This window comes from Equus asinus, chromosome 17 (assembly GCF_041296235.1).
Source record: "Equus asinus isolate D_3611 breed Donkey chromosome 17, EquAss-T2T_v2, whole genome shotgun sequence".
Lineage (NCBI taxonomy): Eukaryota > Metazoa > Chordata > Mammalia > Perissodactyla > Equidae > Equus > Equus asinus.
The window spans coordinates 50,502,621-50,644,230 of NC_091806.1; the positions used below are offsets into that span (position 1 = coordinate 50,502,621).

The following is a 141,610-nucleotide window of genomic DNA, read 5'->3' on the forward strand; positions in this document are numbered from 1 at the left end:
CAGAATGAAGGAATTTTCCAGAGCCAAGGATAAATATTGCAGTCAGATCGGAAGTGCTTGCTGTGTCATAGATACGACATGTATGGAAGTAAATTCAACATTTTGCACCAGGACGTGGACAAGTGGAAAGCGAATCACTCCCACCATAACAATGAGAAAAATCCAGATGAGCAAAACCCCACAACTTTCTTCTAATCCATCCAAGGCTGAGGCTGCAGGGCAACCAGGTTGCCTGAAATACAAGGACCCCCACTCCCCAGGAGAGGGACTTGTGTGCCGTGTCACCTGCACAGAACCCAGGGGGCGAGCAGCGAAATGAGCTGAAATGGAATGAACTGCTGAGGGCTGGGTGTGGCCCACAGCAAGAGGAGAGGAAGTTATTCAGGCAGAAGGAATATGACCGCAGACAAAAACTTGGATCTAAACAAAGAAATAAGGGCCTCTGAAAATGGTGAAAATGATGAGAACTGTGAGACACCCATTCTTTAGTCATTTTAGAAGTTAATCACACAAAGAAAATTCCTAACTGTGTCATGGGATTCTAACACATGTGGAGGCAAAATGGCAGGTTGGGAAGGAGGAACTGGGGTAGCCCAGCCATGATGTTCTCACACAATAAGTGAAATACTGTCTTATTTGAAAGTCTGTTATGATAAGTTACAGAAATATATTGTAAGCCATAGAACCACTCCAAAAACCTTTTTTAAAAGAGGCATAATTAATAAGCCAGCGGTGCAGATAGAATAGTAAAAAGTACTCATTTAAACAAAAAAGGCAGAAAAAGAAAAGTAGACTGTAGAATGAATATAAAACAAGATGGTAGATAAAAATCCAATATGTCAATAATTACATTAAACATATGTGGTATAAATACTTCAATTAAAAGACGGAGATAATCAGAGTGAATAAAAAAGCAAGGCAACTTGCATGCTGTGTACAAGAGGCTCACTTTAAATATTAAGACATAGACAGGTTAAAAAGAAAGGGATGGAGAAAGATTTACCATGCCCACAGAAATCAAGAGAAAGCTGGAGTGGCTATGTTAACATGAGACAAATTAGATTTCAGAGCAAGGAATATCGCCAGAGACAAAGAGGGATGTTACAGAATGATAAAGGTGTCAACTCAAGAAGAAAAAAGGACAATCCTAAATGTGTGTGCACCTAACAAAAGAGATACAAAATCCAGGAAGCAAACATTGATGGAAATGAAAGGAGAAATACATAAATCCAAATATTGTTGGAAACTTCAACACCTTTCTCTGAGCAACCAACAGAATAAGAAAGGAGAAAAATCAGTAAGGACCTAGAAGACATAAAACAAATGCTGTAACTTCATCTGATTGGCATAGAGTGTCCCACCTGACAACAGCAGAATGTCACGTTCTTTTCAAGTGCATGTGGAACATTCACAAAGATGGGCCATATTCTGGTCACAAGCCAAAACTCAGCACATTTAAAAAGGTAAAAGTCATACAAAGTGTGTTAGGTAACCACAATGGAATTCAACTAAATAGCAACAACAGAGAGATATCTGGAAAATTCCAAATAGTTGGAATTAAGACACACACTTCATGAATCACAGAGGATGCCATAAGAGAAATTAAGAAGTATTTTTAATAGAATAAAAAGAATAAAAATGGAATAAAAATGAAACCAGAGCATCTCAAAAATCATGAAATGCAGCTAAAGCATTTCTCAGGTGCACATTTATGAATTTGATTTTTATATTGGCAAAAAGGAAGTTCTTATATCAATGATCTAAACTACATTAAGTAAAAGAGGAGAAAACAAAACTCAAAGCAAACAGAAAGAAGCAAATAATAAAGAGCATAAATAAATAAAATTTAAAATAAAAGAAGCAACCACAACAAAATCCCAATAGATCTAATTGATGAAACAAAACGTGGCTCTCTGAAGAGATTAAAAATAAAGTTGAGAGACCTGGGGCCAGCCGGGTGGTGTAGCGGTTAAGTTCACCTGCTCTGCTTCACTGCCTTGGGTTTGTGGGTTCAGATCCTGGGTGTGGCCCTACACACCACTCATCAAGCTGTGCTGTGGAGGCGTCCCACATAGAAAGTAGAGGAAGATTGGCACAGATGTCAGCTCAGGGGCAATCTTCCCTCAAAAGAATGAAAACAAAACAAAAAATTGACCAACCTCCATCAAGGCCGGTGATGAAAAAAGGGCAAAGACGTTAGTGATTAATATCAGGATGGAAAAAGACATAAGTATGAATCCTACAGACTTTATAAAGATAGTAAGGGAATATTCTGAACAACTTTATGCCAAGAAATTCAATAACTTAGATGAAGTAGACAAATTTCTTGAAGGAAACACATTAGCAAAACTTGCTCAAAAGAATCGAAAACTTAAACAGCCTGTATCGACTCTAGAAACCTAATCCATAATTTAAAAACCTTCCCAAAAGAAGACTCCAGGCAAATGGCTTTGCTGGTGAGTTTTATCCAACATTTAAAAAAGAGATAATACCAATGTTACATAAATTCTTTCAGAAGATAAATGAGGAGAGAACCCTGAAGTCCCTTTATGGGGCTTGTATTTGTCCTGATCCCTGAAGCAAAGACATGACAAGATCAACTCCTGTCATGAAAATAGATGCAAAAATCCACAACGAAAATTAGCAAGTGGAATCCAGCAATATCTACACAGGCTAATACATCATGACCAAGTAAGGTTGACCCCAAGAGCACAAGTTTGGTTTAACATGTGAAAATTGATCAATGTAATTCACCTTATCATAAAATAAAGGATAAAAACAAATGATCACACTGTATGCAGAAAAAACATCTGAAAAAAAATTGTAGCTCTTTAATGGTAAAAACTCTCAGTAAGCAAGGAATAAAAGAGAACATCTTTAACCTGATTGGGGACATTTCCAAAAACCCTGAAGCTAGCATCACACTCAGTGGTAGAAAGCTGTTCCAAGATCAGGAAGGGGAGTAGGATGTCTGCCCTCAGCTCTTCTATTTAGTGGGTGCTAGAGGACCTCGCCAGTGCAGTAGGGCAAGCAAAAGAAAGGAAAGACGTTCAGGCTGGAAAGATGCAGCTGTCTGTATTTGCAGATGGTATATTTCTGTGCGCAGATCCCTAAGGAACCTACAAAGTAACTACTAGAAAGAATAAGCAAATTTATCAATATTGCGGGATATAAGGTCAATATGCAAAAACACACTGGCATTTCTATAGTGAAATTAAAGACAAGCACTCCATTTACAACCGCAACATGTGAAATACTTATGAATATGTTGAACAAAAGTTGTACAAGACGGATACACCAAAAGCTACAAAATATTACAAAGCAAAATTTAAAGGCTGGAGTAAATGGAGCCCTATCCATTTCACGGTTGGGGAGATTTAATATTGGTAACGTGGCTCTTCTCCCCAAATGGATTCATTGAAAGAGTCAATGCAACACCCATCAAATTCTTTTCTTTTTTTACTATCTTAGCCATTTTTAAAAAATTTGAGATCGTAATACTTTACATCATTGTGAAATTTCACTTGTCATTAATTCTTGTCTGTCACCTCATAGGTGCTCCCCTCCACCCTCTGTGCCCACCCCTCACCCCCTTCCCCTGGTAACCGCTGAACTGTTTTCTTTGTCCATGTTCTTATTTTTATTCCACATATGAGTGAAACCATCTGGTCTTTGTCTTTCTCAGTCTGGCTTATTTCACTAAGCGTAATTTCCTCCAGGGCTTTCCATGTTTTTGCAAATGGTATCAATTTGTCTTTTTTTCTGGCTGAGTAGTATTCCATCGTATACATATACCACATCTTCTTTATCCAATCATCAGTTGATGGGCACTTGAATAGTTTCCATGTCTGGGCTATTGTGAATAGTGCTGCAGTGAACATAGGGGTGCATATGTTACTTTGGATTGTTGGTTTCAAGTTGTTTGGGTAGATACCCAGTAGGGGGATAGCTGGGTCATATGGTATTTGTATTTTTAGTTTTTTGAAGACTCTCCATACTGTTTTCCATAGTGGCTGCACCAGTTTGCATTCCACCAGCAGTGTGTGAGGGTTCCCTTCTCTCCACACCTTCTCCAACATTTGTTAGTTTTAGTCTTGTGATTATAACTATTTTAACTGGTGTAAGATGGTATCTTAGTGTAGTTTTGATTTGCATTTCCCTGATGATTAGTGATGTTGAAGATGTTTTCTTGTGTTTATTGGCCATCCGCATATCTTTGGAAAAATGTTCATATCCTCTGCCCATTATTTAATTGTGCTGTTTGCTTTTTTGTTGTTCAGTTGTGTGAGTTCCTTATATATTATGGAGCTTAACGCCTTACTGGATATATGATTTGCAAAAGTTTTCTCTCAGTTGGTGGGTTGTCTTTTGTTTTGTTTGTTTTTTTTTTTTTGCTATGCCAATTTTTTTTATTGAGTTATTGATAGGTTAAAATGTTGTGAAATCTCAATTGTACATTAATGTTTGTCAGTCATGTTGTAGGTGCACCACTTCACCCTTTGTGCCCACCCCCCACCCCACCTTTCCCCTGGTATCCACTAAACTGTTCTTGGTCCATAGTTTTAAATTCCTCATATGAGTGGAGTCATGCACAGATTATCTTTCTCTTGCTGGCTTATTTCACTTAACATAATTCCCTCAAGGTCCATCCATGTTATTGCAAATGGAATGATTTTGTTCTGTTTTGCAGCTGAGTAGTATTCCATTGTATATATGTACCACATCTTCTTTATCCATTCGTCTGTTGCTGGGCACTTAGGTTGCTTCCACGTCTTGGCTATTGTAAATAATGCTGCAATAAACATTGGGGTGCACAGGACTTTTGGGATTGCTGACTTCAAGCTCTTTGGATAAATACCCAGTAGTGGGATGGCTGGATCGTATGGTAGTTCTATTTTTAATTTTTTGAGGAATCTCCATACTGTTTTCCATAGTGGCTGCACCAGTTTGCATTCCCACCAGCAGTGGATGGGGGTTCCTTTTTCTCCGCAACCTCTCCAACATTTGTTGCTATTAGTTTTAGATATTTTTGTCATTCTAAAGGGTGTAAGGTGATATCTTAGTGTAGTTTTGATTTGCATTTCCCTGATGATCAGTGATGATGAGCATCTTTTCATGTGCCTATTGGCCATCCGTATATCTTCTTTGGAGAATGTCTGTTCATGTCTCCAGCCCATTTTTTGATTGGGTTGTTTGATGTTTTGTTGTTGAGTTGCGAGAGTTCTTTATATATTATGGATATTAAGCCTTTGTCAGATATATGACTTGCAAATATTTTTTCCCAGTTAGTGGGTTGTTTTTTTGTTTCAATCCTGCTTTCATTTGCCTTGAAGAAGCTCTTTGATGAAGTCCCATTTGTTTATTCTTTGTATTGTTTCCCTTCTCTGAGAAGGCATAGTGTCCGAAAAGATCCTTTTAGTACTGATGTCAAAGAGTGTACTGCCTACGTTTTCTTCCAGAAGCCTTATGGTTTCAGGTCTCACCTTTAGGTCTTTGATCCATTTTGAGTTTATTTTGGTGAATGGTGAAAAAGAATGGTCAATTTTCATTCTTTTACATGTGGCTTTCCAGTTTTCCCAGCACCATTTGTTGAAAAGACTTTCTTTTCTCCATTGTATGCCCTCAGCTCCTTTGTCAAAGATAAGCTGTCCACAGATGTGTGGTTTTATTTCTGGGCTTTCAATTCTGTTCCATTGATCTGTGCACCTGTTTTTGTACCATGCTGTTTTGATTACTGTAGCTTTGTAGTATGTTTTGAAGTCAGGGATTGTGATGCCTCCCGTTTTGTTCTTTTTTCTCAGGATTGCTTTAGAAATTCGGGGTCTTTTGTTGCCCCATATGAATTTTAGGATTCTTTGTTCTAATTCTGTAAAGAATGTCATTGGGACTCTGACTGGGATGGCGTTGAATCTGTAGATTGCTTTAGGTAGAACGGACATTTTAACTATGTTTATTCTTCCAATCCATGTGCATGGAATGTCTTTCCATCTCCTTATGTCGTCATCCAATTCTCTCAGAAAGGCCTTGTAATTTTCATTATATAGGTCCTTCACTTCCTTAGTTAAATTTACCCCAAGGTATTTTATTCTTTTTGTTGCGATTGTGAATGGTATTGTGTTCTTGAGTTCTTTTTCTGTTAGTTCGTTATTGGAGTATAGAAATGCTACTGATTTATGCAAATTGATTTTGTACCCTGCAAGTTTGCTGTAGTTGTTGATTACTTCTAACAGTTTTCCAATGGATTCTTTGGGGTTTTCTATATATAAGATCATGTCGTCTGCAAACAGTGAGAGTTTCACTTCTTCCCTCCCTATTTGGATTCCTTTTATTCCCTTTTCTTGCCTGATTGCTCTGGCCAGGACCTCCAGTACTATGTTAACTAAGAGTGGTGATAGAGGGCATCCTTGTCTCGTTCCTGTTTTCAGGGGGATGGGGTTCTGTTTTTGCCCATTGAATATGATGTTGGCTGTGGGTTTGTCATATATGGCCTTTATTATGTTGAGGTAGTTTCCTTCTATGCGCATTTTATTCAGAGTTTTTATCATAAATGGCTGTTGGATCTTGTCAAATGCTTTCTGTGTATCTGTTGAGATGATCATGTGGTTTTTATTCCTCAGTTTGTTGATGTGGTGTATCACGTTGATTGATTTGCGGATGTTGAACCATCCCTGTGTCCCTGGTATGAATCTCACCTGATCATGATGTATGATCCTTTTGATAAACTGCTGAATTCTGGTTGCCGAAATTTTGTTGAGAATTTTTGCATCTATGTTCATCAGTGATATTGGCCTGTAGTTCTCTTTTTTCGTGGTGCCCTTGTCAGGTTTTGGTATCAGCATGATGTTGGCCTCATAGAATGTGTTAGGAAGTGTTCCATCCTCCCTAAGTTTTTGGAATAGCTTGAAAAGGATAGGTATTAAATCCTCTCTGAAAGTTTGGTAGAATTCCCCAGGAAAGCCATCTGGTCCTGGGGTTTTATTCTTTGGGATGTTTTTGATTGCTGTTTCAATCTCTTTCCTTGTGATTGGTCTGTTCAAATTGTCTGCCTCTTCTTGAGTGAGCTTTGGCAGATTGTAGGAGTCCAAGAATTTATCCATTTCCTCTAGGTTATCCATTCTGTTGGCATATAGTTTTTTGTAGTGTTCTCTTATAATTTGTTGTATTTCTGCAGAGTCTGTTGTTATTTCTCCTGGCTCATTTCTGATTTTGTTTATTTGAGCTTTCTCCCTTTTTTTCTTTGTAAGTCTGGCTAGTAGTTTGTCAATTTTATTTATCTTCTCAAAAAACTAGCTCTTTGTTTCATTGATCCTTTCTCCCGCCTTTTTCGTTTCAATAGTATTTATTTCTGCTCTGATTTTTTTTTTTAAAGATTTTATTTTTTCCTTTTTCTCCCCAAAGCCCCCTGGTACATAGTTGTGTATTCTTCGTTGTGGGTTCCTCTAGTTGTGGCATGTGGGACGCCGCCTCAGCGTGGTCTGACGAGCAGTGCCATGTCCGCGCCCAGGATTCAAACCAACGAAACACTGGGCCACCTTCTGCTCTGATTTTTATTATTTCTCTCCTTCTGCTGACTTTGGGCTTTATTTGTTCTTTTTTCTCCAGTTCAGTTAGGTGTACTTTAAGACTGCTTATTTGGGATTTTTCTTGTTTCTTAAGATGTGCCTGTATCGCGATGAATTTTCCTCTTAATACAGGTTTTGCTGTATCCCATATGACTTGGTATGGCATGCTATCATTTTCATTTGTCTCCAGGTATTTTTTTATTTCTTCTTTAATTTCTTCAATGATCCATTGCTTGTTCAGTAGTGTGTTGTTTAGTCTCCACATCTTTGTGCCTTTCTCAGCTTTTTTCTTGTAATTAATTTCTAGCCTTATAGCATTATGATCGGAGAAGATGCTTCTTATTATTTCAATTTTTTTAAATTTGTAGAGGCTGGACTTGTTTCCCAACATATGGTCTATCCTTGAGAATGTTCCATGTGCACTTGAGAAGAATGTGTATTCAGCTGTTTTAGGGTGAAATGATCTATATATGTCTATTAAGTCCAATTGTTTTAGTTTTTCATTTAGCTCCACTATTTCCTTGTTGATTTTCTGTCTGGATGATCTGTCCATTGATGTGAGTGGGGTGTTGAGGTCCCCTACTATTATTGTGTTGTTCTTAACTTCTTCCTTTAGGTCTGTTAATAGTTGCTTTATGAACCTTGGTGCTCCTGTGTTGGGTGCATAGATATTTATAAGCGTTATTTCTTCTGGATGAAGTGTCCCTTTGATCATTATATATTGTCCTTCTGTGTCTCTCTTTACCTGTCTTATTTTTAAATCCACTTTGTGTGATATAAGAATTGCCACACCTGCCTTCTTTTTCTTGCTATTAGCTTGAAGTATTGTCCTCCACCCCTTCACCCTGAGCCTGTGTTTGTCCTTGAGGCTGAGGTGTGTTTCCTGGAGGCAACAAATTGTTGGATCTTGTTCTTTAATCCATTTTGCCACTCTGTGTCTTTTTATTGGAGAGTTCAATCCATTTACATTGAGAGTGATTATTGATGCATGTGGACTTAATGCTGTCAATCTGTCGCTCATTATCTTGTTTTCCCACGTTTCTTTTCCTGTGTGCTTTAGCCTCCCCATTTAATACTGCAATTTCTTATGATGGGTTTCTTAGATTTTTCCTTATTTATGATTTGTGACTCTGTTCTGTATTTTATTTTAGTGTCTACCCTGAGGTTTGTATTTAGAATCTCGTGTACAATATAGTCTATTCTCTGGTGGTCTCTTACTTACTTGGCCAATACTGATTTAGACCCTTTGCTCTTCCCCTCCTAAATCATTATTTTCATTTCTTATTCCAACTCGTGTTATGAATTTGTAGTTAGAGTGATAAGATCGTCCTTGCTTTGGTAATTTCCTTAGCTTTACCCTAATGCTATAGTTGAATATTTGCTATCCTGTTCAGGTTCTATCCATTGGTCTCCCTAGTCTGTGGATTGTGACTCCTTTCTCCCTTTTTTCTTTGTTCAGGTATGAGAGCCTTCTTGAGGATTTCTTGTATTGGAGGGCTTTTAGTTACAAATTCCCTTAACTTTTGTTTGTCTGGAAAAGATTTAATTTCTCCCTCATATCTGAAGGAAATTCTTGCTGGATAGGGTATTCTTGGTTGAAGATTTTTATCTTTTAAAGCTTTGAATATGTCACTCCTTTCTCTCCCAGCTTGTAGGGTTTCTGTAGAGAAATCCCCTGACAGTCTGATAGGGGCTCCTTTATAGGTTATTCTCTTCTTTTTTCTTACTTCCCTGAGTATTCTTTCTTTATGTTTCCTTCTTGCCAATTGTACTACTATTTGCCTTGCAGTAGGTCTTTTTACATTGACAAATCTAGGAGATCTGAAAGCTTCCTCTATACACATTTCTCTGTCAATCCTTAGATTTGGGAAGTTCTCTTCAATAATTTCGTTAAGCAGCTTGCTGCCTTTTCCATGTTCTTAGGAATTCCTATGATCCTTAAGTTCTTACTCCTCATTGAATCCACTATCTCTCGGAGATTTTCCTCGTTTTTTTTAAATTCTTGGTTCCCTTTCTTCCTCTGTCTGGAGTCATTCAGCCTGTCTATCTTCAATTACGTTAATTTGCTCTTCTATGGTGTCTACACGGGCATTCAGGGAATCCGTATTGTGTTTTATCTGGTCCATTGTGTTTTTCTTCTCTAGTAATTCTGTTTGATTCTTCTTTATGATTTCACTCTCTTTTGTGAAGTAACTCCAGAACTCAGCTTGTTTCCCTATCTTTCTCTTCTCTCTACCTCATTGAGTTTTTTGATTATAGCTACTCTGAACTCATTATCACTTAGTTTACCTAATTCCAAGTCCTCAGGACTTAATTCTATGTTTTTATTGTTTTCCTTCTGGTCTGGGGCTTTTATAAATTGCTGGATGGTAGAGGAGTGTTTTTTTCTCATGGTGGTAGAATTCGGTTGCAGTTACAGCCTGTCGCCACTAGATGGGGGTCGAGAGCCACGTGTTCTGAGCTCTCGGCCTTTGGGCAAGATGGCAGCGCCCAGTGGCTTTGCTGGGGGGGAGGGGCTGCTGTTCTCGCCGCCGGTCTGGGTTCAGATCAGTTCTGTTCTCTGGTCTCCCGAGGCCCTGGGTTTATGGGGTCCCCGTGCACGGAAGCTTTCCCCCATCAGCGGGTCTCCACTGAACCAGCGGCAGGAGTCCTGGATGATCCCCCGGTCGCGCGGCCCCTCCCCTGCTCCTTCCCGACCGCGCAGCAGCGATGGCAGACTCTAGGGGAGGGAGCGATGTTCTCTCCTACCGTTCCGGCGCCTCCGAAGGGGTAAGCAAGGTTATGATCTCCGCCTTCTTGGTATTGTAGGTCTCTAACGTGTTGGCATTAGATTTATTCTCTGAAATTCAGTTTTTCCAACCCTTTGTTGTATTTTGGAGGGGAGAGAATCCCGGGTCAGCTCAACCTGCCATTTTGCTCTGCTCCTTGAAGAAGTCTATTTCTTTTTCTTGTGTAATTACTCTTGCCAAAACCTCCAGTACTATGTTGAATAAGCATGGTGAGAGTGAGCACCCTTGTCTTGTTCCTGTTCTCAGAGGGATGGCTTTCAATTTTTCCCAGTTGAGTATGATGTTGGCTGTGGGTTTGTCATGTATGGCCTTTATTATGTTGAGGTACTTTCCTTCTCTATCCATTTCATTGAGATTTTTTAATCATAAATGGATGTTTGATCTTGTCAAATGCTTTCTGTGCCTGTTGAGATGATGATGTGGTTTTTGTTCCTCATTTTGTTAATGTGGTGTATCACATTGACTGACTTGCAGATGTTGCACCATCCATGTGTCCGTGGTATAAATCCTTCTTGGTCATGGTGTATGATCTTTTTAATGTATTGCGGTATTTGGTTTGCCAATATTTTGTTAAGGATCTTTGCGTCTATGTTCATCAGTGATATTGGCCTATAATTTCCATTCTTTGTGCTGTCCTTGTCTGGCTTTGGTATCAGGGTGATGTTGGCCTTGTAGTATGTGTTAGGAAGTGCATCATCTTCCTCAATTTTCTGGAATAATTTGAGAAGGATAGGTACTAAATCTCTGAATGTTTGGTAGATTTCTCCAGAGAAGCTGTCAGTCCCTGGCTTTTAATTTTGCAGAGGTTTTTGATTACTGTTTCAACCCCTTTACTTGTGACTGGTCTATTCAGAGTCTCTATTTATTTTTCTTCCCTTTTTGGAGGTTGTAAGAGTCTAAGAATTTATCAGCTTATTCTAGGTTGTCCAATTTGTTGGCATATAGTTTTTCATAATATTCTCTTCTAATCTTTTGTATTTCTGTGGTATCCATTGTAATTTCTCCTCTTTCATTTCTAATTTTTTTTGAGTCTTCTCTCTTTTATTTCTTTGTGAGCCTGGCTAAGAGTTTGTCAGTTTTGTTTATTTTCTCAAAGATCCAGCTCTTTGTTTCATTGATCCTTTCTACTGTCTTTTTTGTTTCAATATCATTTATTCATGCTCTAATTTTTATTATTTCCCTCCTTCTACTGACTTTGGTCTTTGTTTGTTCTTCTTTTTCTAATTCTGGTAGACATAGTTTGAGATTGCTTATTTGAGATTTTTCTTCTTTGTTGAGGCGGGCCTGTGTTGCAATGAATTTCCCTCTTAGGACCACTTTTGCTGCATCTCAAATGAGTTGGTATGGGGTGTTTTCATGTTCATTTGTCTCCAGATAATATTTAATTTCTCCTTTAGTCTCTTCAGTGATCCCTTGGTCGTTCAGTATCATGTTGTTTAATCTCCACATCTTTGCCCCTTTCCCAGCTTTTTCCCTGTAATTAATTTCTACTTTCATTGCATTATGGTTGGGAAAGATGCTTGATATTGTTTCAGTCATCTTAAATTTGTTGAGGCTTGCTTTGTTTCCCAACATATGGTCTGTCCTTGAGAATGTTCCATGTGCATTTGAGAAGAATGTGTAACCTGCTGCTTTTGGATGCAGTGTTCCATATGTATCTGTTAAGTGCATCTGGTCTAGCTTTTCATTTAATCCTACGATTTCCTTGTTGACTTTCTGTCTGAATGGTTTATCCATTGGTGTTAGTGGGGTGTTGAAGTCCCCTAGTCGTATTGTATTGTTGTTGACATCTCCTTTTAGTTTTGATAATAGTTGCTTTCTGTACTTTGGTGCTCCTGTGTTGGGTGCATATATATTTATAAGGTTATGTCTTCTTGGTGGAGTGCCCCTTTTATCATTATATACTGCCCTTCTTTGTCTCTCTTTACCTGTTTTGTCTTGAAGGGTACTTTGTATGATGTAAGTATGGCAACACCTGCTTTCTTTTGTTCACTATTGGCGTGGAGTATCGTCTTCCATCCCTTCCCTCTGAGTCTGTTTGTCTTTGGGGCTGAGGTGTGTTTCCTGGAGGCAGCATATTGTTGGGTCTTATTTTTTAATCCATCCTGCCACTCTGTCTTTTATTGGAGAATTCAATCTATTTACACTTAGAGTGATTATCGAAATGTGGGGGCCTAATGCTGCCATTTTATCACTCATTTTCCAGTTCTCCTGCATTTTCCTTGTTTCTCATCCCACATATTTTGGACTGCTGATTCAGTTAGGTAGTTTTCGATGGTGGTCTTCTTAGTTTCCTCCTTATTTGTAATTTGTGTCTCTGTTGTAATTATTTGTTTAGTGGTTACCATGTGGTTTGTATAAAACATCTCATAGATGAGATTCTCCATTTTCTGGTAGCCTCCTATTTCCTTAGACTAAGCTGGTTCCATCTCTTTCCTCTTCCCCTTCTAAGTTGTTACTGTCACATCTTTTTTCCTCTTGTTTTGTGAGTTTGTGGTTAAAATAAAAAGATCATATTTATTCTTGGTGATTTCTTTCGCTTTATCTTTAATGTTATACTCAAGCATTTCCTATCCTGTTTTGATGGAGAGCTGGAATTTTCGGATTTTGTCTTTCTATTTATCTCCTTGCTCAGGGTTTGGTAACCCCTTACCTTTTTTTTTTTCCAGGTATGAGGGTGTTCCCGATGATTTCTTGTAGCTGGCATCTTGTGGAAATGAACTCTCTTAACTTTTGTTTATCTAGGAAAGTTTTTTTCTCCATCATGTTTGAAGGATATTTTCGCTGGATGGAGTATTCTTGGCTGAAAGATTTTGTCTTTCAGAATTTTGAATATGTCGTTCCACTCTCTCCTAGCCTGTAAGGTTTCTGCTGAGATATCTTCTGACAGCCTGATAGGTGTTCTTTTGTGGTTTATTTTCTTTTGCCTTGCTGCCCTTAATATTTTTTCTTTGTCACTGACTTTTGCCAGCTTTACCACTATATGCCTTGGAGAAGGTCTTTTGACACTGATATATTTTGGAGATCTGTTGGCTTCTGTCACATCTATTTCCAACTCCTTCCTCAGATTTAGGACATTATCAGCTATTATTTCTTTGAACAAGTTTTCTGCTCTATTCTGCTTCTCTTCTCCCTCTAGGATACCTATAATGCTTCTGTTGCATTTCCTAATTGAATCAGATACTTCTTGGAGAGTTTCATTTCTTTTTAGTCTTAGTTCTCTCTCTTCCTCTACCTGAAGCATTTCTATATTCCTACACTCCAGACTGCTAATTCTGTCATCCATGATATCAGCTCTGCAGTTCAGGGATTGCAGATTTTTCTTAATCTCATGCATTGTGTTTTTCATCTCCAGCATTTCTGATGGGATCTTCTTTATAGTTTCAAGCTCTTTTGTCACGTGGCGCCTGAACTCGTTCAGTTGTCTATCTGTACTCTCTTTTAACTCATTGAGTTTTTTAATGATGGCTATTTTGAATTTTTTGTCATTGAAGTTATAGATTTCTGTGTCTTTGTGATGGTTTTCTGGGTACTTGTCATTTTCCTTCTGTTCTGGAGATTTAATATAGTTTTTCATACATCTTGATGGCATGGATTTGTGCCTTCGCATAGAGATAGAGTTTGTTTACTGCTTCCACTTGCTGCCACTGGGGGAAGGGGGCAGGAGCTGTGTAATCAGTGCCCACCAGGATCTCTGTCAGCTGTTCCTGACCAAGGCTGGGCCACTCCTTGGTATTGCAGTGGCCCTGGGGTGTCTTCCATCAACTGTGAGACCAATCACCTGGGGGCTTGAGGTTGCTGCTGCCTGCTCCCACAGGTCCACCTAGACACGCTCCCCTGTTATGGACTGCAGTGGTGTTATGGGCTTCTGCAGCAGCCTGGAGCTTGTTTTCCCAGACTCGCAGCTGTGCCGCCGTGTGGTCCAGCTGGATCTCACTTGCTCCCTTGGGGCCACTGTGGGCCCATGGATTTTCCCACTGGACCAAGGAGCAATCACTCTGGGGCTCTGCATTGTCACCGCCTACTCGGTCAGTCCTGCTGGATCTCACTTGTCCCCTCGCGTCCACAGCAGAGCTATGTGCATCTAATGCTGCAGCGGTTAGCTTCCCAGCTCTGCTGCATCTCCTCCTAGCTTGCCCAGCCTTTGTGCTTGGTGGGCGGGGCCTCCCTAATGAGTCCTAGCCCAAGTCACTCCCTGGGGCCTCAGTGGGACTGTGCATGTTGTCACTGGTCCAAAGAGCAATTGCTGGAGGCTTAGGGCTGCGCTCACCTGTTTCATCAGTCATGCTAACCCACACAACCACCCATGGGGCGGTGGCAGTGCTATGAGTGCTTCACCCGGGGGAGAGTCACTCATGGGTAGTGGTCCGTCTGGGTGCCGGAGAGTTCTCACCTATCTCCACCTCCTCCCCGGGGGTTGTCCATCCACCTTCTCATGTGTAGCAGTGCAGTTCTCTCACGTGTCCTCAGGTGCTGTCTGAGTACCCTCCTTTGATCAGTTAATGTCCATTTAGTTGTAGTTTGAAGAGGGAGACACAAAGAAAACTGCTCACTCTGTCATGTTGCTGACGTCACTCCCTTGATTTTTTTCTTTTTTACAGGAAACTAATTCCAGAAGGAAATGTTCTTAGCATGTTAAGGGGTAGCTGCCAAAAAATTGCAGCAAAGCTGAGACTGCGTGTTGGGTCTCTAGAATCACTCCTGCCAACGTCAGGGAGGACAGAGGCGGTCTGCTGCCATGGCTTCCAGTCCTCGGGGCGCTGGAGGTTCTGCCAAAGCAATAGAGCAAGAAAAAGGAAAAGGAAACATCAGGACTGGAAAGAGAGGAAACTGTCCTGATTGAACGAAGAGACTATTATCAAGATGGAAAAGCCAAGAGAATATATGGCTCTGTTATTTGGACCAATTAGAGAGTTCAACACCCCTGCTGAATACAAGGTTATTGAAAACACACACACAAAACCAAGCACTTATTTACACCAGTAAAAACCAAGTGGATAATATAATGGGAAATTATGTCATTAACAGCAGCCATACAGTTATGTAGATTCCTAAGAATAGATCAAGCAGAACATGTCTCAGGCCATTCTGAGAAATCACTAGATGTTTCTGAAGGGCAGAAAGCAAGCTCGTACTAAATGGAGGGGTGGATGAGCGTGCTCATGAATGGGAAGATTCAACTGGGGAAATAAGGTCGGTTCTCTGCAAGCAGCGGTATATCCATTGAGATGCCTTTCACTATCCCAGTAGAATTTTCCAAGGACTTGGCAGGCTGCTCCAGCAGCCCAGGTGAAGGGCAACGAGCCAGAAGAACCTCAAGCATTTCAACGAAGCAGAAGGTGGGGAGACTGTTCTCACCAGCCCTCAGGATCAGTAAGGTGGCGTGGACCTGGTGCAGGGATGGGCCAGGGGACAGGTGGAACAGACCCCACGCTCTGATAAATGCTTCGATGGGAAGGTCCTCCCCATCTGTAGGGCGGGTGGACCTTCAGTCAATGGTGCTGGGACAGTGGTTCTCCAGGTGGACAAAGTCACATTAGGTCTCCACTTCACATCCCATCTAAAATAAAATACCAAGTGGAGTAAATAACTAGATGTGGAAAGCACAACCTTTAAACCTTCTGGAGAGGGGCCAGCCCATTGCTGAGTGGTTAACTTTGCACGCTCTGCTACGGGGGCCCAGGGTTTTGCTGGTTTGGATCCTGGGTGTGGACATGCCACTGCTCATCACGCCATGCTGTGGCAGCGTCTCACATAGCAGAGCTAGAGGGACTTACAGCTAGAGTATACAGCAATGTACCAGGAGGCTTTGGGAGAAGAAGAATTAAAAAAAAAAGAAGATTGTCACAGGTGTTAGCTCAAGGCCAATCTTAATATTTCAGGGGAAAATAAAGGCATAATGTTTGTGACTTCAGGGTTGGGAAGGATTTCTTAACCAAGTCACTGAAATCACAAGCCGTCAAAGATGCAGACATTTGACTGCATCACAGTTTAACAATCCTGTTCGAAAAAAGACAGTGCAGCAAAGTAAAAATACAGGCTGAAGAGTGGACGAAGAGAATTTCCATGTGTATGACTGGGAGGGACCAGAGATCTGGGGAATGCCCACACCAGCCAACGTGAAGGTGGGTGAGGGGTCTGAGTAGGCACGTCCCAGGGCGGGAAACGTGAAAGAGAAAATAAGCCACAAACAAAAAGCTTGAGACCACTGGGATCCAGGGGGTTGCAAGTGGAACCGACCACAGGACCCCATATGTTGGCCCCAGATCTGCACCAACGCCCAGCGCTGGCAGGCACATGGAGCAGCAGGCCTGTGCTCAGACCCATCCCGATGAGAGCGAGAAACCGAAGACAGCCTACCTGCCCACCCATCAGGAGACGGGCTAAACCTGGGCATGTTCGTTCCCTGAAGTGTGACACAGCAGTTAAACTAGCATTGTGTGTACCAACATGGATGAGCTGAAAATTCAATATTGAGCCAAATGCAGATTTATGCATACACTGAATCCGTTCCTATGAATTTCGAATATGATGGATAATCTATTACATTCACACCTCAAATGTAAAATTATAAAAACATTTCAGAACCATGGAATTCAGGCTAGCTGTTGTCTCTGGGGTAGGAGGGGAGGGGGTTCTGGGCAGGGCACCCCGATTCTATCTATAAGACTTTGCTCCTCACCGGGAAATATCTCAAACAGATATGGCTACTTGCTAATTTTAGCTAAAGCTGGGTGTGGGTACCTGGTATCTATTTATCATTCTCTGTTCTTTACAGTGTGTTTGAAGTCATTCCCAGGCAAAGAGCTGGGAGGCGGTGAGTGTGGGCTGTGCCATCCAGTGCGAGATCCTGGGGCCACAAGGTGATGGGCCACAGAGAACATGCCCCAGGGGAAGCATCAGGACTCAGGCCACTGTGGGCATGTGGTGGCGGGGGGCCGTGGACTCTCCCAGCTGTCCCAGGGTGGCCCTGAGCCTGCCCCTCAGCTGTCCAGCTGGACAAGGCCCAGACAGTCAGCTGGGTCCTGGATCCTCCTCTACATTGTGGTCAGTCCCTTCCTGGCCACAACTGGCCAGGCTGAGCCCACACACTGGTGACCAGAGGCCAGAGCAGGGTCCCACAGCTGTGACCGGCTCTGAGAATGTCACGCACCAGCCCGACTCTCAGGGAGAAGCTCCCCCAATGTTTGCTGATGGCGTCAAATCAAATCTCATCCATTCATGATTTCGGTGGCCACTCCCTGCCCTCTGCCCGCCTGCCAGGTCCCTGAAGGGAATGGGTGATTTTCTTCCTTGTGGAGTGAGTTTGGACTCAAGTTCTCCACTTTGGTTCCTGTAGACTGTTGTGGGCTGAACTGTGTCCCCATCAAATTCACATGTTGGGGTCCTGACCCCCAGCGCCTCAGAATGAGACTGTGTTAGGAGATAAATAAGGTCTTCAAAGAGGTGATAAAGGTAGAGTGAGGTCACTAGGGTGGGCCCTGATCCAATCTGACTGGGGTCCTTATAAGAGGAGGAGTTCAGGACACAGACACTCACAGAGGGACGACCATGTGAGGACACAGGGAGAAGACGTGTCTAATGCCAAGGAGAGAGGCTAGCCGAGGAACCAGCCCTGCGACACCTGGATCTCGGACGTCCAGCCTCCAGGACTGGGAGACAATCAACGTCTGCGTTTGAGCCTCCCCGTGTGTGGGACTTTGTGACTCAGCCCGAGGCACTCACACAGTCAACCCTGAGGCTACACAGGGAGGGTCAGAAGGGAAGCTCAGCAAGGGCCGTGGGGTTTCGGGCCATTGCCCATTGGCATTCCCCTCTGTTCTGGGGGCACCACACGGGGAAGGAAGAAGAGTTTCCTTCCCTGGGGGCGATGACATGACCCAGGAACCTCTGACTTTCTGTTACTCATATTGAGTTTCTGCAAAGAGCCACAGTAAGCTTTCTGTGAAAAATGGCCACAACATTGTCAAGTGGTGGGCAGCGGGGGCTCGGGGCAGAGAGGACTCACTGGGACCATTGGCCAGGTCTGCCACGAGTTCAAGGAGCTCTTTCACCCTCTCTGATCCTTAGTTTCCTCAGCTCTAGAATGGAAGAATGTGAGTGCCTGCCTCCCAGGGCTGAGGAGGGCTTTAGTGAAGTGGGGTGATTGAGCACTCGGCCATCAACTGCACGCGATGAGCCATTGTGAGGTGGGAGCTGTGTGGACTGCTGCAGAAGGCGCACCTCACCACCCCGAGAGATTTCATTTGTTTGTCCACTCACTCCCCCATCCATCCATTCAGCCAACCACCAATGCATCTACCACGCACCCGCCCATCCACCCATCCATCCATCCGTCTTCTAACTATTCACCCATGTCTTATCATCCATCCATCCATCCAAATAGACATACATATGTTCTTCTGTCCATGCATCCATCCTTTCATCATCCACTCAAGACCTGATCCACCCATCCATCATCCACCCATCTACCTATCCATCATCCCTCAATCCATCATCTACCAATCCATCCATCCCCCTATCCTCCCTCCCTCCCTTCTCCATCCCCCCACCCATTCACCCACCCAGAGGCAAAGTTATAAGCACAGCTGCTGTGAAGTTGGCCCACAGAGGAGCCCATGTAGGCTGCCCTCAAGATGCTCACAGCAGGAAGGCCAACAGTGGTGAGACACTCTGGCTAGCATGGCGAGGACAATGGTCAGGTTAAGGGCGTGACACCAGGGCCAGGTCTGGAGGTGGGGTGACGACATGGAGGTGCCTGGTCTCCTGAAGTGCAGTGAGGAGCCTGGCCCACCGCCCGCTTGCCAGGGCCCGAGGCAGAGGAGCCCAGCCTGCTGACTCGGCTCTTCCCCGATTCACCCAGAACAAATACCTCTGTCTGCTCAGCTGCCCACCCTTCCCATAAGGTCGGGGAGGGAGTCAAGGGTCTACTTGTAACCCTTGCGGACCAGGGGGAGGCGATGTGGGGCCCGGGCCTGCACACCCTGAGGCCTCTCAGAACCTTGGAAGGGGCAGGAAGTGGGCCTGTTGCCACGTCTGCATCTCCCTTTCTGACATCTCAGGAAGGACACCGGCGGGGGGAGGGGGCTATGGCTGGTTTCATTTGCCCGCCTTTGAGTCCCCAGATGCTCACCTGTCAGGGACTCTGTCCCCGTGGCTGGCCGAGGCTAGTGACTCCCTCGGGATCCGGAGGGGCTAGGAGCCCATGGCTTCTCTGGGCGCACCTTCCCTCTGTCCCCCGAGGCCAGGACGGAGCCTTGGAGCTGCCCTTGGGCCCAGGGTCGGAGAAGAGTCTACACATGTAGAGACTCTTGCTCTTTTTTCCCTGCCCCCTTCCTCTCCTCCTCCCTCTCCCTCCCAACTGCTGCCCTTTTCCCTCCTCCCCCTTCCTCCCTCTTCCTCCTCCTCTCGTGACTCTTGTCCACACTGCCCTCTCCCGTTCCTGATGACTCAGGGTTTGTGGACAGCTGCAGTGGAACAGTCATTTTAGGCTGAGTTTTGTGACGTGTTTGTGGCCTCCTCCCTGTGGTCAAGGTTGTAAACTCGTGTGGTCCCTGACAACAGTGTCTTGTCAGGGTAAATACTGGTGGGTGTGGGGCCTGGAGGGGAGGCCCGGGGGTGCCCAGGGCCCTGTGCATATGGGCAGTCAGCCCCTCCCCTGCAGCCTCCAGGGGGACCCTGTCCTCATCGCCCTGAGGCATCACGTCCTTGTTGCAGAGAGAGACACCACTGGGCAGTTTCCACAACTCTGTCCCTGTGGGGTGGATGGGAGAACGGCTCCAACTACAAGGAGGGCAGGTGCGCAGGGCGGACAGGCCTTCCCCGCCTCTGTGCGGGTTAAAGGTGACGGGTGGATGTGTACGTGGGTCAAGTGTCCACAGGCCTATTCAGGGAATTTCCAGTTTATTTCTTTCCTACGTGTGGCGGAGCCTGTGCCCCACTGACTCACCGGCAAGGGGCACCCTAGAGACCCCTTTTGGGGTGAGAAGTCCAGCGGCTGTGAGGACGGACCAGGCATCCGATGGTGGAGTGGAGCCTGGGAAAGGGGTCCCACATTCTCTGCTGAGGGCTGTGGGGCTACTGCTGTCACTGTGGCCTGATGGAGCCCTCACCACCACCTTCCGTCTGCTCCCTCCCACCCGATGTTGGGTGGACTGACCTTGCTGCCCACCGGAGCCTCCACCTGAGACTCTGTGACAAGGGGGTGTTAGAATCAGACCTCTGGGTCTCGGGTCACCACCACCGCCTCACCCAGAGGGGCAATAGGGCTGACCTTCTCAGACCCCAGAGAGGACCACAGTCTCCAGACCTGGGAAGGATCCATGTTCTCAATGCCGGGGAGATCCCACTTCTCTGTCCCAGGGGAGATCCCACTTTCTCAATCCCAGGGAGACCTCACCTTCTCAATCCCAGGGTAGATCCCACTTTCTCAATGCCAGGGGAGATCCCACCTTCTCTATCCCAGGGGAGATCCCACTTTCTCTATCCCAGGGAGATGCCACCTTCTCAATCCTAGGGGAGATGCCACCTTCTCAATCCTAGGGTAGATCCCACTTTCTCTATCCCAGGGAAGATCTCACCTTCTCTATCCCAGGGAGAACCCACCTTCTCAATGCCAGGGGAGATCCCACCTTCTCTGTCCCAGGGAAGATCCCACCTTCTCAATGCCAGGGGAGATCCCACCTTCTCTGTGCCAGAGGAGATCCAACCTTCTCTAACCAAGGGGAGATCCCACCTTCTCAATCCCATGGAAGACCCCCGCCTCTTGGACCCAGGGCGGAGAGGCTGTGCTGAGCATCCTGGGTGCCCAGATTCCTCTGATCACCACCAGGGCAAAGGGAGCCTGGCATGGCAAATCTCTGCCCCTTGGGGCCCTGGAGGGGGCCCCTTCCTGAGTTTCCCCAGGGCTCACTGCCAGCCTGTGGAGGCCCCATTGGGAAGTGGCATAATGCTGGCCCGGTGGCTTTGGTTTCCTAATCCTTGCTCCTCCTGGCTTGGGCCACTTGGCATCCCTCACGCGCCCAGGTCCCTGGGTCCCTGTGGGGAGGACGGTCCCTGGCCTGGGGCTGGTGGCACAGCAGCACAGGACGAGGGGTACATCCTGGGAGTAGTTGGCTCAGGGCCCTCGGTCCTGGTCACCCTCTCAGACCCTGGGGGACTCGCCCCTTGATGTCCTTGCCCTGCCGGGAACTGCTGGGAACTGTCAGGCGGCGTGAGAGGCCTCTTGGCCCTGGGTACCGTCACTGTGGCATGGAAGGCCTGTCAGCAGAGGCTCAGGCACAGCGCTCAGGGATGGCCCGGGGGGTGCCAGGCCAGGGCTCTGATCTCAGCTCGTACTTGCTTCTGGTCACTGCGCCTGCGTCCCATGCCCCCATCCCCTGGGCGTCCCCCTTGTCCAGGGTCTCCATTACTGTGGAGATGAACCCCTTCCCACTCACCCCTGCCCCTGAAACTTGGGGACCACTGTTTTGGAATTCGAGCCTCCCCCACTATCTGAGCTTGCTGTCCACTCTCTCACTTGCTAATGTCAGAATCGCAATTCAGGATGCATGTCTGTTTTCTGGAGGAAGAAAGTGTAGGGAAGGGAGCCCCCAGACCTCAGTTTACCCACCTGGTGCACGGTGGGGCCTGCCTGTGCACTCCTGGGCTGGTCACTCTCTTGGGGAGGGGGGGGGCGAGGGCTGCCATGGGTAGTGGCTTCCAAGGTTGGGGCAGGTACAAGTTCAAACGCCACACCATGATTCCTCAGGTCATTTCTGGACAAGTTTTGGGCTCAGCTCGAGGGTCTGAGATTCATCAGAGGCCACAACTCCTCTCTTTGGGGCAGGACCCTCCCACCGTGAGAGGTGTGGCCCCGGGGAGCCCAGGCAGGCTGTCCCTGCCCTCCAGCACCCTGTGGCCAGCACTCCACTCTCTCCCCACACATCCTGGTGAGGCTGGGGGTGGGCAGGGCCTGTGCTGGGGGTCGGGTCCGCCTCCCTACCAGCAGCAGCCCTGAGGCCTGTGCATGCTTGTGGCCATGTCTGAGACCCTGGCCCTGTTCCCCACGGGATGGCCACTCGTGGCCTTGAGCCAGTTGCCCTGTGGCCCAGAGGACCGATTCCATAAAGCGTCACCTGGCTGGGTTCCCCAAGTTCTGATTACATGTTACCCAGGGACTGGTTCCTCTTGGGGGAAGGAGGGGATTAGAGGGTGGGCTGGAGCCGAGGGCCCCTGATGGAGCTCAATAAGCCGCCAGCCAAGATGGGCCCAGAGCCGAGCCCACACTGAGACAGGGTGGCCCCCGGGACCCCACAGGAGCCCACACCCTCCCTGCCTTGGGGGGCTGGCTGCAGGGAGGGCAGGACCCCTGGTGAGGGAGGCTGGGCCCAGGCAATCTCCCAACCAGGCCAAGCAGCTGGTGCTGCCCAAGCTCCGTGGGGCATTGGACCCGGTGTGCTGGGGGCCCTGGGGAACAGCAACCTACAGGACAGGCTTCCAGCAGGGTCTCCCACCCGTGGGCCTGGGCCCGCTTATAGTGGGGAGGGACGAAGTTCCGAAGTTCAAGTTCCCATGGGTGTGTGTCGGAATTGGGGTAATTGGGTTTTCAGCATCCTGAGAGGGTCACCTTTACCTAGGGAGCAATAAAAACATAAACCTCAGCTAACCTGAGTCAATATTTCCTCACGGCCCAGGGGAGGACCCCACAGCTGATTTCTCTATAATCTGGCTAAGGCCCCACCCACCCCTCGCCCCTCCCCTGCCCTCCTGCTCTCAGACCGCCCTGCGGGGCATATAAGGCCTGGACCCCTGTCCCCTGTTGCTCTCCCACACCAGCCTCTGAGCCACCATGGGGCTGCCACTAGCCCGCCTAGTGGCCCTCTGCCTGGCCCTGACCTTGGCCAGGGGCGAGGAGCTGCGGAGAGGTGAGGGGCAGCGGGCAGCACTATGGGCAGCACGACCTGAGGGTCAGGACATCCGGGGCAGCCCAGCGCAGACGGTCCTACCTGGGAGGAGGAGGCAATCCTCTTCTGCCGGCATTTGGGGCAGCCTGGCATCTTCTGGGGTAGACAGGCTGGGTCCAGCTTCCTGCAGCCCCCACCCCTCCTGACTTTGGGTGGAGGGAAGGAAGGAAGGAGGAAGGGAACAAGGGAAAGAAGGAGGCAGGGAGGAAAGGACAGGTCGTCTTGGGCTCCCGTCATTCCTTTGAAAGCCATCGCCAGCACAGAGCGTTCCCGGGGGTGATACCAGGTAGAAACACCTGAGCCAGACTGTCGTCCGTGGGTGTGGGGAAGGCCAGTCCAAGGGACCCTGGGAGGGGCAAGGCCAAGATGGCCACTTCTGAGGAGCCGGAGAGGTGGCTTCAGCCAGAGAAGACCGAATGTGGGATGGGGACATCTCTATCCCGCAGGGCTGCGTGAGAAAGCCACCGGGGGGCCCTGGACCCAAATGGATGGACACAAAGTGGGGACCCTCGGACGGGTCCAGCACTGCCCTTGTGCTGGATGAGAGGCGGCTGGGTGGGGCATGGAGTGGATGGAGTGTGGCAGTGATGGGGTGCTGGGTGGCACTGGGCCAGGTGGACAGGGCACTCAGGGAACCTGAGAGACCCCTGCCCCCACTGCCTGCTGGGCCAATGGCCATGTGCCACACCAGGCCGGGGTGCAAGGGCGCGACACTGGAGACGTCCTTTCTGGGGGCTGAGACTGCGGGCGAGGTGACCACAGTCTAGCAGAGGCCCCTCCTGCAGGACCACCTGAGCCGCTTGAGCTGCCTCTGGAGGGTCCTGAGGGCAGTGGCTGGGCTGGGGCCTGGGGACGAGCCTGAGGGCGGCCTGGGGGGCTCACGCTCCGTCCTGCTGTTCCCCAGAGGGCAGAACGCGCAACCATGGCCACAACGTCTGTAGCACCTGGGGCGACTTCCACTACAAGACCTTCGACGGTGACGTCTTCCGCTTCCCCGGCCTCTGCGACTACAACTTCGCCTCGGACTGCCGTGACACCTACAAGGAGTTTGCTGTGCACCTGAAGCGGGGCCCGGGCCGCAAGAGTGGCCACCCCCAGGTCGAGTACATCCTGTTGACTGTCAAGGACGACACGGTCTACCTCACCCCCGAGCTGGCTGTGCTGAATGGGGCTAAGTGAGTGCAGTCGGGCGGCGTCCCCCCACATCCTAGACAGGGGGCCCCGTGGCTTCTGTGAGCAAGCATGAGCCTGGCCAGCCCCCACAAGCCCCTCTCCACCCTGGCACATGGCTAAGGAGAACACCGGGGTTTCAGTTCAGGTCACTGATTCATTCAGCAAACACTGATGAGCCCCATGGGTGAGGGACCAGGGAAGGGGTTTTATTTCTCCCACAGTCTTACAGCCCCATGGCTCACAGCCCACCAGACTCTGGGCCTGCATGGGGGACAGGTGGCCATCCTGGTGGGGGTGGCCTGGCAGCCTCTGGGGAGGAGGCCCTATGCCCTGCTGTGCCAGGTACAGATGCCCTGCAGCGGGGGGCTTTTGGGGGCCCCCAGCCCATCACCCCAGCCTTTGTTCCCCATTGTGTCCGGAACAATGGAGCCTAAGTGCATTCCTGTCTGGCGGCTCCCCACCTGCGTGGTCTGCCTTCTCCCTGCACCAGGGGATCTTGTTTCCCCTAGAGGCTGCAGCCCTGGCAGCCAGCCCCAGTCTCAGGGTGGGGGTGGGTACAGGGCCCACGGAGGCAGAGTTTGGGGTGAGCACAGAGCCAGGGCCCACCCTGGGCGGTGGATGGAGAAGCCCCTCCCCACTCTCAGGGCTGTCGTGGGGCTCCTGCCCAGGACAGACCCAGAGGAGGGGTGCAGAGACGGAGAACGGCAGGCAGGGTGTGGCTTCCTGTGAAGGAGCCCGGCCAGCACAGGTGGAGAGGGTCTCTGGTCACTGCTCAAGTCCGCCGAGAGGGAGGACAAGGCCTTTCGTGGCCACAGGGTGGGAGCTGGCCAGGCAGGGCTGGCTGAGAGGCTGAGGCCAGGACATCCCAGCCCACATGATGCACAGCCTCAGTGGCTTCTGGGCAGCGGGACCCCTGGGCCTGGCTGGGCGGCTCTGTGGGCTGGCTCATGACCCTGGTGCCCCCCCAGGGTCAGCACCCCTCACTACAGCCCCGGGCTGCTCATCGAGAGGAACGACGCCTATACCAAGGTCTACTCCCGTGCCGGCCTCACCCTCATGTGGGACCGGGAGGACTCGCTCATGGTGGGTGCCGCCCCAGCGCCACAGGGCCCTGGGGGCCGAGGGGACTCCATCAGAGCTCTGGGACTCCAGGGGAGCAGTGGGTTGCCAGTGGTCCCATCCTCACCAAGAGTGGGGTCCATGGTGGGCTGGGAGTGTGGAGCAGCCTGTCTGCTGGTGGAGAAGGCTGGGGGCAGAGGCGGGGCCAGGCAGCCCACCCAGAAAGGCACCTCGGGGCCTCAGGTGGTGGGCCAGCCCTCCCCATCTCCCAATCCCCTCCTGGTCCTCAGTGATGCCAGGACACCCCCTGGCTGCCCACAGCCCTCCTGCTACACCCATTCAAACAAGTTGCAGGTGCTGCCTGGCCATGGCTGCTCACCTGCTCTCTCTTCCCCCGACAGCTGGAGCTGGACAGTAAATTCCAGAACCACACGTGTGGGCTCTGTGGGGACTACAACGGCCTGCAGAGCTACTCCGAGTTCCTGTCTGATGGTGAGGGCCTCCTCGGGGGCCTAGGGGGCGGGTGTGTGCAGACTCCCGGGTGCCCCTCGCTGACCGGCTATGGTCCCCCAGGCATGCTCTTCAGTGCTGTCCAGTTCGGGAACATGCAGAAGATCAACAAGCCCGAGGTGGTGTGCGATGACCCCGAGGAGGGGCAGACCCCTGAGTCCTGCTCTGAGCACGTGAGTGGCTGGCCGGGGACCCCTGCCCAGGGGAGGAGCCATTCCTGAGGGGGAGACCCTATGGGAGCAGTGCCCAACCCTCTCCTCAGAGGGCCCTGTGCCCGCTGGTCTCTGCTGGGGGCCCCCCGCGGTGTGGAGGGGAGGAGGGGGTGAGCAGCCCCGCCCACCGCCCGTGTCTGTCCACCAGCGCGCTGAGTGCGAGAAGCTGCTGACAGCCGCGGCCTTCAAGGACTGCCTGGGCCTGGTGCCGCTGGAGCCGTACGTACGGGCCTGTGTGCAGGACCGCTGCCAGTGCCCCTCGGGCGCCTCCTGCGTCTGCAGCACCCTGGCCGAGTTCTCCCGCCAGTGCTCGCATGCTGGCGGGCGCCCCGGGAACTGGAGGACTGGCACTCTCTGTCGTAAGCGCCACACGCATGAATCAGGAGGGCGGGGACCCAGGGGCACATGGGGGATGATCCACCAATCCACAGGGAGCACTGCAGCCTTGCCGGCCCAGGGCAGGGCAGCCTGGTGCCCTGGAGCAGGAGTCACACCTCTGCCCACCCTTGAGGCGGCCTTGGCTTTGGGGTGGGCGGGAGAAACCGCCTGGGTGGGAGACTAGAGCCCTCTGGGTGCACCCCACGGGCAGGTCCAGCCTCTCCCCTCCCCCACCAGCTGCCCTCCACCCTTGGCGTAAGTGCCTCACGTCTCAGGGGCTGTCCTTTGCCCTTCTAGCCAAGAGCTGCCCCGGGAACATGGTTTACCTGGAGAGTGGCTCGCCCTGCATGGACACCTGCTCACACCTGGAGGTCAGCAGCCTGTGTGAGGAGCACCGCCTGGACGGCTGTTTCTGCCCTGAAGGTGTGCGCTGGGGCACCCACGGGCATGCGGGGACAGGAGGGGTGGTGCCCTGATACAGCCGACCCTCGCCTGAGGGCGCTGGGACCAGTGGCCTTGGGTTTTCCGCTGCACCAGGGGGACAGCCATGCTGGGATGGTGGTGCCGGGTGGTGGGGGCAGCAATGGCACAGGAAGCGAGGCACGGTGCCCCCACTGAAATCGAGGGACGAGGAACAGGGAGAAAGGGCACAAATGCTGAAGTTCCCACCTCATTCACACACGATGGCGGCTTCTGGGAGTCTGGCGGGAGGGAAGGCTTCCTGGTTGTCACCCCTTGACAGACCCCCTCCTGTCCGGCCCATGGAGCCTGTAGGACCCTGGGAAGGGGCCTGACTCTCAGACCCCCATGGCATGTCCCTGACCAGACACTGTGTGGGGACCATGGTGTCGCCCAAAGGACCAGAGGTGCTTGTGGGAGGGAGGCCTGGCTGGTAGCCCCCCCTCGGGGATTCTGGCATCTTCCGGAGGCTGTCCCACGGCTGTGGCTTTGGCAATGGCAGCCTCATTGTGGGGAATCTGGCACTTTCCGAGGCCAGTGAGTGTAACGCCCCGCCCGGCGCTGTCCCAGGCACCGTGTACGATGACATTGCGGGCGGCGGCTGCATCCCCGTGAGCCAGTGCCACTGCAAGCTGCAGGGACAGAAGTACGCGCCCGGCCAGAAGATCACCAAGGACTGCGAGCAGTGGTGGGTCCCGGGGGCCGGGGCTGGGGGCCAGATTGTGGAGGATCCTGGGGATCTGGGCTGGAGACCCGGCGGCCTAGGGGAAGCAGCTCAGACTGACCCTGGGCCCCACTGCCTGCAGCGTGTGCAATGCCGGCCGCTGGGTGTGCAAAGACCGGCTGTGTCCAGGGTCCTGTGCGCTGGAGGGCGGCTCCCACATCACCACCTTTGATGGGAAGAGGTACACCTTCCACGGGGACTGCTACTATGTGCTGACCAAGGTAGGCGGGTGTGGCGGGCAGGCAGGCACGTGTGGGGAGCTGGCTCTCCCTGCTCCCCTGCTCGTTCAGTGTCTCCGCCCTCCCCGCAGAGCGACCACAATGACTCCTACGCCCTCCTGGGCGAGCTGGCCGTCTGCGGCTCCACGGACAAGCAGACCTGCCTGAAGACGGTGGTGCTGCTGGCCGACAAGAAGCAGAACGTGGGTACCCCGCCCCTGCCCTGCCGGCACCCCCGGGGGCTCCATGGCCCTTAGCCCCACCGTCCCTTGGCCTTTCCCTCAGGTGGTGGTCTTCAAGTCGGATGGCACTGTGCTCCTGAACGAGCTGCAGGTGAAATTGCCCCATGTGACGGGTGAGTGATGGGCCGGGGCCCAGGTAGGAAGCAGGACGGTCCCCCTGCAGCACCAGACCGGCTTGCTGAAAGTGGCGGGCCTGGGGATCGCCTGCCTAGTGGCCCCTCTCCACTCCTCACTGCCCCTCCCCGCCCCACCTGGCAGCGAGCTTCTCCATCTTCCAACCGTCCTCGCATCACCTCATCGTGAACACCGCCTTCGGCCTCAGGCTGCAGGTCCAGCTGGTGCCGATCATGCAGCTCTTCCTGACGCTGGACCAGGCTGCCCAGGGCCGCGTGCAGGGTGAGTGGCCCCGCCTGCTCCCACGACAGAGCCCTATGTGGGGCCTACCCTGCCAGGCCCTTCCTAACCTGGTCCCTCGGCCCCTCAGGCCTCTGTGGGAACTTCAATGGCCTGGAGGGCGATGACTTCAAGACAGCTGGTGGGCTGGTGGAGGCCATGGGGGCGAGCTTCGCCAACACCTGGAAGGTCCAGTCGAGCTGCCCCGACAAGCTGGACTGGCTGGACGACCCCTGCTCCCTCAACATCGAGAGTGGTGAGGCAGATGGGGTTCCTGCTGGGACGTGGGGGTGGGTGGAGGTGAGATGGCCTGCCCCACTCAGGGCCCGCCTGCTACTTTCTGCCACATGTCTGGGTTATGGTGGCCCATGATGGCAGCCCACCAAGTGACATGGCAGAGGTACTAGACCTGCCAATGGCTGGGTGGTGGCCCTCCTCCAGGGACTGGCCTGGTGCCATGACAGGATACCCTCCCACCCGCCATGCTGCCTATTGCGTCCTAGGAGGCAGAGAGGGTGGGTGGTGGGCGCCCCTGCCTTGCACGGGGCACTGTCCTGCACTGAGTTGGCCTGGAGGGGGACCGGCTCAGTCCACAGTGGGGACAGTGTCTGCTCCAGCCTGGGCCACCAAGCAGCCAGACTCAGGGCACTTGCTGGAGGGGCCACCCCTGAGGTTCTGACCGGCCTCTGCAGCCAACTATGCTGAGCATTGGTGCTCCCTGCTGAGGAAGACGGAGTCCCCCTTCGGCAGGTGTCACTCGGTTGTGGACCCAGCTCAGTACTACAAGGTGGGTGGGACCCCCTCCTGCACTCCCCAGCCCCTCTCTGCTCCGTGACAGGAAGGTGTCCCCGGTGCGCCTGGCTGAGCCTGACTGGCTGCCTGTGAGGTTCTCGCTAGGGGCTGCTGAGTGTGTGTGTGGGTAAGACTGTGTGTGAGTGTGCATACACGTATGTTTGTGTGCACACGTGTAAACGTGTCTCTGTGCACCGTGAATGTGTGCATGCATGTGTGAGTGTGTTATGTTTTTGGACGTGTGGAAGTGGGAGTTTAAGCGTGCTCACGTGTGTATGTGTGGGTGCATGTATACTAGTGCGTGTCCAGGAGTGCTTGCACACATGTGTGAGTCCCCAAGCTCAGCTCCCTCCCTCACTGCCCTGCCTCGGTTTACCCCCAGAGGTGCAAGTACGACACGTGCAACTGCCAGAACAACGAGGAGTGTCTGTGTGCCGCCCTGTCCTCCTACGCCCGTGCCTGTGCTGCCAAGGGCGTCATGCTGTGGGGCTGGCGGGAGAACGTCTGCAGTGAGTGCCGTCCCCTGCCGGTGTCCTGGGCTCGGGGTCCTGGCTTCTCTATAGGGCGGGGGGCTGGGGCTTGGCCTTTGATTCAGCCCCTGTCCCCAGTGGCAACTCACCCTGAGTCCAGGGAGAGGGATCGGTCCACTGCTAGCGGGTGACGCAGCTTCCAGTTTCCTCTGCCAGGAAGGCGGGAAACCGGTGCTCGGCTGCTCCCCGCTTGTGGGGAGGGGTCCGAACTGTGGCCGCTGCCCGTTTGCCTGGACAGGGAGGCATGTGGGGCGGGCCACCTGTACAGCCGGGGCGGCCCTAGGATGACAGCTCCACTGGCCGCCTGCGGGGATGTGGCTGGGGCCGTCCCTCACGCCCTCACGCTGGCCCTGCCCCTCTGCAGACAAGGACGTGGGTTCCTGCCCCAACTCGCAGATCTTCCTGTATAACCTGACCACCTGCCAGCAGACCTGCCGCTCGCTGTCCGAGGCCGACGCCCACTGCCTCCAGGGCTTCGCGCCTGTGGACGGCTGCGGCTGCCCCGACCGCACCTTCCTGGACGAGAAGGGCCGCTGTGTGCCCCTGGCTAAGTGCTCCTGCTACCACCGAGGCCTCTACCTGGAGGCAGGGGAGGTGGTCTTGAGGCAGGAGGAGCGGTGGTGAGTGGGCTGGGGCCAGGAAGGATGGCACGGGGGTGGGCAGGGCTGGCTCTACCTGGGGGAGCCACCATCCCCGCCCCGCCCCACAGAGTCTCTGGGCCTGTCCTCAAAGGGCCCCATTCACCTTCCCACTCTCCCTGCAGCGTGTGCCGCAACGGGAGGCTGCTCTGCAATCCAGTCAAACTGATTGGCGAGAGTAAGTGAATGTGGCCTGAGGTCGGGCCCCCTGCCCCTTGCCCCTCAGCCTGCTCCCCCTACCCCCTCTCCTTCCTGCCTGAGCCCGCCAGCCGCCTACTTCAGCTGAGCTGGGGTGGCTCCTCTGTCTGCAGCCTGCAAAGCCCCAAAGATCCACATTGACTGCAACAACCAGACCGCGCTGACCATCCGGAACCCCCGCCCCCTCAGCTGCCAGACGCTGGCTGCAGGACACGTGCGTGCTGGGACCGCCATGGAGGGGAGGGTGCTTCCGGGGCAACCAGGGAGGAGAGGGCACAGCTGGGGTGGCTGTGGAGGGGAGGGTTCAGCCAAACTCCCGCCCTGACCCTGAGCTGCTTTGCCAGTTCCTGAGGACCCATGAGGCTCATTGACCCCTCCTGTCCCTGGGGCCTGGTGGCGGCCTGCAGGCTCCGCTTAGCCTGCTGGGGTCAGAGGGGCCAGTGTAGGGCCCCTGGCAGGCAGCACTCACGTGTCTCCCTGCCCAGTAGTGGAGGTGTCCAAGGAAGAAGGGCTCCAGGGGTGGGCCAGACAGAGGGATCAGGGGTCAAGGGGTGGAGGCGGGGTTGGGGGTGGGGGACACAAGAGGAGTCTGCAGTGTCAGAGGACAGGCCAGCCAAGGGCAGCCAAGATCCCGGGCCTGGCATCTAATGCCTGAACCCCACTCTACGGCCACCCCACAGTACCAGACAGAGTGTGTGAGCGGCTGCATGTGCCCTGAGGGGCTGATCGACGACGGCCGAGGCGGCTGCGTTGTGGTGGAGGACTGCCCCTGTGTGCACAACAAGGGCTTCTTCTCCCGCGGGGACAAGATCAAGGTGGACTGCAACACCTGGTGAGTGGCCTGGCCCGGCTGCCCTCCGGTTGGAGCGTGTCCTGCAGGCCAGGCAGAGGGTTGGGGCTGTTTCCCGTGGGGCCAGCTAGTGCCAGCAGGGCCGTGTGGCACTCTACCTGGCGGGCAAGGCCCTGGCCGGGATCAGAGCTGCACTGGGGTGGCACTTGCTGAGCTGGTGTGGGTTGGCAGGCATCATGTGTGAGCTGCCTGGGGAGGTGTCTGCACTGTGCCCCTGCTCGGCCAGGCTCCCCTCTGAACAGGGCTGTGAGGCCCTGGGCCCTGTAGTGCCTCCAGGCCCCTCTCCTGCTCTCCTCAGCACCTGCCAGAGAGGACGCTGGGCATGTACCCAGTCTGTGTGCCACGGCACCTGTGTCATCCATGGGAGCGGCCACTACATCACCTTTGATGGGAAGTACTACAACTTCGATGGAAACTGCTCCTATGTGGCCGTTCAGGTGAGGCAAGGGCACCGCCAAGGCCTGCACCTGCCCATGTCCATGCTCTGCCGGCCCTGAGCTGCTCTCAGTGGAGGCTCCTGTGAGTGTGAGGGGCCAGCCCTTCCCCCATGCTCCCATCCTGTGACCCTCCCTCGGGTGCACGGGGGGTGTGGGCGTGCATTGAGGGCTGTGCGAGGTTGGTGAGGTCACACATGTGGCATGTTATCCCCTCTCGACAGAGGAGGGGCTGAGGCTCAGCTGGGGTGGGGCTCCCAGTGGGGCACCTGTGGCCTGGCTGGCCTGGCTCACACTCTGCCGTGGGTCCCCAGGACTACTGCGGCCAGAACTCCTCGCTGGGCTCCTTCAGCATCATCACCGAGAATGTCCCGTGTGGCACCACGGGCGTCACCTGCTCCAAGGCCATCAAGATCTTCATCGGGGTGAGTGCTGCCCGTCCCCAGGGATGTGAGGGTCCTCGGGGACCCTTGGACCTGGCCAGTGACCGGGCCTCTCCCCTGGGCACAGAGGACAGAGCTGAAGCTGGAGGACAAACACCGCGTGGTGATCCAGCGCGACGTGGGCCACCATGTGGCCTACACCACGCGGGAGGTGGGCCAGTACCTGGTGGTGGAGGCCAGCATCGGCATCATCGTCATCTGGGACAAGAGGACCACCATCTTCATCAAGCTGGCCCCCTCCTACAAGGTACGCAGCCTCCCCTGCCCACCAGGCCTCTGCAGGGCTGGTCCTGCACGCACACCGGGCCTCCCAGGCACAGCGGGGCCGTACCCCTCCCTCCCTCGAGCCCCCTCACAAAGCCCCCGGCTCGCTGGTCTCCGCAGGGCACTGTGTGCGGCCTATGTGGGAACTTCGACCAGCGCTCCAACAATGACTTTACCACGCGGGACCACATGGTGGTGGAGAGCGAACTGGATTTTGGGAACAGCTGGAAGGAGGCCCACACCTGCCCGGACGTGAGCGCCACCCCCGAGCCGTGCACCCTGAAGCCGCACCGCCGCTCCTGGGCCAAGAAGCAGTGCAGCATCATCAAGAGCCCAGTCTTCAGCGCCTGCCACAGCAAGGTGGGGGGGGGGGGGGGCGCAGCACAGGCGGCGGGCACGGGACTGGCTGTGGTTGGGCAACATCTCACTGCCTGGTGCGCACACTGGGTGTGGCTCAGCTGTGTCACCTCCAGCTTCAGCACCATCCTCTGTGTCCTTTGGACACACGACCCGAGGTCCATCTTTCCCTCTGAGAACTCTGGCTGGACCCACAGCCTCCTGTACCTTCCAGGAGGGAGAAAGGACACACAGCCCCTAAGACCTGATGGTCCTCATTCCAGGCAGTGGGGGCGAGGGAGCAGGTGCAGGGTGGCCTGTCTCATGGCAGAAGACCCCGGGGCGCTGAGGGTCTGTATGGCCAGAGTTGGCCAACCATGTCTGGACCTCACCCGTCAGCCCCACTGGAGGCCTGGGAAGCTAGTGCTGGGTGACCTCCCCCTGTCCCAGGAGTGGGGCTGGTCTCTGGGTCCTGAGGTCCTCTGGCCGCAGTGGGAGGCCTGGCCCCATGGAGCAGCATGCGCCCAGGGCACATGGTGGCTTCTCCCCCAGGTGGACCCCACGCCCTTCTATGAGGCCTGTGTCTATGACTCATGCTCCTGCGACTCGGGCGGCGACTGTGAGTGCTTCTGCTCCGCCGTGGCTGCCTACGCCCAGGAGTGCACCAAGGAGGGGGCCTGCGTGTTCTGGAGGACGCCGGACCTGTGCCGTGAGTGTCCACTCGTCCTGGGCCTGGGTGCCAGTGGGTCAGGTGGCACTCCTTACCCCTGCAAGTGATGGGGTGTATGTGGTCCCCTGCCTGCCTCCCCCAACCCAAGGATCCAAGTGTCCTTCCTCAGGGCCACTGTGCTGCCTGGGGTGGCAGGAGGGAGCTGGCCCCTCCCGGCCCGTCCGCCTGACCCAGCCTCGGCACTCACCGAGTCTGACCTCACCTCCCTCCTCCCCAGCCATATTCTGCGACTACTACAACCCCCCGCATGAGTGTGAGTGGCACTACGAGCCTTGTGGGCATCACAGCTTGGAGACCTGCAGGACCATCAACGGCATCCACTCCAGCATCTCCATGTCCTACCTTGAGGGTGAGCGGGGCCTCCTGGGTGAGAGTGGCCTGCCCTGCCCTGCTGGCCTGGGGCTGCAGGACAGTCTCCTCTGGAGACCCTTGTGGTCACCCTGAGAGCGGCTCTGTGGGGGCTGGGGACCCCGAGTCTCAGGGTGGGCCAGGTTCAATTTCTGCAGAGTCTGTTGATTGCACAGTGGGCTTGGAGACTGAGCTGTGAACCTGCCCTCTCGGGGGGAGGCAGAAAAGAAGCAGGTTAACAGGCACCGGGTGTTGCCAGGAGCAGAGAGTGCTATGGGGACCTGCAGAGCAGGACGAGGGGGCGAGGGCTTTCAGAGGTGGGTCTGGGAGGCCACTCCAGGGCCTTCGATCTGAGAGCCAGTGACATGAAGGACTGAGCCGTGAAGTCTGGGGAGGGAGCCTCCTACCTCGTGGGAGGGACGATATCAGGTCAGGGGCCCAGGGTGCAACCTGGAGGCTGGGCAGGGCCTGGCTGTCCCTCAGCAGGTGGGCAGGACCTAGCTGTCACTTTGGCCATGTGGCAGTGTGCAGGGCCCAGCTGGGGGGATGTAGGTCCCTGCCTTTCCAGTCCCTGGCCTTTCCATAGGGACATCCTGCAGAGAAGGACCTGCCAGAGTGGGGCCCATGGGTGGGGTCTGGTGGACATGGAGTCCTCCACCATGGTCCAAGCCCTGTGCCCTGTGCCCTGTGCCCACTAGGCTGCTACCCCCGGTGCCCTAAGCACAGGCCCATCTATGACGAGGATCTGAAGAAGTGCGTCACAAGAGACAAATGTGGCTGCTATATCGAGGACACCCGCTACCTACCTGGAGCGTCTGTTCCCATGGATGACATCTGCCAGTCTTGGTACCTAGGCTCACATCATAGGGGAGGTCGTGGAGGGCAGAACACACAGAGACACACACGCACGTGCTCACACGCATGCGCCTGTGACATGGCCACACACGCACAGGTGCATATGCACCCACGAGCATTCACATCCATGCACCCACGCACAGGCACACAAAGTGTTCACTTACACAGAAGTGGACACAACACACATGCTCTCACATGCAAAGGCGCACACGCACACCCATGAGTGCACACTTGCATGGATGCATACGTGCATGCTTGCACACAGGAGCCAGGGCGTGGGGATCAGTCCCCTTCCCGGTGAGAGACGGGCCTTCCTTCTCTGCGCTGCCTCCCTTCTGTGTCCGGCTTTTGCCTACCTCGCCTCATACCCACTCTGTACAGTTAGAGCGCATGTACCCCTGGGGTGGGTGTTTGGGGCCGTGCCCTAGGCTTCTGGCCAGCCTCAGGGGTGTGGCATCGGGGGTGTGGCATCAGGGGTGTGCACAGGGCGTGGGGCCTCCGGCGTGCAGGGAAGGTGGAGCCTGGGGGGAGAGGCGACTTTCCTCATTTTCTGGGGTCTGAAGCTGCAGCACTTGTCTTCCAGCGTGTGCACCAAGTCCTCGAAGGTCGTCTGCCGGCCCGAGGAAGGTAAGCTGCCCTCTGTGGCTGCCCCCGCGGTGGCAGGCCTGGCCCCACCCAGAAGAACTGGTGGCTCTCCTGTCCCTGGACCCTGGGCACTCAGTCTCCTCTTCCACCCTGTGGACCCCGGGGGCCCTTCCCGGCTCAGAGCTGCCTGCTGGGCAGCAGCCCCTTGGGGCTCACATCCTGATGCTCCCCGTGGCAAATGCCCTCCTGTGACCCAGCTTCTCCATCCTGATGGGGGCCCTTAGGGTTCTGGGGAGGCGTCCTGATGGGGCATTGTTTTGCGGCTTGCCAGAGACAAGGGACAGCCCTCCTTTCCCTTCTTAGGACAGGCCAAGGGGGGTCTTGTGAGTCTTGCTCCCAAAGTGTTGACATCAGCCTCGCTCCCATCCCCCAGGAAAGATTCTCAACTACACCCAGGACGGCTTCTTCTGCTACTGGGAGCTATGTGGCCCCAACGGGACGGTGGTACAGCACTTCAACATTTGTCAGACTACCCAGGCACCCTCAAGCTCCTCCAGCCTGAGCAGCACGACCCCTGTCCCCTCCACCACCGACACCACCACCACCACCACCGCCACGACCACTGCAACCACCCCCCCTGCCACAACCCCCACCCCAGGGCCACCAACCCCGACTCCCAGCCCCACTACCACTGAGAACACAATCCCAAACACAACCACAGCAACAACCACCCGCCCCACCATGACCCCCACCCCAGATAGCCCACCCGGGACCACCACCACTACAACCACTGTGACCACAACACACACAACGAACCCGACCACGGGGACCACCACCATGACACCCAGCATTTCCACCACCCCCTCTACCACCTCCACAGAGATCTCCACCCCTATTTCCACCACTATGCATACCACGTCCACTACCGTTTCCGCTACTACGTGTGTGCCTGTCTGCGAATGGACTGGCTGGCTGGATTCTGGGAAACCAACCTTTAGCAAAACAGGTGGAGAAGTTGAACCCATTGGAGACGTCTGTGGATCAGGCTGGGTAGCTGACGTCTCCTGCAGAGCCACTAAGTTTCGAAACGTTCCCATCGAACAGCTTGGACAAAGGGTAGTGTGCAACACTTCAGTTGGACTGGTGTGCAAAAACCAAGACCAGAAGACCATCCTCAAGCATTACTGCCTCAACTATGAGATCAATGTCTACTGCTGTTCGTGTGCCCCCACGCCTACCCCCACCACCACAGAGACCTCCACCCCAACCCCCACCACCACAGAGACCACAACCCCGACCCCGACCATCACCACCACCACAGAGACCACAACCCCGACCCCGACCATCACCACCACCACCACCACCACCACAGACACCACAACCCTGACCCCCACCATCACCACAACCACAGAGACCACAACCCCGACCCCCACCATCACCACCACCACCACCACAGACACCACAACCTCAACCCCCACCATCACCACCACAGAGACCACAACCCCGACCCCTACCATCACCATCACCACCACAGAGACCACAACCCCGACCCCCACCATCACCACCACCACCACAGACACCACAACCCCGACCCCGACCATCACCACCACCACCACCACCACCACCACAGACACCACAACCCCGACCCCCACCATCACCACCACCACCACAGAGACCTCCACCCCTACTCCCACCGGTACGCCTACCACGTCCACAACCGTTTCCCCTACTACGTGTGTGCCTGTCTGCGAATGGACTGGCTGGCTGGATTCTGGGAAACCAACCTTTAGCAAAACAGGTGGAGAAGTCGAACCCATTGGAGACGTCTGTGGATCAGGCCGGGTAGCCGACATCTCCTGCAGAGCCACTAAGTTTCCAAACGCTCCCATCGAACAGCTTGGACAAAGGGTAGTGTGCAACACTTCAGTTGGACTGGTGTGCAAAAACCAAGACCAGAAGACCATCCTCAAGCATTACTGCCTCAACTATGAGATCAACGTCTACTGCTGTTCGTGTGCCCCCACGCCTACCCCCACCACCACAGACACCTCAACCCCGACCCCCACCATGACCACCACCACCACACAGACCTCCACCCCTACTCCCACCGGTACGCCTACCACGTCTACGACCATTTCCGCTACTACGTGTGTGCCTGTCTGCAAATGGACTGGCTGGCTGGATTCTGGGAAACCAACCTTTAGCAAAACAGGTGGAGAAGTTGAACCCATTGGAGACGTCTGTGGATCAGGCTGGGTAGCTGACGTCTCCTGCAGAGCCACTAAGTTTCCAAACGTTCCCATCGAACAGCTTGGACAAAGGGTAGTGTGCAACACTTCAGTTGGACTGGTGTGCAAAAACCAAGACCAGAAGACCATCCTCAAGCATTACTGCCTCAACTATGAGATCAACGTCTACTGCTGTTCGTGTGCCCCCACGCCTACCCCCACCACCACAGACACCTCAACCCCGACCCCCACCATGACCACCACCACCACACAGACCTCCACCCCTACTCCCACCGGTACGCCTACCACGTCCACGACCATTTCCGCTACTACGTGTGTGCCTGTCTGCGAATGGACTGGCTGGCTGGATTCTGGGAAACCAACCTTTAGCAAAACAGGTGGAGAAGTTGAACCCATTGGAGACGTCTGTGGATCAGGCCGGGTAGCCGACATCTCCTGCAGAGCCACTAAGTTTCCAAACGTTCCCATCGAACAGCTTGGACAAAGGGTAGTGTGCAACACTTCAGTTGGACTGGTGTGCAAAAACCAAGACCAGAAGACCATCCTCAAGCATTACTGCCTCAACTATGAGATCAATGTCTACTGCTGTTCGTGTGCCCCCACGCCTACCCCCACCACCACAGACACCTCAACCCCGACCCCCACCATGACCACCACCACCACACAGACCTCCACCCCTACTCCCACTGGTATGCCTACCACGTCCACAACCGTTTCCGCTACTACGTGTGTGCCTCTCTGCGAATGGACTGGCTGGCTGGATTCCGGGAAACCAACCTCTAGCAAAACAGGTGGAGACATTGAGCCCATTGGAGACGTCTGTGGATCAGGCTGGGTAGCTGACGTCTCCTGCAGAGCCACTAAGTTTCGAAACGTTCCCATCGAACAGCTTGGACAAAGGGTAGTGTGCAACACTTCAGTTGGACTGGTGTGCAAAAACCAAGACCAGAAGACCATCCTCAAGCATTACTGCCTCAACTATGAGATCAATGTCTACTGCTGTTCGTGTGCCCCCACGCCTACCCCCACCACCACAGAGACCTCCACCCCAACCCCCACCACCACAGAGACCACAACCCCGACCCCGACCATCACCACCACCACAGAGACCACAACCCCGACCCCGACCATCACCACCACCACCACCACCACCACAGACACCACAACCCTGACCCCCACCATCACCACAACCACAGAGACCACAACCCCGACCCCCACCATCACCACCACCACCACCACAGACACCACAACCTCAACCCCCACCATCACCACCACAGAGACCACAACCCCGACCCCTACCATCACCATCACCACCACAGAGACCACAACCCCGACCCCCACCATCACCACCACCACCACAGACACCACAACCCCGACCCCAACCATCACCACCACCACCACCACCACCACCACAGACACCACAACCCCGACCCCCACCATCACCACCACCACCACAGAGACCTCCACCCCTACTCCCACCGGTATGCCTACCACGTCCACAACCGTTTCCCCTACTACGTGTGTGCCTGTCTGCAAATGGACTGGCTGGCTGGATTCTGGGAAACCAACCTTTAGCAAAACAGGTGGAGAAGTCGAACCCATTGGAGACGTCTGTGGATCAGGCCGGGTAGCCGACATCTCCTGCAGAGCCACTAAGTTTCCAAACGCTCCCATCGAACAGCTTGGACAAAGGGTAGTGTGCAACACTTCAGTTGGACTGGTGTGCAAAAACCAAGACCAGAAGACCATCCTCAAGCATTACTGCCTCAACTATGAGATCAACGTCTACTGCTGTTCGTGTGCCCCCACGCCTACCCCCACCACCACAGACACCTCAACCCCGACCCCCACCATGACCACCACCACCACACAGACCTCCACCCCTACTCCCACCGGTACGCCTACCACGTCTACGACCATTTCCGCTACTACGTGTGTGCCTGTCTGCAAATGGACTGGCTGGCTGGATTCTGGGAAACCAACCTTTAGCAAAACAGGTGGAGAAGTTGAACCCATTGGAGACGTCTGTGGATCAGGCTGGGTAGCTGACGTCTCCTGCAGAGCCACTAAGTTTCCAAACGTTCCCATCGAACAGCTTGGACAAAGGGTAGTGTGCAACACTTCAGTTGGATTGGTGTGCAAAAACCAAGACCAGAAGACCATCCTCAAGCATTACTGCCTCAACTATGAGATCAACGTCTACTGCTGTTCGTGTGCCCCCACGCCTACCCCCACCACCACAGACACCTCAACCCCGACCCCCACCATGACCACCACCACCACACAGACCTCCACCCCTACTCCCACTGGTATGCCTACCACGTCCACAACCGTTTCCGCTACTACGTGTGTGCCTCTCTGCGAATGGACTGGCTGGCTGGATTCCGGGAAACCAACCTCTAGCAAAACAGGTGGAGACATTGAGCCCATTGGAGACGTCTGTGGATCAGGCTGGGTAGCTGACGTCTCCTGCAGAGCCACTAAGTTTCGAAACGTTCCCATCGAACAGCTTGGACAAAGGGTAGTGTGCAACACTTCAGTTGGACTGGTGTGCAAAAACCAAGACCAGAAGACCATCCTCAAGCATTACTGCCTCAACTATGAGATCAATGTCTACTGCTGTTCGTGTGCCCCCACGCCTACCCCCACCACCACAGAGACCTCCACCCCAACCCCCACCACCACAGAGACCACAACCCCGACCCCGACCATCACCACCACCACAGAGACCACAACCCCGACCCCGACCATCACCACCACCACCACCACCACCACAGACACCACAACCCTGACCCCCACCATCACCACAACCACAGAGACCACAACCCCGACCCCCACCATCACCACCACCACCACCACAGACACCACAACCTCAACCCCCACCATCACCACCACAGAGACCACAACCCCGACCCCTACCATCACCATCACCACCACAGAGACCACAACCCCGACCCCCACCATCACCACCACCACCACAGACACCACAACCCCGACCCCGACCATCACCACCACCACCACCACCACCACCACAGACACCACAACCCCGACCCCCACCATCACCACCACCACCACAGAGACCTCCACCCCTACTCCCACCGGTACGCCTACCACGTCCACAACCGTTTCCCCTACTACGTGTGTGCCTGTCTGCGAATGGACTGGCTGGCTGGATTCTGGGAAACCAACCTTTAGCAAAACAGGTGGAGAAGTCGAACCCATTGGAGACGTCTGTGGATCAGGCCGGGTAGCCGACATCTCCTGCAGAGCCACTAAGTTTCCAAACGCTCCCATCGAACAGCTTGGACAAAGGGTAGTGTGCAACACTTCAGTTGGACTGGTGTGCAAAAACCAAGACCAGAAGACCATCCTCAAGCATTACTGCCTCAACTATGAGATCAACGTCTACTGCTGTTCGTGTGCCCCCACGCCTACCCCCACCACCACAGACACCTCAACCCCGACCCCCACCATGACCACCACCACCACACAGACCTCCACCCCTACTCCCACCGGTACGCCTACCACGTCTACGACCATTTCCGCTACTACGTGTGTGCCTGTCTGCAAATGGACTGGCTGGCTGGATTCTGGGAAACCAACCTTTAGCAAAACAGGTGGAGAAGTTGAACCCATTGGAGACGTCTGTGGATCAGGCTGGGTAGCTGACGTCTCCTGCAGAGCCACTAAGTTTCCAAACGTTCCCATCGAACAGCTTGGACAAAGGGTAGTGTGCAACACTTCAGTTGGACTGGTGTGCAAAAACCAAGACCAGAAGACCATCCTCAAGCATTACTGCCTCAACTATGAGATCAACGTCTACTGCTGTTCGTGTGCCCCCACGCCTACCCCCACCACCACAGACACCTCAACCCCGACCCCCACCATGACCACCACCACCACACAGACCTCCACCCCTACTCCCACCGGTACGCCTACCACGTCCACGACCATTTCCGCTACTACGTGTGTGCCTGTCTGCGAATGGACTGGCTGGCTGGATTCTGGGAAACCAACCTTTAGCAAAACAGGTGGAGAAGTTGAACCCATTGGAGACGTCTGTGGATCAGGCCGGGTAGCCGACATCTCCTGCAGAGCCACTAAGTTTCCAAACGTTCCCATCGAACAGCTTGGACAAAGGGTAGTGTGCAACACTTCAGTTGGACTGGTGTGCAAAAACCAAGACCAGAAGACCATCCTCAAGCATTACTGCCTCAACTATGAGATCAATGTCTACTGCTGTTCGTGTGCCCCCACGCCTACCCCCACCACCACAGAGACCTCCACCCCAACCCCCACCAGCGCCACCATCACAGAGACCACAACCCCGACCCCGACCATCACCACCACCACAGAGACCACAACCCCGACCCTGACCATCACCACCACCACCACCACCACCACAGACACCACAACCCTGACCCCCACCATCACCACAACCACAGAGACCACAACCCCGACCCCCACCATCACCACCACAACCACCACAGACACCACAACCTCAACCCCCACCATCACCACCACAGACACCACAACCCCGACCCCCACCATCACCACCACCACCACCACCACCACAGACACCACAACCCCGACCCCCACCATCACCACCACCACCACACAGACCTCCACCCCTACTCCCACCAGTACGCCTACCACGTCCACGACCGTTTCCCCTACTACGTGTGTGCCTGTCTGCGAATGGACTGGCTGGCTGGATTCTGGGAAACCAACCTTTAGCAAAACAGGTGGAGAAGTTGAACCCATTGGAGACGTCTGTGGATCAGGCCGGGCAGCCGACATCTCCTGCAGAGCCAGTATGTATCCAGACGTTCCCATCGAACAGCTTCGACAAACGCTGGCGTGCAACACTTCAGTTGGACTGCTGTGCAAAAACGAAGAGCAGCAGACAGGGGGACCCATCCCCATGCCTTACTGCATCAACTATGAGATCAATGTCTACTGCTGTTTGTGTGCCCCCACGCCTACCCCCACCACCACAGAGACCACAACCTCGACCCCGACCATCACCACCACCACCACACAGACCACAACCCCGACCCCCACCATCACCGCCACCACCACAGACACCACAACCCCGACCCCCACCGTCACCACCACCACCACCACCACCACACACACCACAACCCCAACCCCCAGCATCACTACCACCACAGACACCACAACCCCGACCCCGACCATCTCCACCACCACCACAGACACCACAACCCTGACCCCCACCATCACCACAACCACCACCACAGAGACCACAACCCCGACCCCCACCATCACCACCACCACAGACACCACAACCCCGACCCCCACCATCACCACCACCACAGACACCACAACCCCGACCCCTACCATCACCACCACCACCACCACCACAGACACCACAACCCCGACCCCGACCATCACCACCACCACCACCACCACAGAGACCACTACCCCGACCCCCACCATCACCACCACCACCACCACAGAGACCACAACCCCGACCCCCACCATCACCACCATCACCAGCACAGATACCTCAACCTCGACCCCCACCATCACCAACACCATGACCACAGAGACCACAACGCCCACCATGACCACCACCAAGATCCCTACACCAACCCACACCCTCACCACAACCTCCACAGAGACCTCCACCCAGACTCCTATTAGTACAGAAATCACTAGCACCACCGCTACTACCACCACTGAGACCCCTACGCCGACCTCGAGCGCACCACAAACCACCAGCACCTCCACCACCAGCGTGCCCACTACTACCCCGACCCCACTCAGCACCACAAGGACCATCGTCACCTCCAGCTTGACCACCCCCATCAAGTGTTTTCTGAACAACACGGCATTTCGCCCAGGTACACAGGCTGTTCCCTCCGACTCTCAGATGGTTGAGGCTGGTGGGACTTTGGCCTCTGCTTTTCCATGGGTAGGAGTCAGGTTTCAGGTCTAAACCGGGAGCTTGCTAGGGAAGCTGGGTGCCGCGTGGGGGGAGCTGATTCCGTGGCCAGCTCCACCTTGCTGCAGCCATGAGTCAAGGGGAGAGGGGGTGGTGGGCTCCCCTCTGGTGGCGTGGGTGGGGACCCGCCTGTGCACACTGGTGGCCAGCCCTGCCTGGATGGCGTAGGCACTGGTCTCTCCCCCTGCAGGCGAGGTGGTGTACAACGGCACGCACGGGGACACCTGCTACTTCGTGAACTGCTCGCTGGATGGCTTCTTGCAGATCCTCAACTGGTCCTGCCCATCTACCCCCTCCCCAACGCCCAGCACACCCACGCCAACGCCCACGCTGTCCACAATGTCAAGCATGCCAACCACCACCAGCATCAGCACCACCACCAGGGGGTGCCCCGACTTTGATCCTCCCAGAGAGGTCAGTGGGCTGTGGGCGGCTGTGTCCCTACCGTCCAGGCCTTCAATGCCCCAGGCGCTGCCTTCCTGCTGGTCACCCAAGACGCCACTGTCCCCCATGCCCTGCACCATCCCCAGTAGGGCTGCGGCTTCAAGCTGCCTTTCAGACACAAGGTCTGCCAGGGCACCCCGCTGTCTCACCTAGGCCCTTCTTGCTGCAACATGGTGGCCTTGAAGCCACCCTTGGCGTCCAGCCTCCTGAGGAGGGCTCTTAGGTACTCACCCAGGGGCCTCACAAGCAGGGGCCTCACAAGAGTGTCCTTGGTGGGCCGGGTGGTGGGGCTGGTCCCCCTGACCCTGCGCCCTCCCCGCCCTCAGGAGAACGAGACGTGGTGGATCTGCAACTGCACCATGGCCACTTGCAAGCACGACAACACGGTGGAGATCATGCAGGTGGAGTGCAAGCCCCCGCCCATGCCCACCTGCTCCAACAACCTCACGCCTGTGCGCGTCCCGGACCCCGACGGCTGCTGCTGGCACTGGGAGTGCGACTGTAAGCCCACGCTGTGGCTGGAGCCTCCCCACCTCCTCCCTTCCATGGGCGGGGGCTTTGGGGCCTGAGGTCCTCGGGCGCAGACCCCAGGTTGGACGTGACGGCCTTGACAGCCGAGCTCACAAAGGGCCAAGCACATCTCCAGAGGGACTTCCCACAGCCCAGCTCATTCCTCATCTCCAGGGGGCTGGGCAGGGCTGGGGCGTGCCTGGTGGAGCACAGGGACCTCTGTGGTTAGAGGGGCAGAGCTGGACTTCGAACCTGTACCTTCTGGCTCCAAAGCCAGGCACCATCCTGCAGAAGGAACGGCCACTGAGGGCTGCGTGGAGAGATGCCTTGTGGGGGCCGGACGAAGCTGACCCCCATCCTCCCCAGCCCGGATGCCCCGCCTGTCCCAGACCAGACTTTCCGTGTCCCTAGGATCCTCCCTGCTCTTCTCACCCTCCCTGAGCTCCTGACTGCATCCTGTCCCCTCCCCCCGGGTCCCCCTCCCTCTGCCCCCGGCTCACCCGGGCTCCCTCCACAGGCTACTGCACGGGCTGGGGGGACCCGCACTACACCACCTTCGACGGGCTCTACTACAGCTACCAGGGCAACTGCACGTACGTGCTGGTGGAGGAGGTCAACCCCACCGTGGACAACTTCGGGGTCTACATCGACAACTACCACTGCGATGTCACCGACCGAGTGTCCTGCCCCCGCACACTCATCGTGCGCCACGAGAGCCAGGAGGTGCAGCTCAGGACGGTGCAGATGCTGCCCCTGAAGGTGCAGGTATGCTGGCAGGACCCATGGCCACGGCGGGGCATCCATACGGCTCCCTCCCTTGGCGGGGGCTGGGCTGCACCCCCTGAGCTGTGGTGGGAGGGGAGCAGTGTTCATGGGACACATGCGGTTCTTCTCACAGGCCCACAAGGGGCGTCAGGGACCCCTCAACCTCCCCTCTCGTGCCCCCACCGCCCACCCTGAGCACAGATCTCTGTGGCAGAAGCCCCTCCCCAAGCACAGGTGCACATACCGCATGGAGTGGTTGGCTCCCATGATAGGGGGAGCCCCACCCTCTGCATGGGGCTCAGAGTCTTGGGGTCCTCACCCCTGGGACCAGCCTGGACAAGTCTGCTCAGTGCACTGAAAAGGAATTGAGAAAGGGTGGGACCCCCATCACGCCATGTGATGAAGAGGGTGCTGTGGTCCCAGGCGCTCTCTGAAGGCACAGCCCACCCGCCCTGTCCCTCAGACACTCAAGGCTCCTTTGTCCAGGCGGCCAGGGCAGGGCAGACCTCCCACGGATTGGGCAACTTCTGCCCGGCTGGCCCTCTGACCCCAGGTGTGTCGGCCACAGGTGCAGGTCAACGAGCAGTCCGTGGCGCTGCCCTACAAGAAGTTCGGGCTGCAGGTGTATGAGTCGGGCTTCAAGTACGTGGTGGACATCCCCGAGCTGGGCGCCCTCATCTCCTACGACGGCCTCTCCTTCTCCATCAGGCTGCCCTACCGCCTGTTTGGCAACAACACCAAGGGCCAGTGTGGTGAGCCCCTGCCCCCTGCGGCTCCTGCGCCTTGCCCCTGGGAGGCCAGCGGGGAGTGGGCACCTGCCAGCCTGGATGAGGTCCTCCTCCTCTGCTTGGAGCCCCCATGGCCGTCATCCAGGTTTTGTCCCTGTGGGACACCAATAGGAGTCTAGTCTAGTCTGTGTCCTTGGCACTGGCCAGCTGGTCCCCAGAGGACCTGGGCAGGAGGAGGGGAGGGGTCCCAGGCGCTCACCGGGTCTGCTGGACAACCTGGCCCTTCTCGCCAACGCAGGCACGTGCACCAACACCACCTCGGATGACTGCGTGCTGCCCAGTGGGGAGGTCATCTCCAACTGCGAGGTCGCAGCTGACCAGTGGGTGGTGGACGACCCCTCCAAGCCGCACTGTCCCCACTCCAGCTTCACCAGCCCACGCCCGGCCACCACGGCAGCCAGCAGCCGCACCCCCACACCCGAGGACTGTGATCCTTCCCTCTGCAAGCTCATCAAGGACAGGTGACCCTGCTCCCGGCCCATCTATGGCCTCGTCATTAGAGAGCTGCAGGGACTCAGGGAGCAGCCTCGCCTCTCTGTGCACCCCCCACCCCCGGGCCCTGTCTGCACAGAGGAGACGAGGCTGGGGCCCTGGTGTGGGGCTGGGAAAGTGAAGGCCTTAGGGCTCAGGCTCCTGATTTCTATGGGGCCGAGCTGCCTTGTCAGACACCCCCCTGCCTCTTTTGATTCCTGAATCTCTCCTGCCACCTCGGAGGTGCAGGATAGGCTGAGCTTGAAGCCTGGGGTTTATCAGTGGACCCAGGACGCAGCTAGCATTCAGGGCTGAACCAGGGAGGCAGATTGGGGTGTAGACAGAGAGGGGGCACCCTCAAAGCTGGCATCCATGGGAGCGAGCGCCTCGTGCCGAGAGGTATGCAAGTCAAGGCTGGGTGGCCCTCTGCCCGGGTTACTGGAGGTAGGATCCTGGGACCTGGTGGCCATTTAGATGTGGCGCCTTCATCTCTGAGAGCCTGGCCATACGGCCTCATCCTTGGGCCACTGTGCAGGCCCCCTTGGTGAGATGCAGGCTGAGCTCCAGGAGGGCAGCCCAGGCAGAGGGGCTGGGTGGTGGGGAGTGAGAGAGCCTGGTGGCACCGGCTGAAGCGTGACCCACACCCCACCCCAACAGCTTGTTTGCCGAGTGCCACACCCTGGTGCCCCCCCAGCAGTACTATGACGCCTGCGTGTTCGACAGCTGCTTCGTGCCCAACTCAGGCCTGGAGTGCGCCAGCCTGCAGACATATGCGGCCCTCTGTGCCCACGAGGGCGTCTGCATTGACTGGCGGAACCACACCCAGGGGGCCTGCCGTAAGTGCCCAGTGTTTCAGCCCCTGGGCGAGGGTCCTGAGGAAGGGCTGGGGCGCCGGGGCTCTGCTGGGCACTGTGCCAGCTTGAACCCAGATCAGGGTGGGGTGGCCAGGCCCCCATGGAGGCAGGCTGAGCCTTGGGGTGGGGAAGAAGGGCAGGCTGGAAGGGCTGGGGACGCTGGATGGACTGCGAGCCTTGCTAAGCACCACTGGGCACCGGCCTCCTGGCTGGGGACAGCATGGGGGCCCAAGGCGGGCAGCAGCCGGCAGCTGGCCACCCTCAGCCAGTGTGGGAGGGTGGGTCCTTTGTGGGAGGGGCTGGGCAGGACTGTCACTGGTCAGGGGGTAGGGGGATAGGCACAGGCTCCTCTGATGTCTCCGGCTCCTCTGACTGCTGCCTCTCTCCCACAGCGGTTACGTGCCCGTCTCACAGGGAGTACCGGGCCTGTGGTCCTGCCGAGGAGCCCACCTGTGGGTCCAGGTCAGCTGCTGGGAAATGTGTGGGCTTGGCCCCTGGGTGGTACTGTCTGGGCGTGGTGCTCCAGCATGCCAGCTCCCCAGCCCGTCCACATCCCCATCTCACGAAGCCCCCCCACCCCTCCAGCTCCTCGCTGCGGAAGGACACAGGCCTGGTGGAAGGCTGCTTCTGCCCCAAGGGCACCACCAGCTATGCCCCCGGCTTTGATGTCTGCGTGGAGTTCTGCGGTACGTTGCCTGCTCTCGGTGCCTCCCTCCTGCCTCTGTGAGGCTGAGCCTGGCTCCTGTGGCACCGAGACTCTGCTGACAGGATTCCTTTCCTCTCTCTTCCTAGGCTGTGTGGGACCTGATGACGTGCCCAGAAAGGTCGGCCCTCCTCCTTGGTGCTGGGGCGGGATTCTCCCACAAACCCTGAATTTTGTGGGGTGGGCTGGGGTGGACTCGAGAACCTGGGAGCCTCAAAGACTGAGTAATGAGGCATTTAAGTCCTGGAAGGCTGAGCTAGCACGATATGCACCCACCCATCCATCTGTTCCCCTGTCGCTACCTCCACCCATCCCTCCATCTTCTGCCCCTCTAACCATCCTTCCATCTCCCGTCTCTCTGTCTGCCACCCCTCCATCCCTCTGTCTGACCCTCCATCCATCCCTCCATCCTTCTGTTCATCCCTCCATCCATCCATCCATCTGTCTGTCTCTCCCGCCATCCACCCAACCATCTGACTCTCTGTCTTTCACTCCATTCTTCCATCCACATATCCTCCACCCGTCCACACCACCCACCCATTGCTCATGCGATGCTCTGTCTGGACCTGAGATGATATCCTAGCCACTGCACTGTCTTGTCTCCCACCCATGGTTGATTCCTTAGTTCCATGCCTCACTAACCCTCTAGACACCTGTGGTGTGTCTGCCCCGAGCCAGGCCCACGTGGTTTAGGCAAATACTGGTGAGCAGGTCACGGTCGTGATATTAGTGGTGTGGCCCTGAATGAGGGCTTCTGTCCTGGGCCAGAACCTGCCCCGTGTGCTCAGAGGTGGGAGGGCACAGGTTTTCCCGCAGCCCCGGCCTGTGGCGAGGCCGCCCGCTCTTCTCCCTGCTCACCCCCTTCCTCCTGTAGTTTGGGGAGCGCTTTGAGTTCGACTGTAAGGACTGCGTCTGCCTGGAGGGTGGAAGAGGCATCGTCTGCCAGCCCAGGAAGTGCAGCCAGAAGCCCCTGCCTGAGTGCAAGGAGGACGGCACCTACCTGGTCACGGAGGTCAACCCCGATGACACCTGCTGCACCATCACCTCCTGCAGTAAGGCCACGCCCGGGGGAGGGGAGCCGAGCCTGGGTCCCTGGGCGCCTGTCCCCTCCTGGGTCCCCCGGATTCACCGAACAAGTTCCCCGTGATGATTTCACCTCCCTGGGGAGTTGGGGAGCAGCAGGCACAGGGTGGGTCCCGCTGAGAGTAGGTGTTGTAGGAGGAGGCTGTGCTTGGGCCTGGAGGCTGTGCTCGCACCCACAGACACCCCAGGCCCCACCCTGTGTTGCGGGTAGTGGCGGGGCGCAGCCTTCAAGGAGCCCTCCTTATTATCGCTTTTCCTCCCCTCTTCAGAGTGCAATGCCAGCCTGTGCAGGGAGAAGCCCCCTGAGTGTTCCCTGGGATTCGAGCTGAAGAGCGAGATGGTGCCCGGAAGGTGCTGCCCCCTCTACTCGTGTGGTGAGTGGTGCCCAGGGGCCAGGGCTGGAGGAGGCCCTGGGGCTGGGGCTTGCTGTGTCTTGAGTGGGGAGGTGAGGTGAAGTGGCTCCTTCCTGGGGGGCCTCATTCTGCATGTCTGATGCCCCAACGCCGGCCCTGAGCTCCTGCCCCATCCACCAGCTGTGTGTGGCCTTGGGCCCGGCAGGGCAATCTGACTGCGGCCCCCGTTCTTTCTCCCCAGTGCCCAAGAATGTGTGTGTTGTTGGGAATGCTGAGTACCAGGTGAGCCCTGGGCTGGGCCAACGGTAGGTGGAGGTGGGGGAGGAGGGGTGGGGTCCTGGGCAGGCTCTCTGGCCAGCTGGGGTGCCTGTGAGGGCCTGCTCAGGGGGCTACTCTGTGCTATCCAGGCACGGGGCACCCAGCTCCTGTCTCCCACTGTCAGAGCCTTCTGGGATGGGAGCTGCACTCCCCGAGGTGGGTGGGAGGTAGGGAGGGTCGCCCGGCCTCACTCGTCCCTCCCTGTGCCCTCAGCCCGGCTCTCCAGTTTACTCCTCCAAGTGCCAGGACTGCGTGTGCACCGGCAGCAGGAACAGCACCACGCAGCTCAACGTCATCTCCTGCACCCACGTGCCCTGCAGCACGTCCTGCAGCCCCGTAAGCAGCCACCGCCCCATCACTTCCCTTCAGGAGTGGGGTTCCGGCTCCAACAGTTCCTGTCCTCTTTCCCTCGCCAACCTGAACCCTGTGTCTCGTAGGGCTACAAGCTCGTGGAGGCCCCTGGGGAGTGCTGCATGAAGTGTGAGCAGACCCACTGCATCATCAACCAGCCCAGCGGGCAGTACATCCTGAAGGTGCGAGAATCCCCTGCTCAGGGCTGCTCATGCCACAGCAGGGCCGGCCTGGGGCTGAGGGCACGGCCTGGGATAACTCCCGCTGCCCCTGGCTGAGTCCTCTGTGCCACTGTCCTGGGTGGCTGTGAGAAGGGACCACAGACTGGGGGCTGAAACAACAGGCAGGATTCCCCCACCCCCACCCCACCCCATCCTGGAGACTGGAGTCTGAGGCCCAGGTGTGGGCAGGGCGGCGCTCCCTCTGGCCCAGGGAGGGTCCTTCCTGCCTCTTCCAGCTTCTGGGCTCCAGGCCTTCCTGGGCTTCTGGCTGCATCACTCCAGTATCTGCCTGTCTTCACACAACCCACTCCTCTGTCTCTGTGTCATTGGATTGCGGGCCCCCTCCAGTAGTCCAGGATGATCTCATCTCGAGATCTTAAGTATGGCTGCAAAGACCATTTTTCCAGAAAAGGTGACCCTTAGGAAGGGGACGCATCTGTGGACTACAGGCTGGTGGCTGCCCCTGGGCCCTTCCTGGGTGTCACCTTCCCTGTGACTCTGGGCCTGCAGGCTGGGCCTCCTGCCCAAGAATCCACACTTGGCTGGCTGGTCAGGCACCTTCCAGGTGTTTCCAGTCTGTCTTTCTGGGTGGGCCTCCGAGGGTGGGCCTCCTGCGGGCCCTCACCATGCTGTCCTCTGCCCCACAGCCCGGGGACAGAAAGAGGGACCCCACCAACAACTGCACCTTCTTCAGCTGCATGAAAACCAACAACCAGTTCATCTCGTCCATCTCCAACATCACCTGCCCGGAATTTGACGCCAGCGCCTGCCTCCCGGTGAGCGAGCCCGGGGAGTGGGGGTCCCCTATTTTATGATGGGGCTGAAGCCCCAGTGCTGGGACAGTGGCCTCTGGCCTGGACCCCTTCTGCAGAAACATCCACTTCCCACGCCTGTGGCCAGAGGAGGTGCTCACAGCTGGGGGAAGGTCTGGGGTGCAGGCTCACCCTCCTTTCCTCCAGGGCTCCATCACGCTCATGCCCAACGGCTGCTGCAGGAAGTGTGAGTACAGAACGCTCGGTGGGCTGATCCCGGGGTCCGAGGCAGGGCCTGGTGGGTGGGCTAAACCCAGGCCGCCCTGTGGGGAGGAAGGCATGAGGGGATGGTGCCCTGGGAGCCCTGTCCCCTCTGTGTCCCTCTCAGCAGAGTGAGGAGTTTGAGGGTGTCACTGGGGGTGCCCAGCTTGCTAGAGGGTGGCCGAGGTGGGTGCTTGCGCCCAGGGTGGGCAGCTGAGGGCCAGGCGAGGTGCACTGGGGGATGGGAGAGGAAGCAGTGAGGGAGACCTGGTGGGCCCCCTTGAAGTGTGGAGACCCCGCCTCAGAGCCTCCACCTCCTCACCTTCAGGCATCCTTCGCAATGAGACCAGGATCCCCTGCTCCACCATCCCCGTTACCAAGGAAATTTCACATGCCGGCTGCAGCAAGTTGGTGACCATGAACTACTGCTCCGGGTCATGCGGGACCTTCGCCATGTGAGTCCCAGGCCACGAGTGCCCAGGGTTGGGGGAGGGGAAGGGGAGGCTGCCCCCTCCAGGAGGGAGTGGCCCCTCACTGTGGCCCTCCCCCAGGTACTCTGCCGAGGCCCAGGCCCTGGACCACAGGTGCACCTGCTGCAAGGAGGGGCGCACGAGCCAGCGGAAGGTGGTGCTGGACTGTCCCCGCGGCGGCTCGCGGGAGTACACCTACACGCATATTGAGAGCTGCCTGTGCCAGGACACCATGTGCAAGCTCCCGCCGACCCCGGGCACTGGCCCTACAGCCCTGCCTCCATCGAGGGGGTGAGCAGGGCAGTTGTGGCCACCCAGGCCCCACCCTCCACCGTCCTCTGCATCGCCCTGCTGACCCTCTGAGCTTTCTCACCTCCTAAGCTGGTTTCCTCACTGGGAATACTTATTTTCCGAGCCTTTGTTCAATTCTTTGCTTTCCAAATAAACTTTGGCAAAGACGCCGTGTTGGTGTGCTTCCCTTCGTGCCAGGGAGCTGGGTGCGCCGCTGTGCACGAGCCGAGGTCTGGCTGCTTCCCGAGGGCCAGTGGCTGTAGATGAGCAGGGCCTGCTCAGCAGGCTCTGGACGGCACATGGGGGACATCTGCACTTAAGCCTTGCCTGGCTTTGGGCAAGTTCGTGTACAAATGTCACCACGTGACCACCTTCCCTAGAGTGGCCCCCGGGAGCTGTGCCCGGCCCTGTCCTGCTCTGAGCAAGTGCAAAGCCCTTGTTGGGCGTGACATGCAGGTGGTCCCCTTCCAGGAAGCCCCCCGACCCTGAATTTGTGAAAAGGACTCAGGTTCCTTTCCCAGCTGTTCCTAGGGTTTCCCCCTCGTGAGCCCTTCGTCCAGCCTCCCGGGGCAGAGAGCTCTGGGCAAGAGCGTGCGTGTGCACGTGTGTGAGCACTGAGAGTGTGTGTGTGTGTGTGTCTCATGTGCTTCGCTGTGTCTCCACACGGGGAAAACAAGGAGGTTCTCCGTCCACGCATCGGGGGCCGCATGCCGGCTCCTGCTGCAAAAGTGACAAAAAGTGACCTCAGGGTCCTTGTGGGCTGCTGTGAAGCTGCTGGCAGAGGCGTCGGAACCTCCGGACCAACCTGAGAAGTTCTGGTGGGCTCTGCGGACCCAGCGGGAAGCCCGTCCTGTGTGTGCGTGTGCACGCGGGCGTGTGTCCGTGAACACACCTGCCGCACGTGGTTAGGGAACTGCCTGTCCTCGTCCTTCTGAACCTGCGGAGCCTCCCAAGCGGGAATCCCCAGGGAGGGATCTTCAGTTTGCTTACTACAGTTCCGTTTACGACAGAGCCCGTTTACGACAGAGTCGTTTACGACAGTTCCGTTTACGGCTGAGCGCAGGCTGGCGTCCCTGGGCCGAGCTGTGGGACCCGAGAACCCTGGCGCCTCCTCCCTCAGCAGCAGCGCTCCGGCCTCCCTGGGGCGAGGGCAGGGCGCCCGGGGTCCCTGGGCCGAGGCCCGCGCGGTAAGCCGGCCTGTGGCGTCCTCGGCGGGCTGGGGGCCCGTGGGGTCCTCTACCGCGTGGACGCCGGGCCCGGTGGGGTCCGTGTGGCGGTGGGGTGGGGCCCGCAGGGGTCGCGGCTGCTGGGTGCGCCGGTCCGCCCCGCACCCTGTGCTTCGTCCCGCTCACGCCTTCTGGGGCGCCGGGCGGAGGCCGCTGCCCGCCCCTAGCTGACCCCTCCGCCCCCGCCCCTCCCCCGCCCGACCCCACCTGCCACCACGAGGGCTCTGATGGCCGGTGGGGCCACCCGGCACGTGAGCACCACCCGGGTCCTCCACCCGCGGGGCTGGGGGTCTGTCCTTGTCCCCACCGGCCCGGGAGGGCCTCCGATGCTCCGGGCCCGCCCCTCGGGGGACCTCGGGAGCCCACACTGCCCCTGGCCCAGGCCTGTGGACTCCTAGCTGGTCAGCTCCTGGGCCGGCCCTGGAGCCACCAAGGCCCCCCCAGAGCAGAAGGTCTGTGAGGGGACACGGGCTGCCCTCTGCTGTGCTGCCCGGGGGTCCTGGGTGCTGTAGGGTGGCCGGGTGCCCCCCAGGGCTCTGGGCTGTTTCCGGGTCCCCCCACGAGGGCTGTGAGCTGCGCTCCTTAGCGCGTGTGGTGTCCCGTTGGCGTGAGCTACGTCCCGGCCCGTCGTGGTGACTGTCAGCTCTGCCCTTCGGCTGCTCCCTTCTGGGTTGGGCAGGCCCAGCACAGGCTGGGTGACCTGGGGAAGGGGTCGGGGGGCGTGGCCTGTGGCCTGGTCAGGAAGAAAGGTCAGCTCTAGCCAGCTTCCTCGTCTGCTCCCACCTCTGCACCTGTGAGGTGCGGGTCGGGTGACCGGGGGCAGGCGAGGGTGCAGCTGGGCCCACCGCTCCTCCAGCTGCGCCCAGAGCCCCTGGTTTAGGCAGAGCAGCCCCAGGTTTGCTCTTTGACATGTTTTCATGAGGTTCTCTTTGGAAAGAGGCTTTTGGCCTAAAAATCGTTTGCCAACCACTGTCAGGTGGTCCCTGAGGCTGCTGCCCCCCACCCCTGCTAGAGGAAACAGTGGGTTCTGCCCCCAGGTGCCCAGCAGGAGCAGGTCCCACAATGCTGTGAGGGAGTGACCCAGCCTTCCCTAAGCAGTGGCCCAGAGCAGGTGGGTGGGGACGGGGGAGGGCTGCTCCTCTCTCAGGAGACCTTGTCTGCCCCACGCTGTCCCCTCGCCTCCATTTCCTGTGGGAAGTTTCGCTGGTGTCTTAAATCAGAAATGAGTCCAACATCATTTGTGCTAGAACCTCATCTTGGTCAGCTCTGAAGACCCCCCAGGACAGAGAGAGGCCCCTCCCTCCTCCCTAAGGCTTGTGACCCTGCAGAATAACTGGGAGCCTCAACTTTCCCATCTGTGAATGGGCATTTCCTCTTTCCATCGTGAACATTTCTTTCCACGGGCCTTGAAGAGGCCATGCCTCCCTCTCCCCAGGTCCACCCGTCCGGGGTCCCTACCAGGACTCAGGACCCCTTTACACATGATCAGCGTGAAGGAATTTTCCAGAGCCAAAGATAAATACTGTCCTCAGATGTGAAGTTCTTGCTGTGTCATAGACACAACTCCTAAGGAACCGAATTCAAAGTTTTGCTCCAGGACATGCAAAAGTGGAAAGTGAATCACTCCCACCCTAACGATGAGAAGAATCCAGGTGAGCAAAACCCCACAATGTTCTTCTAATCCATCCAAATCTGAGGCTCTGGGGCAACCAGGTTGCCTGAAATGCAAGGACCCCCACTCCCCAAGGAGAGGGACTTGTGTGCCGTGTCACCTGCACAGAACCCCGGGGGCGAGCAGAGAAATGAGCTGAAATGGAATGGACTGCTGAGGGCTGGGTGTGGCCCACAGCAAGAGGAGAGGAAGTTATTCAGGCAGAAGGAATATGACCCCAGACAAAAATTTGGATCTAAACAAAGAAATAAAGGCCTCTGAAAATGGTGAAAATGAAGGCCACTCTAAGACACCAGGTTCTTACTCATTCTAGAAGTTAACCTTAAAAGAAAAATGGAAACAGTGTGTCATGGGATTCTAACACGTTGGAGGTAAAATGCGAGGATGAGAAGGAGGAAGTGGGGGAGCCGAGCCGTGATGTTCTCACACTGTAAGTGAAGTACTGTCTTATTTGAGAGTACACTATGATATATTGTAAACCATAGAGCCCCCATTAAAACCTTTTTTGAAAGAGGCATAATTAGTAAGCCAGTGGTGGAGATAGAATAATAAAAAATGATCAGTTAAACAAAAAGGGCAGAGAAAGAGGAAAATCGAAGCAAAGAACTGTGGAAGAAATATAAAACAACAAGATGGTAGAATAAAATCCAGCTATGTCAAGAATTACCTTAAACATACATGGTATACATACTTCGATTAAAAGACAGAGATAATCAGAGTGGATAAAAAAGCAAGACGGTTTATATGTTGTCTACAAGAAGCTCACTTTAAATATTACGACATAGACAGATTAAAAAGAAAGGGATGGAGAAAGATTTACCATGCCCACACAAATCCAGAGAAAGCTGGAGAGGCTATGTTAACATCAGACAAATTAGATGTCAGATCAAGGAATATTAACAGAGACAAATAGGGACGTTATAGAATGATAAAGATGTCAACTCAACCAGAAAAAATGACAATCCTAAGTTCACCTAACAAAAGAGATGCAAAGTCCAGGAAGCAAAAACTGATGCAAATGAAATGAGAAATACATAAATCCAAATATCGTTGGAAACTTCAACACCTTTCTCTGAGTAACCAACAGAATAAATGAGTAGAAAAATCAATAAGGACATAGAAGAGCTAAAAAAGAATACTGTAACTTGATCAGATTGGCCTACAATATTCCATCTGACAACAGCAGAATAGCACATTCTTTTCAAGTGCATGTGGAACATTCACAAAGATGGGCCATATTCTGGTCACAAAACAAAACTCAGCATATTTAAAAAGGTAAAAATCATACAAAGTGTGTTAGGTAACCACAATGGAATTCAACTAAATAGCAACAACAGAGATATAATCTGGAAAGTTCGAAATATTTGGAAATTAAGACACACGCTTCTAACTGACTCATGAATCACAGAGGATGCCCTAAGCGAAATTAGGAACTATTTAAAATAGACTAGAAATGAAAACAACATATCAAAAATCGTGAAATGCAGCTATAGCATTTCTCAGATGGACATTTACCCATTTGATTGTTATATTGGCAAAAAGGAAGTTCTCAAATCAATGATCTAAACTTCTACATTAATAAGTAAAAGATGAGAAAACAAAACTCAGAAAGAAGCAAATAATAAAGATAAGAGGATAAATACATACAATCCAAACAAAAGAAGCAACCACAACAAAAATTCAATAGTTAGAATTGATGAAACAAAAAGTGGCTCTCTGAAGAGATTAAAAATAAAATTGAGAAACCTGGGGCTGGCCCAGTGGTGTAGTGGTTAAGTTCATGTGCTCTGCCTCAGTGGCCTGGCATTCGTGGGTTCAGGTCCCAGGCATGGACCTACGCACTGCTCATCAAGCTGTGCTGAGGAGGCATCCCACATACAAAGTAGAGGACGGTTGGCACACATGTTAGCTCAGGGACAATCTTCCTCACCAAAAGAAAAGAAAACAATAAATTGACAAACTACTAGCAAGGCAGATGATGAAAAAGGGCAAAGACATTAATGATTAATATCAAGATGAAGAAAGACGTCACTACAAATCCTACAGACATTATAAAGATAGTAAGGGAATGTTATGAACAACTTTATGCCAATAAACTCGATAACTTAGATAAAGTAGTCAAATTTCTTGAAGGAGGCACATTAACAAAACTTGTTCAAAACAAATTGGAAACTCAAACAGCCTATATCGACTCTGGAAACCTAATTCGTAATTATAAAACCTTCCCACAAAGAAAACTCCAGGCAGGTGGCTTAGCTGGTGAGTTCTACCAGACACTTAAAGAAGAAATAATACCAGTCTTATGTAAATAGTTTCATAAGATAAACGAGGAGAGAACCCTTAAGTCCTTTTAGGGGGCTTGTATCTATGCTGATCCCAGAATCAAAGACAAGATCAACTCCTCTCATGAAAATAGATGCAAAAATCCGTAACGAAAATTAACAACTCTAATCCAGCAATATCTACATAGGCTAATACATCATGACCAAGTAAGGTTGACCCCAAGAATGCAAGATTGGTTTAACATATGAAAATCGATCAATGTAATTCACCTTATTCATAAAATAAAGGAGAAAAACAAATGATCATATTATATGCAGAAAAAGCAACTGAAAAAAAAATAATGCTTGAATGGTAAGAACTCTCAGCAAGTTAGGAATAAAAGAGAACATCTTTAACCCGATCGAGGACATTTCCAAAAACCCTGAAACTAGCATCACAGTTGGTGGTAGAAAGCTGTTCCAAGATCAGGAAGGGGAGTAGGATGTCTGCCCTCAGCTCTTCTATTTAGCAGGTGGTAGAGGACCTCGCCAGTGCAGTAGGACAAGCCAAAGAAAGGAAAGACGTTCAGGCTGGAAAGATGCAGCTGTCTGTATTTGCAGATGATATAGTTCTGTGTGCAGATCCCTGAGGAACCTACAAATTTACTAGAAAGAATAGGTGAATTTATCAACATTAAGGGATATAAGGTAAATATGCAAAAACAGTGGCATTTCTATATAGTAGAAAAGTTCAATGAGAGGTGAAAAAGACAAACACTCCATTTACAACAGCAACACATGAAATACTTGGGAGTAAGTTTAACAAAAGTTGTACAAGACGGATACACCAAAAGCTACAAAATATTACAAAGCAAAATTTAAAGGCTGAAGTAAATGGAGTCCTATCCATGTTCACGGTTGGGGACATTTAATGTTGGTAACATGGCTGCTCTCCCCAAATTTGTCCAAAGAGTCAGTGCAACACCAATCAAATTCTTAATAGGCCTTTTTGAAGAAAATGACAAGCTGGTTTTAAAATTCTTATGAAAAGGCAAACGACCTAATGAAGACGAAACAGTTTTGAAGAACAAAGACGAAGTTGGAGGGCAGACATTACCTGATTTCAGGAAAATGTTATATAGACATAGTTTTATGTTATTTGTTATTTACATTTGATTATATTATGTTGATTATACTGTTATAAAGATATAGTGTGTGTATATATATATATATAATTAATAGTGTACTATTGGTATAAAGATAGACTTACAGGTCAATGTGACAGTAGAGAGAGTCCAGGAATAGATCAATACTTTTATGGTGAATTGATTTTCAAGCAAGGTGCCAAGGTAGTTAATAAGGTAAAGGTAGTCTTTTTTTTTTTTTTTTTTAAAGATTGGCACCTGGGCTAACAACAGTGGCCAATCTTTTTTTTTTTTTTAAGGTAGTCTTTCAATATATAATGCCAGAATGGCTGTCTATCCGTATGGAAAAGAAATGAGCCAAACCCTGAGCTAACACCACTCACAAAAATCATCCTCCTACATACAAGAGCTAAAGCTATTAAACTTCTAGATGAAAATATTTATGAATTTGGGATAGGTGAAGATGTCTTAAACTAGACACAAAAAGCATGGAATATAAAAGAAAAGAACCAATAAAATCGACTTCATTAAGATTAAAAGCTTTTACTCTTTGAAAGACCTAGTTACCAAAATGGTAAGCCACAGTGTGAGAGGAAATTTTGCAAAACACGTATCTGAAAAGGAGCTTATACTCAGAATATATAAAGAACTCTTACAACTTAATAATAATAAGTTAAGCACCTCAATTAAAAATGGGCAAAAGATTTATAGGATCCCTCAGAAGACACGACTGGTCAGTAAGCATACAGAAGGATGTTCAACGTTACTAGTCATCAAATAATTGCACAAACTACAAAGATATGCTGGCATGCACACATTGACAATACCAAGTGTGACAGGAATGTGAGGCAACTGGAGCTCTCCTACATTGCTGGAGAGAATGTGAAATCATGCAGCCATGTTGGAAAGAGAGATCTTACAAAGTTAAATGTGTATGCACTCTGTGACCCAGCGGTTCCTCTCTTAGGGGTTTACCTGAGGCAGGGACACCATCTGGCCACATAAAGACATGTGTGTGAACGTTGAAAGCACGTTATTCAAAATTTCTGAAACCAGAACCAATGTAAATGTTCTTTTGCTGGCAAATGGATAGACAAACCGAAACATACCCCCACAGTGAAATACTGTTCTACGAAGAAAATGAAAAATACTCATAACATGCAGTATGGATGAATCTCAAAACCACTGTGTTAATTGAAAGCAGTCAGACCTAAAAGAAGGCGTGAGTCCATCCTGGAAGTTCTGACAATGCCAAAACAGGAGGAAAAGAAAGCAGATCAGGGGTTTCCTGGGACAAGGGATGGGGTAAGGGACCAGATGCAAAATGTCACAAACAAGCTTTTGAGTTTCTCTGTCTTGACTGTGGTGGTGGCTCCATGGTGGCATACAATTACTAAACTTTAACAGACTGTGCCCTTAAAGTGATGCATTTTATTGCATGGAAATAATACTTCGATTAAAAAAATGAACCTACTGACATTTGCTCAAAAAACCCTCTTTTAGCTCACGACTCCACGGTTTTCAGTCTGGGCTGGCTTGTCCTGTGTCTGCTGTCTGTCATTTGGTGGTCTGCTGGGCTGGCCTTGTCTGGAACAGCTTGGGTCATTGACGTCTCTCTTGGCCAGTTCTCTCCTTCTCCAGAAGAAGAGAACCGTATGCAAGTCAGCCACACTGGTTTCAAGAGGAGAGGCCCCAGTGCACAAGCACTTTTCATGCCTCCATTTGTGTCCCATTTGCTGCTGTTCCAGTGGCCATAATGAACCACGTACATGTCCAAGCCCAGATCAGTGAGGACAGGACACAGTGGGTGTGGACAATGGGGGCTCTGACCACATTATGTCACAGACAACCCCTGATGGCAAAAACACGGGAAACTTAGCCATCTCATTTCTGAAACTAGAAGAACTGTGACACCCAAATCAGCCACGAACAGCTCGAGGAAAGAACGTGGGAGAAAAATCCCATCACTAACACAGATGCAGACAGCTGAGGAGAACGTCAGCACAGCGAGTTCAGAAGGGGGTGTCAGAAGCCATTGTGGGGTGAGCGCTTTGCTCTTTCCAGTGGAGCCGGTCCCCTTAGCACAATGCTTCTGCCCTCCACCCTTCACTTGCTCCATCTCAGGGAGTGTGCTGTGACTTAAAGGATCCGCCAAATCTGGAAAAGGAACAGGGCTTGTGTATCCCAGCTCTTCTCTGTCCCTTCCTCCAGGGCTGAGCTAACCTCCACCATCCCTGTCCTCTTCTTCTCCAGGAGGGGGGCTTGTCCAGCCCCAGCACTGCCGGCGACTGGAGGACTGTCTGTTTAATTCTCGGGGTCAGAGTGAGGAAGCTTGCTTACCCACAAACAATCCATGGCCTCCAGCCTAGAATTTATAATTTGCAAGACCAGGCTTGGCCCTGCATGTGCCAATGCCGTTTGCTTATTTTTCAGTTGGTTCAAGCAGTGGGATGGGGAGCTGGTGCTGGGTATGAAGCCCCCACCACCACCCTGAGACCCCAACAATCGTACACAACCAGGTCTGTCCAGGAATTCAAGGATGGTTCAACAACAGAAAGTCCCCTTGTGTATCAGTCAGGACAGCTTTGCTGTGTTGCAGTAACAAAGCTCCCAGATCTTGGTGGCTTGTGACACAAAGGTTTCTGTCTCATTCATGCTTCGTCTTTGTTACTGGTTGGCTGGTGCCCTGCTCCACATGTCAGTCCAGGACCCAGGGTGATGGAGCAGCTATCATCTTGAAGATCACATTTGTCATGTGGAGGGTCCTGTCTGGTGTCTAAATCTTCTGAATAAATGGTCACCTGGCTCCTCACAGCCACAGGGGCCAGGATGTGCCATATCACTATGTGAACAGGGTGGGAAGCTGGCAATACTGATTCCCACATCGACAGATTTAAGGAGAAAAACCCTGTGATCTTAATAGATGCAGAAAAAGCATCTAAGTCACTGCTTGTCTTGATTATTTTTATTGAGGTGATGATAGTCTACAACATTTTGAAATATCAGTTGTACATTATTATTTGTCAGTCATTTATAGGTGTGCCCCTTCACCCTTTGTGCCCACCCCCACCCCCCTACCCCCTGGTAACCACTAATCTCTTTGCTTGGTCCATGTGCTTGTTTATGTTCTACATATTAGTGGAATCCTGCAGAGTTTGTTAGGAAGTGGTCCATCTTCCTAAATTTTCTGGAATAATTTGAGAAGGACTGGTAATAAAGCTTCTTTGAATGTTAGAATGTTAGGTAGAATTCTGCAGACAAGCTGTCTGGTCCTGGACTTTTATTTTTTCAGAGGTTTTTGATTACTGTTTCAATCTCTTCACTTGTGATGGGTCTATTCAGATTCTCTATTTCTTCTTGATTCAGTTTTGGGAGGTTGTATGAGTATAAGAATTTATCCACTTCTTCCAGGTTGTCCAAATTTTTGGCATATAATTTGTCATAGTATTCTCTTATAATCTTTTGTATTTCTGTGATATCGATTGTAATTTCTCCTCTTTCATTTCTAATTTTATTTATTTGAGTCTTGTCTCTTGTTTTCTAGTGGTCCTGGCTAAGAGTTTGTCAATTTTCTTTATTTTCTAAAAGAAGCAGCTGTTTGTTTCACTGATCCTTTCTACTGTCTTTTTTGTTTCAATTTCATTTATTTCTGCTCTCATTTTTATTATTTCTCTCCATCTACTGACTTTGAGCTTTGTTTGTTATTCTTTTTCTAATTCTGTTAGGTGTAGTTTGAGATTGCTTATTTGAGATTTTTCTTGTTTGTTGTGTTGAGCCTGTGTTGCAATGGATTTCACTCTTAGGACCGCTTTTGCTGCATCCCAAATGAGTTGGTATGGTGTGTTTTCATGTTCATTTGTCTCCAGGTAATATTTGATTTCTTCTTTAATTTCTTCAGTGATCCCTTGGTCGTTCAGTATCATGTTGTTTAATCTCCACATCTTTGCCCCTTTCCCAGCTTTTTTCCTGTAATTGATTTCTACTTTCCTTGCATTATGGTTGGGAAAGATGCTTGATATTATTTCAGTCGTCTTAAATTTGTTGAGGCTTTCTTTGTTTCCCAACATATGGTCTGTCCTTGAGAATGTTCCATGTGCATTTGAGAAGAATGTGTAACCTGCTGTTTTTGGATGCAGTGTTCCATATGTATCTGTTAAGTGCATCTGGTCTAGCTTTTCATTTAATCCTACGATTTCCTTGTTGACTTTCTGTCTGAATGGTCTATCCATTGGTGTTAGTGGGGTGTTGAAGTCCCCTAGTCATATTGTATTGTTGTTGACATCTCCTTTTAGTTTTGATAATAGTTGCTTTCTGTACTTTGGTGCTCCTGTGTTGGGTGCATATATATTTATAAGCTTATGTCTTCCTGGTGGAGTGCCCCTTTCATCATTGTATACTGCCCCTCTTTGTCTCTCTTTACCTGTTTTGTCTTGAAGTCTACTTTGTCTGATATAAGTATGACAACACCTGTTTCTTGTGTTTACTATTGGTATGGAGTATTGTCTTCCATCCCTTCACTCTGAGTCTTGTGTTTGTCTTTGGGGCTGAGTTGTGTTTCTTGGAGGCAGCATATTGTTGGGTCTTGTTTTTAATCCATATGGGCACCCTGTGTCTTTTGATTGGAGAATTCAATCTATTTACATTTAGAGTGAATATTGAAATGTGGGGGCCTAATGCTGCCATTTTATCACTCGTTTTCTGGTTCTGTTGCATTCCTGTGTTTCTCATCCCAGGAATTTTGGACTACCGATTCAGTTAGGTAGTTTTCTATGGTGGTTTTCCTTGTTTTCTCCTTATTTGTAATTTGTGTCTCTGTTGTAATTATTTGTTTAGTGGTTACCATGTGGTTTGTATAAAACATTTCATAGATGAGATATTCCATTTTCTAGTAGCCTCCTATTTCCTTAGACTAAGCTGGTTCCATCTCTCTCCTCTTCCCCTTAAAATTGTTATTGTCACATCTTTTTTTCTTCTTGTTTTGTGAGTTTGTGGTTAAAATGACAAGATTATATGTATTCTTGGTGTTCTCCTTCCCTTTATCATCAATGTTCTACCTAAGCATCTGGTAACCTGTTTTGATGGAGAGCTGCAATTTTCTGATTTCGTCTTTCTATTCATCTCCTTGCTCTGGGTTTTGTAACCCCTTTCCTTTTTTTTTTTCCCAGGTATGAGGACCTTCCTGAGGATTTTTTGTAGGGGGCATCTTGTGGCAGTGAACTCCCTTAGCTTTTGTTTATGTGGGAAAGTTTTTATTTCTCCATCATATCTGAAGGACATTTTTGCTGGATAGGCTATTCTTGGCTAAAAGATTTTGTCTTTCAGAATTTTGAATATATCATTCCACTCTCTGCTAGCCTGTGAGGTTTCTGCTGAGAAATCTGCTGAAAGCGTGATAGGAGTTCCTTTGTAGGTTATTTTTTTACACCTTGCTGCCCTTAATACTTTTCTTTGTCATTGACTTTTGCCAGCTTTACTACTGTATGCCTTGGAGAAGGTCTTTTTACATTGATAAAGTTGGGGATCTGTTAGCTTCTGTCACATGTATTTCCATCTCCCTCCCCAGGTTTTTGAAGTTCTCAGCTATTATTTCTTTGAACAAGCTTTCTGCTCCATTCTCCTTCTCTTCTTCCCCTAGGATACCTATAATGCTTATGTTGCATTTCCTACTTGAGTCAGATATTTCTTGGAGAGTTTCTTCATTTCTTTTTAGTCTTAGTTCTCTCTCGTCCTCTACTGAAGCATTTCTATATTCCTACACTCCAGACTGTCATCCATAATATCAGGTCTGCTGTTCAGGGATTCCAGATTTTTTTAGTCTCATGCATTGTGTTTTTTCATCTCGAACATTTCCGATTGGTTCTTCTTTACAGTTTCAAGCTCCTTTGTGACATGGCTCCTGAACTCGTTCAGTTGTCTGTCTGTATTCTCTTTTAACCTATTGAGTTTTTTAATGGTGGCTATTTTTTTTTTCTGCTTTATCTCCCCAAACCCCCCCGTACACAGTTGTATATCCTAGTTGCACGTCCTTCTAGTTGTGAGATGTGGGATGCCGCCTCAACGTGGCCTGACGAGTGGTGCCATGTCCGCGCCCAGGATCCGAACCCTGGGCCGCTGCAATGGAGTGCACGAACTTAACCACTCGGCCACGGAGCCGGCCCCGATGGTGGCTATTTTGAATTCTTTCTCATTGAGGTTATAGATTTCTGTGTCTTTGGGATGGTTTTCTGTGTACCTGTCATTTTCCTTCTGTTCTGGAGATTTAGTATATTTTTTCATACTTCTTGATGGCATGGATTTGTGCCTCTGCATAGAGATTGAGTTTGTTTACTGCTTCCACTTGCTGCCACTGGGGGAGGGGGCAGGAGCTGTGTAATCAGTGCCCACCAGGATCTCTGTCAGCTGTTTCTGACTGAGCCTGGACCACTCCTTGGGATCGCCATGGTCCTGTGGGGTTTCCTGTCAACTGTGGGACCAGTCACATGGGGGCTTCGGGTTGCTGCTGTCTGCTCCCACAGACCTGCCTAGACACGCTCCCCGTTTTGGACTGTAGCAGTGTTTTAGCCTTTTGCAGCAGCCTGGAGCTTGTTTTCCCAGACTCTGCTGCCATCTGGTCCAGCTGGATCTCACTTGCTGCTGTGGGGCCACAGCAGAGCCATGAGTGTTTAAGGCAGCTGGTGGTTTGCTCGCCTGGCTGTGCTACATCTGCTCCTAGGTCACACCAGACTTTGCGCTTGTTGGGCAAGGCCTCTCCACTAGGGCCACGACACGTCTCTCCTTGGGGCCACTGTGGGACCATGGGTTTTCCCACAGGACCAAGGAGTGATCACTCTGGGTCTCTGGATTGTCACCAACAACTCCCGTGGTCCTGCTGGATCTCACTCGCCACCTCAGGCCCTCAGCAGAGCTATGGACATCTAATGCAGCCAGTAAGGTTAGCTCACCAAGCTTTGCCACATCTGTTCCTAGGTCGCCCAGCCTTTGTGCTTGGTGGGTGTGGCTTCCCTACTGAGTCTGAGCCCGAGTCACTCCCTTGAGCCACAGTTGGACTGTGGATTTTGTCACTGGTCCAAAGAGCAATCCCGAGGGCTTAGAGCTGTAGTCATCTGTTTCCAGAGTGGCACCGATGTGCACGCCCACCCATGGGGCTGTGGCAGTGCTATGAGCTCTTCAGCTCGGGGAGATTCGCAAAGAGCCAGAAGAGCCTCAAGTGTTTCAGAGAAGCACAAGGTGGGGAGGCCAGTCTCAGCAGCCCTCAGGACTCGTAAGGTGGCATGGACCTGGTGCAGGATGGGCCAGGGGACAGGTGGAACAGACCCCACGCTCTGATAAATGCTTTGATGGGAAGGTCCTCCCCATCCGCAGGGCGGGTGGACTTTCAGTCAGTGGTGCTGGGACAGTGGTTCTCCAGGTGGAGAAAGTCACATTAGGTCTCCACTTCACACCCCATCTGAAATAAGGTTCCAAGTGGAGTAAATAGCTAGACGTGGAAAGCAAAACCTTTAAACCTTCTGGAAAAGGGCTGGCCCATTGTTGAGTGGTTAAGTTCACACACTCTGCTTCAGCGGCCCAGGGTTTTGCTGGTTTGGATCCTGGGTGTGGACATGGCACCACTCATCAAGCCATGCTGTGGCAGCGTTTCACATAGCAGAGCTAGAGGAACCTACAACTAGACTATACAGCAATGTACTGGGGGGCTTTGGGGAGAAGAAGAAAAAAAAGATTGGCACAGGTGTTAGCTCAGGGCCAATCTTAAACTTTCTGGAGAAAATAAAGGCATAATATTTATGACCTGAGGGTTGGGAACGATTTCTTAACCAAGTCACTGAAATCACAAGCCGTCAAAGATGCAGACATTTGACTCCATCACAGTTTAACAATCCTGTTGGAAAAAAGACAGTGCAACAAAGTAAAAATACAGGCTGAAGAGCAGAAGAAGAGAATTTCCATGCGTATGACTGGGGGGACCAGACCACACCAGCCAACGTGAAGGTGGGTGAGGGGTCTGAGCAGACGCATCCCAGGGCGGGAACCAAGAAAGAGAAAATAAGCCACAAACAAAAAGCTTGAGACCACTGGGATCCAGGGGGTTGCAAGTGGAACCGACCACGGGACCCCATGTGTTGGCCCCAGATCTGCAGCAATGCCCAGCCCTGGCAGGCGCGTGGAGCAGCAGGCCTGTGCTCAGACCCATGCCGATGAGAGCGAGAAACCGAAGACAGCCTACCTGCCCACCCATCAGGAGACGGGCTAAACCTGGGCATGTTCGTTCCCTGAAGTGTGACACAGCAGTTAAACTAGCATTGTGTGTACCAACATGGATGAGCTGAAAATTCAATGTTGAGCCAAATGCAGATTTATGCATACACTGAATCCATTCCTATGAATTTCGAATATGATGGATAATCTATTACATGCACACCTCAAATATAAAATTATAAAAACCTTTCAGAACCATGGAATTCAGGCTAGCTGTTGTCTCTGGGGTGGGGGGGAGGGGGTTCTGGGCAGGGCAACCCGATTCTATCTATAAGACTTTGTTCCCTGCTGGGAAATATCTCAAACAGATATGGCTACTTGCTAATGTTAGCTACAGCTGGGCGGTGGGTACCTGGTATCTATTTATCATTCTCTGTTCTTTACAGTGTGTTTGAAGTCATTCCCAGGCAAAGAGCTGGGAGGCGGTGAGTGTGGGCTGTGCCATCCAGTGCAGGATCCTGGGGCTGCAAGGTGATGGGCCACAGAGAACATGCCCCAGGGGAAGCGTCAGGACTCAGGCTGCTGTGGGCATGTGGCGGCAGGGGGCCGTGGACTCTCCCAGCTGTCCCAGGGTGGCCCTGAGCCCTCCCCTCTGGTGTCCATCTGGGCAAGGCCCAGACGGTCAGCTGGGTCCTAGATCTTCCTCTACATTGTGGTCAGTCCCTCCCTGGCCTCAGCTGGCCAGGCCGAGCCCACACACTGGTGACCAGAGGCCAGAGCAGGGTCCCACAGCTGTGACCGGCTCTGAGAAACTCATGCACCAGCCCGACTCTCGGGGAGAAGCTCCCCCAATGTTTGCTGATGGCGTCAAATCAAATCTCATCCATTCATGATTTCGGTGGCCACTCCCTGCCCTCTGCCCGCCTGCCAGGCCCCTGAAGGGAATGGGTGATTTTTTTCCTTGTGGAGTGAGTTTGGACTCAATTTCTCCACTTTGGTTCCTGTACACTGTTGTGGGCTGAACTGTGTCCCCATCAAATTCACATGTTGGGGTCCTGACCCCCAGCGCCTCAGAATGAGACTGTGTTAGGAGATAAATAAGGTCTTCAAAGTGGTGATAAATGTAGAGTGAGGTCACTAGGGTGGGCCCTGATCCAATCTGACTGGGGTCCTTATAAGAGGAGGAGTTCAGGACACAGACACTCACAGAGGGACGACCATGTGAGGACACAGGGAGAAGACGTGTCTAATGCCAAGGAGAGAGGCCAGACGAGGAACCAGCCCTGCGACACCTGGATCTCGGATGTCCAGCCTCCAGGACTGGGAGACAATCAATGTCTGCGTTTGAGCCGCCCCGTGTGTGGGACTTTGTGACTCAGCCCGAGGCACTGGCACGGTCAACCCTGAGGCTACACAGGGAGGGTCAGAAGGGGAAGCTCAGCAAGGGCTGTGGGGTTTCGGGCCATTGCCCATTGGCAATCCCCCTGACAAATAAGTGGCAATCCCTCGTGAACATAGATGCAAAATTCTAAGCAAACTTTTAGCAAATTGAATCCAACAACATATGAAGATCATGACTGGATGGGACTTATTCCAGGAATGCTGGGTGGTTTTAACATTTCAAATCAGTCTAATTCACAACATGACCAGGCTACAGAAGAGAAACCACACGATCATCTCAACAGAAGCAGGAAAAGCATTTCACAAAATCCAACACCCTTTCCCGGTAAAACTCAGCAAACTAAGAATGCGAGAGAACTTCCTCCACCGCCAAGGGCGTCTGCGAAAGCCTCGGGCTGATGGACGCTGAGGGACCCAGTGCCTATCTGTGACGCACCTGCTTTCGGCGTCTGTTTTTTACTTCAAAACTGATCAAACTGACACTTATCCCACCTTGTCTATCCCAAAGGAGTTCCCACCTTTTCTGTCCTGGGGGAGATCCCACCTTCTTTGTCCCAGGGGAGATCCCACCTTCTCTATCTCACGAGAGATCCCATATCTCTATCCCAGGGTAGATCCCACCTTCCCATCCCAGGGAGAACTCCATCTTCTCAGTCCCATGGAAGACCCCCACCTCTCGGACCCAGGGTGGAGAGGCTGTGCTGAGCGTCCTGGGTGCCCGGATTCCTCTGATGTCCTCCAGGGCATAGGGAACCTGGCATGGAAAATCTCTGCCCCTTTTGTCCACGGAGGGGGCCCCTTCCTGAGTTTCCCCAGGGCTCAGTGCCAGCCTGTGGAGGCCCCACGGGGAAGTGGCATAATGGCCTGCTGGCCCGGTGGCTCTGGTTTCCTAATCCCTGCTCCTCCTGGCTTGGGCCACATTCTTGGCATCCCTCACGCACCCAGGTCCCTGGGTCCCTGCAGGGAGGACGGTCCCTGGCCTGGGGCTGGTGGCACAGCAGCACAGGACCAGGGGTTCATCCTGGGAGTGGTGGGCCCAGGGCCCTCGGTTGTGGTCACCCTCTCCGACCCTGGGGGACTCTCCCCCTGATGTCCTTGCCCTGCGGGGATGCCTTGGGAACTGTCAGGCGGCGTGAGAGGCCTCTTGGCCCTGGGCGCTGTCACTGTGGCATGGAAGGCCTGTCAGCAGAGGCTCAGGCACAGCGCTCAGGGAAGGCCCAGGGGGTGCCAGGCCAGGGCTCAGATCCCAGCTCGCACATACTTCCGGTCGCTGCCTCTGTGTCCCATGCCCCCCATCCACCAGACATCTCCATTGTCCAGGGTCTCAATTACTGTGGAGATGAACCCCTTTCCCCTCACCCCTGCCCCTGCAACTTGGGGACCACAGGATTGGAATTCGAGGCTCCCCCCACCATCTGAGCTTGCTGTCCACTCTGTCGCTGGCCAATTTCAGAAGCCAAATTCAGGATGCGTGTCTGTTTTCTGGAGGAAGAAAGTGTAGGGAAAGGAGAGCCCCTGACCTCAGTTTATCCACCTGGTACACGGTGGGGCCTGCCTATGCTTCCTGGGCCAGTCACGCTCTAGGGTCGGGGCGAGGGCTGCCATGGCTAGTGGCTTCCAAGGTTGGGGCAGGTACAAGTTCAAACGCCACACCATGATTCCTCAGGGCATTTCCGGACAGGTTTTGGGCTCAGCTCGAGGGTCTGAGATTCATCAGAGGCCACAACTCCTCTCTTTGGGGCAGGACCCTCCCACCATGAGAGGTGTGGCCCCGGGGAGCCCAGGCAGGCTGTCCCTGCCCTCCAGCCCTGTGTTTCCACCACTCCACTCTCCCTACACATCCTGGGGAGGCTGGGGGTGGGCAGGGCCTGTGCTGGGGGTCGGGGCCACCTTTCTGCCAGCAGCAGCCCTGAGGCCTGTGCGTGCCCGTGGCCGTGTCTGGGACTCTGGCACCGTTCCCCACGGGATGGCCATTCCTGGCCTTGAGCCAGTTGCCCTGTGGCCCAGAGGACCGATTCCATAAAGCGTCCCCTGGCTGGGTTCCCTAAATTCTGATTACAGGTAATCCAGGGACTGGCTCAGCTTGGGGAAAGGAGGGGATTAGAGGGTAGGCTGGAGCTGGGGGCCTCTGATGGAGCTCAATAAGCCGCCAGCTGAGATGGTCCCGGAGCAGAGCCCATGGGGAGACGGGGTGGCCCCCAGGACTCTACAGGAGCCCACACCCTCCCTGCCTTGGGGGGCTGGGTGCTGGGAGGGCAGCACCCCTGGTTGGGGGTGGCTGGAACCCAGGCGATCTCCCAACTAGGCTGAGCAGTCGGCGCTGCCCGAGCTCCGTGGGTCACTGGACCTGGTGGGCTGGGGGCCATGGGGAACAGCAGCCTGCAGGACAGGCTTCTAGCAGCATCTCCCACCCTTGGGCCTGGGCCCACTTGTAGCTGTGAGAGACGAAGTTCCAAAGTTCAAGTTCCCTTGGGCGTGTGTCGGAATTGGGGTAGTGGGTTTCCACATCCTGAGGAGGGTCTGTTTTACCTAAGGAGGAATAAAAACATAAACCTCAGCTAAGCTGAGTCAATATTTCCTCACAGCCCAGGGGAGGTCCCACAGTGGTTTCTGGATAATCTGGCTAAGGCCCCACCCACCCCTCGCCCCTCCCCTGCCCTTCTGCTCTCAGACCGCCCTGCGGGGCATATAAGGCCCGGACCCCTGTCCCCTGTTGCTCTCCCACACCAGCCTCTGAGCCACCATGGGGCTGCCACTAGCCCGCCTAGTGGCCCTCTGCCTGGCCCTGACCTTGGCCAGGGGCGAGGAGCTGCGGAGAGGTGAGGGGCAGCGGGCAGCACTATGGGCAGCATGACCTGAGGGTACAGGACATCCGGGGCGGCCCAGAGCAGACGGTCCTTCCTGGGAAAGGGAGGTGATCCTCCTGTGCCAGGCTTTGGGGCAGCCTGGCATCTTCTGGGGTAGATGGGCTGGGTCCAGCTTCCTGCAGCCCCCACCCCTGCTGACTTTGGGTGGAGGGAAGGAAGGAGAGAAGGAAAGAGGGAAGGAAGGAGGGAGGGAAGATGAAAGGGAATAAAGAGGAAAGGAAGAGGGAAAGAATGAGGGAGGGAAGGAGGGAAAGAGGGAAAGAAGGAAGGAGAGGAGAGAAGAAAGGAGGATTAGGAGGGTAGGACAGGTGGTCTTGGGCTCCCTTCATCCCTTTGATGGCGAGCACCAGGTTGGAGTATTTCCAGGGGGCGATCCCAGGTAGAAACACCTGAGCCGGGCCATTGTCCATGGGTGTTCGGGAGGCAGGTCCCATGGAGCCTGGGAAGACAAGGCCAAGATGACCCCTTCTGCAGATCAGGGCATTGGGCCGACTGCTGGATGGGTGCTTTCAGCCAGAGACGACTGAGAATGTAGGATGGGGACATCTCTGTGCCACAGGGCTGTGTGAGAAAGCCACGGCGGGGGGGGGGGGGGGGCGCGGGGGGGCCCTGGGCTTGTTTGGATGGACACGAGGTGGAGACCCTTGGAGGGGTCCAGCACTGCCCTTCTGCTGGATGAGGGGCGGCAGGGTGGGGCGACGAGTGGATGGAGTGTGCCAGTGACAGGGGGCTGGAGGGCACTGGGCCCGGCAGGGCACTCAGGGAGCCCGAGAGACCCCTGCCCCCACTGCCTGCTGGGCCAACGGCCATGTGCCTCTCCAGGCCAGGGAACAAGGTGCAGCACTGGAGATGTCCTCTCAGGGGCCCGAGACCCCTGGGCGAGGTGACCACAGTGTAGCAGAAGCTCCTCCTGCAGGACCACCTGAGCCGCTTCAGCTGCCTCTGGAGGGTCCTAAGGGCAGCGGCTGGGCTGGGGCCTGGGGACGAGCCTGAGGGCGGCCTGGGCTGCTCACGCTCCATCCTGCCATTCCCCAGAGGGCAGAACGCGCAACCACGGCCACAACGTCTGCAGCACCTGGGGCGACTTCCACTACAAGACCTTCGACGGTGACGTCTTCCGCTTCCCCGGCCTCTGCGACTACAACTTCGCCTCGGACTGCCGTGACACCTACAAGGAGTTTGCTGTGCACCTGAAGCGGGTCCTGGGCCACAAGGGCGGCCGCCCCCAGGTCAAGTACATCCTGCTGACCGTCAAGGACGACATGGTCTACCTCACCCCCGAGCTGGCTGTGCTGAACGGGGCCATGTGAGTGTGGTCGGGTGGCGTCCCCCCACATCCTAGAAAGGGGGCCCCGTGGCTCCTGTGAGCAAACATGAGCCTGGCCAGCCCCCACAAGCCCCTCTCCACCCCGGCACACGGCTAAGGAGAACACCGGGGTTTCAGTTCAGGTCACTGATTCATTTAGCAAACACTGATGAGCTCCATGGGCGAAGGACTGAGGAAGGGGCTTTATTGCGAGTCTCGCAGCCCCGTCGCTCAGAGACAACCAGGCTCTGGGCATGCGTGGGGGACAGTTGGCCATTCTGGTGGGGTTGGCCTGGCAGCCTCTGGGGAGGAGGCCCTGTGCCCTGCTGTGCCGGGCTAGAGGTACAGAGGCCATGCAGGGTGGGGCCTGTGGGAGCACCCAGCCCCCTGCCCCAGCCTTCGTTCCCCGTTGTGTCAGGAACAATGGTGCCTAAGTGCATTCCTGCCTGGCGGCTCCCCACCTGCGTGGTCCGCCCTCTCCCTGTGCCAGGGGATCTTGTTTCCCTTAGAGGCTGCAGCCCTGGTAGCCAGCCCCAGTCTCAGGGTGGGGGTGGGTACAGGGCCCACGGTGGCAGAGTTTGGGGTGAGCACAGAGCCAGGGCCCACCCTGGGCGGTGGATGGAGTAACCCCTCCCCACTCTCAGGGCTGTCGTGGGGCTCCTGCCCAAGACAGACCCAGAGGAGGGGGTGCAGAGACGGAGAACCGGCAGGCAGGGTGTAGCTCCCCGTGAAGGAGCCCGGCCAGCACAGGTGGAGAGGGGCTCTCTGGCCACTGCTGAAGTCCCCTGAGAGAGTGGACAAGGCCTTTTGTGACCACAGGGCGGAAGCTGGCCTGGCAGGGCTGGCTGAGAGGCTTAGGCCAGGCCATCCCTGCCCACATGATGCACAGCCTCAGTGGCCTCTGGGCAGCGGGACCCCTGGCCCTGGCTGGGTGGCTCTGTGGGCTGGCTCATGACCCTGGTGCCCCCCCAGGGTCAGCACCCCTCACTACAGCCCTGGGCTGCTCATCGAGAGGAACGACGCCTATACCAAGGGCTACTCCCGTGGGGGCCTCACCCTCTTGTGGGACCGGGAGGACTCGCTCATGGTGGGTGCCGCCCCAGCGCCACAGGGCCCTGGGGCCCGAGTGGCCTCCATCGGGCCTCTGGGACTCTGAGGGAGCAGAGGGGAGCCAGTGGTCCCATCCTCACCAAGAGGGGGGTGCAGGGCAGGCTGTGATTGTGGAGCAGCCTCTGTCTGCTGGCGGAGAAGGCTGGCGGCAGAGGCGGGGCCATGCAGCCAACTCTGGCAGGGCACCTTGGGGGCTCGGGTGGTGGGTCAGCCCTCCCTGTCTCCCAATCTCCTCCTGGTCCTCAGTGATGCCAGGATAGCCCCTGGCTGACCCCAGCCGTCTTGCCACTCCCTTCAAACAAGTTGTGGGTGCTGCCTGGCCATGGCCGCTCACCTGCTCTCTCTTCCCCTGGCAGCTGGAACTGGACAGTAAATTCCAGAACCACACGTGTGGCCTCTGTGGAGATTACAATGGCCTGCAGAACTACTCTGAGTTCCTGTCTGATGGTGAGAGCCTCCTTGGGGGCTTAGGCGGCAGGTGTGTGCAGACTCCCGGGTGCCCCTCGCTGACCGGCTGTGCCCCACCCAGGCATGCTCTTCGGTGCTGTTCAGTTCGGGAACATGCAGAAGATCAACAAGCCCGAGGTGGTGTGCGATGACCCCGAGGAGGGGCAGACCCCTGAGTCCTGCTCTGAGCACGTGAGTGGCTGGCCGGGGACCCCTGCCCAGGGGAGGAGCCATTCCCGGGGGGGGATCCTATGGGAGCCGTGCCCACCCCTCTCCTAAGAGGGCCCTGTGCCTCCTGTTCTATGCTGGGACCCCCGGTGGTGTGGAAGGGAGGAGGGTGTGAGCAGCCCCCGCCCACTGCCTCTATCTCACTGCAAGCTCCCTGAGTGCAAGAAGCTGCTGACGGCGGCGGCCTTTGAGGACTGCCTGGGCCTGGTGCCGCTGGAGCCATACGTACAGGCCTGTGTGCAGGACCACTGCCAGTGCCCCTCGGATACCTCCTGCATCTGCAGCACCATGGCCGAGTTCTCCTGCCAGTGCTCACACGCCGGCGGGCGCCCCGGGAACTGGAGGACTGCCACTCTCTGTAGTAAGCGCGGCACACCGGGGTCAGGAGGCTGGGGACCCAGGGGCACGTGGGGGACCATTGATCCACCAATCCATGGGGAGGGAATACTGGGGACTTGCCGGCCCTGGCCAGGGCAGCCTGGTGCCCTGGATCAGGAGCCACGTCTGTGCCCAACCTGGAGGCAGCCTCGGCCTTGCGGGGGGGTAGCAGAAACCACCGGGGCCAGAGCCTAGAGCCCCCTGGGTGCACCCCACGAGCGGGCGCAGTCCCTCCAGCTCCCATGCCCACTGCCCTCCACGCTTGGTGTGAGTGCTGGCTCAGGGGCCGTCCTCTGCCCTTCTAGCCAAGAGTTGCCCTGGGAACATGGTTTACCTGGAGAGTGGCTCGCCCTGCATGGACACCTGCTCACACCTGGAGGTCAGCAGCCTGTGTGAGGAGCACCGCATGGACGGCTGTTTCTGCCCTGAAGGTGTGCGCTGCGGCACCCGTGGGTGTGCGGGGGTGGGTGGGGCACTGCCCTGTTGCGGCCCACCCTTGCCGAGGGGCCCTGGGACCAGTGGCCTTGGGTTTTCCGCTGCACCAGGGGGACAGCCATGCTGGGATGGTGGTGCCGGGTGGTGGGGGGCAGTGATGGCACAGGAAACGAGGCACGGTGCCCCCACTGAAATCGAGGGACGAGGAACAGGGAGAAAGGGCACAAATGCTGAAGTTCCCACCTCATTCACACACGATGACGGCTTCTGGGAGTCTGGGGGGAGGAACCTTCCTGGTTGTCACCCCTTGACAGACCTCCTCCTGTCCGGCCCACGGAGCCTGGAGGACCCCAGGACGGGGCCGGACTCTCAGGCCCCCATGGCATGCCCCTGACCAGACACTGTGTGGGGACCATGGTGTCACCCAAAGGACCAGAGGTGCTTGTGGGAGGGAGGCCTGGCTGGCAGCCCCACCTTGGGGATTCCGGCATCTTCCGGAGGCTGTCCCACGGCTGTGGCTTCGGCAATGGCAACCCCATTGTGGGGAATCTGGCACTTTCCGAGGCAAGCGAGTGTAACGCCCCGCCCGGCGCTATCCCAGGCACCGTGTACGATGACATTGTGGGCGGCGGCTGCATCCCCGTGAGCCAGTGCCACTGCAAGCTGCAGGGACATAAGTACGCGCCCGGCCAGCAGATCACCAAGGACTGCGAGCAGTGGTGGGTCCCGGGGGACGGGGCTGGGGGTGGCATTGTGCATTGTCCCGGGGATCTTGGCTGGGGTCCTGGCGGCCTTGGGGACGCAGCTGAGCCTGACTCTGGGCCCCACTGCCTGCAGCGTGTGCAATGCCGGCCGCTGGGTGTGCAAAGACCGGCCATGCCCCGGGTCCTGTGCGCTGGAGGGTGGCTCCCACATCACCACCTTTGACGGGAAGAGGTACACCTTCCACGGGGACTGCTACTACGTGCTGACCAAGGTAGGTGGGCGTGGCGGGTAGGTGGGTGAGCATGGGGAGCTGGCTCTCCCCACCACTGCTCCCTCAGCATCCCCCCCCCCCCCCCCCCGACAGAGCGACCACAATGACTCCTACGCCCTCCTGGGCGAGCTGGCCGTCTGCGGCTCCTCGGACAAGCAGAACTCCCTGAAGACGGTGGTGCTGCTGGCCGACAAGAAGCAGAACGTGGGTACCCCGCCCCTGCCCTGCCGGCACCTCTGGGGGCTCCATGGCCCTTAGCCCCACCGTCCCTTGGCCTTTCCCTCAGGTGGTGGTCTTCAAGTCGGATGGCACTGTGCTCCTGAACGAGATGCAGGTGAACCTGCCCCGTGTGACAGGTGAGTCCTGCTCAGGAGCCCGGGTAGGGAGGGGGACGGTCCCCTTGCAGCACCAGACCCTCCTGCTGAAGGTGGCGGTCCCGGGGCAGTCCTGCTGAGCGGCCCCTCTCCGCTCCTCACTGCCCCTCCCCGCCCCACCTGGCAGCGAGCTTCTCCATCTTCCAACCGTCCTCGCATCACCTCATCGTGAACACCGCCTTCGGCCTCAGGCTGCAGGTCCAGCTGGTGCCGGTCATGCAGCTCTTCCTGACGCTGCACCAGGCTGCCCAGAGCCGCGTGCAGGGTGAGTGGCCCCGCCTGCTCACCCCACAAAGCCCCACGCGGGGCCTGCTGCGCCAGGCCCTTCCCAACCTGGTCCCTCGGCACCTCAGGCCTCTGTGGGAATTTCAATGGCCTGGAGGGCGATGACTTCAAGACGGCTGGCGGGCTGGTGGAGGCCACGGGGGCGAGCTTCGCCAACACCTGGAAGGCCCAGTCGAGCTGCCATAACAAGCTGGACTGGCTGGACGACCCCTGCTCCCTCAACATCGAGAGTGGTGAGGCAGATGGGGTTCCCTGTGGGACGTGACGGGTGGGTGGAGGCGAGATGGCCTGCCCCACTCAGGGCCCACCTGCTGCTTTCTGCCACATGCCCCGTTTGTGGTGGCCCATGATGGCAGGCCACCAAGTGACCTGGCAGAGGGGCCAGGCCTGCCAATGGCTGGATGGTGGCCCTCCTCCAGGGACTGGCCTGGTGCCATGACAGGATACCCTCCCTCCCACTTTGCTGCCTTTTGCATCCCAGGAGGCAGAGAGGGTGGGTGGTGGGCGCCCCTGCCTTGCACGGGGCACTGTCCTGCACTGAGTTGGCCTGGAGGGGGACCGGCTCTGTCCACAGTGGGGACAGTGTCTGCTCCAGCCTGGGCCACCAAGCAGCCAGACTCAGGGCACTTGCTGGAGGGGCCACCCCTGAGGTTCTGACCGGCCTCTGCAGCCAACTATGCCGAGCATTGGTGCTCCCTGCTGAGGAAGACGGAGTCCCCCTTCGGCAGGTGCCACTCGGTTGTGGACCCGGCCGAGTACTACAAGGTGGGTGGGACCCCCTCCTGCACTCCCCAGCCCCTCTCTGCTCCGTGACAGGAAGGTGTGCCCAGTGCGCCTGGCTGAGCCTGACCAGTTGCCTGTGAGGCTCCCGCTAGGGGCTGCTGTGTGTGTAGGTGTGTAAGCACGCGTGTGAGTGTGCATACATGTATGTTTGTGTACATGTGTGGGGGCATGTGTGGTGTGTGTACGTGTGGAAGTGGGAGTTTAAGCGTGCTCACGTGTGTGTATGTTTGCGTGCAAGTGTAGTCATGCACGTCCGGGAGTGCTTGCACACGTGTGTGCATTCCTGAGCTTGGCTCCCTCCCTCACTGCCCTGCCTCGGTTTACCCCCAGAGATGCAAATATGACACGTGCAACTGCCAGAACAACGAGGAGTGTCTGTGTGCCGCCCTGTCCTCCTACGCCCGTGCCTGTGCCGCCAAGGGCGTCACGCTGCGGGGCTGGCGGGAGAACGTCTGCAGTGAGTGCCGTCCCGTGCTGGCCTCCTGGGCTTGGGGGTCCTGGCTTCTCTATAGGGCGGGGGGCTGGGGCTTGGCCTTCGGTTCAGCTCCTGTCCCCAGTGGCAACTCACTCTGAGTCCAGGGAGAGGGATCGGTCCACCGCCAGTGGGTGACATGGCTTCCAGCTTCCTCTGCTAGGAAGGTGGGAAACTGGCTCACGGCTGCTCCTTGCCAGTGGGGAGGGGTCCGAACTGTGGCCGCTGCCCCTTTGCGCAGACAGGGAGGCATGTGTGGTGGGGCACCTGTGCAGCCAGGGCGACCCCAGGATGACAGCTCCACTGGATGCCTGCGGGGATGTGGCTGGGGCCATCCCTCCCGGCCCTCATGCCGGCCCTGCCCCTCTGCAGACAAGGACGTGGGTTCCTGCCCCAACTCGCAGATCTTCCTGTACAACCTGACCACCTGCCAGCAGACCTGCCGCTCGCTGTCCGAGGCCGACGCCCACTGCCTCCAGAGCTTCGTGTCCGTGGACGGCTGTGGCTGCCCCGACTGCACCTTCCTGGATGAGAAGGGCCGCTGTGTGCCCCTGGCTAAGTGCTCCTGCTACCACCGAGGGCTCTACCTGGAGGCGGGGGAGGTGGTCCTGAGGCAGGGGGAGCGGTGGTGAGTGGGCTAGGGCCTGGAAGGAGGGAGGGCATGGGGGTCATGCAGGCTCTACCCCGCCCCACAGAGTCTCTGGGCCTGTCCCCAAAGGGCCCCGTTCACCTCCTACTCTCCCTGCAGCGTGTGCCGCAACGGGAGGCTGCACTGCCTTCAGGTCAAGCTGATCCGTAAGAGTAAGTGAACATGTCCCGAGCCCAGCCCCCTGCCCCCTGTCCCTCAGCCTGCTCCCACTACCCCCTCTCCTTCCTGCCTGAGCCTGCCAGCCACCAACTTCAGCTGAGCTGGGTGACTGCTCTGTCTGCAGCCTGCAAAGCCCCAAAGATCCACATCGACTGCAACAACCAGGCTGCACTGACCATCTGGAACCCCCACCCCCTCAGCTGCCAGACGCTGGCTGCTGGCCACGTGCGTGCTGGGACCGCCGTGGAGGGGAGGGTGCATCCAGGGTGTCCGTGGAGAGGAGGGTGCAGCCAGGCTACCGCACTGACCCTGAGGTTCCTGTGCTGAGTCCTGAGGACCCATGAGGCTCATTGACCCCTCCTGTCCCAGGGGCCTAGCGTCAGCCTGGAGGCCCTGCTCAGCCTGCCGGTGTCACAGGGGCCAGTGTAGGGGCCCCTGGCAGGCAGCACTCACCTGTCGACCTGCCCAGCGGTGGAGGTGCCCAAGGTGGAGGGGCTCCAGGGGTGGGCCAGAGAGAGGGATCAGGGGTCAAGGGGTGGAGGCGGGGGTGGGGGTGGGGGACACAAGAGGAGTCTGCATTGTCAGAGGCGGGGCCAGCCAAGGGCAGCCAAGATCCCGGGCCTGGCATCAAATGCCTGAACCCCGCTCCGCGGCCACCCCACAGTACCAGACAGAGTGTGTGAGTGGCTGCGTGTGCCCCGAAGGGCTGATCGACGACGGCCGAGGCGGCTTCGTTGTGGAGGAGGACTGCCCCTGTGTGCACAACAAGGGCTTCTTCTCCCGCGGGGACAAGATCAAGGTGGACTGCAACACCTGGTGAGTGGCCTGGCCCGGCTGCTCTCCAGTTGGAGCGTGTCCTGGAGGCCAGGCAGAGGGTCGGGGTTGCTCCCCATGGGGCCAACCGGGGCCTGCAGGTCCATGTGCACCTCCACTGGGTGGGCAAGGCCCTGGCCAGAATGGGAGGGGCACTGGGGTGGCACTTGCTGGGCTGGTGCGGGTTTGCAGGCATCGTGCATGAGCTGCCTGTGGAGGTGTCTGGACTGTGCCCTGGCCTCGCCCAAGCCACCCTCTGAACAGGGCTGTGAGGCCCTGGGCCCTGTGGCGCCTCCAGGCCCCTTTCCTGCTCTCCTCAGCACCTGCCAGAGAGGACGCTGGGCGTGCACCCAGTCTGTGTGCCACGGCACCTGTGTCATCCATGGGAGCGGCCACTACATCACCTTTGATGGAAAGTACTACAACTTTGATGGAAACTGCTCCTACGTGGCCGTTCAGGTGAGGCAAGGGCACCCCCAAGGCCTGCACCCGCCCGTGTCCATGCTCTGCCGGCCCTGAGCTGCTCTCAGTGAAGCCTCCTGCGGGTGTGAGGGGCCAGCCCTTCCTCCAGCCTCCCATCCTGTGACCCTCTCTTGAGTGCATGGGGGGTGTGGGTGTTAGAGGTGGGTTAGGTCCCTCATGTGGCATGGTTATCCCTCTTGACAGAGGAGGGGCTGAGGCTCAGCTGGGGTGGGGCTCCCAGAGGGGTACCTGTGCCCTGGCTGGCCTGGCTCATACCCCACTGTGGGACCCCAGGACTACTGCGGCCAGAACTCCTCGCTGGGCTCCTTCAGCATCATCACCGAGAATGTCCCGTGTGGCACCACGGGCGACACCTGCTCCAAGGCCATCAAGATCTTCATCGGGGTGAGTGCTGCCCGTCCCCAGGGATGTGAGGGTCCTCGGGGACCCTTGGACCTGGCCAGTGACCGGGCCTCTCCCCTGGGCACAGAGGACAGAGCTGAAGCTGGAGGACAAACACCGCGTGGTGATCCAGCGCGACGTGGGCCACCATGTGGCCTACACCACGCGGGAGGTGGGCCAGTACCTGGTGGTGGAGGCCAGCATCGGCATCATCGTCATCTGGGACAAGAGGACCACCATCTTCATCAAGCTGGCCCCCTCCTACAAGGTACGCAGCCTCCCCTGCCCACCAGGCCTCTGCAGGGCTGGTCCTGCACGCACACCGGGCCTCCCAGGCACAGCGGGGCCGTACCCCTCCCTCCCTCGAGCCCCCTCACGAAGCCCCTGGCTCGCTGGTCTCCGCAGGGCACTGTGTGCGGCCTATGTGGGAACTTCGACCAGCGCTCCAACAATGACTTTACCACGCGGGACCACATGGTGGTGGAGAGCGAGCTGGATTTCGGGAACAGCTGGAAGGAGGCCCCCACCTGCCTGGATGTGAGCGCCACCCCCGAGCCGTGCACCCTGAAGCCGCACCGCCGCTCCTGGGCCAAGAAGCAGTGCAGCATCATCAAGAGCCCAGTCTTCAGCGGCTGCCACAGCAAGGTGGGGGGCGGGGGGCACGGGCGGCGGGCACGGGACTGGCTGTGGGTGGGCAACATCTCCCTGCCTGGTGCGCACACTGGGTGTGGCTCAGCTGCGTCACCTCCAGCTTCAGCACCATCCTCCGTGTTCTTTGGACCCACGACGAGAGGTTCAGCTTTCCCTCTGAGAACTCTGGCTGAACCCCCAGCCTCCTGTACCTTCCAGGAGGGAGAAAGAACACAGCACCTAAGACCCGACGGTCCTCAGCTCCAGGCAGTGGGGGCGAGGGAGCAGGTGCAGGGCGGCCCGTCTTACAGCAGAAGACCCTGGGGTCCTGAGGGTCTGCATGGCCAGAGTTGGCCAACCGTGTCTGGACCTCACCCGTGAGCCCCACTGGAGGCCTGGGAAGCTAGTGCTGGGTGACCGCCCCTGTCCCAGGAGTGGGGCTGGCCTCGTGGTCCTGAGGTCCTCTGGCCGCAGGGGGAGGCCTGGCCCCATGGGGGCAGCACTGGCCCAGGGCACATGGTGGCTCCTTCCCTAGGTGGACCCCATGCCCTTCTACGAGGCCTGTGTGTATGACTCGTGCTCCTGCGACTCGGGTGGCGACTGCGAGTGCTTCTGCTCCGCCGTGGCCACCTATGCCCAGGAGTGCACCAAGGAGGGGGCCTGTGTGTTCTGGAGGACGCCAGACCTGTGCCGTGAGTGTCCACCCGTCCTGGGACTGGGTGCCAGCGGGGTGGGTGGCGCTCCTTACCCCTGCAAGGGATGCAGTGTACGTAGTCCCCTCCCCACCTCCCCCAACCCAAGGATCAAAGTGTCCTCCCTCCGGGCCTAGAGAGCTAATTAAGAATACAATTAGTAATGTGTGGTCGTGAAAGTAGAGGAGTTCTTCTACAGTGCTGCGCGGGGTGGCAGGAGGGAGCTGGCCCCTCGCAGGCCGTCCCCCCAACCCGGCCTTGGCACTCGCTGAGTCTGACCTCACTTCCCTCCTCCCCAGCCATATTCTGCGACTACTACAACCCCCCGCACGAGTGTGAGTGGCACTACGAGCCTTGTGGGAACCGCAGCTTCGAGACCTGCAGGACCATCAATGGCATCCACTCCAGCATCTCCATGTCCTACCTCGAGGGTGAGCGGGGCCTCCTGGGGAGCGGTGGCCTGCCCTGCCCTGCTGGCCTGGGGCCAAAGGGCAGTGTCCCCTGTAGACCCTTGGGGTCACCCTGAGAGGCTCTGTGGGGGCTGGGGACCCTGAGACCCAGGGTGGGCCAGGTTCACCTTCTGCTGAGTCTTTGTTGACTGCACAGTGGGTTGGAGACTGAGCTATGATCCCGCCCTCTCAGGGGGAGGCAGAAAGGAAGCAGGTTAACAGGCACCGGGTGTTGTCAGGAGCAGAGAGTGCTATGGGGACCTGCAGAGCAGGATAAGGGGGAGGGGGCTTTCACAGGTGGGTCTGGGAGGCCACTCCAGGGCCTTTGATCTGAGAACCAGCGACATGAAGGACTGAGCCTTGAAGGTCTGGGGAGGGAGCATCCTACCTCATAGGAGGGAGGTCAGGTCAGGGGCGAAGGGTGCAGCCTGCAACCCTGGAGGCTGGGCAAGGCCTGGCTGTCCATCAGCAGGTGGATGGGACCTAGCTGTCACTTTGGCCATGTGGCAGTGTGCAGGGCCCAGCTGGGGGGATCCAGTTTCTTGCCCTTCCAGTCCCTGGCCTTTCTATAGGGACATCCTGCAGAGAAGGACCTGCTAGAGTAGGGCCCAAGGGTGGGGTCTGGTGGTCAGGGTGTCCTCCACTGTGGTCCACGCCCCGTGCCCTCTGCCCACCAGGCTGCTACCCCTGGTGCCCCGAGGAGAGGCCCATCTATGACGAGGATCTGAAGAAGTGCGTCACAGGAGACAAATGTGGCTGCTATATCGAGGACACCCGCTACCGACCTGGAGTGTCTGTTCCCACGGACGACATCTGCCAGTCTTGTTACCTAGGCTTTTATCGTAGGGAACGTGTGGGAGGTCAGCACACACACAGGCACACACACATGTGCTCACACGCATGCGCCTGTGACACGGCCACACATGCACAGGTGCATATGCACCCACGAGCATTCACATCCATGCACCCATGCACAGGCACAGAAAGTGTTCACGTACACAGAAGTGGACACAACACACATACTCTCACACATGCACAGGTGCACAAGCACACCCCTGGGTGCACCTGCACATGGATGCACACGCACAAGCTGGCATACAGGAGCCAGGGCACTGGGACCAGCCCCCTTCCCGGGGAGAGCCAGGCCTTCCTTCTCTGCCTCCCTTCTGTGTCCAGTTTTTGCCTACCTTGCCTTGTCCCCACTCTGTACAGTTAGAATGGGCAGCTCCTCTGGGGTGGGTTTTTGGGACAGTGCCTCGGGCTTCAGCAGGTCCAGGGGGCTGGCCGCAGGGGCGTGACAGGGGGGCAGGGCCCAGGGGAGAGGTGACTTTCCTCCTTTCTGGGGGTCTGAAGCTGAGGCACTTGTCTTCCAGCATGTGCAGCAAGTCCTCGCAGGTCATCTGCCAGCCCGAGGAAGGTAAGCTGCCCTCTGCAGCTGCCCCCGAGGAAGCAGGCCAGGCCCCACCCAGAAGATCCCGTGGCTGCCCTGTCCCTGGACCCTGGGCACTCAGTCTCCTCCTCCACCCCGTGGACCCCGGGGGCCCTTCCCGGCTCAGAGCTGCCTGCTGGGCAGCAGCCCCTTGGGGCTCACATCCTGATGCTCCCTGTGGCAAATGCCCTCCTGTGACCCAGCTTCTCCATCCTGATGGGGGCCCTTAGGGTTCTGGAGAGGCATCCCGATGGGGCATTGGTTTGCCGCTTGCCGGAGACCGGGGACAGCCCTCCTTTCTCTTTTTGGGACAAGCTGGGGGGTTCTTGTGAGTCTTGCTCCCAAAGTGTTGACGTCAGCCTCGCTCCTGTCCCCCAGGAAAGATTCTCAACTACACCCAGGATGGCTTCTTCTGCTACTGGGAGCTATGTGGCCTCAATGGGACGGTGGTGCAGCACTTCAACATCTCTGGGTCCACCCTGCCACCCTCAACCTCCTCCAGACCCACCATCACGACCCCTGTCCCCTCCACCACTGCCACCACCACCACCACCATCATCATCACCGCCACCCCAGGGACAACAACCCCTGCCCCCAGCACCATGACCACTGTGACCACCACCCCCACCATGACCACCACAACCACCATGACCACCACTTCTGCCACGACCACTGCAACCCCCACCCCCACCAGGACCACGGGATCAACCACCCCTACCATGACCACAGTGACCACCACCCCCACCACCACTCCCATGCTAGAGACCCCAACACCAACTCCCAGCACCACCGTCACAGAGACCAGAACCCCCACCATGACCACAGCAACCACCACCCCAGGGACAACAAACCCGACCCTCAACAACATGACCACAGAGACCACAATTCCCACCACAGCCACAGTGACCACAAAACACACCACGAGCCCCACCATGGAGACTCCCACCACGACAGCCACCACCATCACCTCCACAGAGTCTTCCACCTCTACTCCCACCACTACGCCTATTACGTCCATGGCCGTTACCACTACTGCGTGTGTGGCTGACTGTGAATGGACTGGCTGGCTGGATTCTGGGAAACCAACCTTTACGAAACGAGGTGGAGACATTGAACCCATTGGAGATGTCTGTGGAAGAGGCTGGGCAGCCGACATCTCCTGCAGAGCTACTAAGTTTCCAAACGTTCCCATCGAACAGCTTGGACAAACGATGGTGTGCGACACTTCAATTGGACTGGTGTGCAAAAATGAAGACCATAAGCCAGGAGGAGTCATCCCCATGCCTTACTGCCTCAACTATGAGATCAACGTCTACTGCTGTGGGTACTGTGTCTCCACATCTACCCCCAGCACCACAGAGACCTCAACCCCAACCCCCACCATCACTACCACCACCACCACAGAGACCTCAACGGCAACCCCCACCACTACCACCACCACCAGCACAGAGACCTCAACTCCGATACCCACCATCACCACCACAGAGACCACAACCCCGACCCCCACCATTACTACCACCACCACCACCACAGAGATCACAACCCCAACCCGCACCACCACCAACACCATGACCACAGAGACCCCAACACCATCACCCACCACCCCAAAGACTACGACCCCCAACCCCTCAACCACCACAGAGACCACAACCTTGACCCCTACTATCACCACCACCATCACCACCACAGAGACCACAACCACCATCACAAAGACCCCAACCCCAATCCCAACCCCCACCCGCACCACAACCACCACAGAGACCTCAATGGCAACCCCCACCATTACCACCACCACCAGCACAGAGACCTCAACTCCGACACCCACTATCACCACCACAGAGACCACAACCCCGACCCCCACCATTACCACCACCACCACAGAGATCACACCTCTGACATCCACCATCACCAACACCATGACCACAGAGACCACAATGCCCACCATCACCACCACCGAGATCCCTACACCAATCCACACCACCCAAAAGACTACGACTCCCAACCCCCCCACCACTACAGAGACCACAACCTGTACTAGTACCCCCATCCCCACCACCAATGAGATCCCAACCTCAACCCCTACCATCACCACCACAGAGACCCCGACCCCAATCCGCACCACCACAGAGACCACAACAACCACCACTACTACCACCACTGAGACCCCAACCTCAACACCCAGCATCCTCGCTACCAGCACGGAGACCCCTACCCCTACAGGCACAGTACCCCCAAGTGAGACCACCACACCAAAACCGTCTGAGTCCTTCTCCCCTCTAACATCTCCGTCCACCACCCCCTCTTCCATGGAATCAACCACGCCTCTGACCGCCACCCCAACAATCAGGGAGACATCCAGCACACCACGGCCCCCAACACCAACGGTCACTGCAACAAGAAGCCTTGGCACCACCACTCCAGGTAGACAGACCCCCACGGCACACACTCCTGCTTCCTCCTCACCCCGGAGAGCTCACTCTCCTGCCGGGGTAGCGTTGAAGCTCCTTGGACCCAAGCTGGTGCCCTCAGCCCTGCCTTGTGAGAGGGGTCTCCAGGAAGGTTCCAGTGGGCTTGGCGAGCCTCCCTTACCAGCAGAACCTGGCCACAGAGTGTTCAGGGGGCCACTGGCCAACACCAGTGCATGGGCAGCTTAGCTAAACGCCGCCACTTGCCCCACAAAACCTCCTTTCTTAGGACAGCTGCCTGCGGCCCACCTCCCTTAGCCCGCAGCTGTGTGATGGGCAACATAGATAAAACCAACCCCAGTGGAGCCCACTGAGGGACGTGGGGCCAGAGCTGGGTGGGGGGCAGAGGCTGCCAACCAGGTGCCCCGGGAGACCCTCCCTCCATCCTCCTCTTCTGTCTGCGCCTCATCACTGGGGCTTCAGAGGGCAGCTGGTCAGTGTCCTCGGATGGGCCAGTGTCCTGTGACAACCCCTCCGGCCAGGCGGGCGAGCACTGCTGCTGCCCAGGGGCAGGCACTCCTCCCCTGTGGGCTTCCCCATTGCCCACACCGTGCATGTGGCCCTGCTCACCCTGACCGAGAGCCAGGGCAATGGACGTGGGGCCTTTCCATGCCTTGTACCTCACCCCAAGGGAGCTGTCCGGCTGCACATCTATGATGAGCCGTTGCCATCAGCCCTCACCCGTCACCTCCATTCTTACAGGCACACGGACGTCAGGTCCCACCTCCTTGAAGACCACCCCCACCAGTGGAACCACCACCGGGCCCTCCTCGCCCACCCCAGGACACCCCTCCACATCCACTCCTGTGACTGTCTCAACAACCACCACGGGAAAGCCCACTCTGACCTCGACCACGCCACACACCACCAGCACCTTGACCACCAGCGTGCCCACCCCTACCCCGACCCCACTCAGCACCCCGAGCACCAAAATCACCACTGGCTCAGTCGCCTCCTCCACCCTGCTCGTCTGCTGTGTTCTGAATGACATGTACTATGGCCCAGGTACGCAGGCTGCTCCCTCCAACTCTCAGGTGGTGGAGGCTGGTGGAATTTTGGGCTGTGCTTTTCCATGGGTAGGAATCGGGTTTCAGGTCTAAACCGGGAGCTTCCTAGGGAAGCTGGGTGCTGCGTGGGGAGAACTGATTCTGTGGCCAGCCACAGCTTGCTGCAGCCATGAGTCGGGGGAGAGGGGGTGGTGGGCTCCCCTCTGGTGGCCTGGGTGAGGACCCGCCTGTGCACACTGGCGGCCAGCCCTGCCTGGATGGCGTAGGCACTGGTCTCTCCCCCTGCAGGCGAGGTGGTGTACAACGGCACGCATGGGGACACCTGCTACTTTGTGAACTGCTCACTGAACTGCTCCTTACAGTTCTTCAACTGGTCCTGCCCAACCACCCCCACCCCAACGCCCAGCACACCCACGCCAACGCCCACGCCGTCCACAATGTCAAGCACACCAGCCACCACCAAGCCCTCTGGGTGCCCTGACTTTGATCCTCCCAGAAAGGTCAGTGGGCCATGGGCAGCAGTGTCCCCACCGTCCAGGCCTTCAATGCCCCAGGCGCTGCCTTCCTGCTGGTCACCCGAGACGCCTCTGTCCCCCATGTCCCGCACCATCCCCAGTAAGGCCAAGGCTCCAAGCTGCCTTTCCACGTGGGGTCTGCTGGGGCACCCGCCGTCTCACCCACAAGGAGCACAGTGCTGTGCTCTTGCTGCAGCACAGTGGCCTTGAAGCCGCCTCCCTGATGGGGCAGCCCTTGGCCTCCAGCCTCCTGGGGAGGGCTCTTAGGTGCTCACCCCGGGGCCTCACAAGAGTGTCCTGTGTGGGCCGGGTGGTGGGGCCTGTCCCCCTGACCCTGCGCCCTCCCCGCCCTCAGGAGAACGAGACGTGGTGGCTCTGCAACTGCACCATGGCCACTTGCAAGCACGACAACACGGTGGAGATCGTGCAGGTGGAGTGCGAGCCCCCGCCCAGGCCCACCTGCTCCAACAACCTCACGCCCGTGCGCGTCCTGGACCCCGACGGCTGCTGCTGGCACTGGGAGTGCGACTGTAAGCCCGCGCTGTGGCTGGACCCTCCTCATCTCTTCCCTTCCGTGGGCGGGGGCTGCGTGGACTGAGGTCCTCTGGTGCAGACCCCAGGTTGGACGTGACGGCCTTGACAGCTGAGCTCACTGAGGGCCAGGCACATCTCCAGAGGGACTTCCCACGGCCCTGCTCGTTGCCCATCTCGAGGGGACCTGGGCAGGGGGAGAGGCATGCCTGGTGGAGCGCGGGCCCCTTCGCAGTTAGAGGGGCAGAGCTGGAGATTGAACCTGGACCTTCTGGCTCCAAAGCCAGGCCCCGAGGGCTGTGTGGGGAGATGCCCTGTGGGGGCCGGACGAAGCTGACCCCCATCCTCCCCGGCCCAGATGCCCCGCCTGTCCCAGACCAGACTTTGCGTGTCCCTAGGTTCCTCCCTGCTCTTCTCACCCTCCCTGAGCTCCTGACTGCATCCTGTCCCCTCCCCCCGGGTCCCCCTCCCTCTGCCCCCGGCTCACCCGGGCTCCCTCCACAGGCTACTGCACGGGCTGGGGGGACCCGCACTACACCACCTTCGACGGGCTCTACTACTGCTACCAGGGCAACTGCACGTACGTGCTGGTGGAGGAGGTCAACCCCACCGTGGACAACTTCGGGGTCTACATCGACAACTACCACTGCGATGTCACCGACCGAGTGTCCTGCCCCCGCACACTCATCGTGCGCCACGAGAGCCAGGAGGTGCAGCTCAGGACGGTGCAGATGCTGCCCCTGAAGGTGCAGGTATGCTGGCAGGACCCATGGCCACGGCGGGGCATCCATACGGCTCCCTCCCTTGGCGGGGACTGGGCTGCAACCCCAGAGCTGGGCTGGGAGGGGGTCAGTGCTCATGGGACGCATGCGGCTCTACTCACAGGCCCACCAGGGACGTCAGTGACCCCTCAACCTCCCCTCTCGTGCCCCCACCGCCCACCCTGAGCACACATCTCTGTGGCAGAAGCCCCCTCCCCAAGCACAGGTGCACACACTGCATGGAGTGGTTGGCTCCCATGATAGGGGAAGCCCCACCCTCTGCATGGGGCTCAGAGTCTTGGGGTCCTCACCCCTGGGACCAGCCTGGACAAGTCTGCTCAGTGCACTGAAAAGGAATTGAGAAAGGGTGGGACCCCCATCACGCCATGTGATGAAGAGGGTGCTGTGGTCCCAGGCGCTCTCTGAAGGCACAGCCCACCCGCCCCGTCCCTCAGACACTCAAGGCTCCTTTGTCCAGGCGGCCAGGGCAGGGCAGACCTCCCACGGATTGGGCAACTTCTGCCCGGCTGGCCCTCTGACCCCAGGTGTGTCGGCCACAGGTGCAGGTCAACGAGCAGTCCGTGGCGCTGCCCTACAAGAAGTTCGGGCTGCAGGTGTACGAGTCGGGCTTCAAGTACGTGGTGGACATCCCCGAGCTGGGCGCCCTCATCTCCTACGACGGCCTCTCCTTCTCCATCAGGCTGCCCTACCGCCTGTTTGGCAACAGCACCAAGGGCCAGTGTGGTGAGCGCCTGCCCCCTGCGGCTCCTGCACCTTGCCCCTGGGAGGCCAGCGGGGAGTGGGCACCTGCCAGCCTGGATGAGGTCCTCCTCTTCTGCTTGGAGCCCCATGGCCGTCATCCCGGTTTTGCCCCTGTGGGACACCAATAGGAGTCTAGTCTAGTCTGTGCCCTCGGCACTGGCCAGCTGGTCCCCAGAGGACCTGGGCAGGAGGAGGGGAGGGGTCCCAGGCGCTCACCGGGTCTGCTGGACAACCTGGCCCTTCTCGCCAACCCAGGCACGTGCACCAACACCACCTCAGATGACTGTGTGCTGCCCAGTGGGGAGGTCATCTCCAACTGCGAGGTCGCAGCTGACCAGTGGGTGGTGGACGACCCCTCCAAGCCGCACTGTCCCCACTCCAGCTTCACCAGCCCACGCCCGGCCACCACGACAGCCAGCAGCCGCACCCCCACACCCAAGGACTGTGATTCTTCCCTCTGCGAGCTCATCAAGGACAGGTGACCCTGCTCCCGGCCAGTCTGTGGCCTCGTCACTAGAGAGCTGCAGAGACTCAGGGAGCAGCCTCGCCTGTCTGTGCCTGGACCCCTGTCTGCACAGAGGAGACGAGGCTGGGGGCCTGGTGTGGGGCTGAAAGGTGAAGGCCTTAGGGCTCGAGCTCCTGATTCCTATGGGGCCGAGCTGCCTCGTCAGACACCCCCCTGCCTCTTTTGATTCCTGAATCTCTCCTGCCTCCTGGGAGGTGCAGGGAAGTCTGAACTTGAAACCTGGGGTAGATCAGTCAACCCAGGACGCAGCTAGCATCCAGGGCTGAACCAGGGAGGCAGATGGGGGTGTAGACAGAGAGGGGGCGGCCTCTAAGCTGGCATCCACGGGAGCGAGTGCCTTGTCCCCAGAGGTATGCGAGTCAAGGCTGTGTGGCCTTCCGCCAGGGTTGCTGGAGGTGGGATCCTGGGACCTGGTGGTCATTTAGATGTGGAGCCTCCATCTCTGAGAGCCCGGCCCCACGGCCTCATCCTCGGGCCACTGTGCCGGCCCCCTTGGTGGGATGCAGGCTGAGCTCCAGGAGAGCAGCCCAGGCAGAGGGGCTGGGTGGCAGGCAGTGAGAGAGCCTGGTGGCACTGGCTGAAGTGTTACCCACACCCCTCCCCAACAGCTTGTTTGCCGACTGCCACGCCCTGGTGCCCCCCCAGCACTACTATGACGCCTGCGTGTTCGACAGCTGCTTGGTGCCCGACTCAGGCCTGGAGTGCGCCAGCCTGCAGACCTACGCGGCCCTCTGTGCCCACGAGGGCATCTGCATCGACTGGCGGGACCACACCCAGGGGGCCTGCCGTAAGTGCCCACCTGCTCCAGCCCCTGGGCGAGGGTCCTGAAGAAGGGCTGGGGTGTCCAGGCTCTGCAGGGCACTGTGCCAGCCTGATGCCAGACCAGTGTAGGGCGGCCAGGCCCTCATGGAGACAGGCTGGGCTTAGGGTGGGGAAGGAGGGCTGGCTGGAGTGGCCGGGGCACTAGACGGACTGCCAGCCTTGCTAAGCACCACTGGGCACCGGCCTCCCGGTTTGGGACAGCATCAGGGACCAAGGCGGGCAGCAGCAGGCAGCTGGCCACCCTTGGCCAGTGTGGGAGGGTGGGTCCTTTGTGGGAGGGGCTGGGCTGGACTGTCACTGGTCGGGGGCAGGGGGATAGGCTCCTCTGACATTTCCGGCCCCTCTGACTGCTGCCTCCCTCCTGCAGCGGTGACTTGCCGGTCTCACAGGGAGTACCGGGCCTGTGGTCCTGCCGAGGAGCCCACTTGTGGGTCCAGGTCAGTTGCTGGGAGACGTGTGGGACGGTGGGCTTAGCCCCTGGGCAGTCCTGTCTGAGCATGGTGCTCCAGCATGCCCGCTCCCCAGCCCGTCCACAGCCTCATCTCACGAAGCCCCCCACCCCTCCAGCTCCTCTCCGGGGAATGACACAGGCCTGGTGGAAGGCTGCTTCTGTCCCGAGGGCACCACCAGTTACGCCCCCGGCTTTGATGTCTGCGTGGAGTTCTGCGGTACGTTGCCTGCTCTCGGTGCCTCCCTCCTGCCTCCAAGAGGCTGAGCCTGGCTCCTGTGGCACCGAGACTCTGCTGACAGGATTCCTTTCCTCTCTCCTCCTAGGCTATGTGGGACCTGATGACGTGCCCAGAAAGGTCGGCCCTCCTCCTTGGTGCTGGGGCGAGATTCTCCCACAAATCCTGAATTTTATGGGTGGGGTGCGGCGGACATGAGAACCTGGGAGCCTCAAAGACTGAGTAATGAAGCATTTAAGTCCTGGAAGGCTGAGCTAGCACGATATGCACCCACCCATCCATCTGTTCCCCTGTCGCTACCTCCAGCCATCCCTCCATTCTTCTGTCCCTCCATCCATCCCTCCACCCCTCTGTTCAGACCTCCATCCATCCAGCCATCCATCCCTCTCTCTGTCTGTCCCTCCATCCCTCCATCCTTCTGTCCCTCCATCCATCCTTCCATCCCCCGTCTCTCTGTCTGTCCATCCCTCCATCCCTCTGTCCATCCCTCTGTCCATCTATCCACCCATCCATCTGTCCCTCTATCCCTCCATTCTTCTATCTATCCATCCCTCCATGCTTCTGTCTGTCCCTTCATCCTTCTATCCATCCCTCCATCTGTCTGTCCGTCCATCCTTCCATACATCCATGCCTCCATCTCTGTCTGTCCACCCATCCTTCCATCTCTCCATCTGTCTGTCCGTCCTTCCATCCATCCACCCATCCATCTGTCCCTCCATCCTTCCATCCCTCCTTCGTCTGTCCCTCCATCCTTCCATCCCTCCATCTGTCTGTCCCTCCATCTTTCATCCATCCATCCCCCCATCTCTCTGTCCCTCCACCCTTCCATCCGTCTCTCCATCAACATATCCTCCACCCATCCACAACACTCACCCATTGCTCATTCGATGCTCTATCTGGAAGCGAGATGATGTCCTAGCCACTGCACTGTCATGTCTACACCCATGGTTGATTCCTTAGTTCCATGCTTCACCAACCCTGTAGACACCTGTGGTGTGTCTGCCCCTAGCCAGGCCCATGTGGTGTAGGCAAACACTGGTGAGCAGGTCAAGGTCAAGATGTTAGTGGCCTGGCCCTGAATGAGGGCTTCTGTCCTGGGCCAGAACCTGCCCCGTGTGCTCAGAGGTGGGAGGGCACAGGTTTTCCCGCAGCCCCGGCCCGTGGCCAGGCCACCTGCTCTTCTCCCTGCTCACCTCCTTCCTCCTGCAGTTTGGGGAGCGCTTTGAGTTCGACTGTAAGGACTGCGTCTGCCTGGAGGGTGGAAGAGGCATCGTCTGCCAGCCCAGGAAGTGCAGCCAGAAGCCCCTGCCTGAGTGCAAGGAGGACGGCACCTACCTGGTCACGGAGGTCAACCCCGACGACACCTGCTGCACCATCACCTCCTGCAGTAAGGCCACGCCCGGGGGAGGGGAGCCGAGCCTGGGTCCCTGGGCGCCTGTCCCCTCCTAGGGTCCCCAGATTCACTGAACAAGTTCCCCACAGTGATTTCACCTCCCTGGGGAGCTGGGGAGCAGCGGCCGCAGGGTGTGTCCAGCTGAGAGTGGGCATTGGACGAGGAGGCTGTGCTCGGACCTGGTGGCTAAGCAGGTGACCAGCAGACGCCCAAGTCCTGACCCTGCACCGCAGGTGGTGGCGGTGCAGCCTTCAAGGAGCCATGCTCATTACCGTGTTTCCTCCCCTCTTCAGAGTGCAATGCCAGCCTGTGCAGGGAGAAGCCCGCTGTGTGTTCGCTAGGATTCGAGCTGAAGAGTGAGATGGTGCCCGGAAGGTGCTGCCCCCTCTACTCGTGTGGTGAGTGGGGCCCGGAGGCCAGGGCAGGAGGAGATCCAGGGGGCTGGGGCTGACTGTGTCTTGAGTGGGGAGTTGGGGTGAAGTGGCTCCCTCCTGGGGGACCTCATTCTGCACGTCTGATGCCCCAACGCTGGCCCTGAGCTCCCGCCCCATATACCGGCTGTGCATGGCCTTGTGCCCGGCAGGGCAGTCTGACTGCTGTCCCCATTCTTTATCCCCAGTGCCCAAGAATGTATGTGTTGTCGGGAATGCTGAGTACCAGGTGAGCCCTGGGCTGGGCCAAGGGGAGGCGGAGGTAGGGGAGGAGGAGTGGGGTCCTAGGCAGGCTCACTGGCCAGCTATGGCGCTGGTGAGAGCCTGCTCGGGGGCTGTGCTCTGCGCCCCAGGCCCGGGGCACCCAGCTCCTGTCTGCCACCGTCAGAGCCCTCCAGGGTGGGAGCCACGCTCCCCGAGGCGGGTGGGAGGCATGGAGGGTGCCCAGCCTCACTCGCCCCTCCCTGTGCGCTCAGCCCGGCTCTCCAGTTTACTCCTCCAAGTGCCAGGACTGCGTGTGCACCGGCAGCAGGAACAGCACCACACAGCTCAACGTCATCTCCTGCACCCACGTGCCCTGCAGCACGTCCTGCAGCCCTGTAAGCAGCTGCCACCCTGTCACTTCCTTCCAGGAGCGGTGTTCTGGCCCCAACAGCTCCTGTCCTCTTTCCCTCGCCAACCTGAACCCTGTGTCTCGTAGGGCTACGAGCTTGTGGAGGCCCCTGGGGAGTGCTGCATGAAGTGTGAGCAGACCCACTGCATCGTCAACCAGCCCAGCGGGAAGTACATCCTGAAGGTGCGCGAGTGCCCTGCTCAGGGCTGGCCTGGGGCTGAGGGCACGGCCTGGGACAACTCCCGCTGCCCCTGGCTGAGTCCTCTGTGCCACTGTCCTGGGTGGCTGTGACAAGGGACCACAGACTGGGGGCTGAAACAACAGGCAGGATTCCCCCACCCCCACCCCGCCCCATCCTGGAGACTGGAGTCTGAGGCCCAGGTGTGGGCAGGGCTGTGCTCCCCCTGGCCAAGGGAGGGTCCTTCTTGCCTCTTCCAGCTTCTGGGCTCCAGGCCTTCCTGGGCTTGTGGCTGCATCACTCTAGTCTCTGCCTGTCCTCACATGACCCTCACCTCTGTCTCTCTATGTCATTGGATTGCGGGCCCCCTCCAGTAGTCCAGGATGATGTCATATTGACATCTTAAATACAGCGGCAAAGACCATTTTTCCAGAAAAGGTCACCTCCATGAGTTTTGGGGTTTAGGATGGGGACGCGTCTGTGGACTACAGGCTGGTGGCTGACCCGGGGCCCTTCCTGGGTGTCACCTGCCCAGTGACTCTGGGCCTGCAGGCTGGGCCTCCTGCCCAAGAATCCATACTTGGCCGGCTGGTCAGGCACCTGCGAGGTGTTTCCAGTCTGTCTTTCTGGGTGGGCCTCCGAGGGTGGGCCTCCTGCGGGTCCTCACCACGCTGTCCTCTACCCCACATCCCGGGGACAGAAAGAGGGACCCCACCAACAACTGCACCTTCTTCAGCTGCATGAAAATCTACAACCAGTTCATCTCGTCCATCTCCAACATCACCTGCCCGGAATTTGACGCCAGCGCCTGCCTCCCAGTGAGTGAGCCCGGGGAGTGGGCGTCCCCTATTTTACCGTGGGTCTGAAGCCTCAGTGCTGGGACAGTGGCCTCTGGCGTGGGCCCCTTCTGCAGAAACAGCCCCTTCCCATGTCTGTGGCTGGAGGGGGTGCTCACAGCTGGGGGAAGGTCTGGGGTGCAGGCTCACCCTCATTTCCTCCAGGGCTCCGTCACGCTCATGCCCAACGGCTGCTGAAGGAAGTGTGAGTACAGAACGCTCGGTGGGCTGCTCCCGGGGTCCGAGGCAGGGCCTGGTGGGTGGGCTAAACCCAGGCCGCCCTGTGGGGAGGAAGGCACGAGGGGATGGTGCCCTGGGAGCCCTGTCCCCTCTGTGCCCCTCTCAGCAGAGTGAGGAGTTTGAGGGCATCACCAGGGGTGCCCAGCTCGCTAGAGGGCGCCTGAGGGCCAGGCGAGGTGCACTGGGGGACGGAGAGGAAGCCCTGAGGGAGACCTGGTGGGCTCCCTTGAAGTGTGGAGACCCCGCCTCAGAGCCTCCACCTCCCTTGCCTCCAGGCATCCTTCGCAATGAGACCAGGATCCCCTGCTCCACCATCCCCGTTACCAAGGAAATTTCACATGCCGGCTGCAGCAAGTTGGTGACCATGAACTACTGCTCCGGGTCATGCGGGACCTTCGCCATGTGAGTCCCAGGCCACGAGTGCCCAGGGTTGGGGGAGGGGAAGGGGAGGCTGCCCCCTCCAGGAGGGAGTGGCCCCTCACTGTGGCCCTCCCCCAGGTACTCTGCCGAGGCCCAGGCCCTGGACCACAGGTGCACCTGCTGCAAGGAGGGGCGCACGAGCCAGCGGAAGGTGGTGCTGGACTGTCCCCACGGCGGCTCGCGGGAGTACACCTACACGCATATTGAGAGCTGCCTGTGCCAGGACACCACGTGCAAGCTCCCGCCGACCCCGGGCACTGGCCCTACAGCCCTGCCTCCATCGAGGGGGTGAGCAGGGCAGTTGTGGCCACCCAGGCCCCACCCTCCACTGTCCTCTGCATCGCCCTGCTGACCCTCTGAGCTTTGTCTCCTCCTAAGCTGGCTTCCTCTCTGCGGATACTTATTTTCCCAGCCTTTGCTCAATCCTTTGCTTTCCAAATAAACTTGGGTAGAGACGCCGTGCTGGTGTGCTTCCCTTAGTGCCGGGGACCTGGATGGGCCGCCGTGCTCGAGCCAGGGTCCAGCTGCTTCCTGAGGGCTAGTGGTTGCAGATGGCCCTCTGTGGGGCCTGCTCACCAGGCTCTGCACGGGACACGGGGGACACCTGCACTTATGCCTGGGCTGGCTTTGGGAAAGTTCGTGTACAAATGTGACCACGTGACCACCTTCCCTAGAGTGGCCCCCAGGGAGCCGTGCCCCACCCTGTCCTGCTCTGGGCAAGTGCAAAGCCCTTGTTGGGTGTGAGATGCAGGTGGCCGCACTTCCAGAAGCCCCCCGACCCTAAATTTGTGACAAGGACTCAGGTTCCTCTCCCAGCCGTTCCCAGGGCTTCCCCCTCATGAGGACTTCGTCCAGCCCCCAGGGCCTGAGAGCTCTGGGCAAGAGCGTGCGTGTGCACGTGTGTGAGCACTGAGTGTTTGTGTCTGCGTGTGTGCAGTATGTCTCATGCGCCTCGCGGTGACTGCACACGGGGAAAAACAAGGAGGTTCTCCGTCCACGCACCGGGGGCCGCATGCCGACTCCTGCTGCAGAAAGTGACAAAAAGTGACCTCAGGGTCCTTGTGGGCTGCTGTGAAGCTGCTGGTAGAGGCGTCGGACCCTCCAGACCAAACTGAGAAGTTCTGGTGGGCTTTGTGGACCCAGCAGGAAGCCCGTCCTGTGTGTGCGTGTGCACGCGGGCAAGTGACCGTGAACACATCTGCCGCACGTGGTTAGCGAACTGCCGGACCCGGGCCTCCTAAATCTGCGGAGCCGCCCAAGCTGGAATCCCCAGGGAGGGCGCTCCAATCCCCTTACGACAGTTCCCTTTACGACAGTTCCATTTACGGCCGAGCGCAGGCTGGCGTCCCTGGGCCGAGCTGTGGGACCCGAGAGCCCCTGCGCCTCCTCCCTCAGCAGCAGCGCTCCGGCCTCCCTGGGGCGAGGGCAGGGCGCCCGGGGTCCCTGGGCCGAGGCCCGCGCGGTAAGCCGGCCTGTGGCGTCCTCGGCGGGCTGGGGGCCCGTGGGGTCCTCTACCGCGTGGACGCCGGGCCCGGTGGGGTCCGTGTGGCGGTGGGGTGGGGCCCGCAGGGGTCGCGGCTGCTGGGCGCCCCGGTCGGCCCCGCACCCTGTGCTTCGTCCCGCTCACCGCTTTCCGGGGCGCCGGGCGGAGGCCGCTGCCCGCCCCTACCTGACCCCTCCACCCCCACCCCCTCCCCCGCCCGACCCCACCTGCCACCACGAGGGCTCTGATGGCCGGTGGGGACACCCGGCACGTGAGCACCACCCGGGTCCTCCACCCGCGGGGCTGGGGGTCTGTCCTTGTCCCCACCGGCCCGGGAGGGCCTCGGATGCTCCGGGCCCGCCCCTCGGGGGACCTCGGGAGCCCACACTGCCCCTGGCCCAGGCCTGTGGACTCCTAGCTGGTCAGCTCCTGGGCCAGCCCTGGAGCCACCAAGGCCCCCCACCCAAGAGCAGAAGGTCTGTGAGGGGACACGGGCTGCCCTCTGCTGCGGTGCCCGGGGGTCCTGGGTGCTGTAGGGTGGCCGGGTGCCCCCCAGGGCTCTGGGCTGTTTCCGGGTCCCCCCATGAGGGCTGTGAGCTCCGCTCCTTAGCGCGTGTGGTGTCCCGTTGGCGTGAGCTGCGTCCCGGCCCGTCGTGGTGACTATCACCTCTGCTCTTCGGCTGCTCCCTTCTGGGTTGGGCAGGCCCAGCACAGGCTGGGTGACCTGGGGAAGGGTCGGGTGGCGTGGCCTGTGGCCTGTGGCCTGGTCAGGAAGAAAGGTCAGGTCCAGCCGGCTTCCTCGTCTGCTCCCACCTCTGCACCTCTGAGGTGGGGGCTTGGGTGACCGGGGGCAGGCGAGGGTGCAGCTGGGCCCGTCGCTCCTCCAGCTGCGCCCAGAGCCCCTGGTTTAGGCAGAGCAGCCCCAGGTTTGCTCTTTGACATGTTTCCATGAGGTTCTCTTTGGAAACAGACTATTGGCCTAAAAATAGTGTGACAGCCACTGTCAGGTGGTCCCTGAGGCTGCTGCCCCCCACCCCCACTAGAGGAAACAGTGGGCGCTGCCCCCAGGTGCCCAGCAGGAGCAGGTCCCACAATGCTGTGAGGGAGTGACCCAGCCTTCCCTAAGCAGTGGCCCAGAGCAGGTGGGTGGGGACTGGGGAGGGCTGCTCCTCTCTCAGGAGACCCTGTCTGCCCCACGCTGTCCCCTCATCTCCCTTTCTTGGGGGAACCTTCGCCGGTGTCTTAAGTCAGAAATGAGTCCAACATCATTTGTGCTAGAATCTGCTCTTGACCAGCTCTGAAGACCCCCCAGGACAGAGAGAGGCCCCTCCCTCCTCCCTCAGGCTTGTGACCCTGCAGAGTGACTGGGAGCCTCGACTTTCCCATCTGCGAATGGGCACTTCCTCTCTCCATCCTGAACATTTCTTTCCATGGGCCCTGCAGAGGCCATGCCTCCCTCTCCCCAGGTCCACCTGTCTGGGGGCCCCCTACCAGGACACAGGACCCCTTTACACATGAGCAGAATGAAGGAATTTTCCAGAGCCAAGGATAAATACTGCAGTCAGATCTGAAGTGTTTGCTGTGTCGTAGACACAACACGTATGGAAGTAAATTCAACATTTTGCACCGGGACATGGAAAAGTGGAAAGAGAATCACTCCCACCCCAACAATGAGAAAAATCCAGATGAGCAAAACCCCACAACTTTCTTCTAATCCATCCAAGGCTGAGGCTGCAGGGCAACCAGGTTTCCTGAAATACAAGGACCCCCACTCCCCAGGAGAGGGACTTGTGTGCCGTGTCACCTGAGCAGAACCCAGGGGGCGAGCAGAGAAATGAGCTGAAATGGAATGGACTGCTGAGGGCTGGGTGTGGCCCACAGCAAGAGGAGAGGAAGTTATTCAGGCAGAAGGAATATGACCCAAGACAAAAATCTGGATCTAAGAAAGGCCTCTGAAAATGGTGAAAATGAAGGCAAGTGTGAGACAGTTTCTTAGTCATTCTGGAAGTTAATCACGCAAAGAAAAATGGTAACAGTGTGTCGTGGGATTCTAACACATTGGAGGTAAAATGCCAGCATGAGAAGGAGGAACTGAGGGAGCCCAGCTGTGAAGTTCTTGCACGATAAGTGAAGCACTGTCTTATTTGATAGTACGTTATGATGAATTACAGAAATGTATTGTAAACGATAGAACCACTCCTAAAACATTTTCAAAATAGGTATAATTAATAAGCCAATGGTGGAGATAAAATAGAATAATAAAAAATATTCAACAAAAAGGCAGAAAAAGAGGAAAATAGCAAAAAACTGTGGAACAAGTATAAAACAACAAGATGGGAGATTAAAATCCAAGTGTGTCTATAATTACGTTAAACATACATTGTATAAATACTTCAATTAAAAGACAGAGATATTCAGAGTGGATAAAAAAGCAAGACAATTTATATGCTATCTACCAGAACCTCACTTTAAATACTAAGACATAGACAAGTTAAAAAGAAAAGGATTGAGAAATCTTTACCATGCCAACACAAATCAAGAGAAAGCTAGAGTGGCTATGTTAACATCAGACAAATTAGATGTCAGATCAAGGAATATTACCAGAGACAAAGAGGGACGTTATAGAATGATAAAGATGTCAACTCAGCAAGAAAAAAGGACAATCCTAAACGTGTGTTCACCTAACAAAAGAGATGCAAAGTCCAGGAAGCAAACACTGATGGAAATGAAAGGATAAATACATAAATCCAAATATCGTTGGAAACTTCAACACCTTTCTCTGAGTAACCAACAGAATAAGAAAGGAGAAAAATCAGTAAGGACCTAGAAGACGTAAAACAAATGCTATAACTTGATCTGATTGGCATAGAGTGTCCCACCTGACAACAGCAGAATGTCGTGTTCTTTTGGAGTGCATGTGGAACATTCACAAAGCTGGGCCATATTCTGGTCACGAACCAAAACTCAGCGTATTTAAAAAGGTAAAAATCATACAAAGTGTGTTAAGTAACCACAATGGAATTCAAGTAAATAGCAGCAACAGAGAGATATCTGGAAAATTCCAAATACTTGGAAATTAAGACCCACACTTCTGACTCACTCATGAGTCACAGAGGATGCCATGAGGGCAATTACGAAATATTTTAGATAGAATAAAAATGAAAACAGACCATATCAAAAATTGTGAAATGCTGCTATAGCATTTCTCAGATGGACATTTACACATTTGATTTTTATATTGGCAAAAAAGTTCCCAAATCAATGATCTAAACTTCTACACTAATAGTCAAGTAACAGAAGAGAAAATAAAGCAAACAGAAAGAATCAAATAATAAAGATAAGAGGATAAATAAATAAAATTTGAAACAAAAGAAGCAACCACAACAAAAACCTAATAGATATAATTGCTGAAACAAAATGTGGCTCTCTGAAGAGATTAAAAATAAAATTGACAAACCTGGGGCCAGCCTGGTGGCATAATGGTTAAGTTCACGTGCTCCACTTCAGTGGCCCGGTGTTTGTGGGTTCAGATCCCAGGCGGAGCCCTACACACTGCTCATCAAGCCATGCTTTGGAGGCCTCCCACATACAAAGTAGAGGAAGGTTGGCACAGATATTAGCTCAGGGACAATTTTCCTCACCAAACAAACAAAACAAAAAATCGACAAACCTCCAGCAAGGCTGATGATGAAAAAAGGGCAAAGACATTAATGATTAATATCAAGATGAAAAAAGACATAATTACGAGTCTTACAGACATTATAAAGATAGTAAGGGAATATTATGAACAATTTTATGCAAATGAATTCGATAACTTAGATGAAGTAGAAAAATTTCTTGAAGGAAACGCATTCACAAAACTTACTCAAATGTAATTGAAACTCGAACAGCGTATATCAACTGTAGAAACCTAATCCATAATTTTAAAATCTTCCCACAAAGAAAACTCCAGGCAGATGGCTTTGCTGGTGAGTTCTACCAGACGTTTAAAGAAAAAATAATATCAATCTTACATAAATTCTTTCATAAGATAAACGAGGAGAGAATCCTTAAGTCCTTTTATGGGGCTTGTATCTATGCTGATCCCAGAATCAAAGACAAGATCAACTCCTCTCATGAAAATAGATGCAAAAATCCATAACGAAGATTAACAACTCTAATCCAGCAATATCTACATAGGCTAATACATCATGACCAAGTAAGGTTGACCCCAGGAACACAAGGTTGGTTTAACATATGAAAATCGGTTAATGTAATTCACCTTATTCATAAAATAAAGGAGAAAAACAAATGATCATATTGTATGCAGAAAAAACATTTGAAAAAAATAATACTTTAATGGTAAAAACTCTCAGCAAGCTAGGAATAAAAGAGAACATCTTTAACCTGAGCAGGGACATTTCCAAAAACCCTGAAGCTAGCATCACACTCAGTGGTAGAAAGCTGTTCCAAGATCAGGAAGGGGAGTAGGATGTCTGCCCTCAGCTCTTCTATTTAGCGGGTGGTAGGGGACCTCGCCAGTGCAGTAGGACAAGCAAAAGAAACGAAAGACGTTCAGGCTGGAAAGATGCAGCTGTCTGTATTTGCAGATGATATATTTCTGTGTGCAGATCCCTACGGAACCTACAAAGTAACCACTAGATAGAATAAGCGAATTTATCAACATTGATGGATATAAGGTCAATGTGCAAAAACACACTGGCATTTCTATATAGTGAAGTGAAAGACAAGCACTCCATTTACAATATGAAATTTACATATGAAATACTTATGAAGAAATTTAACAAAAGTTGTACAAGACGGATACACGAAAACCTACAAAATATTACAAAGGAAAATTTAAAGGCTGAAGTAAATGGAGTCCTATCCATGTTCACGGTTGGGGACATTTAATGTTGGTAACATGGCTGTTCTCCCCAAATTTGTCCAAAGAGACAATGCAACACCAATCAAATTCTTTTTTTTAATTATTTTTTATTGAGTTAATGATAGGTTGCAATCTTGTGAAATTTCAGTTGTACGTTATTGTCTGTCAGGCGTGTTGTAGGTGCACCGCTTCACCCTTTGTGCCCACCCCCCAACCCCACCTTTCCCCTGGTAGCCACTAATCTTTTCTCTTTGTCCACATGTTTAAATTCCTCATATGAGTGGAGTCATACAGAGATTGTCCTTCTCTATCTGGTTTATTTCACTTAACACAATTCCCTCAAGGTCCATCCATGTTGTTGCAAATGGAATGATTTTGCTCTTTTTTACGGCTGAGTAGTATTCCATTATATATATATATATACCACATCTTCTTTATCCAGTTATCTGTTGATGGGCACTTAGGTTGCTTCCATGTCTTGGCTATTGTAAATAATGCTGCAATGAACATTGCGGTACATAGGACTTTTGGAATTGCTGACTTCAAGCTCTTTGGATAGATACCCAGTCGTGGGATAGCTGGATCATATGGTAGTTCTATTTTTAATTTTTTGAGGAATCTCCATACTATTTTCCATAGTGGCTGCACCAGTTTGCATTCCCACCAGCAGTGTATGAGGGTTCCTTTTTCTCCACAACCTCTCCAACATTTGTCACTTTTTGTTTTAGTTATTTTTGTCATTCTAATGGCTGTAAGATATCTTAGTGTAGTTTTGATTTGCATTTCCCTGATGCACAGCGATGATGGACATCTTTTCATGTGTCTATTGGCCATCCATATATGTTCTTTGGAGAAATGTCTGTTCATGTCTCCTGCCCATTTTTTGATCAGGTTGTTTGATTTTTTTGTTGTTGAGTTGTGTGTGTTCTTTATATACTATGGATATTAAGCCTTTGCCAGATGTCTTACTTGCAAATATTTTTTCCCAGTTAGTGGGTTGTTTTTTTTGTTTCAATCCCGTCTTCCTTTGCCTTAAAGAAGCTGTTTAGTCTGATGAAGTCCCATTTGTTTATTCTTTCTGTTGTTTCCCTTGTCTGAGAAGACATGGTGTCCCGAAAAGATCCTTTTAATACTGATGTCAAAGAGTGTACTGCCTACATTTTCTTCTAGAAGCCTTATGGTTTCAGGTCTCACCTTTAGGTCTTTGATCTATTTTTAGTTTGTTTTGGTGAGTGGTGAAAAAAATGGTCAATTTTCATTCTTTTACATATGGCTTTCCAGTTTTCCCAGCACCATGTGTTGAAAAGACTTTCTTTTCTCCATTGTATGCCCTCAGCTCCTTTGTCAGAGATTAGCTGTCCATAGATGTGTGGTTTTATTTCTGGGCTTTCAATTCTGTTCCATTGATCTGTGCACCTGTTTTTGTACCAGTACCATGCTGTTTTGATTACTGTAGCTTTGTAGTATGTTTCGAAGTCCGGGATTGTGATGCCTCCAGCTGTGTTCTTTTTTCTCAGGATTGCTTTAGCAATTTGGGTTTTTTTGTTGCCCCATATGAATTTCAGGATTCTTTGTTCTATTTCTGTAAAGAATGTCATTGGGATTCTGATTGGGATGGCATTGAATCAGTAGATTGCTTTAGGTAGTATGGACATTTTAACTATGTTTATTCTTCCAATCCATGTGCATGGAATGTCTTTCCATCTCTTTATGTCGTCGTCGATTTCTTTCAAGAAAGTCTTGTAGTTTTCATTGTATAGGTCTTTCACTTCCTTAGTTAAATTCACCCCGAGGTATTTTATTCTTTTTGTTGCGATTGTGAATGGTATTGTGTTCTTGAGTTCTTTTTCTGTTAGTTCGTTATTAGAGTATAGAAATGCTACTGATTTATGCAAATTGATTTTGTACCCTGCAACTTTGCTGTAGTTGTTGGTTACCTCTAAAAGTTTTCCAATGGAGTCTTTGGGGTTTTCTATATATAAGATCATGTCATCTGCAAACAGCGAGAGTTTCACTTCTTCTCCCGCTATTTGGATTCCTTTTATTCCTTTTTCTTGCCTGATTGCTCTGGCCAGGACCTCCAGTACTATGTTAACTAAGAGTGGTGATAGAGGTCATCCTTGTCTCGTTCCTGTTCTCAGGGGAATGGCGCTCAGTTTCTGCCCATTGAGAATGATGTTGGCTGTGGGTTTGTCATATATGGCCTTTATTATGTTGAGGTAGTTCCCTTCTATCCCCATTTTGTTCAGAGTTTTTATCATAAATGGCTGTTGGATCTTGTCAAATGCTTTCTGTGTATCTGTTGAGATGATCATGTGGTTTTTATTCCTCAATTTGTTGATGTGGTGTATCACGTTGATTGATTTGCAGCTGTTGAACCATCCCTGTGTCCCTGGTATGAATCCCACCTGATCATGATGTATGATCCTTTTGATGAATTGCTGAATTCAGGTTACCAAAATTTTGTTGAGAATTTTTGCATCTATGTTCATCAGTGATATTGGCCTGTAGTTCTCTTTTTTCGTGGTGTCCTTGTCAGGTTTTGGTATCAGCGTGATGTTGGCCTTGTAGAATGTGTTAGGAAGTGTTCCATCCTCCCTAACTTTTTGGAATAGCTTGAAAAGGATAAGTATTAAATCCTCTCTGAAAGTTTGGTAGAATTCCCTAGGAAAGCCATTTGGTCCTGGGGTTTTATTCTTTGGATGCTTTTGATGGCTGTTTCAATCTCTTTCCTTGTGACTGGTCTGTTCAAATTGTCTGCTTCTTCTTGAGTGAGCTTTGGGAGATTGTAGGAGTCCAAGAATTTATCCATTTCCTCTAGGTTATCCATTTTGCTGGCATATAGATTTTTGTAGTATTCTCTTATAATCCATTGTATTTCTGTGGAGTCTGTTGTTATTTCTCCTCTTTCATTTCTGATTTTGTTTATTTGAGCTTTCTCTCTTTTTTTCTTTGTAAGTCTGGCTAGGGGGTTGTCAATTTTATTTATCTTCTCAAACAACCAGCTCTTTGTTTCATTGATCCTTTCTACTGCCTTTTTTATTTCAATATCATTTATTTCTGCTCTGATTTTTATTATTTCTCTCCTTCTGCTGACTTTGGGCTTTGTTTGTTCTTCTTTCTCTAATTCAGTTAGGTGTAGTTTAAGATTGCTGATTTGGGATTTTTCTTGTTTCTTAAGATGTGCCTGAATTGCGATGAATTTTCCTCTTAATACAGCTTTTGCTCCATCCCATATGAGTTGGTATAGCATGTTATCATTTTCATTTGTCTCCAGGTATTTTTTGATTTCTTCTTTAATTTCTTCAATGATCCATTGCTTGTTCACTAGCATATTGTTTAGTCTCCACATCCTTGTGCCTTTCTCAGCTTTTTTCTTGTGATTAATTTCTAGCTTTATAGGAGTATGGTCGGAGAAGATGCTTGTTATTATTTCAATTTTTTTAAATTTGTAGAGGCTGGCCTTGTTTCCCAACATATGGTCTATCTTTGAGAATGTCCCATGCACGCTTGAGAAGAACGTGTATTCTGCTGTTTTTGGATGAAGCGTTCTATATATGTCTATTAAGTCCAACTGTTTTAGCTTTTCGTTTAGCTCCCCTGTTTCTTTGTTGATTTTCTGTCTGGATGATCTGCCCATTGATGTGAGTGGGGTGTTGAGGTCCCCTACTATTATTGTGTTATTTTTGATATCTTCTTTTAGGTTTGTTAATAGTTGCTTTATGAACTTTGGTGCTCCTGTGTTGGGTGCATAGATATTTATAAGCATTATTTCTTCTTGATGAAGTGTCCCTTTGATCATTATATATTGGCCCTCTGTGTCTCTCTTTACCTGCCTTATCTTGAAGTCTGTTTTGTCTGATATAAGTCTTGTGACACCTGCTTTCTTTTGTTTGCTATTTGCTTGGAGTATTGTCCTCCACCCCTTCACTTTGAGCCTGTGTTTGTCCTTGGAGCTGAGGTGTGTTTCCTGGAGGCAACAAATTGTTGGATCTTGTTCTTTAATCCATCTTGCCACTCTGTGTCTTTTTATTGGAGAGTTCAGTCCGTTTACATTGAGGGTGAGTGTTGATGCATGAGGGCTTAATGCTGTCATTCTGTTGCTCGTTTTCTGGTTTTCCTGTGTTTCCTTTGTTTCTCGTCCTGTGTGTTTTAGCCTACCCATTGACTTCTGCAATTTCTTATGCTGGGTTTCTTAGATTTCTCCTTATTTATGTTTTGTGTCTCTGTTCTGTTTTTTAGTTTAGTGGCTACCCTGAAGTTTGTATTCAGAATCTCGTGTATAATATAGTCCATTTTCTGGTGGTCTCTTACTTCCTTAGCCTAGACTGTTTCAGTCCCTTTCCTCCTGCCCTCCTAAATTATTATTTTCATCTCTTATTCCAACTTGTGTTGTGAGTTTGTGGTTAGAGCGATAAGATTGTCTTTGCTTTGGTGATTTCCTTCCCTTTATCCTAATGCTATAGTTGAATATTTGCTATCCTATTCAGATTCTATCTGTCTCCGTACTCTGTGTTTTGTGACCCCTTACTCCCTCTTTTTCTTTTTTCAGGTATGAGAGCCTTCTTGAGGATTTCTTGTAGTGGAGGTCGTGTGACTACGAAGTCCCTTAGCTTTTGTTTGTCTGGAAAAGATTTAATTTATCCCTCATATCTGAAGGATATTTTTGCTGGATAGAGTATTCCTGGCTGAAGATTTTTATCTTTTAAAGTTTTGAATATGTCCTTCCAATCTTAGCATACTGTAGAGAAATCCGCTGAAAGTCTGATGGGGGTTCCTTTGTAGGTGATTTTCTTCTGCCTTGCTGCCCTGAGTATTCTTTCTTTGTCCTTCATTTTTGCCATTTTTACTACTACGTGCCTTGCAGTAGGTCTTTTTACATTGACAAATCTAGGAGATCTGAAAGCTTCTTCCACACACATTTCTCTCTCAATCCCTAGATTTGGGAAGTTCTCTTCTATTATTTTGTTGAGCACACTTTTTGCTCCATTTTCCTTTTCCACGCCCTCAGGAATTCTGATGATTCTTAAGTTGCGTTTTCTGATTGAGTCAGCTATTTCTCTGAGATTTTCTTCAGTTCTTTTAACTTTTAGTTCTCTTTCTTCCTCTGTCTGGAGCCATTCAGCCTATCTTCGAGTATGCTAATTTTCTCCTCTATGGTAGCTACACGGGCATTCAGGGAGTACGTATTCTGTTTTATCTGATCCATTGTATTTTTCATCTCTAGTATTTCTAATTGATTCTTTATAGTTTCAGTCTCTTTTGTGAAGTAACTCCAGAACTTGTTGACTTGTTTCTCTATATTTCCCTTTACCTCATTGAATATTTTGATGATAGCTATTTTGAACTCATCTTCACTTAGTTTACCCATTTCCAAGCCCTCAGGACCTACTTCTGTGTTTTTACTGTTTTCCTTTTGTACTGGAGCTTTTATAAATTGCTGGATGGTAGAGGAGCGGTTTCTGCGCAAGATACTATTATTTGGCTGCAATTACAGCCTGTTGCCACTAGACGGGGGTCAAGAGGCTTGTTTTCTGAGCCCTGCGTCTTCAGCCCCAATGGCGGCGCCCAGCGTGGGTTGGGGGAGGAGGGGCACTTTCACTCACGCCCACCCTATTGGATCAGCTCTCACTTTCTGATCTCCCGGGCCCTGGCTTGCTGGGGCTCTCCCCCAAAAGCTTTCCCCTGTTAGAGGGTTTTGCTGCACCGGTGTTGGGAATCCCTGATGATCCGTGGATCACGGCCCCTCCCCCGCTCCTTCCTGCACAGCGATCCCAGTCTCTAGGGGCGGGAGCGACGTTCTCTCTTACCCCGTTCCAGCTCCTCCAAGGGGGCACTCCAGCCTCTCCACCGTCCGTCATTTGGCTGCTTGGGTCTCTGACTATTTCTGTTATTAGGATTTTTTTTTTTTGGTTGGAAAGCAGTTGCTCTTTTTAGTTGTAATTTGGAGGGGAGAGAGTCCTGGGTGAGCTCACACCACCATGTAGCTCCTGAATCGGTTTTTCTCTACTTTTGGGTAAAGTTTACCTAAAAGGCAGAAGATCTGTGTTTTGTTAAGATAATTCCTATGTGCAAAAAGACTGAGGTCTCTATTAAGGTTTTTGACCGTTTCTGTTGTCACTTTGGTTAAATATTTTTACAAAGCGTTGTTTCAGTTACCCTTGTTTCATGATGACAAGATAAGCAACCCCTTGATCTTGTTTAAATAAGTGTTTTAAAATCTTTTGATATTTTTGATAAGCTCTCTGTAATACATATCCTAAATGAAATCTTTATTCAACCTTCTCTGAGGATTTTCAGAGGGCCCCTGGGACTTTGCAAAGGAATTTGTTCTCTCTTCCTATGAAGGAGGGATGCTAATTAGGCTTGTATGGGGTGTGAAATTGCATGGGCAGCGTTGTCAACTAAATGATGATAAACCTTCTTGGGTTACAGTGTGTAGGTAAATATTACTCACTATTTTAACCCTGCTACCTTGCTTCCAACGTCACAAGGGGAGAAGACCACGACTGCATTCTAGTACTTAATTGGTCTACAAATAGGTCTTACTGAAAAGAGAAGGAAGGATGCTGTCAAGCTGGATATGCTGTCCAGCCTCGAGAATTCTTGCTACTATTTACTCTGCTAACCCAGTAAAAGATTTCCTTCTATAGGTTCAAGAAACTTCCATGGAAGAAAAGAAATAAGGTGGCAACAAAAAGGGGAAAAACAATCCTTTTGGAAACTCTCCCACAGTGGCTCATGTAGCCTATACTCGTTGTGCTCTATGCCCAAAATATAATCTAGGGAAACCACTTCATGAGTCACAAGGCCACTTTTCCCTTCCTAAGGGACCCTTTGAGGTATGGCAATTGGACTTTGTCCAAATGTCACCATCTCGATGAATATATCTTGTAATGATCTGTATGTTGTCACATTGTGTTGAGGCCTTTCCTTGCAGAAGAGCAGTGGGTTTAGAAAAATTATTATTAAAAAGGGTAGTTCCTATTTGAGGAATTCCTACTGAGTTACACGGTGACCGGGGAACTCGTTTCACTGGACAGATACTTAAATCTATTGGTAACATTTGGCCAATAATGAAGCATTTCCACTGCACTTACCATCCCTGATCCTTGGGATTGGTGGAAAGAACTAACAGCACAATCAAAACTGGACTGGCAAAGCTTTCAGAAGCATTTACTCTCTCACGGCCAAAAGCTCTCCTGCCAGTGCTCCCCAATCTTAGATCTACAGCTTGGTAAACATCGGCTGTCTCCTTGAAATAATAATAGAACAGCCTACGCAATGAGATGAGGAAATACGTGAACCAACTTTGCATAAGGGAGATATATTACATTGTTGTCAGGGTCTCGTTGAGATGCTTAGAAGAAATGAAAGGCTGGTAGCTGATTCTTTTCACAGGGAGCTCCCAGACCTTAAGGATCATGGACTATAAGCTGGAGAATTTATTTACCAGAAGAGACATCAAATAAAAGACTCTTTGCAGCCTGTTGGAAAGGACCACACCAGGATGAGAAGAAGATGACATGTGCTGTAGATGGCTGTCCCGAGACTCCAGAGCAGCCTGTGTCCCCAACCTTGCCTCTCCTCACTTAAACCTTCCTTATGCTTAAACTGTATGCCTGTTTTATAATTGTTCCATTTAAGATTTCAAAATACTATCATACTTAAAGAAAGTGATTGACTTGGAGCAGACTGGTCTTGAAAGCTGGGCATTTATCTAATGGCTCCTAATGGAACTCACTGGTTATGTGGAACAAATCTCTGGGCTTGGATGACTAAAACTGCCTGGACGGCTGAAACGCTGCACCCTGAGTTCCCTTTAAAAGCAGGGAAGGAGTCACAATGAGCAAACACTGTGGCCAATCTCCCTCTCTTTAAGGCCAGATGGGCTCATTTGTGTTCCACTGGTGTGGCCACCAAGTCGCTGTATTTGTTCCTTCTTTGGGGCTAAAAGACATCATTACTACATGTGGAAGCCCTGAACTAAATTTACTCAATGAGCCCTTAACAATAGTCAGGCAGGAATAGCCTTATTAAATATGAAATGTCTTTAATTAAGAAAGCCTGTCCTTCAAAATAGAATGGCTTTAGATATTTTAACTGCTTCCCAAGGTGGTAGATATGCAGTCACTCAAACTGAAGGCTGTGCTTTAATACGGATGAATCTCCCAATGTGTCATCTCTGCTAAAGTACATGAGGAAACAGGTGGATGCCTTAAGCCATCCCGCACCTAGTCTTGATTTGTTTGCTTGGCTCCCTTCCAGTATCAGTTCCCTTTTTTGATCCAGATTACAGTTCCTATTTCTATTACTTCTTGGAATTCTTGTACTAATCATAATATTCAAACTAATTGTTTTCTTTATTCAGTGTCGTAAGACTGGCATGCAAACTAGAGTGATGATTGCTCGATGGCTTGAGGTGGTTGATGAATGTTATAACCCTGGACAAATTTCCTTTTCTGATAAGGACTATGCCTAAGAACTCATTTTAAAATAATGTTTTCAAATATGTTGAATTGTTATCATTGTTACCGTACTTGTTCTATAGTTGTGAAAATGTAAACATAAGGAGTCATAGAAAAGAACATATACAATGTTTGTGCAACAACCTGAAATTAATTGAAAATTATGTAACTCATGAAATGCTCCCTCTGTTAATATATACACCTCTATGCTTATCCACTGTATCTGACTATTTCCCCCCAACATGGACACCTGGGCAAATAAATGGGAGAGAAGCCTGGCACCGAGGGACGTGATGGACCCAGGGCAGGCAGCAACCACACTAGCACTTAGGAACAATATTTTGATCATCAATGCTTTCTATCAAAAGATTATGGATCAAAAGGGGGAAAATGACCAATTAATGGCAAGCAATAGGGTCTATTGGAGTAGATGGGGAAGCCATTTGGTGTAAACCTAACTTGGCCTGATCTTGTTTTCCCAAAAGGGCCTGACGTGGCAGTTGAGCATGCACTGTATGTCTGCTTTAAGCATTTGCTGTGTCCCAAAGACAAGGACAAATGGCCTTAAGATAAAGATGTGACTTCCCCCACACTGGTATTTCCTTAAGGATGAGCATCTCTCCCTAGGCTAGGAGCTGATTGCTGTGCTCACCTGTGACCACCCAGCAAGACAACAGACATGCCACCTGCTGTGTCCACCCAGACAGCAGACCTGCTACCTGCTGTGTCCATCAATCGCTGTGCTGACAGGGAAATCTTGTGACTATTGTCACAAGACAATAGTCTTGTGGGAAATCTTCCTTGGGGAAGGAAGGCCCTGGGCTATATGGTCCCCACATTTGGCTCAGAATAAACTCACCCCAATTTTCATTTGTAGATTGGTTATGGATTATTTGTGTCGACACCCCTGAGAGCCCACTCCCCTTGCAAAGCTGGGAGGAAGACTGGGAGAAACGGTCACCGGCTTAGCCCTGTGCAGCTGGCAAAACAACTTAATCCAAGTGACAGTCTTGAGGATGGTCAACTGTCACCTTCATTTGAAAGATGGCAAAACTCTCTGAAATGGGCCAGCAGCCTTGGGGGTCCCACAGCTGGGGCCAGCGGCATCCCCCCCACCATGCTGCCCCCAGGAGACGCTGGCCCTGGGCTGGGTGAGGGCTGGGGCCACGGAGACAAGGCTAGGTGCTGTCCCCTGGCCACCCCACCTCCCCTCAGTCGGCCCTGGTCATGTTGCAGAAAGTGCCAGCTCTGTGCTCGCCGGAAGTGCTCCCTGAGCCCTGAATTCCCCCTCTGCCCACAGAGCCGGGACCCATGGCCTTCCCCAGGTGGTCTTCTTTCTGCCACGTGGCTGAGAGAAGCAGGGGCTCCCCAAAGCCAAAGCCACTTCCTCCCTGCATTATCGGTCGATAGTTTGGGCATTTTTCATCTCCAATCTCCTTGAGCGTCAGCAGGCTTATTTAACAAGGCCCCAGGGAGCTTGTGGGACATTGCTGGCTGGCCTTGGAGGGGCCCCTCCCTGTGGCCTGGGGCCAGCAGTGTCCTCTCATCTTGGGCCGTCCCTGGGCTGTCCCGAGGGCCAGGAAACCGCTGCTCACTGTGAGTCAGCATCTCCCGTGCTAGTGAGCTGTGCAGCCGTCTTCCCATTTCCTACCCAGGTGAGGAGGGTCCAGCCTGCCTGGGGTCACAGGTAGGGCTCAGCTGCAGCTCTGCTGGGTGGGCAGTGGGCCAGGAGACAGCCATGCCCCCTCATAGCCAATAAGCTCTGGCCAGACTCCTCCCCAGGGAAGCCCTCCAATGCCTGCCCCCACACTGCCCAAACCACTGCCTCTATAGTTTACAGAGTCCCCCCAACCTTCGCTTGAAGGCTGAGGACCCCCAGTGGTCCAGGGGCCCCCTGGACCTGAGCTGAGAACTGGTCGGAGTAACCCCTGCAGTGTGGGCCCCATGCACCCCCTGCTTGGTGCTGGCCTCCAAGACGCTCCTGCAAAGGGCACCCGGGACAGGGGCCTGGTGAGGGCATCCTGCACCAGGACCCCAGAGCTCACTGCAGCCTTCTGTCCGGGAAATCAGGGCTCAAACAAGACCAGACCCGAACAGCAGAACCTGGCCAAACCACAGGCAGCTCAGCACTCTTTGGGTCCGTGGGCTGGGAGACAGGCCCTGCTCTAGGCCACTGAAGTTGCCCGGCAATGGAGAGCGTGCTGTCCTCCCTTCCCGCAGCCAGGCGTTGGCCTGGCTTATTGATAAGGGCATGGAGCCTCACTGGAAGGGCCGAGGGTGCTGGTGGCACCTTTCAACCCGTGGGCCCTCACCGGGCCTGGGGATGCCTCCCTGATGGCTGGTGGGGGGCTGCCATCTCTTCTGCCCAGGGAGCCCATCGGCTGTGCTGACACGTGGAGGTCCCCGTCCTCTGCACAGACAGCAGGAGAGGGGCTCAGGGCAGCAGAGCGCAGCTCCATCGGGGGATATCCCCCTGAGTGCGTCCCCCGCCCACTGGGCCCTCCTGCCTGCCTCAGCGGCTGTGTCTGGAATTCCGATTCCACTCACCGCGGCCCGCGCTCCCTTTCTTGCTTTCGGCCCACATGTTCTTAGGATGACGGGGACCTTCCCGAGGTGCTGCTCGCCCCACTGCTGCGTGTTTCATAGCCTCTCAGGTCCCGCTCCTGGCACCTGAGTCCTCAGACGGGTCCTCCACGCAGCCACCCCTCCGAGGTCCACGGACCAGAGGACAGTTTCACATCCTCACGTTTGAGTGGCAGTTTGGCCAAATAAAAAGTAAAATTTGAAGTTCTTTTCTTTCAACCCCTTAAAAATATCCCTCCCGTGAGCAGCATGCGTGGAGACCTTCCAGGCCATCCGATCCTCCTCTCAGAATCATCTCGACTTCTCTCTCCTGCTCTCTCTTTAATTGATGTGTAACTTACCTTGTGAGAAAAGTATCTCCATTATCACTTGATGCTTTTCCTCCTCATTAAAAGTTTTAAAAACCGTTTAACTGCAGTAAAAAACACATATAAAATTTACCATCCTAACTTTTTCTAAGTGCACCGTTCAATAGCACTAAGCACATTCACGTGGTTGTGCAGCCATCACTACCATCCATCTCCAGAACTTTCCATCTTCCCAAACTCAAACTCTGCCCCATTAAACACTCACTCCCCATCCCCTCCCCCAGCCCCTGGCGCCCACCACCCCACTTTCTCTCTCTGTGAATCTAACTCAGGGGACCTCAAGTAAGTGGAATCACACAGGATTTGTCTTTTTGTGACTGGCTTATTTCACTGGGCATCATGTCTTCAAGGTTCATGCATGTGTAGCCGGTGTCAGGATTTCCCTCCTTTCGAAGGCTGGGTACTATTCCACTGTGTGGATGGACCACACTGTGCCATCTTCTTCCATCGGTCGACTCGGGTGCCTCCCCCGCCGCCGTGAGGAAGCTGCTGTGAGCATGGGCGCAGGTCCCTGTCTGAGTCTGTTTCCTGTCATTTGGGGGGATTCTTCAGGTCTTCTTGACCTGTGCCCCCGGGCTGCTCCCCCTTGCCCAGACCCCTGGGGTTAGGCCCAGCCCAGAACCCGCGAGTGGAGAGCAGGAGCCTCTGTGGGTTTCAGCGCCAGCCCAGGCACCTGGAGGGGGCAGGAGGGGCAGATTCTGGGAGTGCTGGCCCCCACCCTGCCCTGCTGGCCTGGTCATTGTTTGTTAGTAAGATACTGATCTGCTGCTGCCGACCTCTGGCCTCTGGCCTCCACGGCTCAGGAACCTGATGAGGGAAGAGATCAGAGGGCCGCCACCAGAACCCCTCGTCCAGCTTGCGTCTCTGCGGCCACCTAATGCCCACCCCCCTCATCCCCGCCCAGCCGCAGCCTCTGCCCTGACCACTTGACCACCCACCCAGCGTGGCAGCCTTGGGCTCTCTCTCAGCATCTCTCTGTCTCTGTCTCAGCATCTGTTTCTGTCTCTCAGACCACACCCCACTCCGGGTGCTGCCCAGCGACTGCGTCATTAGGTAGGATTTAATTAAAACCCCATGAATCTCATAACTAAATAGGGCAGCCGGGCCAGCCCTGTGTGCAAACAAGAAGCATCCTTGTGGCCTCCTTCCTGTTGTTCAGGGGAATGTGGGGACCAGGCGGTGGAGGCCGCCAGGTGGGGGCCGCCGGGTGGGACCTTCCAGCACTTTCCCTCCAACCTCACCAACACCTCCTCACTCAGTGAACTTTCCGAGTGGAAGAGGGACAGCGGCCTGGCCTTGCTCGGCTTGCACGCTGCTCTCTGGGAGATGGTGGGGGCTCGGGGCCCAGCGGTCCTGCAGCCCTCCCTGGGCCTGGTCCCTGAGGCAATTCACAAAGAGGAGGGAAGTGGGGCCTTGAGAGGGGACCGACGGCAGGGCCAGAAGAGGAAGTGAGTTTAGGGAGGTTGCTCAGGGTCACAGGCTGGAGGGAGCGTGGGGCCGGGTTGGGGGTGAGGTGAGACGGGCTCAGGCTGGGGCCCTGAACTCAGATGGATTAGGCTCCCGTGTGGCCTCCTGAAATTCTGAATTAGCATGAACACAGCTCTGCAGATCATCTGCCCGGAACTGTGAGGGTGCAAAGGGCCTGCTCGGGGTGCTGGCTGGTGATAAACAAATGGCAAGCAATAGGATCTATTGGAGTCCATGAGGAAGCCATTTGGTGTAAACCTAACGTGGCCTAACGTTGTTTTTCTAAAAAGTGCTGGCGTAGCTGTTGAGCAGGTGTTGTGTATCTGCTTTAAGCATTTGCTGTGTCGCACAGACAAGAACAAATGCCGTTAAGATAAAGGTGCAACTTTCCCCACAATGGCATTTCCTTAAGGATGAGCATCTCTCCCTAGGCTAGGAGCTGATTGCTGTGCTCACCTGTGACCACCCAGCTCGAGACAACAGACATGCCGCCCACTGTGTCCACCCAGACAGCAGACCTACTACCTGCTGTGTCCATCAATCATTGTGCCGACAGAGCAGTCTCGTGACTATTGTAAAAGGGACATTTCAATCACACGTGAAACGTGCTCTCTGATGGCATATAACCACTCTGTACACCCCACTTCTTTGGAGCGCTCCACTCCCTTGTGGAAGGACTCTCCCAGGCTATATGGTCCTCAGATCTGGCTCATAATAAACTCACCTCAATTTCGATTTATAGATTGGTTATGGATTATTTGTGTTGACTGGTTATTTTAGCTGAATCCCTGAGTGGCAGCCCTGTGGGTTACAGAAGACGAGCTTGACAAGGACCAACCCCAGAAGCACCATCCACAGCGTGGACGCCCACTTTCGAGTCCGCTGGAGCTGGAGGCAGGGTCTCCGCAGGCAGAGGGGTCTGGCGGGTTGGAGGGGCTCAGCCAGCCTTTGAAGCCCAGAGGGGCCATGAGGCCTATTTCCCACCTGTCTGGGCCTGGCTGTGTGCGGAGACTCAGGGGGCCACTCCATGGGGGACAGAGGGCTCGTGGCCTGTGGTGACCCCCAGGAGGATGTCCTTGAATTTTTCTAACTTCCATTTACCATGCATTTTTTTAAAAAGCACAAACACTTCTCAGAACCAGGAATCCACCACATTTCCGTCCACTGTGAGCTGCCCACTGCCAGCTGGGGCATTCAACCCATTGGCTTGTTCACCTGTCCATCCATCATTGTCGACCTCCTCTGCCTATGCACACACAGTTGGGTGGGAGTGTGTTCAGGGCTTCTGGGGGTAACTCAGCCTCCTGGTTTCCTGAGAAGGGCTGGGGCACAGGGAAGAAAGGTCACAGAGTGACAACCCCCAAGGACACCAAGGGCCAGGGGCCCCAAGCCTATCACCCCTGGCTGCTGCCCTGCTAAGCCCCTCTGGGGAGGGGCTGTGGTGGGTGGGGTCTGGCCTCTCGCATGCTAGATGGCGGTGCAGACAGGAGGGGCCATATTCCCCTGAGACGACCTCCCAGCTTCAACCGGTCTCGCGGAGCAGGGCTGCTGGGACCCCGCCTGGGCCCTGGCATGGTGACCTGACCTCGGAGGGCACTCACCTTCCTTGTACCTGCTGTGACCCCCAGCATTCCTTGAGGGGCCCAGGCAGAGCCAGGGCTCCATGCAGACCAGGCTGGGCAGACTGGAACCTTCCCCTCATCACTTGTGCAAACCCCAAACCTCACTCTTGCAACCACCAGGCTTCCCTGCCTCTCACTGTCCCTGGGGACAACAGAGAGGGCCAGCAAAGCTTGCTGTCCTGAGGCCCCACCTGGGAACCTTGTCATGGGAGGGCTCTGGGAGGGGAGGTGTGAGGCCAGTAGTATGGCCGACGGCTACTTTCCTGCCCCGGGGACGCCCTGAAGGAATTTCTTTGAGTGCCCTACACAGAGAGTGCTAAACCAGAGGGGCCGATCCCCTCTCCAAGGCCCCGACTCCTGGCGTCCCACCCGGGTGGCAGTTGGGGCACTCTAGGGCTGCAGGGCCATTGCAACATCTCACTGTCCAGCCACCAGCACCGGGGCTGCACCTGAGCCCTCGGACCACTAGCTCTGTGCCCTCCTGCCCTTGACTGCCTGCCTGGCTCGCTGTCCAGACTCCGTGGCCTGGCTGGGTCCCAGCCTCACCTGAGAGTCTGTTAGCTTAGCTCCCTGGGACCCCCCTGTGCCAGGTGGGTCCCAGGACGGTGGCTGGAGATGCTGCCAGCAAGGCCAGCTGCACAACACGTGGCACCCCAACGTCCCCAGCCAGTAAGCCCGCTGGCCCGCAGCCACCCTCCCTGTCTGCCAGGCCATCTTCCCGCCTCCTGCGGGCCCTGCCTCTGGGCTTGTGCTCGCGGAGCCGAGACAGGAGCCTGCCCGCTGCTCCAGCCGCCCTAGTGCTTCCCCAGAGCAGGAGGCTCAGCACCCACCTCCTGCTGCACCCCTCCCTGCTGAGATCCAGCCTCACCCTTCCACCCTGACTCCTAGGGGTCAGCCACACAACCCCAAGCCCCGCGGCCCCTTCTTCCTGCTCATGAGCTGTCACCTGTGTGGTCACCACCTGTTTGCGATCCTATCACAGGAGGGGAGAGGTCCAGGAGGGCAGGGCTGTGTCCGTCTCACGCACCCAGAGCCCCGCCCCGGGCATGCACCTGCGGGGTGAGAGAGAAGGTTTTCACACGAGAACATCCCTGCGGGGCAGCGGGCCAGGCACAGTCCCTGAGGCCCTCAGAACTGGAGGGACAGAGGACGGCTTGAAGAGAGCCCGTCTCAAGCCCTCAGGCGGCCGTCACCTAGTCTCACGTGCCTCGGTGGCATCACCAGTGACAGCGCCGCCCTCCCTCCCGCATGGGCCCAGAAGTGGCCTCAGAATCCCGCTGAGCACCCAGGGCTGGCGCGTAGGGAGCACCCGCTACCGTCCTGTAAGCCTGGCCTCCCGCTCCAGACAGGAGGCTGCTGCCCGGAGGGCTGGGAGCCCAGGCCTTGGGGTCACTCCCCTCGCCGTTGGGGGGCTCTTTCAGAGTGGGGCGTCTGGGACCCCTGCCCTGGCTGTGACCCCCAGCCTCCTGGGCATGGACAGTGACTGTGGAGGCGTCCGGTCAGCCCCTGTGTGGCCTGGCGCTTGGGGCTGGCTCTGAGTCAGGTGTCCCCTCCTTCGCCCGAGGCCCCGACCTCTCCTCCCTGGGTCATGTTCCCACAGCCACAGCGAAGACAAACCAGGCCTTTGTTTTCTCAGGGAGGAGGGAACCGGCGACAATATCTTCCTTTTCTGTGAATAAACGTGCCTTTCGCTGGCCCGGGGCCAAGTGAGTGGCTCACAGGCCTGTGGACCCCACTGGGCCCCAGCCTGTGACTCAGGCTTCCCCAGGGACGCAGAACTGCTCGACCCTCGAGCCAGGAGAGATCCCAGATCAGCCCTGGGGAGAGACATCTAGCCCTGTCATCGGGCACATCCTCAAATTCCCATTTGGGGAAGCAGCAGCCCTGCTCATCCACCACCAAGGTGATAGCAAAGGCCATGGGGCAGGCCCGTTCACACAGCAGGTCCTCCCGGCCAAGCAGAGTCCCCCGGGGCCCCTCCGCGGAAAGCCTGGGTCAGTCAGCGGGCTTCCGGTAGGCCCACACGGAGTGAGCGCTCCTCGAGGGCCATGGTGATGCCCACGGCCGGGCTCGATAAACGCTTGCTGGGCAAGAGAAGGAAAGAGCGGGCCCACTCACAGCCAGCCGGATGCATGTCCACAGCAGCCCCACTGAGGGTCTCAGTCCTCTTGGTCTGGAGCCACGTGGTCCAGTCCTTCTGTGTGGATGGCGGCCTGGGCCAGGCTCCACTTCCGTGCCAGGAGCAGGACACTGGGGACTGGACTCCCCTTATCTCCCTTTCTTCCCTCCCACCTGCCTCTCTCTCTTTTTCTTATTCTTCTGTGTCTCTCTCCCTCTCTCTCTCTGTCTCTGTCTCTCTGTCTCTCTCTCTCTCTCTGTCCCTATATCTCTTTGTCTCTCTATCTCTGTCCCTGTCTCTCTCTGTCTCTCTCTCTGTCTCTCTCTCTCTGTCTCTGTCTCTCTGTCTCTCTCTCTCTGTCCCTCTCTCTCTCTCTCTCTGTCCCTCTCTCTGTCCCTATATCTCTCTGTCTCTCTGTCTCTGTCCCTCTCTCTCTCTCTGTCTCTCTCTCTCTCTGTCTCTGCTGCATCACCAGGTTCTGTGTTGTTTGTGACACAGTGTCAGGCGAACGGCATGTGGGACAATAGTTGAGACTCTGTCTTATTGATCAATCCCTCCGCAATGTCCAGGCTGTTGAGATCTAGGCCCCAGCTGGCGATGACTGCTTTCTGTGCCTATGAATCCGACGACTCTAGGGACCTCATGTAAGCGGGATCACACAGTATTTGTCCTTTTGCGACTGGTTTATTCCATCCAGCAGAATGTCCTCAAGTTTCATCCATGCGGCAGCGTGTGCTGGGGTTCCTTACTTTTTAAGGCTGAGTAATATTCCACTGTACTGATGGACCACAGTTTGTTGATCCATCTGTCCGTCGATGGACGCCTGTGTTGCCTCCACCTCTTGTCCTTCGGGAATAACGTTGCTGTGAGCGAGCTGTGCAGAGGCTGACTTTCTGTAATGACCTGTGAGATCACACAAGGACCATGAAAGGCCCCACAGCTGCAGGCGGGCAGGGAGCGCTGCATCCACCACAGCACAGGCTGGGCAGGAGCTGATCGAGGCTCAGTGTGCGCAAGTTGAACTGCTTGTGGGGACCCCGGCTCCGGCCTTGCTAAGTGCTCACCCCTGCTGGAAGCCCATCTGGGATGCCGCCCGATTCTCCAAGGAAGTGGGGGCACAGCCACCTGCAGCAGGTCAGGTCTCTCAGGTGGGGCCCTGGGCCTAGGTAATGTCCTGCTGGGATAGAAGATGCCCCGGGACCCCCTGTCCCGTGGAGGTGGTGCCGGCCTGGGGCAGGCATCCGGGCACAGTGGCCTCAGCTGCCAGTGCTCATCTACGGGCTTAGGACAGGTTTTGCAGTACCTGAAAATTCCGATCTGCTGGCCAATGTCCAAGATCTGCTCTCAGGTCAACAACGGACCTCACCTGACCCTGGGCAAGGATCGGGGGTGGGCTCCAGGCAGCTGAGGCCCCAGAGCTGACCTGGATGTGAGGGGCCCACGTGCAACTGGACGCGTCCTCAGCACTGCCCCAGGCCCAGCAGGGCCTCTGCTCTCTCTCCTGGTGGCCTCAGCATCCTCCAGCCCCAAGCTGGCAGAGCCCTAATCCAGGAGCTCAGATATCAGCTCTAACCCTCTGGGTCAGGCTTCCTCGATTTCCCCAAAATCAGCCAGTGGGGCCAACTAGGAAGACAAGTCCTCCCGCTGGACACTCTCCCACTGCTTGCCCTTGTGTTAGAATTTCTAAAATCTCTGAGCAGTGAGGCCTGGGCGAGCGGGCAGAGGGGCTGGGAGAGGCCTGTGGGGGGCCGGTCGGTGCAGACAGGTGGCTCTGGCCATATCATTGCCAGTCTCTGTGTCTGGCCGGCCCCCACTGGGCTGGGCTGTTGCTGCCCTCACAGCCTCCCAGAGGGCACAGGAGACACACCTGCCCCAGGGATGAGGGATGCACCTGCCCAGGTAAAGAGGAGACATCTGCTCCAGGGATGGAGGAGGCACCTACCCAGGGATAGAGGACCCATCTGCTCAGGATGGAAGAGGCACCTGCCTTGAAGCCCAGAACTAGTAGGTGTCAGAGCAGAGGTTGAGACCCACCCTCTGGCCCACTGAGGATCTGGAACTTGGGCTCAAACCTCCTGAGGACTCACTGGGTCAGGGTCCACACAGCCCAAAGTGCTGACCTGGAATCTGTCCCTTCATACTGGTGTGTTTTTGCCTGTGAATTATCTGCCCTCCAAATCTCAGTGAGCTCCAGAGGGCAGGGACCTAGTCAGCCCTAGTAGGGGCCCCATAAACATCGTGGAATAAATGAGTGAATGAAGATGAATGAATGAATGAATGAAGCTATGAATGAGTGAGTGAATGTGGAAGACTTTGAATGAATAAATGAAGATGAATGAGCGAGTTAATGAAGATAAATATGAATGAATGAGTGACCACAGAAGAGTATGAATGAATGCAGTTGAATATACAAGAATGAATGAGAGAATGAGCACCAATATGAGTGAGTGAGTGAGTGAATAGGAACAGATGAAGCACCTCCACAGGCACAAAGCCACTGCTTCCTGGGAGCACCTCCTGGTTCAGGTCCTACCTGTCAGCCAGGGAGACTGAGGCAGGAGGGACTCCTGTCTCTGCTGGCCAGGTCAGCCCACCCTGGGCCACGCGGCCCCTCCTACTGACCCGCAGTGGACACAAGCTGGCTGTGGCCGAGTCGTGTGGTCTGTGGCTTGTGGTGCCCATGCTGGGCGCTTGCTCTCCTGCTAGGATGCTCATGGGGCCATGACCTCCCTGAGCCTGTGCCCCTGGTGACACCGTGCGCATCCCAAGGAGTGTTGGCCTAGGTGAGGGTGCTGACATACCCCTCCTGGCAGCATGTAGTTGGGTCCTGGGGCCACAATAACAAATTACCACAAACCAGCAGCTTGGAAACAACAGTCAGGAAGCCAGAAGTCCAAAATCAAGGAGCTGGAAGTGCTGGTTCCTCCGGAGGCTCAGAGGACACTCGTTCCAGGCTTCTCTTTAGCTCCTGGTGGCTCCAGTGTCCTCGGCTTGAGGCCGCATCGCTCCAACTGCTGCCTCTGTCTTCATCTGGCCCATCTGCTTCTCAAGTCCCTGTCTCCTCTCTCTTGCACAGACCCTTGTCACTGGAGTTATGGCCCACCTGGTCATCCAGGAAGACGGCATCTTGAGATCCTTCATTACAGCTGCAAAGACCATTTTTCCAGATAAGGCAACACTCACAGCTTCTGGGGGCAGACAGGACGAGTAATCCATCCAACGGCCGGGAGGGATGGAGGGGATCCCACCCCGTGCCGGGAGCTGGGCACCTCTCGAGCCAGCAAGGCTCTGCTCAGTGCTTCAGCGCGTTGCCCGATAGCGTCCTGTGCCAGCAGATACTCACGAGCCCAGGCCAAGTGGGGTGCACCAGCTTTCCCAGGCAGGGGGTCCTGGGGGCTCCCCAAAGCTGCCAGGCGATGAGCACAGATAGCCGTCCCTAGCTGGACCCCGAGCTGGGTCTGACTTGCCGGAGGAAGCCCTCACCTGGGATGTTCTGGCTCCACCTGAGAGCAACATCTGGCACAGCTTGGTGTGGACATGTCCCACCGAGGCCCTGACCCCGCCAGGTCAACATCACATCTCCCAGGGGCCTCACGGCCCTTGTGGGACAATCCCTGGGACCCACCCCTCCGGGATGAAGCCCTGGGAGGGCGTTGAGCTGCAGCAGGTTGGGAAGTTTTGAGCCCTGGCCTTCGCCCTCTGAGGTGTGTACTCTCTGACACCTTCTAGTTTGGCAAACAGAACATGCTAAGGTTTTCCCTGTTTACGTCTGTATCCACGGAGTAAACCCCTGACGGGCAGTGTCCACTGCTGCCGGGAGCAGGGCAGGCCTCGCTCTGGAGAGACAGTGACCGACGGACTGCTGACCCCTGGAGACCCCCAGGTGCCCAGTCTCCAGTCCCCGACTCTCCATCCTCTCCAGACCAGGCCCAGGGCTGAGTGTCCCAGGGGCCTCCCCACCATTCAGAGAGGACATTGTCCACGGCTGGGCAGCTCTGCCTGCCCAGGGCCACCTGGTTGGACATTTCAGGCACCCCAAGCTCAAGAAAAAGGGGCTACCAGATGGCCTGATCCGGCTGTGTCCATGGCCCACCTGCCCACTCAGCCCATGTCTTTCAAAGCAGTGCCCAGCCCCCGCCCCGCCCCACCCATCAGCTGTGCAGGGGGCATGGGGGTCTGTGGCGACACCACTGCTTAACACCTGGCGCCTGCCCTGTGAGCTCCACGTCACCTCCCAGAGGCCCCTGACCGTGCCTCTGAAGTAGCTGCACCCACCCCTGCCTCCCTCAGTCCAGATTCTTCCCAGAATTTGTCACCAACCGACGTTGTCCTGTGTGCTTACGGGTTTACTATCTGTCCCCCAGAACGTCAGCACCGAGGGGATGGGGCCTGTTTTGTTTGTGGTGTATCCATCGAGCCTGGACACTCCGGGCCCAGAGCATGAAGGAAGGAATGAGTAAAGGAATAAATGAAGGATTGGAGCTGGCTCTTTCTACATGCACTCCCTGCTCCACCCTCACAGCAGTGCCCGCGCAAGGCTGGAGGCCAGTGTCCTCATGACGAAGGACAGAGTGCCCAGGGGTGGGGTGAGCCTCGGTCACGGCAGCTTGAGTGGCCACTGGCCGTCTGACCTGGGGCAACCCCAGCAGTGCTGGCCCTCGCGGTCTGAGGCAAGAGTTGGGGGACATGAGCGGGGCTGGCGGGGCTGGCACTGCGTGGCCCAATGGGAGAGAGCGATCCTGGCCTGTCGACCCCCACTCTCCCAGTCCTACTGTCCTGCCATCCAGGGAGACCCTGGTGGTGCCCCAAGCCAGGCTGACCAGAGCCCACCACGCATCCGCCTTGTGTGAAGGGGATGGGGGTGGGGTGCGCACATCTCACCGAATCTGCCAGGTCTGAGGCACCTTTGTCGTGGGATGCGAGTATTTTGTGTCCCTTTAAAAGAAAAGCACACTGCCACCTCAGGGAAGACCGAAGCTTCCTTGTCCTTCTCCCCAGGACACACGTGACTTCAGAAATGTCACATGACGAGATCTGGAATCAAGGAGATCGTTATCAGCCGGGGTCCCGCCCTTGGGGGTACTGGGGGCCCGCATGCACCCCACTGCCTGGCCACACCGGCCATCTGAGATCTGGACCTCGAGATGTTTGGGCAGGGCTGGGGAGCTCTCGGGGGCACCAGTTTGGGTGAGGAGCATCTCTGCGGCCAGAGGCGCAGGCTGAGCTGCGAGGCCGTGCGTCCCTGGGAGCTGGGACGAGGGGCTGGGCCCATGTGCCCCTGATGGAGCAGGCTGCGGCCAACATTCCCAGTGGCTGGGGGCTGGGGGACACAGCTGTGGTCCTGCAGGGGCCTCCTGACGGCCACAGAAATCCACCTTCTCATTGTCCACTCACACGCAGCCTGCAGGATGTGGTCCTGCCCACCCCTCCCCTCCATGGCCGTCCTTCTCCAGGTTCCACCTTTGGAACCACTTCCTACCCCCACCAGACTGCTGCACCCTGTGGGGCAGGGCCGGTTGTCCTGGGCCTCTTGGCTCCCCCATACTGGGGGGCAGCCCTGTGGGCAGGGGTCTCATTTCCTTCCCCCTGGGTGCCCAGCACTCATACCAGTCTGGGGCCTGGCCCAGGGAGGGGCTCAGGGGCATGCTGCACCTGTCCCCACGCTCTCAGTGTGCAGCTGGGGAAACTGAGGCCCAGTCACCCAGCAAGTGCCATCCTGTCACACTGCCCAGAGCTGCTAGTGGGGAGGGGCCTGGGGCCTCGGCTCTGGTGCAAGCCCAGGGTGTGTGGACACTGTCCAGCTATCCAGGAGGAGGGTTAGGATGGCTGGACCCTAGGCTCTGGCCTTGGCCAGACAGTGCAGCTGGGGCAGCGTAGCGAGCCCCTCCCCTTCCCCCCACCCCGGCCCAGCATGGCCGACCCTGCAGATAAGCAGGCCAGTGTTGTGTGTGCCCCGGAGCACGAAATCGGTATTATCGAGGCCAGAGTGTTATCTCAGGCGGAGCTGGGCAGGCCCAGGTGAGGCGGGCGTTCCCAGGCCGCCAAAGGGCAGCCTGGCCAAGCTCCCAGCCCACGGCCAGGGGAGGGCCGGGGAGGCTGGACCAGGGTCTGCTCTGCTTGCCTACTGGCCATCGGGGACCCAGGAGGGCCAAGATGTGGAGGAGAGCGGGGTCCTGCCGCTTCGCGCCCTGGCCTGGTCTCCCAGGGCCACGCTTGCCTACTAGTCCGCCTGATCCTCTCAAAACAGCCACATGTGCGTCTCCCAGGCTTCTGCATGTGGGGCATGGGGAAGGGGCCAAGATGGGCACACCGGGCTGGGGTGTGGTCCAGGTCCTGGGCGGGAGGGTGCTCCAAGTATTGGGGTGGGCTATGGTCCAGGTCCTGGAATAGGGTGGGGTCTGTGTATTGGAGTGGAGTCCAAGTATTGGGATAGGGGTGTGGCTCAGATATTGTGGTGTGACCCAGATATTGGGGTATGGTGGCCAGCTATTGGGATGTGGTATGGTCTAGGTACTGGGGTGGGGGTGGCTCAGGTCTTCCCAGGGGTACCCATTGAGGAGGGTCCTCAGGCAGCAGCAGGGCAGGGTCTGCAGGGGTGTTGAGGGCACCTGGGGTGACTGAGAGCACTCCACATGGCATCTGGCCAGATTCCCAAGAGGTGACCTCCCAACCCGCAAAGGAGGGGACAGCCTCAGGGACTCAGCTGCCTCATCTGGGGTCACTCAGCTGGTGGTTTTTCCCTTCACAGTCAGAGCCCACCTCATCTGGATGGGCTGGGCACCTCACGGCGACACCCAGCACTGGAAACAACTGAAATCAATGAGGAAATTGGGAAAGAAATGCAGACCCCAGGAGTTGGGTAGAGCCAGGCTGGGCAGCTGAACAGTCGGGGCCACTTGGTGGGGCCTGCTCACACCTGGGGCAGGGGGAGGGGATGTCCAGGCCGGACAGTGAGAAGTAGGACCAGGGAGAGGGAGGAGGGAGCCGGGCTGAGGGGAGAGGGGCTGAGCCCTGGGGGGCTTGGAGAAGTGGAATCCTGGGGGCCAGGCAGAGGAGGCGTGGTGGGCGCAGACCCACAGCTGCGGGAGTCTCTGCATCTACCCGCCCTGAGGTCCCAGCTGTGCCCGTCCAGGCTGAAACCAGCCACAGCCAAGGCACCCAGGCCCCCTCCCCATGCTCCCACTCCTTCTTCACCCCCTGACTGTCCCTGTTCTGAATCTTTGCCCCCAGGACGGCCTGTCCACTCTCAGCCCCACATCCACCTACTGAAGTCCCACCTTGCATCTGAGCCTTGGCAGGATGCACCCCTCCAGGAAGCTCACCCGCATCCTCCCACTGGCAGCAAAGCCCCGGGAGTCTGTCCTTGCCCCCCTGCCCCCAGTGCTGCATCCACAGATGGGGCAATGGGCTCCCGAGGTCAAGCTCCCCAGTGTGGCCCTCTGAATGAGCCCCAGAACTGCCCGTGCTTCCCAGTCCGGCCGCCTGTCCCTCCAGCCATCTGTCCCTCTGGGTGGGTGGGCCTGGGGCCCAGAGGCTGGCCCAGAGCCAGGGTGAGTGGCCAACGGGGAGAGGAAGGCAATCTCCTCTGTGTCTGCAGCCTCGGCTTCTGCTTGAGGGGCTCAGGGGACAACAGCCACGTGGGCCCAGGAGCCTGCAGTCTAGACAGCCCCCCACCTGCGGACAGTGGGGTAGAGCACCTGGGCAGAGGTGCAGAGGCTGTCAGAACAAATGCCAGTGTCCCTGAGACCCCCAGGCACCTGCTGAGAGGCCAGAGGAGGGACAGCCAAGGCCGTGGTCCTGGGCTGAGACCAGGGATCCACCCTGCCTCCCCTCTTCCCATAGCAAGGCTCCAGGACCCCTGTCTCAGTGGGGCTGAGTCACATCGGAGACTGCTTTAGCCCTTCCTTCCTTCACAGTCACCTCCTCCATGAAGCCAGCTGGAAGTGGCCTCCCTCCTGAGGGCTCTGAGGGACCCACCCTTTCCCTGCCCTTGTCACACCCACCTTGAGTAGCAGCCCTACCTCGATCTGCCCCCCCCACAACACTAGCCTCAGAGCTCCTCCAGTGGAGGCCATGATGGGAGACACACCTGCAGAGCTTGAGCTGAGAGGCTGGGTCAGTGGGGCTGCTGCGGCCTCTCCAGCTGGCTGGCTGCCGCCCACCAGTCACATGGTCCAGAGTTGCCCTGCATCGGCCATAGGCAATTCAGTCCCTGGGTTCCTGGGAACCACAGCACCTATTGCACCAGCTTCTCCTCCTCACATGTCACTCATTTCTTCTCTGCACCTCAGCCACCCCATGGCTTGTCACTAGCCTGCTGTCCTCACCACACTGGCATCTTCTTGGCCCTGCACAAAGAATGCCTTCCACGTTTTCCTCACCCCAGGTGTGCACACACCTGATGGAAATCTCAGCAGCCCCCCGGGCCAGGTCTGCGTTCTCCACAGAGCAGCTTGTTTCCCTTCTATCTCAACCATGCTGGCTGCACATCTCCAGACATTCTGCCACATGTCATTATCGCCCACACTCATACTGCATCAGTGCCCACCTCAGCCGGAACAGAATTTAACCCTTTGAGGGCCATTTCCTCTCTGGCATCCAAGACTTCTCACTCATGCACCCACATGTCAACTAATTCAGGATTATTTTGCCTGTCTGAGGAATAAAGCTATAGAAAAATGAACATCTTCAACAATATTCTTGGACTAATTCCAGAATATCATTCACTTTTTCTCTCTTGCATAGCGTGTGGAAATGCTCCATCAGCTCTGGTCTCGGAGTGACGATGATGCACGCAAGCCCCGGCCGGCCCACAGTGGGCATGTCACATGAGCCCTGAGTAAACCCTTGCTAGCTTAAGCCTCAGGTTTAAGTAACTGACTGATACACTAACCAGCTGGTGAGCCTGGGGACCAGTAGAACCCACGTCCCTCCCAACAGGAAAGTACCCGAGGCCTGGCGAAGCCCATTCAAAGCAAGCAAGCAACAAACAAATAAAACCAACTGGAGTGGGACCTGTAAAAAGATTTATTATAAGAGAAACATTTCCCCTAGGAGGTAGAAGGGACACACAGTTTTGTAAAAAAATATTTAAAAAAATATGTGTGTATATATATATACAGCAGAGAGATGATATACATTTTAGAAAGTATCTATTAATTCCAGGAAACACTGACTCAGTGAAGCAAGAAATGAAAGATGTATGGAAAAGTTAACAGATTGAGATGAAAGAGGGGTAAATGACCCTCAGGTAGACATGAGAAGGGAGCCAGACCATGCATAAACCAACAGGGAAGTTAAGATCTGCACTAAAAGCCATAACAACACTGCGTAGCACTGGACGGGCCATGGGGAAGACAAAGTTCTTTGAGAGCAAGGAGGAGAAGGACCAAGAGGTTAACTGGCGTGAGAGGCCCCTTCAGTGTTTGTGGAGTGGCTCATATCAGATCAACACGTCTGCTTTAAAGACAGACAGCAACCGAAGGTAGATTTCAATCAGATGGTACGACTCTTGAGAAAGAGAAGCAAACGAAGGGGGTCCACGTTTATCTGGCTTTCCCCCAAAGTACTTCCTAGTTTTCAGGCTCGCAGTCGAGAGCTCACGCAGAACACAGCATGCTTGCTGGGCTCGGGAGTCTGAGGCCTAAGTTGAAGGTTGCCAGAGAGACTGGAAATTAGGAAAGAAGTTTACAGAAAGGATGGAACCACGTTATTGGCTGACTCCTTAAAAATCACACGTAGTAGGTGAGACTCTAGCATCACAGTAGAAGGACTGGAAGGCTGGAAGATGTAAGCACAGGGAACAGAGATCGGAGTTTCAGTTGGCCAAGTCAGAGCCACCCGATGAACACCTTGGGCTTTCCATTAAAAAGCCATAAAAGTCGCACTTTAGGGGTGAGGACCACATCCAAAGACTAAGAGCCATGCCCTAGAATACCTGAAACCTGAGGGAAAACTGAAAGAGACCCAGAAAACAAGCCTAAAAAGACTCTTCCTCAGGCTCAGGTCGATCCAGCAATAATTTAGCTAACTGCTAGCACAAAACAGAACATTCTCCTAAGGAAGACAACAGAATCTCAAGTTTTTGCTGTGTATCACACGCAAGGTCCAGGGCGCAACAATAACCACTGGACATAATAACATGACTTAGAACCAAGAAGAAGAACAGCCCATGGGAGCCCACCCAAAGACCCACAGGTTGGAGTTAGTACATAAACGTTTTAAAGCAACTGTTATAAATATGCTAAATAATTTACAGAGGAAAATGGATATTGTGGAAAAGAGGTGGGGAACTCCAGGAGAGATGTGGAAACTCTGAAAAAGGACAAAATGGAAATTCTGAAACTGAAACAAAATAAAACAATATCTGAAATAAAGTCTTCATTCTGTGGCTATTAATGAGCAATCATTACCAGAAGATTGGGTACTGCAGAGGAAAGGATTCATGAACTTGAAGACAGATCAATAGAAATTCTCCATACTTAAGAACGAAGAGAAAGCAGTTGTTTTAAAAAGCCTCAGTGACCTGTGATATAATATCAAATATCGAGTTATCTGAGGAGAAGAAAGGAAAAAGGGGGTAGAAAAAATATTTGAAGGAAAAAATGGCCAAATATTTTCAAATTTAACTAGAAATGTCAATCCTTAGTTGCAAGAAATAAAGCCCAAGAAGAATAAATATAAATAACATCACATCTATGTACATGTTAGTCAACCTGCTAAAAAGAAAAGGTAAAAGAAAAATTTTAAGCAGTCAGGAAAAAAAAATGTATGGCATACAGAGGAAACAAATAATAAAATGGTAGCTATAAATCCAATCACATAAAAATTTATATTAAATGTAAGTGGACTAAACATTCCAATTAAAAGGCACAGAATTTCAGGTTAGATACAAGAAAGACTGACACAATTCTATGCTGCTCACAGGAGACACATTGTAAATATGTAGACGGGTTAAAAGCTAAAGGATGGAAACTATGCCATGCAGGCAGTAATCACAAGGAAGCGAGAGTGGCTACACCAATGTCAGATGACGCAGACTTCAGGGCAAGGAGTGTTACCAGAAATAGAAAGAGATATTTTATAGTGATAAGGGTCAATTCATCAAGGAAGTAAAACGATGTTAAATGTGTATGTACCTAATAAGAAAGCTTCAAAATACACAAAGCCAAAGTTGACAAATCTTAAGAAAGAAACAGACACATCCACAAGATTTAGAGAATTTTAACACCTCATTTCCCCAATAGTTGAGAAAGCAAATAAATAGAAATTCAGTGAGGCTACAGAAGTTCTGAAAAACACTGTCAACAGACTTGACCTAACTGGCATTTTAAACACTGCCCAATAGCTCCAGAATATATGTTCTTTACAAGTCCAGATGGACTGTTCACTGAGAGAGAACAACGCTGGGCTATAAAGCAAGTATTTTTTTTTTCTTTTTTTTTTGAGGAAGATTAGCCCTGAGCTAACATCAGCTGCCAATCCTCCTCTTTTTGCTCAGGAAGACTGGCCCTGAGCTAACATTAGTGCCCATCTTCCGCCACTTTATATGTGGGACGCCTACCACAGCATGGCTTGCCAAGCAGTGCCATGGCTGCACCCGGGATCCGAACCTGCGGACCCCGGGCCACTGAAGCAGTATGCGCACACTTAACCGCTGCGCCACCGGGGCAACCCCTAAAACAAGGCTTGATAAACTTCTAAGGATTGAAATCATCAAAGTCTGTTCTCATCAAAACAGAAATTAACTAAAAACCGATAACAATGAGATAGCAAGAAAATCCCCAAATATTAGGAAATCAGGCAGCACAGTGAGCTCTAAATAACCTGTGGGTCAAAGACACCACAAAAGGAATGATGGATAACTGTTCATTAGAAATCACGACCCGGGCGGACCCAGTGGCATAGTGGTTAACTTCACGTGCACTCTGCTTCGGCGGTCTGGGGTTTGCAGGTTCAGATCCCAGGTGCGGTCCTAGCACTGCTCATCAAGCCATGCTGTGGCAGCATCTCACATAAAATAGAGGAAGACTGGCACAGATGTTAGCTCAGGGCCAATCTTCCTCACATACACAAAAAAGAAATCACGCTGGCCCAAAGATGATAGAAAAGCATCTTTATAGTGCTGAGAGAAAAAAAAACTGTCAGCCACCATTGAAATTTAGATATACAGGGAAAAATGAAGGTATAGAAATGGTAAATATGAGGGTAAATATAAATAAAAAAATATTAATTGTCTTACTTTTTTTAAAGGACTATTAAATTATTAAAGGACCAAAAAATACTTAACTGACTACACCAAGTGTTGGTAAGGATGAAGAGCAACTGGAACTCCCAGACACTGCAGATGAGCTGTCAAACGGGACTCTGGAAAACTTCCTGGAAGCTCCTTATGAAATTAAACATCTGCTTGACATGTGACCCAGCAATTCGACTCCTAGACATTTAGTCAAAAGAAATTTAAAGTGTGTTTACAAAAAGATTTGTACAAAAACGTCCAAGGCAGCATTATTGATAAATATGAAAAGACTGGAAATGGCTAAAATATTCATGAAGAGGTGGGTGAAATAAACAAATTGTAGTATATCCATACGATGGAATGCCATTCAAGAATAAAAAGAAACAAACCATGGGTACAGACCACAACATAGACAAATCTCAAAAACATCGTGTTGAGTGAAAAAGGACAGACACAGAAGAGTTAATACTTTATGATTCCCTTTGTATGAAGTTCCAGTGCAGACAAAAATATGGTACAGGGACGAAACTCAGACCAGTGGTTGCCTGGATCAGGAACGAGGGTGGGGTCGACTGGCAAGGGGCACAAAGTGACTTTTTTAAGGTGATGAAAGTGTTGTATCTTGATTGTAGTGGTGGTTCCATGGTTGTAAACATTTGCTCAAATTCAATGACTATTAACTTGAAATGAATTAATTTTATTGTATGTAAATTACATCTCAATAAAGTTTATTTTAAGAGAAAAGAAAAAATTGACTAACTGAAAAGAAATCAGGAAAGAGAAACAAAGAACAGATAGGTAAAACCTAAAATGAATTGCACAATGGTAACCCTAAACCCAACCATACGAATAACAAAACAATACTGAAGACACGACGAAACAAAACATGTCTGAGTTGAAGCAAGACTTCGCTCTTGCTCATTCATTTAGCTAGTTGAGAATCTCCTCTTTTCATTGAACAAAGTGCACAAAAACAGACAAAATCCTGCTCTCGTGGGGATTAGAGTTTAGTGGGATCATCATATTTTACTTATAGCATCTCATTAATCAACGTGTAATTGCAAAAGGAACAAAATTCAGCAGAGAAATTCATCATGGGGAGGTGAGCCAGCCCGGAGCAGGGTGCGGCCAGAGAAGGTGGCCCTGAACAGGTGATGGGAGTTCAACGGGAGCGGATGGGGGTGTGCAGACACAGGTGGCTACACATGATGCCTGGGGTGGGAGAGGACAGGCCCTCTGAAGACTATGAAGTCTTCCACATACCTTCCCTGGAAATTGAAAGGACTGGAAGATGTGTGTCAGCCCATCGAAATAGAATCTCAGTGGAAAACGTCAGAACAGAAAGGTTGTAATATAAGAAGCCTGGGAGGACCCCTGGCGTGATCAAGTTGGGAGGTCATTCCAGGTAACTGTGTATAATGGCAGCAACACCGAATGCAAAGACTGCAAATAATTCTTGAAAGACAGACACAAGGGGTGAAATTATTATTAAAGTCCAGAGTGAACTTTCCGGAAAAAAACCTAGAAGGAAGGAGTTGGAGAGAAGGAAGGAAGGGTAGTGACTTCCCTCCCCTGCGTGGAGGTAAATCAATATTGCTGACAGAAATACAGACTCAAGTGTCAAAAAATAGTCTTTATGATAATTTTAAATAGAATGAATATTCACAAGAGGAAAAAGGGACGAAAAAAAAAACCAACCAAAAACCATGAACCAAACCGGAAAACAACAGAAAACCAAAGAAAAAGGTGATGAAGCATAAACAAGGTGACTGAAGACCCCACGCAGCTGTGATAAACGGGACAAATGCACATTGAACTTCCCTGTGAAGACAAAGCTGGAGATTGGACTAAAAAAGAAAAAAAATACCCACAGACTAACTGCGTGTTATTTACAAGAGATGTTCCCAGAAGTCACACTGCAGAAAAGCCAAAAGTGGAAGACAGCACGACAGCAGACGAAAGCAGCAGATACAGAGCCATGGCCATGGTACCAACAAACAGGAAGTGGAATTAAAACAAGAAATCAAGTAGGACAAAGGATCATTCGGTACAACTGAAAACTCTGGACATTATTTATGAAATAAACACAAGAAGATTCTGAAAGGTGGAGAGAAGAAGGCAGAATGGTAGGGACCTTGGGACCCAAGGCACGAGCTGTGGTGAGTTCCCTGGTTTTTATTTTCTCCTCATCTTCCCTAGACTTGGAGCTGAAGAAGTTGGCAGTGTGGAAACAGCAACAAGTATGGGGGAAAAGCTTCAAGAGAAACCTGCTCTCTTGAGCCAAATTGTTCAAGAAAGGGGCAGGCTAGGGAAACAGAAAACTTTTAGCTGATAATTTAATAGCTGCCCTACTCCAGCCAAACACTACAGAAGAAAACTGTGTCCCCAGCCCCCAGCAAAGGCTGAGTGGGGGCCAGCTTCCACCCTTGCCAGCTGCAATGAGGTGCCCAAGGCCTTCCCTATGGGGTGAGGTTGGGGAGGCAGGGCAGGGAGTCGAGATTTCATCTCTGCTGGTGGGAACGAGCCCACCTTCCCCCATAGCATCAGTGGAAGATGCCTGGGGAGCAGTAACAAGAAGCCCCTGACTCTTCCGGCCAAGAATGCATTGGCGGAGGCCCAGTGGGGAGCCAGAACTCCCACCCCACCCAGAAGTAATGAGCAGACCCCCGGGACGTCAACCGAGAGCTGGACCTCCACCTGGTGCCTCCTTCCCTTGGTGAGTCTGTGCTAGAGAAAGCCAACTAAACAGGTTTGATTAAGCTCCAGAGTCTCACGACAACATCCCAAATGTCCAGATCTCAATAAAAAATCACTCATCGTGCTAAGAACCAGGAAGACCTCAAACTGAATGAAAAAAGAATACCACTAGAGGCCACACGGACGACAGAGGTGTTAGAATTATCTGGCAGAGACTGTGTAGCAGCTGCCCCAAGATGCTTCAGTTATGAACACAGTGAAACGAGTGGAAAAATAGAAAGTCCCAGGAAAGAAATAGAAGGTATAAAGGAAAAGCAATGGAAATTTTAGAACTGAAAATTACAAAAACTGAAATAAAAAACAAACAAATGAAAACCGCTCCATGGATGTGCTCTCCAGGAAAATGGAGGGAAAGAGGCCAGCGAGGGAAAGAAACCACGCATTGGATGATAGAAGAACAGAAATGATCCAATCTATTAAACAGAGAAAGTAGCCTGGAAAAAACAAAAAAGAACAGAGCCTGAGAAATCTGTGGGATTATAACAAAACATCTAACACGCACATCATTGGGGATCTGGAAAAGAAAGAGAAGTGAAAGAGGGTGGGGCTGAAAAACCACTCAAAGAAGTAATGGTTGAAAACGCCTCAAATTTGGCAAATGACCTACAGATATAAGAGGCAGAGTGAACCCTAAACAGGTTAAATTCTAGGAAAGCCGCACCCAGACACAGCATAGTCAAACTTCTGAAACTAAAGGCAAAAAAAAAAAAAAATCGAGAGCAGTGAGAGAGAAGCAGCATTTTAGCTACGGAGAAAAGCAAATTGAGTGTCAGCAGATTTCTCATCAGGAGCCACGAAGTCCAAAGAAACATGATATTTTTCAAATGCTGAAAGAGAAGAACTCCCGGCCCATAATGCTTTGCCCCATGGAAACATCCTTCAGAAAGGAAGGGGAAGACGAGAGGAAGGAAAGAAAGAGATGAGGGCAGAGAAAGAGAATTGGTCACCAGAAGATGTTCCCTAAAAGGTGCAAAATGTTTGAACAGGAAACGGATAAAACTGAAAGGAGAAATATACCAATTTACAAGTATGGCTGGAGAGGGCAACACCCTGTCTCAACAGTTAATAGAACTAGACAGAAAATCAACAAGGATATAGAAGAATTTAATACCATCAACCAACAGGAAGTGATCAACATTTCCAGAACACTCCACCCAACAGCAGCAGAATACACATTCTTTCTAGCGCCCACGGAACATCCGCCAAGATGGACCACGTCCTGAGCCATAAAACAAACCCCCACAAATTTACCATAACTGAAATCATGCAGAGTTTGTTTTCTGACAACAAGGAAATCCAATTAAAAACCAATCACAGAAAGTTAGCAAGAAAATCTCCAAATACTCAGAAACCCACTTCTAAATAATCCACAGGCCAAGGAGGAATTGTCAGGGGAAACACACAGCTACAGAGACTGAATGAAAATGAAAACACAGTGAGCCAAGAATCGGGGGCAAAGCCTGAGCAGTGCTGGGGGGGTTCACACCAGTAAATGCAACGCCAGGAGAGAGGAAAAGTCTCAGAGCAGCAAAGGAGCTCCCACGTCAAGAGCCCAGAAAAAGAAGGGCGAAATGAACTCACAGCAAGCAGAAGGAAGAGAGACCCAAGACCACAGCAGAAATCGGTGAAACAGAAAACAGGAAAGAAATCAGTGAAAGACATAAAATCGACAAATTTTAGCAAGGCTAAAGGAGGCTATAGCAAGGCTGTAAAGAAGAGAGAGAAGACGCAAATTATCAGTATCAGGAATGTGACAGGAGACATCGCTGCAGACCCTGCAGTCGTCGACAGGATAAGTGAGTGCTGGGAACGACTCTACACACAGAACTTGGACAACTTATGTGAATCCACCACCTTCTCTAAAAGCACAAACTACCACAACACACCCAACACAAATAGACAGTTTGGGTAGCCTCATAACTATTAAGGAAGCTAAATTCATAATTTTTAAATAAACAAAGAGAAATCTTCAGGCTCAGATGGTTTCAGTGGAGAATTCTATTAAACTTTTAAAGAAGAATTAACATCAATTCTGCACAACTTTTTCTGGAAAGGAGAAGAGGAGGAAACACTTCCCAATTCATTTTATGTATTACCCAGTATCACCCAGACACCATAATCAGACAGGCAGTACAAAAAAATCCAAAACCAAAATCAAAAACTACAGATCAGGGGCCGGCCCGGTGGCACAGCGGTTAAGCGTGCATGTTCCGCTTCAGCGGCCCGGGGTTCGCCAGTTTGGATCCCGGGTGCAGACATGGCACTGCTTGGCACGCCATCCTGTGTCAGGCATCTCACATATAAAGTAGAGGAAGATGGGCATGGATGTTAGCTCAGGGCCAGTCTTCCTCAGCAAAAAGAGGAGAATTGGCAGATGTTAGCTCAGGGCTAATCTTCCTCGGGAAAAAAAAAATCATCCTCTTAGGAAATGGGAAAAAGACATGAAGAGCAATTCACTGAAGAGGATCCATGAATGGCAACAAACCAGTAAAAAGATGCTCAACACCGTTAGCCTGGAGGGAAATGCAAATTCACTAGGGAGATGCGAATTAAAGCCACAGTGAGATGTCGTGACATATCTATCAGGATGTAAAAGAAAAAATCATGACAACCCCAGACGCTGGAGAGGACGCGGAGAAACTGGCTCAGTCATCGCTGACAGGAATGTAAAACAGTACAGCCACGCCGGATGACAGTTTAGCGGGCTCTTAAAACTCCAAACATGCACAACTTAGCAATCATACTCCTGGGCATTTATCCCAGAGAAAGGAAAACTGAAGTTCACACCAAAGCCTGTACACAAACTCTTATAGCAGCTTTATTTGTAACAGATAAAAACTGGAAATAACCCAGATGTTCTTCAACGGGTGATAGGTCAAAGTGTGGTTCACCCACACTGTGGAACACTGCTCAGCAATAAAAAGCGATGAAATATTGACACACGAAAAATTGGAATGAATCTCCAGGGGATTACGCCGAGTGAAAAAAGCCGATCCCAAAGGTCAGGTAACATTCTTGAAATGACAACATTCAGAAATGGAGAACAGATTTGTGGTTGCCAGGGGTCAAGTGGGTGGGGAGAGGAAGGGAAGTGTTGTCCCTGTGACAGGACGGCGTGAGGGACACTTGTGGGGATGGAAATGTTCTGTCTTGACTGGATCGACATCAATGGCCAGGCTGCAATCCTACTAGAGTTTTGTAAGATGTTACCATTGGAGGAGGCTGGAATCTCTCTGGATTATTTTTTATGACTTCATGTGAATCTACAATTATCTCAAAACAAAAAGCTTAATTGAAAAAAAACAGCATCAAAATATGTTAAGCAATCCTGGGTGATCTCCCATCTCAAGATCTTTAACTTAACCCACATCTGCAAAGCTCCTTTTCTCACGTAAGGTGATATTCACAGGTTCCGAGGATGGGGACCTGGACATCTTTGGGGAGCCATTATTCAGCCTAATATAGTCAACATACAAAAAAGTGTATTCATATATTATAACTATATAACCAACTACATTGAGCAAGATGTTGTTCTTTTGAATAAATTGAACAACAGATATTTAAGACCACTTCTGAAAACTGCAAAGAATTGTTGAAAGAAGTTTTAAAAGATCAAAATAAGTGGAGAGATATATCACGTTAGTAGATTACAAGACTCAGTATTGTTAGAATTTCAGTTCTCTGCAAACTAATCTGCAGCTCGATTCCAGTCAGAATCCCAGTGATTTTTGTTTTTTTTGACATTGACAAGCTCATTCTAAAATGTGCACGGCCACGCGAAAGACCTCGCATAACAGGGCAGTCTTGAAGAAGAACAAAGTTAGAGCTTCTCCATCACTTTCAAGACGTTGTTAGACACAGCGGCATTGATCCAAATGAGGATCAACGGGACAGAACAGGGAGCCCAGAAACAGACCCATACATATATGGTCACTTGACCCGTGGTGAACCCACCCGTGAAAACCAACAGTGCTTGGCCATTGGATATCGGGACAGAGAACCGTGAACCTGACCCTACTGTACGCCACGTACAAAAGTTGATTCCAGGTGGATCACGGTCCTAAAAGCAAAATGTTAAACAACAAAACTCCTAGAAGAAAACACCAGAGCCCGTCTTCAGGAGTCTGAGACAGGGAAAGTTTCTTAAACAGAACATGAAAACAGCAGCTGTACAAGAAAAAAACTTGATAAATGGGACTCCATCAAAATTAAAAACTTCATCGGAAGACACTATTAAAAAATATATTCAAGGTACAAATTTCCGACAAAGAACTTGTATCAAGTATATATATATAAAACTCCTGCGAATCAATAAGAAAAGAAAAACAACCTAATTTTAAAAAAAAGAAATGGGGAAAGGATTGAAAAGGTGCTTGGAATGCCAAAGAACACACCGGAAGGTGCTCAGCTTGATGGCTGTCAGGGAACTTCAAACAAAACCACAACGGCCCCTTCCACTTCAAACTCCCACCAGAACGGCCCAAACAGAGAAGACCAGCATGGTTCTGAGAAAACCGGGATGTCGGTCACCCTGGATGGAGCAGAAGTTCTGGAGGGAGAAGGGTGCTGGAGTCTGGCCCATATGTAGACCTGTGAGGCTGTCTGCAGACCGGGAGTGTCCATGGACTCTCACTTATAGCTGGGACCCTCTAGAATCGATGGACACACCTTCTTCTCAGAGGGCAACTGTGCTGATGAAGCCCTCTGTCCCCTCATCGGGGTCGCTTGTCATCCCAAGGGAAAGCCGGGGGAAGGGCTGAAGGGATATGGATGAGGAGAGGGGCCCTGGGACAGAGGGATGTGGATGACAAGAGGGGCCCCAGCACAAAGAAGGAGCAGGGAGTGAGGAGCAAAGTGCCAGCCGGCGGCCAGTGGAGAGTCAGTTGCAGGATGACTTCCTGTCTGGGAAGGGATTGGGGTCCGTGAGTGAAGGGAGTGGAGGCCCTCAAAGTGGCCCCTTTATCTCTGCTTGCTGAACCTCCTCAGCTTGAGGGCATGTGGTTCCTGTGCTGCCACACCTTTGGCCACAAGAGGAGGGCTTCCCAGCCTGGCCTGGGGCCCTGAGATGGGCCACCTGGGGGCCACCCCATCGGGGTCCCCTTGGGTTCCTGCTATCCCTCCGTCTGTGCAGCCTCTGCCCCCAGACCAGGGCTCAGAGGGTGTGTCTGGCCTCGGGAGTGTAGCCAGGATGGTGGGGGAGTACGGCCCCTGAGGACTCCCCATTCAGCCACGGCAGTGCGAGTCAGAGGCCCAGGGTCTGTCCAGGGAGGATGCAGGTCCTCAGTACCCTTCCGCACATCCCAACTGTACAGTTCAGGTGAGGGCCTAGATGGCTGAGGGGAGAGAGACAGCCAATGCAGAGAACCGTCACGTTGTGGGGACCACGGTGCAGGGGCCATGGACAAGGTGCACACAGCTGCAGCAACACGGAGTCACGGAGGAGCCCGTGCTCACTCCCTCCCCTTCCCTCTGTACGGCTAAAGCCCAGGGCTTTGCAGCTGCTGTGTGCACGCACATGTGTATTTGCGTATGTGTTGTGTGCACGTTTGCACGTTTGTGAGCGTGTTTGTACCTGTTTTGTTGGGCGTGTATGTGGCTGTGCAGCTAACTACTGCTACAATGTTTCTGTTCTAGCAGCAATGTTCCAGTTCCAGCTACACCGTTCCAGTTCTATTGCTGGTGCACTTGTTTCAGAGGAGGGAACACCCACCCCAAAGCCCCACCACCCACAGCTGAGCCGACAGTGTGTGATTTCCTTCAGCATCTCTCTGTTCATGTCTTTAGAAAGCTGAGGTCTTGCCAGGCGTGAGTGTTATGGTCTGGTGAACTTTCTTTCCCAGGATCGCTGCCCATCTTACGTCCCTGGTCCTTCTGGGTGGACACGGTGTTGTCCCTGCCTCGCTCTGGGCTGAGCGTGTTGTGGCCGAGGCCCACCCCATCCTGGCTTTGGGGCAGTGACTCAGAGCAGGTGTGCACACGGCACCTGCCGCTATTTACCTGCAGCTTCTTCAGAGATTCCGGGTGTGAGCGTATGTGTACGCACGCTCAGCTCGTGTTTGCCAAATGGGAGCCCCAGGCAGGGTGGTTCCAGCACCTCTGTGTTTCCGGCCCCCAAAGTGAGTACCCCAGCACCTGTGCTCTTAGAGCTGGGGACCACCGAGCCCTGGGAAGACCCAGCTCCCCAGGTATTTTGGGGATACGGGCCCAGTCCCCTCTAAGCCAGTATTTTTGCGAACTCCCTGGAGAAGTGGCCAGTTTATTTGTACTTTGTACAAACCGGGAGAACTGGAAGGGAAGAGGCCCCTTCGGGTGAGGGGGCACTCCGATGCGGGACGGGAAGGACTCCCAAGGTGCCGCCATGAACGGCGAGGCTCAGAAGAGCGTGCCTCGAAAGGCCTCCTGTCAAGGTCTGCACAGCCTTACAGCAAACTACGTTCTAACACGTATTTTCTCAAGGTGGGGGTGGCAACTTTTGCTTTAATTTTTTCTCCAATTTTTAAAAACTGTGGTAAAATACACGTAACAAAATTTTACCATCTTAACCATTTTTAAGCGCAGTTCTGTGGCATTAAGCTCATTCGCATTGTCGTGCAGCCGTCACCTCCACTCATCTCCAGAACTTTCCATCTTCCCAAACTGAAACTCTGTCCCCATTAAACACTGACTCCCCCTCCCCCAGCCCCTGGCACCCATCATCCTTTCTGTCTCTGTGAATTTGACAACTCTGGGGACCTCATCTGAGGGGAATCACACAGTATTTGTCCTTCTGTGACAGGCTTTTTTTTTTTTTTTTTGAGGAAGATTAGCTCTGAGCTAACTGCTGCCAATCCTCCTCTTTTTGCTGAGGAAGACTGGCCCTGAGCTAACATCCGTGCCCATCTTCCTCTACTTTATATGTGGGATGCCCCACAGCATGGCTTGCCAAGCAGTGCCCTGTCCGCACCAGGGATCCGAACCAGTGAACCCCAGGTCGCAGAAGCAGAAGGTGCACACTTAACTGCCATGCCACCGGGCAGGCCCCTCCCTCCTTTCTAAGGCTGACAATATTCCACTGTGTGGCTGGACCACATTCACCTGTTACTAGACACTCAGGCGGCTTCCACCTTTTTACTGTTGTAAATAATTCCGCTGTGAACACAGGCGTGCAGATACCTCTTGAAGACACTGCTTTCACTTCTTTTGGTGACAGACCTGGAAATGATGCTTCAATTTTTCTGAGTATGATTTTATACTGAAAAAAATCCTTTTAAAAGCACGATAGCATTGGACGGACCCTGGGAGCTCCCCATCTGGGTGGGGAAGCAGCCTATGGATGGCGGTGCTCAGGGGTGGGGCTGGAGCAGGGGCCCTTAGGGTTGGGGGTAGGGGGAGTTCTGAGCAGCGTATGAGCCACGCCCTGACCCTGGTGTGCAGCCTGCCTGTGAAGGCACAATGGACACAAAGGTGCTCACCTCCCTCACCGTCACAGACCCTCAGGGCCATCGGGGTCGGGGGTGAGGCCAGCAGTGGAAACTGGCTGGGCATTGGCCTCGGAAGGGGATCTGCGTCTGCAGATCTGTCCCAGGGCCTTTGAACATCCCTCACTCCAAAATTAGTGGCAGACTTGAGAGCATCTGGTTGGGGGCTGGTCTGTGGCCTCCATTGGGTTCTCTGAGGGCACCTGGGGCCCAGGAGGTGGGAGGGTGCT

General features: G+C 54.1%; 2 protein-coding genes across 2 annotated transcripts; both read left to right on the plus strand.

The window, feature by feature from the left end:
• Positions 1-23,161: 23,161 nt before the first annotated feature.
• LOC139040707 (mucin-2-like) lies at positions 23,162-52,684 on the plus strand. Its single transcript, XM_070487467.1, has 46 exons — positions 23,162-23,256; positions 24,200-24,470; positions 25,437-25,551; positions 25,929-26,019; positions 26,101-26,210; positions 26,398-26,608; positions 26,925-27,050; positions 27,657-27,774; positions 27,893-28,031; positions 28,121-28,231; positions 28,314-28,383; positions 28,529-28,666; positions 28,755-28,919; positions 29,356-29,450; positions 29,838-29,964; positions 30,350-30,605; positions 30,749-30,801; positions 30,935-31,035; positions 31,502-31,653; positions 31,970-32,108; positions 32,420-32,530; positions 32,616-32,795; positions 32,933-33,172; positions 33,701-33,857; positions 34,096-34,227; positions 34,925-35,072; positions 35,665-35,708; positions 36,100-43,782; positions 44,074-44,297; positions 44,654-44,828; positions 45,355-45,602; positions 46,171-46,354; positions 46,629-46,851; positions 47,519-47,697; positions 48,108-48,177; positions 48,301-48,401; positions 48,508-48,539; positions 49,293-49,470; positions 49,771-49,875; positions 50,096-50,136; positions 50,386-50,508; positions 50,610-50,705; positions 51,392-51,520; positions 51,704-51,743; positions 52,086-52,212; positions 52,309-52,684. The coding sequence occupies exons 1-46, from the start codon at positions 23,181-23,183 to the stop codon at positions 52,520-52,522; spliced, it is 13,848 nt and encodes a 4,615-aa protein (XP_070343568.1). The 5' UTR covers positions 23,162-23,180; the 3' UTR covers positions 52,523-52,684.
• An 18,459-nt stretch (positions 52,685-71,143) lies between these two features.
• On the plus strand, positions 71,144-96,310 carry LOC139040708 (mucin-2-like). The gene is given in 49 exon segments (XM_070487468.1): positions 71,144-71,238; positions 72,322-72,592; positions 73,565-73,679; positions 74,059-74,149; positions 74,232-74,341; positions 74,528-74,738; positions 75,061-75,186; positions 75,792-75,909; positions 76,028-76,166; positions 76,260-76,370; positions 76,453-76,522; positions 76,668-76,805; positions 76,894-77,055; positions 77,496-77,590; positions 77,939-78,065; positions 78,453-78,708; positions 78,829-78,881; positions 79,013-79,113; positions 79,553-79,704; positions 80,022-80,160; positions 80,458-80,568; positions 80,654-80,833; positions 80,971-81,210; positions 81,731-81,887; positions 82,187-82,318; positions 83,014-83,160; positions 83,709-83,753; positions 84,144-85,179; positions 85,336-86,000; positions 86,713-86,826; positions 86,933-87,235; positions 87,526-87,737; positions 88,108-88,282; positions 88,788-89,035; positions 89,605-89,788; positions 90,062-90,284; positions 90,941-91,119; positions 91,522-91,591; positions 91,722-91,822; positions 91,929-91,960; positions 93,050-93,227; positions 93,527-93,631; positions 93,853-93,893; positions 94,141-94,263; positions 94,365-94,458; positions 95,140-95,273; positions 95,457-95,496; positions 95,807-95,933; positions 96,030-96,310. Coding segments are annotated over 49 exon segments (8,271 nt in total). The 5' UTR covers positions 71,144-71,162; the 3' UTR covers positions 96,244-96,310.
• Positions 96,311-141,610: the final 45,300 nt, after the last annotated feature.

Excerpts from the sequence above, each read along its gene's own strand:
- LOC139040707 (XM_070487467.1), top strand. The coding sequence starts at position 23,181 with ATGGGGCTGCCACTAGCCCGCCTAGTGGCCCTCTGCCTGGCCCTGACC. Across the intron at positions 28,384-28,528 it reads GAAATTGCCCCATGTGACGG|CGAGCTTCTCCATCTTCCAA; the intron begins GTGAGTGATGGG and ends CCCACCTGGCAG. Across the intron at positions 50,509-50,609 it reads GCAGCACGTCCTGCAGCCCC|GGCTACAAGCTCGTGGAGGC; the intron begins GTAAGCAGCCAC and ends TGTGTCTCGTAG.